Below are 140,032 nucleotides of genomic sequence, written 5' to 3' on the forward strand. Positions count from 1 at the left end.
GAACTGGGTTTGCTAGAGGGCTGCCCATACAGGTGGGGCTTCTCTGCTGTCGACACAGGTCAGTCTCACAGGGGACGGTGCGCAGCTCCCAGTCCCATGGGGGGGGGGGCGCTTCAGGAGATGAGAGGTGGAAAGCCTTGGCCCAAACAGCCTGCACCCACTTCAGCGAAAGGACTTAAAGCAAATTTAGTGAAAAGAGACCTAAATATTGTCTTTTGTTTTTTTAGGGCTGCACCTGTGGCATATGGAGGTTGCCAGGCTAGGGGTTGAATAGGGGCTACAGCTGCTGGCCTACACCACAGCCACAGCAACGCCAGATCCAAGCCGCGTCTTTGACCTACACCACAGCTCATGGCAATGCCGGATCCTTAACCCACTGAGCAAGGCCAGGGATCAAATCCGCCTCCTGATGGATCCTAGTTGGATTCATTAACCACTGAGCCATGATGGGAACTCCAAGAGACCCAAATATAATGGCTCATCATGAAACAAAATAGACATGACTGTTTCTCACATGACATTTAGGTTAGAACTGCAACTATGCATTGATTCTCAAAATTGCCTAAATCACAGAATCCTGTGTGTTTAGAGCCATAGCTGCCCTGGTGGAAGGGACAGGTTGCCTGGACATCCTTTGCTTTCTGTCATATTCCACTTTTGCAGCGTGTGTGATACCAAGGAGGGCCAATATTTTTTTCTTCATTTTTCATTTTTGGCTGCCCCACAGCATATGGAGTTCTCAGGCCCAGGATCAGATATTAGCCTTAGTTGAGACCTAAACTGCAGCTGTGGCAACGCAGATTCTTAACCCACTGTGCCAGGCCGGGGATGGAACCTGCGTCCCAGCGCTCCGAAGACACTGCCAGTCCCGTTGTGCCTCAGCAGGAACTCCAAGGAGGGCCAATTTTGCAGAAATATCTTAGAGCTGTTTCCCCAAAGGTCTCTTGGCCTTTTAAATCTCTCTCTCTTCTTGTCATCCCTTTTATTGGCTCCCTGGCCTCCCTCTGTCACATCCCCATATGTGAAACCCTCCAGCATTCGAAAGTTCACTTTCATCCCATCCTGTAAGGTCGGGTCCCTACAGATGCCATCCCAGCTGGACTGGTGTCATGGGAAGGGATATTCTAAGTGGGGTCCATTGGGTTGGTGAGTGCTGGGATCCTGGTTATAGCACAGCTCCCAGACTTGAGGCAACCCGGTTCAAATCCCAGCTCTGGAACTCACTAGCTGTGTGACCTTGGGCAGGTCACTTCCCCTCTCTGAGCCTTAATACTGTAAAGCAGGTTGACAGCAGGCGTTCCGGTTGTGGCTCAGTGGTTAAAGAATGTGACTAGCATCTGAGGATGCCCTTCGGAATCACTCTTGCATATATTTGCCATTATCATTTCTTCATCTTTTGTTCTCAAATGTAAAGTGCTGGGGCCCTGGTGTTTTAGTAATAGGTTTTACTGTTATTCACCTTTGGTAATGACCATTGAAAAGATAGTTTGGGAGCTCCTGTCGTGGCACAATGGTTAACGAATCCGACTAGGAACCATGAGGTTGCGGGTTCCATCCCTGGCCTTGCTCAGTGGGTTAATGATCTGCCGTTGCTGTGAGCTGTGGTGTAGGTCACAGATGAGGCTCGAATCCCGCATTGCTGTGGCTCCAATTGGACCCCTAGCCTGGGAACCTCCATATGGCGTGGGAGCAGCCCTAGAAAAGGAAAAAAAAAAAAAAAGACAGTTTGTTGTTCACAAGAAGAGGGGGCCAGCTTTGCGGGGCTGGGGTGGAGGCACATGGGGAAGCACCAGGAATGGTCAGGAAGCAGAAGGGAGTGAGGGGAATATGGGAACAAGAGCCTCTGCTGTGGTTTGTGGGAAGGAATAGGTAAACAGGCTTAGGATTGGCTAGTCTGAATAATTTCCACAGGCTCTGGGGCATAGATGCTGGCCCAGGTTGCGTGGCACCTGGCTCTGGGGTGACTGGGGCAGGCGGAGAGTGGGCCAGAGTGTGAAACCCAGTAAAGGAGGTGGTGAGGGTGTGGGCCAGTTAGTTTGCATTTGAAGTGAGTTTGCATTTGAGGCAAGTATCCAGCAAGCTGGAAGCCCTTGGAGGTTGGTCCCTCCCTGATCTACATCCAAACCACAGAGATGGAGTTCCCTTGTGGCTCAATGGGTTAAGGATCTGGCGTCGTCACTGCTGCGGCTCTGGTTATGTCTATGGTGAGGCTTCAATCCAGGTGCGGCCAAAGCAAAAATACCCCTGGAGTTCCTGTTGTGGTTCAGCAGGTTAAGAACCCAACTAGTATCCATGAAGATATGGGTTTGATCCCTAGCCTCGCCCAGTGGGTTAAGGATCGATCCAGTGTTGCCATGAGCTACAGTGTAGGTCCTGGATGTGGCTTGGATCTGGCGTTGCTGTGACTGTGGTGTCGGCTGGTAGCTATAGCTCTGATTCGACCCCTAGCCTAGGAACTTCCATGTGCTGCGGATTTGGCCCTAAAAAGATAAAAAACAAAAACAAAACCCCAAACACAAAACATGGTTAATACACCAGGCAGGTGCTGGGTGCCTCCTCTGATTCATCCAGACCCTGCAGGGTGATGGTGGGGGGCTGAGGTCCCTTCCCCTCCCCTGAGCGCACTTCGTGGCTCCCCAGGCACCATCGCCTACCTCTTCTTCACCAACCGCCACGAGGTGAGGAAGATGACCCTGGACCGTAGTGAGTACACCAGCCTCATCCCCAACCTGAAGAACGTGGTCGCCCTGGACACTGAGGTGGCCAGCAACAGAATCTACTGGTCTGATCTGTCTCAGAGGAAGATCTACAGGTGGGCCTGGGCCCTCCCCCGCCAGCAGCCCCAGACTCCAATTGTCTCAGGGCCCCTGGAGTTGACGCTGTCCTCCTCCTTCTCCTCCCGCAGTACCCAGATCGACAGGGCCCCCAGCTTTTCCTCCTATGACACCATTATTGGCGAGGATCTCCAGGCCCCCGATGGGCTGGCGGTGGATTGGATCCACAGCAACATATACTGGACTGACTCCATCCTGGGCACTGTCTCCGTGGCTGACACCAAGGGCGTGAAGAGGAAGACTCTCTTCCAAGAGAAAGGCTCCAAGCCACGGGCCATTGTGGTGGACCCTGTCCATGGGTGAGTGTTCCCAGGGCTAGGTGCACGAGGACATGGGCAGGGGTTCATGATGGGTTAAGGGTTATGGAAGGGGGGACGTTTATGCTGGAGTGGACCAGACTGAGTAGGGTGGGTTTGCCCCTAGCCCCTGCATCCTCAAGCTGTCAGAAAAGAACAGGGCCAGGAGTTCCCATTGAGGCTTAGCAGGTTAAGAACCTAACTAGTATCCAGGAGGATGTGGGTTCGATCCCCAGCCTTGCACAGTGGGTTAAGGATCTGGCACTGTCGTGAGCTGTGGTGTAAGTCACAGACTAATCTCAGATCTGCTGTGGCTGTGGTGTAGGCTGACAGCTGTAGCTCCAATCTGACCCCTAGCTTGGGAACTTCTACATGCCACAGGTGCAGCCAAAAAAATTTTATGATACAGATATATAGTTTTTGTCTTTGTTTTTTTCTTTTCTGGCCTCCTGGCAGCGTATGGACTTCCCCGGCCAGGGATCAGATAGGAGTCCTGGTTGTGACCTAGGTGGCAGGTGCAGCAGTGCCAGACAGATCCTTAAGCCACTGTGTCAGGTTGGAGGAGTGGGGGTGGGACCTGCGTCCCAGGGCTCCCAATACACAGTCAAGCCCATTGTGCCACAGCAGAAACTCCTACATATAGTTCAAAAGCCTGAAAAATTACAGAAAATTAAGTATTTATAAAATCCCTCAGAAAGTAGTATTCAGAGTGTGGATTCCAGAGCTCCAGTCCTCACACTGGAATGAAAACCTCCTTTTGTTCTCCAAACCCCTACAATCCTACAGGGTCTCCCCATGTTGTGGGCCCTGGAGTCAGCAAGGTCAGGAGAGCAGAAAGAATCCCCGGGGTCCCTGGGACTGACTGGGAGTTCTGGTCTCTTCCGCGTGGGTGGAGCCTCCCTCGCTGACGTCCTCTTGTCTGTCTGTGTGTCCCCGCCCCCCGCCCCGCCCCGCCGTTGCACCAGCTTCATGTACTGGACTGACTGGGGAACCCCCGCCAAGATCAAGAAGGGCGGCCTGAACGGAGTGGACGTCTACTCGCTGGTGACGGAGGACATCCAGTGGCCCAATGGCATCACTCTGGGTACGTTGGTGGGGCTGTGTCCTGGTGGGTCGGACACAGTCCAGAGGAGAGAGGAGATGGCCTGGGTAGCCCCCTGAGATTTTTATAACCCCAAACTGAGCTGCCTTGCCCCCCACATATCCGCATGTGGTTCAGGCTCCTGCATGGTTTAGGGGGATGGGGGGTGCGTCCGAGCTTCTTTCCTGGGCACATCTCTGCTGGGTTTGGGGGTCTTCCTCCTGGGGGAGCAGGGTGCCAAGGCCCCCAAGCATACTGTGTGACCTCTCCTTGTCCCCCGCCATGGGTTCTAGATCTTTCTGGCGGCCGCCTTTACTGGGTCGACTCCAAGCTCCACTCCATCTCCAGCATCGATGTCAACGGGGGGAACCGGAAGACCGTCCTGGAGGACAAGACGAAGCTGGCGCACCCTTTCTCCTTGGCCATCTTTGAGGTGGGTGCTGGGGGCAGGCGGGAGCTCCTTCTGCGCTTGCGCGAATTCACCCTGCGCTGTAGAAGTCTGTGCGCATGCGCTGACGGTGCCACATGCCGCCTCAGTTGTTCAAGCCAAGACCCAGTAAGAAAACTGCCCTGACCGTGAAGAGGTCTTACCCCTGGAATTATTTCCATTTTCTTCTTCTGGAGAGGGTCTTAAAAGGTCTAAAGCAGTAGTTTTCAATCAGAGGCCGTCCTGCCGCCTAGGGACATTTGGCAGAATCTGGAATAGGCCAGGGATGCTGCTGTGAGAGGGGGTGGGGGTCGGAGACCAGGAAGGCCTATCTGTCCTCAAAAAAAATGCTTCCATTCTAAAGAATGTTGCTGTACAGTTGACCCTGGAACAAAGTGGGGATTGTGGGTGCACAGACAAAAATCCGAGTATAGGAGTTCCCGTCGTGGCGCAGTGGTTAACGAATCCGACTAGGAACCATGAGGTTGCGGGTTCAGTCCCTGGTCTTGCTCAGTGGGTTGGTTAAGGATCCAACATTGCCGTGAGCTGTGGTGTAGGTTGCAGACGCGGCTCGGATCCCGCGTTGCTGTGGCTCTGGCGTAGGCCAGTGGCTACAGCTCCAATTGGACCCCTAGCCTGGGAACCTCCATATGCCGCGGGAGCGGCCCAAGAAATAGCAAAAAAAAAAAAAAAGAGTATAAATCTGTATCCATGATTTATGGATATCCATAGTTCTACATCTGTAGATTTAACCAAGCCAGGATTGTGTATTTATTACTGTGTTGTTCAGGGGTCAGCTGTATTTGTAAACCCGTGTTCAGGAGGCATGATTTACAAAAGCCAAGAGGTAGAAGTCACACAAGTGTCTGTCAATGGACGGTGATTGGATAAACACAGTGTGTCCACCCACACAATGGAACATTATTCAGCCTTAAAAATTCAGTTTCCTGGTGGCTCAGGGGTTAAGGAGCCCTAGTTGTCACTGCTGGCTCAGGCCACTGCTGTGGTGTGGGTTTAATCCCTGGCCTGAGAACTTCTGAAATTCTGAAACCTGCTATACCATGGATGAGCCTAGAGGACATGATGCTCAAGTCCATTAAGTGAAAATAAGTGGAATAAGTCAGGCACAGAAAGACAAATACTGTCTGATTTCCATTCATAGGCTGTCCCTGGAGGAGTCAGATCTGTAGAGACAGAAAGGATGGTGGGGACCAGGGGCTGGGGGAAGGGGAAGGGGTATTACGGTTTAAGGGGGCCAGAGTTTCAACTTGGGGAGATGAAAACGTTTTAGAGATGAATCGTGGTGACACTTGTCATAACATTGTAAATATACTTATGCCACAGAACTGGACACTTAAAAGTGGTTAAGCTGGTAATTTTACATTGTGAGTATTTTACACAATACAAGCACTGCTCTTTCCCCAGAGAACCCTAAGCTCCCGGGGTGTGAATGTGGAGACAGTGGTCCATGTTACGCCCCCATGGTTGATGGGATCTGTCATCTTCCTTAACGCCCTTATAGGATAAAGTATTTTGGACAGATGTAATCAACGAAGCCATTTTCAGTGCCAACCGCCTCACAGGCTCGGACATACATTTGATGGCAGAAAACCTGTTGTCTCCAGAGGACATTGTCCTTTTCCACAACCTCACACAGCCGAGAGGTAAAGATGGGGTGGTCACCCCCACCGCCAGTGCCCTGGAATTTTCTAGAAATTTTCTGACCTCGTTCTTGCCCTGTCTCCCTGCCTTTTCCACCTCAGGGGTGAACTGGTGTGAAAGGACCGACCTCCAAAACGGTGGCTGCCAGTACCTGTGTCTGCCAGCTCCACAGATCAACCCACGCTCGCCGAAGTTCACCTGTGCCTGCCCGGATGGCATGCTGTTGGCCAAGGACATGAGGAGCTGTCTCACAGGTGGGGGTGCTAGCCTGCCTTCTGCCACCCTTAGGGGTCAGCCCTGCAGCTGGACCTGCCTGAACCTCTCTTTGCTCATGTGTCAAATGGGAGAGCAGGGCCTCAGGAGGCCGTTGTGGTAATAAGGCCTTTACCCTAAGGTCTTTGTCAAATGCTGGTCCTATCAACACTGTGCCTGGCAGGTAAATGGACTCAGTTCACTGTTGGTGTCAAGTTTAGTCTTTCCCAGCTGTCCTGGAGGGGTGACTGTTTTAGATCCAGAAATTGAAGGAGAAGGTGGTTCCCTTTTGATTTTCCTCATCCTCAGAAAAAGCCTCTATTTGGGACCAGTGTATCCATAACACTTATGGGGAGTTCCCGTCGTGGCGCAGTGGAAACGAATCCGACTAGGAACCATGAGGATGAAGATGAGATCCATGGCCTTGCTCCGTGGGTTAAGGCTCTGGTGTGGCCGTGAGCTGTGTAGGTCACAGACTCAGTTCAGATCCCGAGTTGCCGTGGCTCTGGCGTAGGCCGGCAGCTGTAGCTCTGATTTGACCCCTAGCCTGGGAACCTCTATATGCTGCAGGTGCACCCCCCCCAAAAAAAAACCCACTTATGAACCTTTTTTTTTTTTTTTTTTAAATGGCTGCACCCACAGCATATCCAAGTTTCTGGGTCTCCCAAGTCAGGGATTGAGTCAGAGCCACAGCTGCAGGTTGAACTGGTACCACCACACAGATAAGCTTGCTCATTAACCCACTGCGCTATAGTGGGAACTCTAGGAATCTCCCTTTTAAACAACATGTAATATAAAAATGTAGATGTTAGTGGGTTTGTATTTTCACTGCATTTGTCTTCAGTTATTTCTTTGTGGCCCATGGCATTTGCTTCCTAGCCCTTGTCAGTCAGTAGCACAGCTTGCAGAACTGAGCACTCAGGAAGTGTTTATTCTTTCAGAGACTGAACCTGCAGGAACCACCCAGGGACCCTCCATGGTCAACTCGACAGCTCTGGGGCCAAAGCACACAGCCAGCTCTGAGCTCACCACAGCCGAGTCAGTGACGATGTCCCAACATGGTAAGGGCTGGGGCCACCCTGGCACTCGTTCATCGGGATGAGCATCTGGCGGGGCCCCTTTAGAGGCCACGAGCATCTTGGTGAAGAAACAGTGTTCTTAGTCTTAGTTGCTGTGCTGACTGTCTCTGGTATGGTGGCTGTTAATCCCAGAGTCCCCTGGGGAGGGGCCCAGGCATCTGAAATGTGATCAAGGTCTGTTCACTGCTGTGTTTTCAGGAGTCTGCCCAACAGAGCCAGGACTAGTGTGGGGCACATCGTGCACTTCCTGGGGCAGCATCTAAGTGGGGAAGGGTTACCAAAAAGCCCAAGACTCAATATTCTAATGCAGTATTTTTTTATATTTTGTGTTTTAGGGCTGTACCCATGGCATATGGAAGTTCCCAGGCTAGGGGTCAAATTGTAGCTGTAGCTGCTGACCTACACTACACCCCAGCAATGCAGAATGGGGATCCAAGCTGCATCTGAGACGTACAGCACAGCTCACAGCCATGCCGGATCCTTAACCCACTGAGCAAGGCTAGGGATTGAACCCACATCCTCATGGATCCTAGTCAGGTTTGTTAACCACTAGGCTATAAAGGGAACGTCCCAGTTTTGTTTTTGTTTTTTTAAATCAAACCATCAAAAAAAAAAAAAAATTTAATTCCTGTCATGGCGCAGTGGAAACTAATCCTACTAGGAACCATGAGGTTGCGGGTTCGATCCCTGGACTTGCTCAGGGGGTTAAGGATCCAGTGTTGCCCTGAGATGTGGTGTAGGTCCCAGATATGGCTCGGATCTAGCATGGCTGTGGCGTAGGCCGGCAGCAACAGCTCTAATTAGACCCCTAGCCTGGGAACCTCTATGTGCCACTGGTGTAGGCCTAAAAGGACAAAAAGACAAAAAAAAATTAAAAGAAAATAAAAATAAAAAATAAAATCATCAGGAGTTCCCATCGTGGCTCAGCAGAAACAAGTGAGGCAGGATTTGTATTAGTCATTTCCTCTATTCCTACAAATTTTGCTATTTTGTTCATTATTAGGTACTGGAATTAATTTTGATTTTAAAAAATAATGCAATATAGGGAGTACCCTGGTGGCTTAGTGGGTTAAGGATCTGGCATTGCCTCTGCTGGGCTCAGGTTGCTGCTGTGGTGCAAGTTCAGTCCCTGGCCTGGGAACAACTTACTCATGCTTCGGTCATGGCCAAAAAAATAATAATGATCATGCATTATAATGTTACTGGATTACTAAGGGGGGGGTGCTTTATATTTTGTGCTTGAACCAAGTCCCTTGTTCTCCTCAACTTAGTTGGCCCTCAAGGTCATGATCTACTTTCCCAGCTGAAGAAGGTGAGAGAGGGTGCTCAGTGAACTAGTGGAAGATCTGCTGTTCTCCATTTTGTCCAACAGAGGGCGTCTGACCTGGTTTTTAAACAGCCCAGAAATGGAGCTCCAGCATTCTGGCCAGAAAAAAAAGGCCAATCAGCAAGTTTCAGATGTTTTTTAATTCTCACAGTAGCTGAATCCTTTATTTAACCATAAAGATGAAACAGAAACTGCCATGGTTGAGAGAGGCCCAGAACCCTTCTTGTTGGAAGGACCATTGCTTGAAAAATCATTGTGCGGATGAGCCCATCTGAACTTCTCAAATTTGGCAAAGGAGTCTTTTTAAGGGAAAAATTTCTCAAAGACACTGCTGCTGCCCTTAATTATTTTTGTTATGAAGTTCCTTTTTTGGCCACCCACGTGGCATGTGGAAGTTCCCAGGTCAGGGACTGTACTTGTGCTGCAGCAGTGACTTGAGCTGCTGCAATGACACCACCAGATCCCTAACCTGCCAAAACACAAGGGAACTCCATGAAGTTTCTTTTTTTTTTCCTTTTTTACGGCCGCACCTGTGTCATATGGATGTTCCCAGGCTAGGGGTCCAGTAGGAACTATAGCTGCTAGCCTATGCCACAGCCACAGCCATGCCAGATCTGAGCCGAATCTGCAACCTGCACCACAGCTCACGGCACCATGGGATCCTTAACTCTCTGAGCGAGGCCTGGGATCGAACCCACATCCTCATGGATCCCAATCAGTTTAACCTCTGAGCCACGAAGGGAACTCTTAATATTTAACTCCATATACATACATGCAACAGCCAGTAGAATTAAAGCCCAGGGAGATTTAAAGATAACTGATGATGGTCGGTCACTATGCACTGGCATAACTGTGGCCCAGATGTAACTTGTGCAGTCTTACCAACCCATCTGCCTATTTGGGGGTCTTTAAACTTTCACTCTCATGGGCCCTCACATTGTTCAGCCCAGGTGCACATACCTGGTTATATGGGTTCCTCCCCCCATTATTTCTTATTAGCCAGGGACAGTTGACTCGTCTTTGGTGCGATCCAACCCAGGCACTGGAATTGCCGAGCATCATGGGGCCCCTGCCCCATCCAGACTAGGCTCCTTGTCATCAAGTGCAAAAGCTGGTTGAAAAATCACACCAGTGACCTCTGCAGCCACTGGGAATGTATTTGCAGGCTTTCATCTCAGAGTCTGGTGGCCTTGCTCCCAGGCCTCTAATTGAGGCTAAAGTACCCTCTTAAATTTGCACTAAATCTCATAACCCCAATGGCTAACAATCAAGGCCCCTCTGGAAGCCAGCCTGGTCCCTCCCAAACCTGAGAGATGCCTCAAGTTCCTTTAAAAAATTGAGAACACTGAGGAGTCTCCGTTGTGGCTCAGCAGGTTAAGAACCTGACTAATTATCCATGAGGATATAGGTTTGATCCCTGGCCTCACTCAGTAGGTTAAGGATCCTGCATTGCATTGAGCTATGGTGTAGGTCACAGATGTGGCTTGGATCTGGCATGGCTGTGGTGTAGGCCAGCAGCTCTGGCTCTGATTTGATCCTTAATCTGGGAACTTCCATGTGCTGCAAGTGTATCACTAAAAAGAAAAAAAAAAAAAAATGAGGACAATGAGAAGTGTCAGGCGGTCTCCTTTGTGTGGGTCATCACGCACCTGCTGTGTCTTCTTGGCTCACTTTCTCCTTTCCCCCACGCAGCCCTGGGTGACGTTGCTGGCCGAGGAGTCACCGAGAAGCCCCAGAGCGTGGGTGCTCTGTACATTGTCCTCCCCATTGGTAAGCTTGTGGCCGGCCCTCCCCAGGTTCCTGGCTACCTGTAAAATGACCCCAGCGCCCAGCAAACCAGTCCACCTTCTCTCCAGGAATGGGACAGCCCCACTGTGTGTCCTGTTCATCACTGGGAACCTCCTTCCCAGCTTCATTCACAGGACAAATGTAGTTGAGGGCCTACTGTGTACCAAGCCCATTTCTGGGCACTGGGGACACAGCCCTGAAGGAAACAAACATTTCCCGCCTCACCCCTCGGAGCTGACAGTGAGCAGAGTGGGACAGTGGGTGTGCCACATGGGGGAAGTGGGCTGGGCCAGGGTCCCTGGTGTGGGGTGGGGGGTGGCGGGGGCCCTGGTGAGCAGTTCTCTTGGCAGGGAGTTCGTTTAGAAAGTTCTCCTTTGTCCCTCTCATCTGTCAGTCATGGCTTGGTTAGCATCATGGCCACTTTTACTTTTCTGAGGAAATCCTTTTGCAGCATCAGAGAGACCAGTGATCTGGGTGCCCAACAGCTGGCCTGCTGTCTGTTGAGAGACTTGGGCAGGACCCTCACTTCCCTTGGGGCTGCCCAAGGGTGTCACCGGCTGGGCATCTTCCCAGCAGAGCCTGTCTCTCTCACCCTCAGCTCTGGCCAGAATCTTTTACAAACCTGGGCTGGGTGAGCCCTTGGCTGTCTCCTGGATCCCTGGGGTAGGGGTAGGGGTACAGGGAGTGCCACTCCAAGGCCCACTGTACATGACGCAAAGAGGGATCCAGTCCCACTCACGTTCAGACAAAAGCAAAGAGTGTGTTGTGGCCCCATAGGTAGAGAACAGTCTTGTGAAGAAGGACTAGCTCACATGTGATGAGTCACAAAAGTGACCTGGAAGAGTTGACAGTAGTTGGGTATCTGGGGGGCGAGGCAATCACAGTGGTCTTCAAGCTAGAGATTCCTTATGCTCGTTGATAGATGGTGTTACAGGGGGATGAGTATTGCTTTAAATGCGGAAAAAACTTATAAGTGAAGAGGCTTGGGGTCTGAAGGCAGCATCTCCCCACAGCACTACTCATCCTCCTCTTCTTCGGAACCTTCCTCCTCTGGAAGAACTGGAGGCTTAAGAGCATCAACAGCATTAACTTCGACAACCCTGTGTACCAGAAGACCACGGAAGACGAGGTCCACATCTGCCGCAGCCAGGACGGCTACACCTACCCCTCGGTGAGCGGCCCCCTCGGCACCTTGCCTATGGGTCTGGTCAAGGGATCATAGGTCCAAGGGTGAAAGTCAGAAGGGGGACGGAGGGTGGTTTGTGGGTCTGGTGTCTGGGGAGGCTTCTCTGAGCTGGGAGTGTATGGCGTGCAGAAGGTACAGCCTGTGCAAAGGGCCTGGGGTATTTGAGGAGCTTGGAGGGGAGAGAGTTAGGAGAGTGTGGGAGGGGACAGGCAGATGGAACAGGACACTGTAGGCCTCTGGGAGGAGTGAGATCAGAGCTGGGGAGGGGTTTGACCCGAATTGGGGGCTCACCTGGGCCGCCTGGCAGCTGTTAGGGGAACAGGCTGGGGCCAAGTTCCAGAGCCAGGAAACCACAGCAGAGGCGACTGTGCAGGTCCAGGGGGGAGATGAATGAGGGCTGGCCCGAGGGACCAGGAGGGATTGAGGCATAGGTGGCCTCTGGCCATGTTTACTGGATGTTGGACTGATTGTTTCCGGCGTTTACCCTTATGTTGACAGAGACAGATGGTCAGCCTGGAAGATGATGTGGCGTGAGCTGCTGCCTTGAGCCCTGTCCCACCTCAGAAGCTGCTGCTGGCCACTCACCGGCAGGAAGAACACTTTCTCCTTGGACCCCTGAACTGCCCAAAACCGTTCCTGAGACTGAGACGCCAAAAGCACTGTTGGTTACAGCCCTGGTGCCATCTGCTTGTCTGTCAGAGTTTTGTTTTATATATTTATTGTCTGGGAGGCAGAACAGGCTTCTGATGGCACCTGGGCTGGGAATGGGTTAGGGTGGCTTTTTTTCTTCCTTTCTTTCTTGACATGTGAAGAAGAGGAGCAAGGTGGATGAGCTGGGACACCTGAGCTTTTCTCCTCCTTGACATGCACCGCCTGAGAGACTTAGGGACTGATGGATGGAGGGATACAGAAGGAGAGGGTTAGGGGCTCTGAACACAGCAGGGCAGGTGATGCCCACAGGGTCCCCGGGGAGTTCCCGAGCCCCACACTCAGGACTGAATGTGTTTACCTCTGCCTGGTGAACCTGCTGGGGTGGCCAGAGTTGGCTTTTGCTCTGCTACCCCCAGGTCAGGATCAGATGAGGGTTTCCAAGTTGCGTTTGCCCTCTCCATAAGCCAGGGAGGGGCCTCTGGCGATGGCTGAATCCAGCCTTCTTGGGGGCTGCACCCACTGAGACCCATTCATTCACCAAAACCCCAGCCACAACCCCAGGGAAAGCTCAAGCCGCTCGTCGCTCTTAATATGTATTAAGTGCCTGAGACCCCGTTACCTTGTGCGTCAAGACAAGCAGCTCCGACCTCTAACTGTGTCCTTCCATCCGGGTGTGGGTGTCTGGACCCCAGCCCCGCCTCTTGCACTTTTTCAGTTCAGGGTTGTACACTGTGTAAAGTCCACATTCTATTATTTTGCACTGCTTTCCGTTCTGGTTGGGATGGGCTCCTAGGCCAGAGAGGCTCCGGGCGGATGACGGTGCAGACCCAGCCTCTCTCCGAGGGCATAATGAGAGGTGCATGCAGAGGAAAGGGGCAGCTTGACCATGATTTCAAAGTCAAGATCTCAACTATGTATCCCCCAAACATTTCCACTTCTGTGCCCCTGAGCCATCCACTTCCCCGACAAGCTGGTCCATGATGAAATGTGCTTGTTGGTCCACCCTGTAAGACTTGCTCTAGGCTCAGGCATTTGAGGGGACCTATTAAAGAAGAATGCTTCCTGAAATTGCCACACATGTCGTGGCATTTAGAACCCCAGTGCTGGGGGACGGCCTCTAAGGGGGTTAACTTTCCATTGCACAACGGAGGAACGTGGTGCCCCACTCTGCAGGAGACTGTGAATGCCTTTTCTCTTTCTGAAGCATGTAAATAACCCCCATGCAGACAGTGGGGGCTTTTTGTTATGTTTGCACTTTGTATATTTGTTGAAACACTTACTTGCCTATATATATGAAAAAGATCTATTTATTTTTGCAAACCCTGGTTGCTGCATTGGGGGGAACTGTCTCTGAGACGCCTCATCTTTCTGTACAAAGATTATTCGCGTGCTGTGCGCAATGCTCTTCAGGAGAATCAGGTCTGGGTTGTATATATGGGTTGCTTTGTGGGGAGGGGTATTGGGTTTTAAACCACTGTATAAAGAATGTTTTTATAGCCTACACATCTTACTGTGATCAGTTAAATTTCTTAAATAAAGTATTTGGTTAAATGTGAAGTACTTTCTTCCTGCGTTCTCTTGCTTCCTCCACCTATTGATGGGTTAGATTCCCCGAAGAAGGATCTGGAAAGGGAATGCTTCCCCAGAGGCTCCCACGAGCCCCAGGCTCTGGAGGATATCATGCTCAGCTGGGGAGCAGCTCTGCTGGGTTTTTTGGTTTTTTGTCTTTGGTCTTTTTAGGGCCACACCTATGGCATATGGAGGTTCCCAGGCTAAGGAGTTGAATCAGAGCTGTAGCTGCCAGCCACAGGCACAGCAACGCAGGATCTGAGCCACATCTGTGACCTACACGACAGCTCATGGCAACACCGGATCCTTAACCCACTGAGTAAGGCCAGGGATCAAATCTGAGTCCTCATGGATCCTAGTCGCGTTTGTTAACCACTGAAACACGTAAGGAACTCCTGAGTTGGTGTTTTGCTAAATTTCCTGCTTGTCCATTCATTTGACAAACACTCAGGAGTTCCGACTGTGGCATGAGGGGATTGGCAGTTTCTCTTGATCAGTGGGACGAAGGTTCAGTCCCCAGCCCAGCACAGTGGGTTAAGGACCTGGCATCACTGTATCTGCAGGGTAGGTAGAAACTGAATGTTGGATCTGACTGATGGCCCGGGAATTCTATATGCCTTGGGGAGGCCAAAAAAGAAAAACATTGGGTGCTCCTGGTGAGCCAGGTCCTGTTCTGGGCATGTGGCATTCACACTGAGGTGAATAACAGAATGGAAGTCCATGCCCTCAAATGAACCTGTGCCACAGCAGTGACCCCAGCCACAGCAGTGACAACACTAGATCCTTAACCAGCTGTGCCACAAGGGAACTCCAAGGACCTGATATTTTAGAAGGGGAAACATCTACAAAAAATTACTTTTTACGAGATTATTCTAGAAGAATATTAAATAGGATAATGAGACAGAGAATGACTGGGGGGCTCTTATTCTGGGGCCTGTCAAGGAAGGACTGTCTAAGCAATCATCTGAGCTGAATCCAGAAGAGTAGGAACTGGCCAGGTGAAGATCTAGGGGGAAAAAAAGAGTATAGGAGCTGAGATTAACCCCCCACAGGGGTTCCTGTCGTGGCACAGCAGAAAGGAATCCAACTAAGAATCATGAGGTTGCAGGTTCGATCCCTGGCCTTGCTCAGTGGGTTAAGGATCCAGCATTGCTGTGAGCTGTGGTGTAGGTTGCAGATGTGGCTCGGATCTGGCACTGCTGTGGCTGTGGTGTAGGCTGCCAGCTGTAGCTTCCGATTGGACCCCTAGCCTGGGAACCTCCATATGCCACAGGTGTGGCCCTGAAAAGCAAACAAAACAAAACAAAACAAAAACACACAACAAACCACATAACCACTTGGCTCTATCAATACACAAATGACTTTTTTTTGTTGTTGTTGTTATTTCTTGGGCTGCTGCCGCGGCATATGGAAGTTCCCAGGCTAGGGGTGGAATCGGAGCTGTAGCTGCCAGCCTATGCCAGAGCCACAGCAACGCGGGATCCAAGCCGTGTCTGAAACCTACACCATAGCTCACGGCAACGCCGGATCGTTAACCCACTGAGCAAGGGCAGGGATCGAACCCGCAACCTCATGGTTCCTAGTCGGATTCGTTAACCACTGCGCCACAACGGGAACTCCTGATTTTTCTGAAGGATTCTGCATTGAAGCCCCTGCAGTGGTTGGCATGAGGGCTTTTTTTTTTTTTTTACCAAGACACAGGATTAAAATAAGACTTATTAAAGATGGTCTCTTCAATAAGAAGTGCTGGGGAAACTGAACAGCTACAAGTAAAGGAATGAAATTAGAACACTCTCTAACACCATATACAAAAATAAACTCAAAATGGATTAAAGACCTAAATGTAAGACTACAAAAACATAGGGCAAACTCTAACATAAACCAAAGCAGTATCTTCTCAGATCCACCTCCTAGAGTAATGAAAATAAAAACAAAAATAAACAAATGGGACCTAATTAAACTTAAAGGAAAACCATAAATAGAAAGCCGACCCACAGAATGGAAGAAAATATGTGTCAATAAAGAGACTGACAAGGCATTAATCTTGAACATATACAAACACCTCCTGCAGCTCAATATAAAAAAAAAAAACAATTAAAAATGGACAGAAGATCTAAATAGATGTTTCTTCAAAGAAGACATATAGATGGCAAAAAAAAAAAAACCCGCATAAAAAGATGCTCAACATAGCTAATTAGAGAAATGCAAGTCAAAACTATTATAAGGTACCACCTTACACCAACCAGAATGGCCATCATCAAAAAGTCCACAAACAATAAAGCGTGGGGAGAAAAGGGAACCCTCTTATACTGTTGGTGGGAATGTAAACTGGTACAACTACTAGGGAAAACAGTACAGAGGCTCCTCAAAAAAACAAAAATAGAACTGATATATGATCTACCAATACCACTCCCTGGCATCAACCTATAGAAAATCATAATTTGAAAGGATACATGCACCCCGATGTTCACTGCAGCACTATTTACAATAGCCAAGACATGGAAACAATCTAAATGTCCATCAACAGAGGAATGGATAAAGAAGATGTGTTCATATATACAATGGAATATTACTCAGCCACAAAAAGAATGAAATAATGCCATTTGCAGCAATGTGGATGGACCTAGAGATTATCATACTAAGAGAAGTTAAACAGTGAAAGACAAACAATATTATATCACTTACATGTAGAATCCAAAAAAAAAAAGGATACAAATGAACTTATCTGTAGAACAGAAACAGATTTACAGACTTTGAAAACAAACTTGTAGTTACCAATGGGGACAGATGGGGAAGAGGGATGGATTGGGAATTTGGGATTGGCATATGCACACTGAGGTATATGGAATGATTGGCTAACAGTGATGTGCTGTATAGCACAGAAAACTCAAGCCAATATTCTATGATAATCTACATGGGAAAAGAATATGAAAGAATGGATGTGTGTACATGTATAACTGAATCACTGTTGCACAGCAGAAATTATTACAACATTGCAAATCAACTATATTTCAAGAAAGCTTTAAAAAATGAAAAAAAAAATTGTTGCTGACAGAAACAAATCCAGAGATTTTACAACACGAATCCAAATAACCATAAATTCAAGTGAATCTAGATACATCATGGTAACATTTGGCCAGATCCATGGGTGTTGGGGTGTCAAGACAGCTATGCTATAGTCCACCTCAGTCCCCTGCACCCCCTTTCTCCTGTGCATCCCAGCTCTACCTGAGCCTAAGCCTTTTTTTTTTTTTTTTTTTTTTTTGGCCAAGCCCTTGGCATGTGGAAGTTCCTAGGCCAGGGATCAAAGGCACACTACAGCAATGACCCAAGCCACTGCAGTGACAATGCTGGATACTTAACCCGAGCCTGGGCCTTGAGGGCATTTCAGACCCTGGTCTTAGGACATAGCAGTCAAGCCACAAACAGTTCTGCCGTATCACCTGAAGAAGTTGAGAACACAGCAGGTCATTGGGTAGAAATAGCCTTAATACAGAGGTCTAAGCATAAAAGACTGAATGGGACAAACCATAAGAAGATGCCACCTCACACCAGTTAGGATGGCTGTCATAAAAAAACAAAACCCAGGAGTTCCCTGGGAGCCTAGTGGCTAAGGATTCAGCATTGTCTCTGTTCTGGATCAGGTTTGATGCCTGGCCTGAGAACGTCCACATGCCTTGGGCAGGGCCAAACAATAAATAGGAGTTCCTGCTGTGGCACAGCGGGTTAAGGATCCAGCATCGTGGCAGCTGTGGCACAGGTCACAGCTGTGGCTCATATTAGATCCCTGTCCCAGGAACTTCCATATGCTGACGCTGTGGCCAAATAAATGAATAAATAAAATACAGAAGACAAGAAGTGTAGGTGGGGAGGTGGAGAAATTGGAACCTTCGTGCACTGTTGGTAGGAATGCAAAATGGTGCAGGTGTGATGGAACAGTATGGCAGTTCCTCAAAAAATTAAAAATAGTACCTCCATAAATTTTTAAAATTAAAAATAGGACTATGGGCAGTTCCCTTCGTGGCTCAATAGTTAACAAACCCAACTAGGATCCATGAGGATGCGGAGTCAATCCCTGGCCTGGCTCAGTGGGTTAAGGATCCAGTGTTGCCATGAGCTGTGGTGTATGTCGCAGACTTGGCTTGGATCCTGCATTGTTGTGGCTGTGGTGTAGGCCGGCAGCTACAGCTGTGATTCAACCCCTCGTCTGGGAACCTCCACATGCAGCGGTGCAGCCCTAAAATAGAAAAAAAAAAAAAATAGAACTATGACGGGATTAAGATGGTGGAGTAGAAGGACTGGAGCTCAATTACTCTCCTAATAGCAACAAAATTACAACAAACTGCTGAACAACCTTCAACAAAATAGTCTACAAACTATTAAAAAATATATCCTACTCCAGAAGACAAAGGTGAGGCCACACTGTGAGACCTAGGAGGGGCATTTACAGGATAAAGCAACCCCATACCCATTGGCTGGGTGGTCCACAGACTGGAAAGTAACTATATCAAAGAGGCTCGCCCAAGGGAGTGAGAGTTCTGAGCCCCAAGTCAGGTTCCCACGCCTGGGGATCTGACATTGGGGAGAGGAGCCTCCAGAGCATTTGGCATTTGAGGGCCAGTGGGGCTTGTGTGCAGGAGCTCCACAGGACTGGGGGAAACGGAGACTCCACTCTTGAAAGGCACACACAGGCTTTCATGTGCACTGGGTCCCAGGGAAAAGCAGAGACTCCATAGGAATCTGGGTCAGACCTGACTGTAGTTCTTCGAGGATCTCATGGGAAAAATAGGGAGTGACTGTGGCTCATTGTGGGGGAGGGACATGGAAGCAAAGATCTTAGGAATAATCATCAGCATGAGTTCCTCTAGAGGTGACCATTTTGGAAAAATCGGGGAGTTCCCGTCGTGGCGCAGTGGTTAATGAATCCAACTAGGAACCATGAGGTTGCAGGTTCGGTCCCTGCCCTTGCTCAGTGGGTTAACGATCCGGCGTTGCCGTGAGCTGTGGTGTAGGTTGCAGACACGGCTCGGATCCCGCATTGCTGTGGCTCTGGCATAGGCCAGCAGCTACAGCTCTGATTCAACCCCTAGACTGGGAACCTGCATGTGCTGTGGATGTGGCCCTAGAAAAGACGAAAAAAAAAAAAACGAATAATTGAGGTGAAAGATTAGTGGAAATCATTGATGCAGAACTGAAGAGAGAAAAAAGAATGAAGAAATGAAGACAGTGTAAGAGAACTCTGAGACAATGTTAAATGCACAAAGATCCATGTTTACAGGGGTGCCAGAAGAAGAAAGAGAGATAGGGCCAGAGAAAATATTTAGAGATAATAGCTGAAAACTTCCTTAACATGGGAAAGGAATCCCTCACTCAAATCCAAGAAGCATAAGCAGCATATAAAATAAACCCAAAGAGGAACACCCCCAAGACACAGATTAATCAAATTACCAAAATTAAAGACAAAGATAAAATATTGAAAGTAGCTAAGGAAAAGAAATAAATAACATACAAGGGAACCCTGATAAAGTTATCGGCAGATTTTTCATCAGAAACTCTGCAGGCCAGAAGGGAGTGGCATGATATACTTAAAGTGATGAAAGGGAAAAAACCTCCAACCAAGATTACTCTATCCAGCAAAGCTCTCATCAAATTTGAAGTAGAAATCAAAATCTTCACAGACAAGCAAAAGATAAGAGATTTCAGCACCACTAAACCACTTTACAACAAATACTAAAAGAACTTCTCTAGGTGGAAAAGAAAAGGCCACAGTGAGAAAAATATCACAAATGACAAGGCTCACCAGTAAAGGCATACATATAGTAAGGGTAGGAAATCATTCACACACAAATATGCTACCAAAACCAGAAATTGTGAGAAGAGAAGGGTACAAATACAGGATACTGGAGATGCACTTGCAATTAAGAGACCAACAACTTAAAGCAATCTCGTATATATAGACTTGTAACAAAACTTCATGGTAACTGCAAACCAAAAATCTACAATAGATATACACACAAATAAAAAAAAGCAATCCAAACACAGCACTAAAGATAGTCATCAAACCACAAGAGACGAGAACAAGAGAAGGGAAGAAAAGTGACCAACAATTAATAAAATGGCAATAAGAACATATATATCAATAATCACCTTAAATGTAAATAGACTAAATGCCCAACCAAAAGACATAGACTGGCTGAATGGATACAAAAACAAGATCCATATATATGCTGTCTTCAAGAGATCCACCTCAGTTCTAGGGACACATACAAATCGCAACTGAGAGGATAGAAGAAAATATCCATGCAAATGGAAATCAAAAGAAAGCTGGAGTAGCAATGCCCTTATCAGGCAAAATAGACATTAAAATAAAGAATACTATAAGAGACAAAGAAGGACATTACATAATGATCAAAGGATCAATCCAAGAAGAAGAAGATATAACAATTGTAAATATATATGCACCCCACATAGGATCACCTCAATATATAAGGCAACTGCTAACAACCTTAAAAGGAGAAATTGACAATGACACAATAATAGCAGGGGACTTTAACCCTTCTTACAGAAATGGACAGATCATCCAGACAGAAAATCAGCAAGGAAACACAAGCCCTAAATGATGCATTAGACCCGATGGGCTTAATAGATATTTATAGAACATTCCGTTAAAAAGCAGCAGAATATATATTTTCTCAAGTGCGCACAGAACATTCTCTGGGATAGATCACATTCTGGGCCACAAATCAAGTCTCAGTAAATTGAAGAAAACTGAAATCACATCAAGCATCTTTTCTGACCACAACACTATACAACTGAAATCAACAAGAAGAAAAAAGCCTGCAAAACACACAAACATGTGGAAACTAGACAACATGCTACTAAACAACCAAAGAATCACTGAAGAAATCAAAGAGGAAATTAAAAAATACCTAGAAGCAAATGACAACAAAGACACAACAATCCAAAACCTATGGGATGCAGCAAAAGCAGTTCTAAGAGGGAAATTTATAGCAATATAAGCCTACTTCAGAAAACAAGAAAAATCTCAAATAAACAACTTAACTTTACACCTAAAGGAACTAGAGAAAGAACAGACAAAACCCAAAGTGAGCAGAAGGAAAGAAATCATAAAGATCAGAGCAGAAATGAAGTAGAAATGAAGAAAACACAGAAAAAAATCAATGAAACCGAAAGCTGGTTCTTTGAAAAGAACAAAATTGATAAACCCTTAGCCAGACTCATCAAGAAAAAAAGAGAGAGGACTCAAATCAATAAAATTTAGAAATGAAAAAGGAGATGTTACAACGGACATCACAGAAATACAAAGGATAATAAGAGACTATTACAAGTAACTATATTTCAATAAAATGGGCAACCTAGAAGAAATGGACAAATTCTTAGAAAAGTATAAGAGTACTTGCAAGAGTAAACCAAGATGAAATAGTAAGGATGAATGGCCCAATCACAAGTACTGAAATTGAAACTGAGATTTAAAAACTTCCAAAAAAACAAAAGTCTGGGACTAGATGGCTTCACAAGCAAATTCTATCAAACATTTAGAGAAGAGTTAACACCTATCCTTCTGAAACTATTCCAAAAAACTGCAGAAGGAACACTCCCAAACTCACTCTATGAGGCCACCATCACCCTGATACCAAAACAACACAAAGATACCATAAAAAAAGAAAATTACAGGCCGATATCACTGATGAACATAGATGCAAAAGTCCTCAGCAAAATACTAGCAAACCAAATACAACAATACATTAAAAGGATTATACATCATGATCAGGTGGGATTTATCCCAGGGATGAAAGGAGTTTTCAAAATCTGCAAATCAATCAGTGTGATATACCACATTAACAAACTGAAGAATAAATACCATATGATCCTCTCAATAAATGCAGAAAAAGCTTTTGACAAAATCCAACACCTATTTCTGATAAAAACCCTCCAGAAAGTGGGCATAAAGGGAACTTAACTCAATATCATAAAGGCCATAAATGATAAACTCACAGCTAACATCATTCTCAATGGTGAAAAGCCAAAAGAATTCCTACTAAGATAAGCAACAAGACAAGAATGTCCACTCTTGCCAATACTACTCAACACAGTTTTGGAAGTCCTAGCCATGACAATGAGAGAAGAAAAAGAAATTAAAGGAATCCAAATTGGAAAGGAAGAAGTAAAACTATCCCTGTTTGCAGATGACATGATACTATACCTAGAAAATCCTAAAGACATTACCAGAAAACTGGTAGAGCTCATCAATGAATTTGGTAAAGTTTCAAGATACAAAATTAATACACAGAAATCAACTTCATTCCTATATACTAACAATGAAAGATCGGAAAGAGAAATAGGGAAACAATCCCATTTACCACCACATCAAAAAGAATAAAATACCTAGGAATAAACCTACCTAATGAGACAAAAGTTCTGTACTCTGAAAATTATAAGACGCTGATGAAAGAAATCAAAGATGACACAAACAGATGGAAAGATATACCATGCTTTAGGATTGGAAGAATCAATATTGTCAAAATGACTATACTGCCAAGGGCAATCTACAGAGTCAATGCATTCCCTATCAAATTACCAATGGCATTTTTACAGAACTAGAACAAAGTTTGGAAGCACAAAAGCCCCAGAATAGCCAAAGCCATCCTGAGAAAGAAAAATGGAGCTGCAGGAATCAGGCTCCCTCACTTCAGACTATACTGCAAACCTACAGTCATCAAGACAGAATGGTACTGACACAAAGACAGAAATATAGATCAGTGGAACAGGATAGAAAGCCCAGAATTAAACTGACGCGCCTATAGTCAACAAATCTATGACAGAGGAAGCAAGAATATACAATGGAGAAAAGACAGCCCCTTCAATAAGTGGTGCTGGGAACACTGGACAGCTACATGTAAAAGAATGAAATTAGAACACTCCCTAACACCATACACAAAAATAAACTCAAAATGGATTAAAAACCTAAATATAAGACTGGATAGTATAAATCTCTTAGAGGAAAACATAGGCCAAACACTCTCTGACATAAACCACAGCAATAGCTTCTCAGATCCACCTCCTAGAATAAAGACAATTTAAAAAAAAAAAGGACCTAATTAAACTGAAAAGTTTTTCACAGCAAAGAAAACCCTAAACAAGACAAAAAGACATGGTGGGATTGTAAATTGGTGCAACCACTGTGTAAAGCAGTATGGAGATTCCTCAGAAAACTAAACATAGAACTACCATTTGATCCAGCAATCCCACTCCTGGGCATCTACCCAGAGAAAACCATGACTCGCAAAGACACATATACTCCGATGTTCATTGCAACAATTTACAATGGCCAAGACATGGAAACAACCCAAATGTCCATCGACGCAGGAGTGGATCAAGAAGATGTGGTACATATACACAATGGAATATTACTCAGCCATTAAAAAAGAATGAAATACCAGCATTTTTTGCAACATGGATGGAACTAGAAACTATCATGCTAAGTGAAGTCAGCCATCCAATGAGACACCAACATCAAATGCTTTCACTGACATGTGGAATCTGAAAAAAGGACAGACTGAACTTCTTTGGAGAACAGATGCTGACTCACAGACATTGAAAAACTTATGGTCTCGGGAGGAGACAGTTTGGGGGGTGGGGGGATGTGCCTGGGCTGTGGGATGGAAATCCTGTGAAATTAGATTGTTATGATCATTATACAACTACAGATGTGATAAATTCATTTGAGTAATAAAAAATAAAAAAATAAAAATAAAAACAACAACAACAACAAGACAACCCACAGTATGGGAGGAAACATTTGCAAATGAAGTGACTGACAAGGGATTAATCCCCAAAATATAAAAACACCTCCTGCAGCTCAATACCAAAAAAACAAAAAACTCCATTAAAAAATGGGCAGATCTAAATAGACAATTCTCTGAAGAAGACATACAGATTGCCAAAACACACATGAAAAGATGTTCAACATCACTAATTATCAGAGGAATGCAAATGAAAATGACTATGTAGTACCACCTTACACCAGCCAGAATGGCCATCATCAAAGAGACTACAAACAATAAATGTTGGAGAGGGTATAGAGAAAAGGGAATCTTCTTACACTGTCTGTGGGAATGTAAATTTGTGCGACCACTATGGAAAACAGTATGGAGATTCCTCACAGAACTAAAAAGAGAATTACCATTTGATCCAACAATCCCACTCCTAGACATCTATGCAGAGAAAACCCATGACTTGAAAAGATACATGTACTCCAATGTTCATTGCAGCACTATATACAATAGCCAAGACATGGAAGGAACCTAAATGTCCACTGAGAGAGGAGTAGCTAAGGAAGATGTGGTACATAAACACAATGGAACATTACTCAGCCATAAAAAGGAATGGAATAACGGCATTTGCAGCAACATGGATGGACCTGGAAATTATCATGCTAAGTGAAGTTAGACAGACACAAATGTTATATGCTATCACTTATATGTGGAATCTAAAAACAGGATACAATGAACTTCTTTGCAGAACAGAAACCGACTCAGAGACTTTGAAAAACTTACGGTTACCAAAGAAGACAGGTTGTGGGGGGAGGGATGGGAATGCTATAAAACTGGGTTATGATGATGCTTGTACAACTATAAATATATAAAACTGAGTTTTAAAAAAAAAGTTTACAACACCCAGACACCAAAATGGGTAACTTATTACCCTGTTGAAACCTTGTCAATTAGTACCAGTTCCCAATATTGAAATAACCTCATACCTGCAAGAGATCACATTAAAAAAAGAAAGAAAGAAAGAAAGAACTAGCAGAGTTCCCATTGTGCTGCAACAGGATTGGCAGCATCTCTGCAGCTCCAGGACACAGGTTCAATCCTTGGCCTGTCACAGTGAGTCAAAGGATCTGGTGTTGCTGCAGCTGTGGCTTAGGTCACAAATGCAGCTCAGATCTGATCCCTGACCTGGGAACTCCATATGCTGCAGGGAGGCCAAAAAAGGAAAAAGGAAAAAAAAAAAAAACAAAAAAAACAGGGAACTATCATGTGATCCAGCAGTTCCATTTCTGGGTATACAAACACAGAAGAATTGAAATCAGGGACCTAAATATTTGCACACCTGAGTTCATAGAATTATTTGCAATAGCCAAAGGTGGAAACAACCCACATGTCCATCCACAGGTGAAGAGGTAAAAAATAGGTGTATATATACAATGGAATATTTTTCAGCCTGAAAAAGAAAGAAAACTGGGACACGGGCTAAGACATGGAAAGATCTCGAGGTCATTGTGCTAAAGGGAAATCAGTCAGTTACAAAAAGATAACTACTGTCTGATTCCGCTTACATGAAGTCACTAGTGTAGTCAAATTCCTAGAGACAGAAAGTAGGACGGCGGGTGCCAGGGGCTGAGGGACAGGGATGGGGAGTTGGCAGGTAATCAGTACAGGCTTTCAGGTTTGCAAGAGGAAAGAGCTGGATGGATGGTGGGGATGGCGGCACAATGGGAGTGTGCGTAATGCCACTGAGCTGCAGCATGCTTTTTCTTTTTTGGCCACCTTGTGGCATATGGAATTCCCAGAGCAGGGATCAGATCTGAGCCATAGTTACTGCTGCTAGACAATGCCAGATCCTTAACCCACTGTGCCAAGCTGGGGATTGAACCTGCATCCCAGTGTCCCAGAGACACTGGAGATTCCATTGCCCCACAACTGGAACTCCTGCAACATGGTTTAGATGGTAAAGTTCAGGGAGTTTCCTCGTGGCTCAGGAGGTTAATAAGGATCCTGTGTTGTCAATGCAGTGGCTCTAGGCACTGCTGTGGCCCAGGTACGACCCCTGGCCCTAGGAACTTCTGCATGCAGCAGATGCAGCCAAAAAAATAAAGTTTATGTTATGTATATCAGACTACAACTGAGAATAATGCTAAATACTACTAAAACAAATAAATAAATAAAAAGACCAGATGCAGAAACAAGAAGTCATCCACAAATAACAGCAGAGGAAGATGCCCTGCTCCCGGAGCCCAGGAGCTGTGGGAACCTTGGAGACCGGTCCATGGCAGACTCAGGCCTCTCCCCACCTCCAGGACCCCTTCCACCAGTACTCTCCATGGGCTGAACCCAGCGGGACCTGTGAAATGGGGTTTCCCTGCCTTACAGGGTGGACTGAGAGATGGCAGTGATGGGCCCAGGAGCAAAGGACCTGGAGTGTGGGGCCAATGTGGGAAGAAAGAGCACATACTGGGCCAGGCGGCCTAGGTTGAGCTGGATGACCTTGGATCCATCAGAGCCTCAGTTTCCCCAAGTGAAGTGGCGGCGTTGCTGATCTCCACCTCCCCAGCTTGGCCAGTGCCAGGCGCTCTGGTGGAGAGAAGCACCAGGAGCCGCAGGGACTGTTATCTTTTCTGTGTCCACTGGGTGGCACTTCCTTCCTTCCTTCTGCCTTTTGTCCTGGGAAGGTTCCAAAATGCCTCTGGGGGCGAAAGCTGAGCAGACCGCACAGGAAGTGTCCGGGGCCTGCACACACGGACGGTCGATAATTGTTTGATTGACTGACTTCATGCTCAGCCGTGTGGCAAACTGGACAAATGAGCCTGAATGGCCAGGCACGCTGGCGGGGCCGAGGGTGCCGCCAGGGGCGGGTGGGGCAGAACTTAGGGGGTCCCCAGGTGAGGCAGAGTCTGGGAGAGGCCAGAGGTGATGGAAGCTTCTGGTCTCTGGCCTAGGCAATTTTCCATTAAGGGAGCGGGTAGTTACTGAAATCCTTCAGCAGGTACCCCCTTCATGGCACTGAGTGTGACACAGACACTCAGGATTAGAACCTCAGGACAAATAAGAGCAAACGCTTTTGGGGGGTTAACTCCTCTGCCGCCTAAGTAGGGGACAAGCCCAAAGCCCATTTTAGGGATGGGAAAATGGAGACTGGGTCACAGGGCTGGGCTCCTGCAATTCCTAGTGGGACCCAACCCCCATTTGCCTCTCTCCTCCAGGAGCCCGAGGGCGCGCGGGGGGGTGGGGGCAGCCTGGTGGTGGTCCTCTCTGTGCTCCAGTGGGGTCCCCTAGGGAAAGGTGTGAATGTCACTTGGAGCTGGTCGGTGGGCCCAGCCCCACAAAGGGGTGGGGAGTAGACTGGACCTAGAGAACAAGGTGCATGCATGAGGGACCCTGACCTCCCCCTCTCCACCGGCTCAACAGCTCTGGCCAGGACCGGCTGGACAGTGGGAGGAAGCTGCTCCCCCAAGCCTGTCGCCCCAACTCGTGTCCTCTGCCGCCCCCAGCCCAGCATCCGAAACCACAGCTGCCTGTGGTGAGTCAGGCTGGAGCCTGCTGGGCTGAGCCCAGGTCCGTGGGAGGGAAGGGGGGCAGGGAGAGAGGGAGGAAAGGGGGGGAGAGCTGTCCCCATGCCGGCCCCTCCCCTATCTGAGCCCTCTCCCCTCCCCCAGGAAGTGAATTCCCTTGTTGACGAAGGGATGAGAGAGCAGCTGAGAGTTGGAGTTTGAGCGGTCACTGGTCAGATCATCCACCCCACCAAGCAGGGCAGCACCGTGTGTCCGGGAGTGGAGGCCAGTGTGGGGACAGCCTCCAGGACTCCTGGGACCTGTCCTGCCTCCCCTCCAGGCAGCTCAGGTTTCAGCACTGAGTCCTGCCCTGGGTGAAGGGGCTCCTCCCCAGCACAGCTGCTCCGCTCACCCCTGCCTCCTCTCCCACACTGTACACATGGCTGTGAGTGGGATGGAGGGGGGAGCTTGGGGGTTCAGTGAGACTAGCCCCCTAGTCCACTGGGCTCTGCACCATGACGTGTGTCAAGAGGCCCCTGTCAGGCTTCCCTTTCCCCAAGCCCCAACTCTGGGGCCCCTCCCCAATCTGAAAATCCTCCTCGTGTCTCATTGAGGACTGCAGGCCTGGCATGATCCAGCCCTGTGGCCTTGTGGTCCTCTCCATGCTGGCCCCTTGGCTGCCCTTGAACACCTACCTTTTGCATTTACTGTTCCCCCTGCCTGGATCACTGTCTCCACAATTTTTTTTTTTTTGTCTTTTTCTAAGGCCACATCTGTGGCATATGGAGGTTCCCAGGCTAGGGGTCTAATCGGAGCTGAAGCCACCGGCCTACGCCATAGCCACAACAACTCCAGATCTGAGCCCCGTCTGCAACCTACACCACAGCTCACGGCAATGCTGGATCCTTAACCCACTGAGCAAGATCAGGGATTGAACTCGCAACCTCATGGTTCCTAGTCGGGAACTCCAGTCTCCACATTTTTATTCCCAGGGACTCTGGTCTATCTGGGCTCAAATGACTTCTCCCTCCCTGGGCCTCCCATAGAGGCATCACCCAAACAGTTACAGCTTTATCACTGAGATGATCTCAATCATAGGTCTGGGTTAAGAGTACAAGTTGTGGGGAGTTCCCGTCGTTGCTCAGTGGTTAACAAATCCGACTAGGAACCATGAGGTTGCGGGTTCGGTTCCTGGCCTTGCTCAGTGTGTTAAGGTTCTGGCGTTGCCGTGAGCTGTGGTGTAGGTCGCAGACGCGGCTCAGATCCTGCATTGCTGTGGCTCTGGTGTAGGCCGGCGGCTACAGCTCCGATTCAACCCCTAGCCTGGGAACCTCCATATGCCTTGGGAGCGGCCCAAGAAATGGCAAAAAGAGAAAAAAAAAAAAAAGAGAGAGAGAGTACAAGTTGTGGATCCAGCTCTAACGCGGGCTCTGCCACCCATCAGCTGTGAAACCTTCCACAAATAGCTTGCCATCTCTATGCCTGTTTGATCACCTGTAAGGACACTGGAAGCCAGCACATAGCATCTGCTCATGGCCTCCACTGGAGTGTGGCTCACGGTTACCCAGTACACACTTCTGAGTCAGCTGGGGAGGCTGGTACCTCCTGGTGCCTCCCTGAGAGTGGTCCAAGCACTGTCATGTCTGTGTCACTCCCCTGTGACCAGTTCTCCCAGCCTCGGCCCACCAAACTTGCCAGAGGTCTGCTTGAGAGGTTCAGCCTCTTGACTTCCACATACCCTTGGGAATTTTCCCCAGAAACACCAATAACTAATATAAGCACCAATCACCAATATGAGCACCACCAATATAAACCAGACTGGCCAGGTGTGTGGATATATGGCAACCGCTGATCACTGGTGATTTTAAAGTATCTAGAACTTGTTATTTATTTTGGTTTTTCATTGCCCAGTAGGTAGGTCTCCACCAAGCACACACCTGAGTTCCAGTCCTTGCTTGGTTTCCTTCTACCTGGGTGACCTGGGACAAGGGACAGGAGCCGCAGAGGCTGTGTCTCACCTGAAAAACCAAGATGCTCCTCCACAGACCCTAGGGCCCACTGGTGGGTTCAGCCTTCTAAGGTGTCACTGTCCTGCGACTTTGGGCAACTGACTGGACCAACCGAAGCTGTGCCTCAGTTTCTCCTCGTGGAAAATGGCTTCTCCCCACTGGCTTGGGATGGTGCTGGCCTGAGGGGGTGCAGGAGGAGGAGCGGGGGCGGGGGGGGGGAGGCAGCGCATGGGGTCAGGTCTTAGTGCTGCAGGTGCAAGGCCTTGGTTCCTCAATTACCTCTGGGTTTGGGGGTTGCCAATCCTGCTCCCACCTCAACCAGGCTGGCCGAGTGCTCTGTGGGCTCCTGGCTGGCCTCCAAAATTTGGGAAAGAGCTGGTGGCCACTGATAGGTCGTTTCTCGGAGGAAGAGCAGGCAGGGGCGGGGGTGGGGGTGCAGGCTGGAGGCCACAGGGCCAAGGCGGTCCGGGCATCCGGCCAGCGCTGGGCAGTGAGTCAGGGCCCAGGCATGTGGAGGGCCAGGCCTCTCCCAGCCCCTGTGAGCTCAGCACCTCCCTGAACCCGCCCGCTGGGCCCCGCTGCGTTCTTAACCCACTTGCTCACTCCTTGGGCCAGTTGCGGGGGCTGCCTGGGGAGACAGGGACATGGCCCCTCTGAACCTGGGTCTGTGCAGCCTCCCTCAAGCAACCTTCTTCTACTTGGGGACACGGGGCTTCAGGCGGGCAACGCCTCCTGTGTCCTTCCCAGAACAAAGTGAGGTGATTGCTTGAGGCAGGGGAACAGGCCCATGGGGATTAGCCTGGGCCTGTAACTTCACCCACCCAATACTTGCTTTCTCTCCCAGGGACTCTGCCCAAAAGTCTGAGGGTGGTACACCTCTCTGCCTGCCCCAGGACCCTCAGCTGAGCCAGGTCTACTAGGGTGGGGGGCTGGGAGGGGGAAGCATTCATGCAGGGGAGCCAGTGGAGGCTGGCTCTGTCAGCAGGAATGGCCATCAAGGTGACAGCAGCCCTTCAGGTGACTTTGGTGGATGACTGACTGGTTCCTGGTCAAGGCTGCAAGGCAGGTGGGCTGCCATGTGTGTGGCCCTCCCAGCATTGTTGTGACAAGGGTGTATTCTTGGCATATGCCAAGAATATGGATATCAGGATGGAAGCCAGATATCCTACTACCTCCAGGATAGCCCACACCAGACAGAGCGGCCTGGCCACAACGTCACAAAGGCAGAGGCAGGAATATCCTGGTCTAGGTCAAGGCTTTTGTCCTTTGGAGGCCAAGGGTACAAATGAGGGGTTCTGCTTCTTCTTCGCATCATAAAAAACTCTGCCAACCTTGAAAATGAAAACAACCCAAGGAGGCTTATGTGACCCTTTCCTTGAATATGTAAAGCCAAGGCCCTTAGCATAAAAGCAGCACCTCTCAAGTTCTTCTGGGAATTTTTCTTTGTGAGCCAGATGGACTGGGACTTCTTACAATTTTAGAGAGATGAACCCCTTTTTAGAGCCCAATAGGCAGGATTCATTACCCTAGGACCTCCGAGAGACACCAGAAGGGCCTGTTTTTAGTGTCCACTTGATGTACTCAGGTGCTGCTAGAACTTACTCTTCTCTCTGCCTCGAATGTCCCTCTCTGATCAAAAAACATGAATTGTACTTATTGTAAGTTGTACAGACGTGTACAAAACCCAATACCCAGAGGCTGATGTAACTAAAAAATCTAGGGCTTCAGGCAAAGCTGTATCCAGGAGGCACCTGCTATCAACAGGACCCTACTTCTCACTCTCTACCCTTAGGCAGGCAGGCAGGCAGGCTGGCCACAAGCTCCCCACTCTTAGCAGTTCCTCAGTCACTGAGGATGGGGGTTAGGTGACCACATCGATTGGCTGGCCCAAGCCTCAGTTGCATGCTGAATCAGTTAGGGTTTACTTTGTCTGTTTGCGATAGAAAAACCAAAATAACACACACATACATGATAGTTCAGCTCCCGGCCCCAAAGATGTCCGGCATTGATACCTGGCTCCACTATCATCAGGGAACTAGGCTCTTGTCGTCCCTAAAGGATTGCTACCCTCCTGGCACTACAGCTGCCAGGGCTCCAGCCATCACAACACCCGAATTCCAGAAAACAGAGGGAAAGAGTACACTCCCTTGCCTTTTAAGGATCCTCCTAGAAGTCACACACAGCACTTCCTTTTACATTTCACTGTCTTGAATTTAACTGCAAGGGAGGCTGGGAAATGTTGTTTTGACTAGGCAGCTAAAAAGATTTCCTCACCAGAAAACGAATTCAGGGGGGCCACCAGTGGTCTCTGACACACACAGCCCACCCTGGAGCCAGGCACGGGCCTCTATACATCCCATAACGTAATCTCTTAGCATAACTGCTGCCCCCACCCTCTGGGGCAGGCCCCTTGCCTGGCCGGAGAGCCCTGGACTCTAGCTCAAGGGTGGATCACTTTTGACTCCTCCTTTGGCTGAAGGGATCCCTGTCATCGTCAACTTGTCTCAGGTACCCAGCACAGTTATGGGCATGCAGCGGCCCTCAGAGAATGAGTGAATAAAAAGCGCTAAACTTGAATCACAGATGAGGAAGACCTGGAATTTGTCATCAGATACTACAGTGTCATTTGTATGTGTTGCCACAGATGTGAAGTCATAGGCCTGGCACAGTCGAGTCAGTTCCCTTTGATTACCTAGCCGAGGCCAGTCCAGCATCTGAGGCCAAAGTCAAGAGCAGGGAACAGGGGGAGAAATCCAGTTTAAAAAACAAACAAACAAAAACAACCTCATTTGTGTATAAACATTTAATTTTAAGCTGATCTCACCACCAAGGCACCGACCGCCCACCACGGCTGATTCTACTGTGTAGGACTGTTAAGACACAGTCGAGAGGCTCCTGGCTACCACTCCGTGTCCACCAAGCTCCAGAGATAGTCGCTGATGAATTTCTTGGAGAGTTGGGTGCTGTCCAGGTGGATGGGCTGGGCAATGCTGGGGCCGTGATGGACTGAGGACACAGATGTAAGGAAACCCAGCACACGGCCAACCCCCTCGACAAAAGGATACTGCCTCTGAAATGTTATTATTAAGACAGAGACTGAAACGAATTTTCATTAACAAAAAGTTGAATTCTGAGAATTCACTGTCTTTGTTTAAAAACTGTGGTAAACTAGATACATTATATTTACCACCTTAAACTTTTTTTTTTTTTTTCCTTTTCTAGGGCCACCTCCTGCGGCATATGGAGGTTCCCAGGCTAGGGGTCAAATTGGAGCTATATCCCCCGGCCTACGCCAGAGCCATAGCAACGTGAGATCCAAGCCAAGTCTGCGACCTACACCACAGCAATGCTGGATCCTTAACCCAATGAGCGAAGCCAGGGATCGAACCTGCAACCTCAGGGTTTCTAGTCGGATGCATTAACCACTGAGCCACAAGAGGAACTCCTGTTTTTATTATTTTATTTTTTTGCTTTTTGGGGCCGCACCCTCAGCATGTGGAAATTCCCAGGCTAGGGGCTGAACTGGAGCTACAGCTTCTGGTCTACACCATAGTTCACAGCAATGCCGGATCCCTAACCCACTGAGCGAGGCCAGGTATCAAACCCACATCCTCATGAGTACTAGTCAGATTCGTTTCCACTGTGCCACAACAGGAACGCCCTCAATTTTTTTTTTTTTTTTAACGATCTATCGTGGTGTCTGCACCATTTAACATGCCCACCAACGGTGCACAGAGCTCCACTTTCTCCACAAAGGATACTGCCTTTGATCATCCCTGGCTCACACTCATAATCCCACTCAATTTTACTTATTCGGCGATAAAGTTGAGCTACATACCTGTGTGAGAAGATGAAAAAAGAAAAGGAGAAGAAAAGGAAGTTACTCCAGCACTGACGCCAACAAAGAGCTGCAGGCTGTGCACACACATGCACACACACACTGACACACAAACGTGCTCCGTGGACCTACACGGCTGAAGGGATGGTGACAGTGGTGTCTTCGTCGATCTCCCTCTCCTGTCTTTCGAGATCAGCCTCGATGTCTTTGAGTTCCTTCAACTCTCTGGTGAGCTGAGTAAAGCAGGCAGTTAAGGACCCCTTGCCTTGGAGGGAGAGCTGCCCGTGTGCTAACACCAAGCCTGGCGTGTTTTCCAGCGTGAACGAACACACCCCTTGGATGAAGCTGGGGCCCGGCCATTCCGAACATGCAGCAAAGGATATAGGAGGCTGGCCTTCAGCTGGGTGTCCTCCTCGCTGGCCCTCTGAAGCTCGGCTTCAAGCTGCTGCAACTGAGTGCCGCCCTGCTGTGCCTGCTCCTTTGCATCAAGAAGGCTCTGGGCCACCTCCTTCTCCGAGGTGAGGATCTCTGCGGGGGGTGTGGGGGGGGAGAGGTGTGCACCCCTCAACTCGGGCTCCCCCGGAGAGCCCTGGAGCAGAGGGTGGTTCATCTGCCTGCAGCCTCAAGGCTTCCACCGTTGGCCACGTTCTCATTTCTGCCTGTAGTTCCTGGACCCATCGTCCTATTGGCAAACGCCCACCAGAGAGTCCCACGTGGACCCTGCCTAAATGCTTCCATTTCACCGAATCACAGTTGAATCCACCCGAAGTAATAAAGTCTGGTCCTTCTTTGCACATCTGGTCTTTTTTTTTTTTTTTTTTAAAGGCTGTGCAGCTACCAGCCTATGCCACAGCCACAGCAATGTGGGTTCCAAGCCATCCACAACCTATGCCACAGCTTTCAGCAATGCCAGATCCTTACCCCAATGAGCATGGCTGGGGATCGAACCCGAATCCTCATGGATACTAGTCAGTTTCGTTTCTGTTGAGCCACAGTGGGAACTCCCGCATACCTAGTCTTAATTTATGAGGTCACTCTGCAACCTGTCACCTGAGCATCAAGCCTGGGACTCACTTTCCACATCCAGTTACCATCCAGCCTGGGGAGCTACACTCCTTCCTTGCGTTGATCCTACATCCCTCTAGGAGCACCCCAACAGCCTCCCTGCCGTGCCCTGCTTTGCTCTCCTGCTGCCAAATCTTTCTGCTCTCTGCCTTCAGAGGAGGTTTTAGAGGCCAAATGTCAAACCACTCCCCTGCTCAAAGATCTCCCATGGCTCCCAGTGTCTCCAGGATAAGGTCCAGGTCTCTCTGGGTACCTTCACCATCCTTGCCAACCTTTCTCCATACTCTTCACCCCCACCGTGTGATCTTCCCTCTGCTCTGCTACAAAGCTGCCTCATCGCTCTGCAAACATGCCACATTTTTTGGTCCTGGGCCTCCACCTGCCTGTCCTCCAGGGATGTCCCTGACCAATGGGGACACAAGCCCTCAAGCCCTCCTGGGTAATGCCTGACTCAGGTGGCTGGACACTCTCCTCTCCCTCCTGGGGCAGGACTGTACTTCCAGAACAGCCCCTATCACAGTGGACCATTTATTTCTTGTCTTTCTTCTTCAAATCAGAGATTGCGTCTTAAATTCACCACAGATCGCCAGTAGCTACTCAGAATAAACACATTTTGAACAAGGCATCCAAAAAGATCAAAAACACCTTAAAAAGGTTACTGTGTTCCTTCCCGTAGAGTCAGAGAAACCTGCCAACTCAGAGAAGGCACATATGAAAATGCTTCTCAAAGGACCGGTGTTTAAATGTTTACAAACATATTAATTTTTAATCAGAGCACTACATGTCAATAGTTGTGAAAAATTTAGCACACACACACACACACCCCTCTCTCTCTAAGCCTCTCCACCCTCTGAAGCAGCCACTTAAACTCTTCACTGTTTTCTCTGGCGTCAACGTTCATATTTCAAAATAATTTGCTTATGCTGCTATTTCTTGATCTGTCTGTGTTAGACAGTGCCTGCTGATTTCCTGTCAGGAGACCTGAGGGCCTGGATCTCTTACACAGCCTTCCTGCCCCTTCTGCATTTACCCTCAAAACAACAACCAAGCCTCCTGGGACCCTCCCTGGGGATGCTCTCTTCCCCGCCGGCTTTCCTTAGCACATATTCAGGTAACAACAGCTTCTAAGTGCCATGGGTGACCAGGGAGTCCTAACTCACTGAACTTTCACAACCCTCTGTGGGCGGAACACTGGCCCCCATTTGAGAGGCGATGAGCAGAAGCCCAAAGAGGTTCAGTGACTTGTCCACAGCACTTGACTCCAAAGCTGGGATCTGAACTGGATCCAGCCCCCCCCATCCGCCCCGCTTTTCTTTTTTTGCCTTTTTTTTTTTTTGCTGCACTTGTGGCATATGGAGAGTCCCAGGCTAGGGGTCTAAACGTAGCTACAGCTATTGGCCTACACCACAGCCACAGCAACACCAGATCCGAGCCGCATCTGTGACCTACACCACAGCTCACAGCAACGCCAGATCCTTAACCACTGAGCGAGGGCAGGGATCAAACCTGCAGCCTCATGGTTCCTAGTCGGATTTGTTTCCACTGCGCCACAACGGGAACTCCTGAACCGAATCCTTTTGATCAAAGCCTCAGCTCCCTACAACACTGACTCTTGTCTCCCTGACCCAAAACCATCCATTCTGCTGAAACCCAGACAAGCTGGATTATGCTGATGGGGGAGTTGATGGAGAGGGAGAGGAGGAAAGAAAGGAGAAGAAGGGGGGAGGAAAAGAGAGCAGAAGACCTTGACCAGGACCTCCATCATGCTTAGACTAACATGCAAACTCCTCCTGGGGGCTCACAGGCCTGGCAAGGTCTGGTTGCTGCTGACCTCATTTTCTACTGCTTTCTCCTGGGTCTCCAGGCTCATTCACGCCTCACAACCTTCGCACCGACAGTCCCCTGGGCCTAAAACACTGTTCCCTGAGCCACTGCATGGCTAGCTCCCAGGTCATTCATATCTCAACCCAAAGGGCACCCCCTTATAGGGTAAAAAGGCATTACAAACCCCTGGCACTGAAACCGCAGTGGAAAACTAGAGGAGAGTTTCTCAAAAAAATTAAATATCAAATTCCCATCTGATCCAGCATTTCTACTTCTGGGAAAATACAAAAAAGAATCAAAAACAGGGACTGAAGGAGATATTTATACACCCACGTTCACAGCAGCATTATTCACAATAGCCAAGGGGTGGAAGCAACCCAAGTGTCCATTGACGGATGAATGGATAAATAAAATGTGGTGTATCCATAATATCCATATAATGGAATATTGGACATGATGGGGGTGATGGTTGTACAACAATGTGAATGTATTTAATGCCACTGAACTGCACACTTTAAAATAGTCAAAATGGTAAATCTTACATTATGTCAACTTTAGCACTCGTGCACGCGCGCACGCGCACACACACACACACGTCTGTAGCCTTAAAAAACAATGGGAGTTCCCGTCGTGGCGCAGTGGTTAACGAATCCGACTAGGAACCATGAGGTTGTGGGTTCGGTCCCTGCCCTTGCTCAGTGGGTTAACAATCCGGCGTTGCCGTGAGCTGTGGTGTAGGTTGCAGACGCGGCTCGGATCCCGAGTTGCTGTGGCTCTGGCGTAGGCCGGTGGCTACAGCTCCGATTCGACCCCTAGCCTGGGAACCTCCATATGCCGCGGGAGCGGCCCAAGAAATAGCAACAACAAAAATTAAAAACAACAACAACAACAACAACGGAGTCCCTGCTGTGGTACGACAAGATGGATGATGTCTGTGCAGCGGCAGGGACGTGGGTTCGATCCCAGAAGGCACAGTGGGTAAAGGATCTGGTGTTGCTGCAGCTGCTGTGTAGGTTGCAAGTGAGGCTCAGATCTGATCCCTGGCCCGGGGAACTCCACATGCCATGGGCCAAAGAAAAACAAACAACAACAACAAAACCCCTGATGATGAGAAAAGCTGTAACAAGGGCATCCTCCCTCCCTCCCCTTTCAAAGGCACATTGCTGTGCAGACATCATCTCCATGAACCTCACTTTGATCCATTAAGGGCGGGGGGTGTATGCTATCAGCAGCCCCATTTCACAGATGAGGAGACTGAGGCTTAAGAAGGAAGCCACTGGATTGGGATCACATGAGTTAACAGCTGAACGCCTTAGCCCATCACCTCCTGACGAATTCATTCTTCTTTATCCCCTGGCCTCACCCCACCAGCCTATCAGCCCCCTCTTGCCCAAAAGATTCTGTTTGTTTAGTTCCCTGCTGTCCCCCCAGGCCTGGCACTCTGCCTGGACACAGCAGGTGCTCAGTAAAACATCTGAACAACCTCAGCAGAAAGATACGGACTATTGTCACAACCATTTTGAGAAACAGATATGGCGAGGTTAAGGCAGTCATCTCAAATCTCACAGCTGGAAAGTCGAGAGATGGCGCTTTGACACCCGAGCTCCAATTCAAACCCTGAGTCCCCCAGCTGTTCACGGAGCGCTCAGAAGTAGGCCAGACCCTGCGAGCTCTTATATTCACCATTAAACCCCTGGGAGGTGGCTGTTGTCCTGAAGCCCATTTCACAGGTAGGGAAACGGAGGCTCAAAAGGAAGGGCGCTCACCCGCCGGTCGCACGAGGAACTACGGAAGGGGATGGGGGCGCCAAGAATGGAAAGGGTTCGAGGCTGGCCTGGCCGCCCCTCCCATCACGCGGGTTCCGGCTGCCCCCCGCCCCCTACCCGACCCTCACCTCGCAGCCGCTGCTCGGCGCCGTCTTGCGTTTCCAGCAGCCGCTCCACCATCTGCTCGTGGCGCCCCAGCAGCCGCCGTTGCTGCGCCTCAGCGCGGTTGGCGCCCAGCAGGCTCAGCAGCCCCTGGCTCACCTCTTCCATGTCCCGGAAAGCCGCCATGACTACATCAGGACCAATCCCGCGCAAATTTAACAGCCCTATAAGTCCCGCCTCCTTTCCGGAAATCCCAGTTTCCATTGGGTTAATCACAGGTCAATCGTTAGCGAAAAAGGGCGGCCGAATCCTCTTGTCAGTCATCGTCTGGAGCCAGTCTGCGCGGAGGAGGGGAGCCGCCGGAGCTTTGCCTGATGCGCCTGCGCACGCTGTTTTTTTTTTTCTCAGGTCCAGGGTCTATCGTGCGCAGGGCAAGATTCTTCGGGTGAAGCAGTGAACGGAGTCTCTTGGAGCTGTGGTGTGTGCGTGGGATTCTCACAGTAAACATCATAAATAAGTAAATCTTATATGAGGCTGCGTAGCAAAGTGGAGTCTTTAACCAGATGTATTGGGTTCCAATCCCAGATTTACCACTTACTAGCTGTATTGCTCTGGACACATTGCTTCATCCCTCTGCATGAAGGGATGCATGAAGGGATGCATGCGGAAGAAAGCAAAATGGGAATCATCATGGTGCCTACTTAAGAGTTGTCGTGACACTTTAATGAGATCAGTGCCTGGTATTCAGCATATGCTTTATATGTATATAAAACATAGAAAGCTATTGGGTGGGGAGTTCTCTTCATGGCTCAGCGGTTAGCGAACCAACTAGGATCCTGAGAATGTGGGTTCGATCCCTGACCTCACCCAGTGTGTTAAGGATATGGCATTGCCCTGAGCTGTGGTGTAGGTCGCAGACGCAGCTTGGATTCTGCATTGCTGTGGCTGTGGTGTAGGCCAGCAGCTACAGCTCCAATTCCACCCCTAGCCAGGGAACCGCCATATGCCACAGGTGCATCCCTTAAAGAAAGAAAAAGCAAGCAAGCAAGTAAACTAGTGGATGAGGTGTCTAACTGGGCAGGGTTCCTGTAGAAAAAAGACAAACTTTTCACTGCTGTGATGTGTCCTTCAAATGAGGTGAAGAAATCAATCCAGCAGGTCATGACCAACATTTTCTACAAAACAATGGGAAAAACAACAACAATGAGTTGTGTGTAGAGAGCTAAATATTGTTTTGGGAAATGCCAAACATTTGTCTACTGGGTGTGGCAGATCCTATTTTCCAAAAAATGGCTACAGGAATAGTTCCAACTTTGCCACTCCCTGTGAATAGGCAGGCTCTAATTCTGCCCATGAACTTGAGCAGAACTTTGTGCGACAAACAATATGGCAGAAGGGACATTGTGTGATTTCTAAGCCTAAACCTAGGTCAGAAACTGGGATATGTCTTCTGCTAGTGCTAGCTCCCTCTGTCCTTCTTAATTTCATGGTGCTCTCACAAAGCCCAGCTGCCATGTTGTGAGGAAGCCCAAGCCACGTGAAGAGTCTCCTGGATAGGGTCCCAGCCAAAGCCATCATCAACCACCTGACGAGTGAGTACTGAGTTGATTCCAGCTCCCAGCCTTTGAGCCATCCCAGCTGACACCAAGAGGAGCAAAGAGAGAGCTCTTCCCAGCAAGCAGGTCTCAAACTGCAGGTTTGTGATCAATGCCATTGCTTAAAGCCAGCAAATTCAGGCATAATTTGTTTTATATCCATAACACCTGGTTCCCTGGGTCCCATGTGAAATTCGTATCTTGCTGTAGATGCTGTAAAAAATTATTGCAAGCCACTGCTCTAGAGGCAAGATCTCACAATAAGCAAGAAAACCAATGAATGGGATCATTTTAGCCAGGAACACCTGCTATGAGGGCAATAAAACAAAGTCACAGGACAGAGTCACCAGAGTTGGAGCAGGGAGGGAAGTGGCTTTAGGTTAGGTGGTCAGGGACAGACTCCCTGAGAAGGGGACATATGAACTGGGACCTGATTGATGAAAAGGAAACAAAGCACCAGGCAGAGGAAAGAGCAAGTACAAGGGCCCCTGAGTTGGGGAAATTTAATTTCTTGAAGGAATAGTGAGGGAGTTCTCTTGTGGCACAGTAGGTTAAGGATCCTGCTGGCACTGTCATTCAGCTGCTTGAGTCACTGCTATGGCGTGGGTTTGATCCCTGGCCTGGGAATCTCCACATGCCATAGGCATACCCCCGCCCCCCAAAAAGAAAGGAATAATGAGGAGGTTGGCATTGCCAGAGAGGAGTGGGCAAGAAGTTTCGCCAGAGGCACAGAAGCTGTATTCTGGTGGAATGGGAAGTAATGGAAGGCATTAAATAGGGGAGAGCATGGAGTGGATTGGCTCCCAATCTTCTAGAATCAAGGGAACTTGCCAGCAGGACTAGATGTGCAGAATGAGGAAGAGAAAGGATGCTTCCTAAGTGTTTGGGCCAAACATCTGTTGGGTGGTACTGCTGCTAGTGACCAAGAGTGGGTGGAGCAGGCTTGGAGGTGAGGCACTGTGTGGAATGAAAAGTTTGGGGAAGTTCTAGATGCCTGGGGGATGGCCACACAGAGCTATCAAGAAGGAAGTTGCTAGAGTTCCCATTGTGGCTCACTCAGTGGAAACAAGCCCCACTAAGTATCCATGAGGATTCGGGTTTGATCTCTGGCCTTGCTCAGTGGGCTAAGAGTCTGATGTTGCGGTGAGCTGAGGTGTAGTTCGAAGACTTGGCTTTGATCCCACGTTGCTGTGGCTGTGGCATAGGCTGGCAGCTGCAGCTCCGATTAGATACCTAACTGGGGAACTTCTATATGCCACAGGTGTGACCCTAAAACAAACAAAACAAAACAAAACAAACAAACAAAAAAACAGAAGAAGGAGGTTGCTTGGAGTTCAAGCACTGTGGGTTAAGAATCCGACTGCAGTCTCCAGCAGATTGGGTCTCCGTGGAGGTGAGGGTTCATTCCCAAGCCCAGCAGAAGGAGTTAAAGGATCTGGTGTTGTGCTGCTGCTCAGATTAAATCCCTGGACCGGGAACTTCCATATGCCAAGGATGGGGCCATAAAATCTTGAAAGAAAGAAGAAAGAAAGAAAGAAAGAAAGAAAGAAAGAAAGAAAGAAAGAAAGAAAGAAAGAAAGACAGACAGACAGACAGACAGACAGACAAGAAAGAAAGAAAAAGGAAGAAAGAAAGAAAGAGGTTTCTTGACTATGTGAGTCTGCAGAAACGTTTGGGCTGCGGATAGAGATCCAGGCGTTGTCAGGGCGCAGCCAATATCAGATGACAGCTCTCCTGGGGGGAGTATAAGGAGGAGGAGGTGGAAGAACCAAGTTCTGAGACCCACCAATCGCAGACATCGGAGAAAAGAGAAGCCAGCAAAACAGAGAAGGCACAGCCAGGAAGGGAGGGGAGAAACCGCAACAGAGCCGGCAGGAAATGTGATTTCCACTCACTATCAGGAATCTGACAGGTCCCCGTCCCCAGGTCTGGGGCCACCCTCATCCTCAGAGCTTACTTCCTTGAGATAGTTTTTGCCAAGACTGCAGGGGCTGTTCATGTTTTTATATTTTTACAGTGGCCATAGAGCTGGGGGCACCCTCAAGGCTAATATATTTAGTCTTCCTTGGGTCACAGATTTCCTTTGAAATCTGAAGAAAGCAATGAGAGAGGCTGGTCCTTGAAAAATGTAACCATCATGCGCACATTTTTGGATTTCTGGACCCTAGAAGGCTGTCCCCAGATTTTCAGGTTAAGAAACTCCTCAAAGTGTGTCTCATAGGGTGGTTAGCAGATGTTCAAAGTGACGACATCGTCCCTGTTTCCTGCAGAAATGTCAATGTCCATCCCTGGAGCTGGGTCCCCAGAATCAGCAGTGATGACATGGCTCACCCTCCTGCTGGCTGAACATTTGATCACTCTGTCAACTATGTGAACTTTGGTGACAGGGGCTTACCTACTCTCCACCTAAAGCCAGCACAATGCTGAGTGAAATAAAGAGGAGATAAGACCCTGGCTTCAGTTTCTGGCTCTGCAGTTTACCTATGACCTTGGCAAGTCCTTAACCTTTCTAAGCCGTGGGCTAATAAAAGCTCTCTTATCAGCTGGGGTAGGTTGCTCATGAGAAAAGCCATTCCAGATTGCACAACCAGAGCCTGACCCATATAAACGCTCCTGTCAAAAAAGCCGCTTATCTACTTTCTGAAAAACAAAGCAAAAACAACTCACAGCCATGAAGGTGGCTACTATTTAAAGAAATAATAATAACAATCAGGAGTTCCCATCATGGCTCAGCAGTTAATGAGCCCAACTAGAATCCATGAGGGCTTGGGTTCCATCCCTAGCCTCGCTCAGTGGGTTAAGAGTCCAGCGTTGCTGTGAGCTATGATGTAGGTTGCAGATGCAGCTCGGATCTCGCATTGCTGTGGCCCTGGTGTAGGCAGGTGGGTTCAGCTCCGACTGGACCCCTAGCCTGGAAACTTCCATATGCTGTGGGTATGGCCCTAAAAAGACAAAAAAATTTTTTTAAAAATTAAAATAATCAGAAAATAATGATTGTTGGCGATGATGTGGAGAAACTGATTGGTGGGAATGTAATTTGGTGCAACTGGTATGGAAAAAATATGGCTGTTGCTCAAAAATACCAAAAATACCAACAGAACAACTGTATTACCTGGTAATTCTTCTAGGTATTTACCCCCAAAATGGAAAGCTGAGACTAGAAGATGTTAGTGTTACACCCAGCATTATTTACAGAAGGTGGAAGCAACCAGTGTCTACTGATGAACAAATGGATAAATAAAATATGATCTATGCAAACAATGGAGTATTATTCAGTCTTTTAGTAAGGAAATTCTGCCACAGGTTATGACATAGATGAATCTTGAGTATATTATGCTAAGTGAAAGAAGCCAGTCATAAAAAGACAAATACTGCATGATTCCGCTTATACGAGGTCCCTAGAGGACCTGAATTCATAGACAGACAGGAGAATGTGAGTTGCCAGCAGCTGGAGGTGGGGTGGGGGTGATGAACAGTTAATATTTAATGGGGACAGAATTTCATGTTGGGAAGATGAAAAGAGTTCTGGACATGGATGGTGGTGATGATTGCACAACAGTGTGAGTGTACTTAATGTCACTGAACTACACAGTTAAAAATAGCTTAAATGGTAAATGTTTTTCTTTTTTTTTCTTTTTGCCTTTTCTTGAGCCGCTCCCACGGCATATGGAGGTTCCCAGGCTAGGGGTTGAATCGGAGCTGTAGCCGCTGGCCTATGCCACAGCCACAGCAACGCAGGATCCGAGCCGCGTCTGCAGCCTACACCACAGCTCAGGGCAACGCTGGATCATTAACCCACTGAGCAAGGCCAGGGATCGAACCCACAACCTCATGGTCCCTAGTCGGATTTGTTAACCGCTGAGCCACGACGGGAACTCCAGTGTTTTGTAATATATATATTTGGCACAAAAACAACCATACATATGGAGTTCTGGCTGTGGCTCGGGGGTAATGAACCCCTGACTAGTATCCATGAGGACTCAGGTTCAATCCCTGGCCTCGATCATTGGGTTAAAGGATCCAGCATTGCCCATGAGCTGTGGTGTAAGGTGCAGACATGGCTTGGATCTGGCATTGCTGTGGCTGTGGCCAGCAGCTGCAGCTCGGATTCAACCCCTAGCCTGGGAACTTCAATATGCCGTGTCTGTGCCATCCCCCCCACCAAAAAAGACAAAAATAACTATACACATATTTTTAATTAATTAATTAATCTTTTTAGGGCTGCGCCCTCAGCATATGGAAGTTCCCAGGCTAGGGGGTCGAATTGGATCTATAGCTGTCGGCCTACATATAGCCACAGCAATGCCAGATCTGAGCCATGTCTGTGACCTATAGCACAGCTCCCGAGCAACGCTAAATCCTTTAATCCACTGAGTGAGGCCAAGGATTGAACCCATGTCCTCATGGATACTAGTTGGGTTCGTTACCGCTGAGCCAAAATGGGAACGTCCCAAAAGAGATCTATTTTAAAACTTCAAGAGGAGTCCAAAGACAAAGACCAGACACAGACGCTTTGGCATTATCATAAGGTAGCTTTATTAAATTCTACCTTCTAAAAAACGATTACAAAAAGGAATACTTCATTTAAGAGTAATACTGACTTAATGGACGTACCGTGGTGGAAAAGTGAAGTTAAAGGTCACGAATACATGTGAGAAGGGGGGGGTGTCCGAGGCAGGATCCCCTGTAGCCTACCACACCAAGCCCAGTGGGTATGGGAGGAGGAGGGAACACAGGCATAAATATGGCTTTATCTGGGGGGGGGCAGTGTTCAAGGAGCTGCTTCTAGAAGCTTAAAATAAATGCACCCACAGGCTCCAGGGCCAGACATACAGGCACACACAATTCTTGTACCGCTTCTCAAAGCCGCCCAAAGCTGTGGTCTTCCATCAGTGGTATTCCCCAGTGAGCCTGGGTTTCATTTACACACAACACACAACACACAACACACACACACACACACACACATCTCTCTTCTGACCATCAGACACACACACACACCCCTCTCTTTTGACCATCCGAGCCCTTCTGTCTTAGGTATATCCCTTCCATCAAAATCAAAGCAAGCCAGGCTCTATCAAGCCAGGAAATCTACTTTGCTAGGAGAGAGGCCAGCACTTGTCTTTACTGAATGAACGTGTATAAATGCCAAGGGTTTACTCTGTCCTGATGGGGTCTGGCTTCAACCCTGGTGGCCAAGCTGAGAACTGGACAAGACAGCGCAGGACACTTAAGAGCTTGAGATCTTTCTCCCGATCACAAGACACTTGCTGAGGCTAGGAACCTATCCCCACCCCACCCTCCCCCCCTTTTTTTTTTTGGTCAAAAAGGAAGGAATGGGAAAGAGAACCATGTTGAGATTCTGGGGACAAAATAGGCCATCCAGGAAACTGCGTGTGTCGGGAGAGCCCTGTTTCCAGCAGGCTCTGTTCCAGGCAGCTCTGGAAAGCCTGTAGGTTGTTAAAAAAAAAACCCAGCTGGCCCTTGTTTGGTTTTCAGCAAAGCCCTGTCTCTTTAAGTTTGCACTGGGAACCCTCGGGGGCAGCCAGCTTTTAATCGAGCACACATGGGATTTTTGGAGCTGGTCCTGTGCTTTGCCAACAATCTCATGCCCTGTTTTCTTTCCTTTGAGGAGAGAAATTCTGGAGTCTGGCGAGGACAAGGACGGCCCCGTTATTGGGGTTTTCAGCCTCGGGGTGCAGCGGCCCCTCTGGGAATTGGATTCATTTCCCGTGTCTCCAGATCTAAAGGATTTTCTAGGAAAATGAATATTTGCCAGCCCTCTCCCCCACAACATGTGGGGAGGGGATGGATTTCTGGGTAATTTCTCAATCCGAACTATGTGCACACCTGGGCTTCTGGGTCTCGAACCCCGCACCTGAGTGGGTGCGATGTGAATGCAGAAGAAACGAAGGCAGGAGAAACTTCCTGCCCCAGGTGACAAGGAGAGGATCTGCTCAGTGACAAGACCAGAAGAAAACTCCACCGAGAAAGCCGTTTGGGGTGGGGGTTAGTGGACAAGACACTATTATATACCAGACAATTAAATGGAGGGGGGCGAGGGGGGTGTTCTGCCACTCCAGATGTGATCCGTGTGTAACAACATTCAGGATTAAAATGAAAATATGCGATTCCAGTGACTTTCAGATCTGGCAACAAGTAATGCGATTCTCCCCCCCTTCGCCCCCAGCTTCCCCTGACAGTGATTCAAAAATACAATATTTTTCCCTCTCAGCCTCCTCCATCCATAATTGCCAGTTGATTGTTCTCAGCGTTCTTCGCAAACCCACGCCCAGCACCAGCCACTGGCGCCAATTTATATAAGAATTTAGCTTCGGTCTGTGCTGCGGCTGCTTTGAACTGGGGTCCTGGGAAAAACCCGCTTTCAGCTGAAGTCTTGTTGCTGTTGGGGGCTCCCCATGGGAAGCAGAAGGAAACCCCACTTGCCTTTGAGACTTGGGCCTTGGTGGGTAGAGTGGGAGCTGCCCAGGAAGGGGATGGAGGATGTGGGGTGGTTCACTCTGGGGCCGCCTGGCCCCCGAGGAGAGGTGCCTCAGGTCCCCCCTCACGGCTACTCCTCTGCAGAGGATGACGCGGGACTCTCATCATCTGACATCGGGGCAAACTGAAATGAGAGGCAGAATTCCTTTTGTTTGGCATTCTTTCCAGTGCCTACGAGGCACCGATTCTGTTGGCTGGCCCTGCGCCTGCGGTGAGCTAACAAGAGGCCTTGGTTCCTTGGCCTCCAGGAGGCAACGTTGCTGGGGAGGCGCTTCGGAAAAGTGCACAAAAGAATGCAGTAGAGGATTTTCCTGAGGGATGAGGAGTGGGAGGCAATGGAAGTGGAGAGCGGGTGGTTGGGGAGGGTGACGGCAGAGCTGAGAGATGCTGGTGGTCCAGCCAAGGGGTGGGGAGTTCCAGGCAGAGCCAACAGCAAGTGCAAAGGCCCTGAGGCAGAAGCAGTGATAAGGCCAGTGTGGCTGGGGCAGAGTGAGTGAGGGGGAGAGGAAGGAGACTGGGGGGAGGTGAGGGTGCTCAAGCAGGGCTTGGTGGGCTTTGGGGAGGACTTCGGCTTTTGCTCCAAGTGGGGTGGGAGCCACAGAAAGCTGAGCAGAGGAGGGATGCACCCCGACTCAGGTGTTCACAGTGACCTCTGGCGACAGGAGGGAGAACAGACTGGAGGGGGCAGTGAGGGTGGGAGCCAGGGAACCAGGGTGGAGGCAGCGGCAGTGGTCCTGGTGGACAAGGATTGAGAACTGGGATTCGTCTCTTGGGAGCAGGACCACACATCAGACAGCAGGACATCACCCAATGCCTTCACCCCATTTCCAGCTGAGGAAATGGAGGCCCAGGTGATCCCCTGAGCCCCCACAGGAGGTTCCTCATAGCCTGAGGAGTGAAGCCTGAATGTTTTAGAGCCTCTGTAAGAACCTGGGAGCCAGGTAGGTGCCACAAGGCTTATGTCTCAGTAATGTTCTCTCTCCTGGAGCACTTGGGGGAATTGCTATGGTCAGCACCCCCCATCATGCTACCCTCAAACCCAGTTCCAGATGTGCCTTGGTAGGGGGGGCCTGAACAAAAGCAAGGTGTGGGGTGAGAAGGAGGGGGCAGCAAGTTTTCTGTCCATGGTCTGGATTCAGACCCTGCGGTCTCTGCCCCTTTCTGTCTGTGAGACTTTGGGCTGGGAATGTAACCATTCTAAGCCTCAGCTTCCCCACCTGAAAAAATGGGAATAATAAAAGTCCTTTAGACAACTGAACCGGGTTATTGTGAAGGGTTCAAGATGTCAGGCTTGGGGGGCACTAGGTATATAGTCCATCAGAGCAGAAAGGCCTGATTCCTCCATCAGACAAGGGTACTGCTTTGGAGACCCATGAGGAGTGCTCTGGTCTCCCTATCAGACTGGAAGAGCTTTCTCCTCCATCACACACTGGGGACATAGCAAGTATCAATATGATCCTTCTGTTAGACTTTCAGAAAAGTGTTTTGCTAACAGGTATGATTTTTCTTTTTTCTTTTTGGCTGCACCCGCAGAATGTGCAAGTTCCCAGGCCAGGGATGGAACCTGTGCCACAGCAGTGACCTGAGCCTCTGCAGTGACAATGCTGGATCCTTAACCTTCTGTGCCACAGGGGAACTCACTCCAGGCCTTTAATATGCTAACACGCTTTGAGTAAAAGCCAAGGTCCTCCATATGGTAAGGAAGAGCATGATCTGGGGGAGTTCTCTTGTGGCACAGTGGGTTAAGGATCTGGCGTTGTCACTGCAGCAGCTCGGGTCACTGCTGCGGGATGAGTTCAGTCCCTGGCCCAGAACTTCTGCATGCCCTGGGCACAGCCAAAAAAAAAAAAAAAAAAAGCATGATTTGGAACCAGACAGATCCAGATTCAAAGATTCAAAGACAGTGATGCCAAATGTGACCATGCGGTCTCAGCCCTTGTGCCTGAATTTCTTCTCCCAGGGGCGCCATGAAGGTTCAACAAGCAGCTGACTATGCAGTCCTTGGCACAGGCTTATACACCATCCCCTCTCGGAGGCCTCCCACCCCCTGCCCTGCTGGGGCTGAGACTCACCGAGCACTTGATGTTCATGCGGGAGTACAGCATGGATGCAATTTCACTGTGTCCTGCGTCCAAGGCCACCATCAAAGCTGTGCTCCCATCCTGCAAAGCATCCACTGCTATGCCGATGGCCTTGCACCGTGCTCCCACCCTCCCCGGGGTGAGCCTGGGTGGGGACTCACTTGGTCGGTGATGGAGATGTCGCAGCTGGGCACGGCCAGCAGAAGGGCTGTGATCTCCTTATGGCCATGCTCACAGGCGCACATGAGGGCCGTGGAGCCGTCATCATCTTGGACGTTGACATCCACCTCACAGGCCAGCAGGGCTTTGACCACATCTACCCGCCCGTGGCTGACTGCCAGCATCAGGGCTGTTTGCCCCGCCTGGGCAAGGCAAAGAATAGACTTACAGATCATGCACGCACCAGAGCGTGACACCTCTGCTCTGGAACCTTCTGTGGTTCCCAGGTTCTCTGATGCTAACAGCACCTCCACTCATGGGCCCCCATCTGTATTGCAAATAATCCTTCCTACCTCTGGGCCTTTGCGCTTGCTGGTCCCTCTTCCTCCTGCTGGCTCCTTCTCCGCCCTCAGGTCTCAGCTTAAATGTCCCCTCCTCGGGGAGGTGCTCTGTGCCTCCCCACCCCTACGCCCACCTAAATCAGATTCCTAGCTCAGAGGTGCAAACGTAAGTACAAATGTGTTGAGGTAAGAGTTGTACACTTTTCTCTCTGCCAGTTAAACTTCAATAAAAATCAAACAGGGGAGTGCGTGCTGTGGTGCAACGAGATTGGTGGCATCTTGGGAGCACTGGTTCCCAGGCCCAGCACAGTGGGTTAAGGATCTGGCATTGCTGCAGCTGCACCTTAGGTCTTGACTATGGCTCAGATCTGATCCCTCTGCCTGGGAGCTCCACATGCTGCAGGGAGGCCAAAAAATGAAAAAAAAAAAAAAAGAAAATCAGATCGGAGTTCCCTTGTGGTACAGTGGGTTAAGGATCCAGCATTGTCACTGCAGCAGCTCAGGTTGCTACTGTGGCATGGGTTTGATCTCTGGCCTGGGAGCTTCCACATGCCGCAGATAATGGCTAAAATAAATAACTAAAATAAAAATAAAATCAATAATCATCAGAGGATGAATGTTTAAAGAAATTGTGATATATCCACACTACAGAATATTATTCAACCTTAAAAAGAAATGAAATACCAAAGCGTACTGCAATATAGATGAACCTTAAAAAAATACTCCATGACAGAAGCCAGACACAGAAAGACACAATACTACAGGATTCCATTCATACAACATATCTAGGAGTTCCCGTTGTGGCACAGCGGAAAGGAATCCAACTGGGAACCATGAGGTTGTGGGTTCAATCCCTGGCCTCACTCAGTGGATTGGGGATCCAGTGTTGCCCTGAGCTATGGTGTAGGTCACAGATGCACCTCGGATTCCACGTTGCTATGGCTGTGGTGTAGGCTGTCGGCTACAGCTCTAATTGTACCTCTAGCCTGGGAACCTCCCTATGCCGCGAGTGCGGCCCTCAAAAGACAAAAAATAAAAATAAAAAATAATAAAAAATTGGAGTTCCCGTCATGGCGTAGAGGTTAACGAATCCAACTAGGAACCATGAGGTTGCAGGTTCGATCCCTGGCCTTGCTCAGTGGGTTAAGGATCCGGCGTTGCCGTGAGCTGTGGTGTACGTTGCAGACGCGGCTCGGATCCCACGTTGCTGTGGCTGTGGTGTAGGCTGGAGGCTACAGCTCTGATTAGACCCCTAGCCTGGGAACCCCCAAATGCCGCAGGAGTGGCCCTAGAAAAGGCAAAAAGACAAAAAAATAAAAATAAAAATAATATAAAAAATTAAAATATCCAGAACAGGCAATCTGTAGAGACAGAAAGCAGACTGGAGGTGGCCAGGGCCTGGGGGAGGAGGGATGGGAGTGAAGCTGATAGGTGCCAGGTTGCCTATCGGGGTGTAAAGACCTTCTGAAAGTAAACAGGTGGCGGCTGCACAGCATTGTAACTGTGCTAAATGCCACCAATTTATTCACCTTAAAAGAGTTCATCTTGGAGTTCCCATCATGGTGCAGCAGAAATGAATCCAACTAGGAACCATGAGGTTGTGGGTTTGATCCCTGGCCTCGCTCAGTGGGTTAAGGATCCGGCGTTGCCGTGAGCTGTGGTGTAGGTCGCAGACGCAGCTCAGATCTGGCATTGCTATGGCTGTGGCATAGGCTGGTGGCAATAGCTCCGATTAAACCCCTAGCCTGGGAATCTCCATATGCCGCGGGTGCAGCCCTCAAAAGACAAAAAATAAAATAAAAGTCTAAGAAAACTTGCCTGAGAAAGAGAATGGCAAAAACATATAAATAAATAAATAAAAATAAAAGTTCATCTTATCTGCATTTCACTTCATTTTTTTTTCTTTTTTTTTTTTTTGGCCACACCTGAGGCATGTGGAAGTTCCCAGGCCAGGGATCAAACCTGCACCACAGCAGTGACGTGAAGCACAGCAGTGACAATGCTGGGTCCTTAACCTGATGCACCACCTGGTAACTCCCTCATCTCAATTTTTAAAAAAGTCAACAACCTAAAAAAATTTTGTTTAATTAAAAAATGTATATATCAGGAGTTCCTGCTGTGGCACAGTGTATTAAGGATCTGGCATTGCTGTGGCTGTGGTGGAGGTCGTACCTCTGGCTCAGATTCAATCCCTGGCCTGGGAACTTCCATATGCCGCAAGTGCAGGTGAAAAAGAAAAACAAACAAGAAAAATCAGTAAGAAAAGCAAGCAGGGCCTGCTACTGCTTTGCACCGTCAGAACGCTGCCTCCTTCCCTTTGCAGCATTTAGGCTGTTGCAAATCTCTCCCCTCTTTGTTGTCCCCACAGGGTCCTGGTTGCCCTTCTCTTCTGCCTGGACACCCATCCATCCACAGTCACCTCCACAATCTTCCAGCTTCTGCTTCCCAACTTTCAGCCAAAGGGAGATTTCAAACCAGAAAGCAGCCCACACCACTGCCCTGCTCAGACAGCCCTGGCGGTTTCCGGCAGCCCTGAGTCCAGACCCGCTCCGGGCCTCCAGTGCTCCAACTAGTGAACTTTGCGGGGGTGGGGACCATGCTGCTTGTCCAACCTTAAAGTTCCCCATGTCTAGCTGTTGTTCAATAAACTACCAAGCAGGACGTGAGGTGGTGTTGGATTAAGAAAGGCTGAGGACTCCCGTGTCCTCCCACTCCCCCTTGTTTCCATAAGGTCCTGTATCAGAGGCAGCCTGGCAGGCAGGTCATTAAGAATGGAGCTTTGGGGTGTTCCTTTGTGGCACAGCAGGTTAAGTGTCCCTCATTGTCACTGCAGTAGCATGGGTTGTTGCTGTGGTGTGTGTTTGATTCCTGGCTTGGGAACTTCCATATGTCTCAGGGGCAGCCCCCAAAAAAAGAAAGAAAAAGAAAAACAGAAAAGAGGAGTTCCTGTCATGGCACAGTGGAAACAAATCCGACTAGGAACTGTGAGGTTGCGGGTTTGATCCCTGGCCTCGCTCAGTCAGTTAAGGATCTGGTGTTGCCATGAGCAGTGGTGTAGGTTGCAGACCCGGTTCAGATCCTGCATTGCTGTGCTCAGCAGATGTAGCTCCAATGAGACCCCTAGCCTGGGAACCTCCATGTGCCACAGGTGTGACCTTAAAAAGCAAAAAAAAGAATGGCGCTTTGGAGTTAGACCTCCAGGTTCAAGTCCTCCCCTTGCAGTTTTACCTTGAGGAAATTAATACTTTTCTGGTTTCTTTGCTTGTGTAGTGGGGATTCTCCTTGTGAGCTTGGGGCATGGCCAGGACATTATTAATAAGCTGGAAGGTCCAGCTTGGTCTGCAATGCCGAGAGCCTGTACCTGGCTGGCTTTGGCATTGACGTTTCCGAGCCGGAAGAGCTGTAGGACAGTTTCGATGTCATCCTGGGTCTTCAGGGTAGCCAGGGCGGTTAGCATGATGGGGCTGTAGCCGGCGCGGTTCTGTTTGTCCACCTGGCAGACACCTGAGGGGAGGGGGCCAGGAGGACATCAGGCCTCAGTCACCCCTGATGCTGGCCAGGCCTGCTTCAAAGCCTGGGGGAGAGTCCCCAAGGACCAGGCCAAGTCTCAGCCATCAGACTGGAAGCCTTGTTCACTCTACCAGAATGAGCACTGGGCATCCTATCTCCTCCATCAGTCTAGGCATGGCCGAATTCCTCATTTTTCTTAGACTGAGAACCCCATTCTGCTCCTGGGTCTCTATGTTATGGGAGGGGCTCCTAAAAGTGGAAACTGTGCCTGATAGAGATCAGAATCAGACTGGGACCTCCTGGATACTGGCACCCACATTTAGGGCTGAAAGTAGGAGCTATGTCTCCCCTGTTAATCTGGAAGAGGCCCCAGTCACCACCTTTCAGTCTGGCCTCTGCCTCCCCCGTTAGACTGTGGGCTCTGCCTCCTTCATTGGACTGACTTGGGGGCTGTGTCTTCCCCATTGCACGAGGGGAGAGCAAGTTTCTTCATGTCTAATTGAGGACCATATCTTCTCTCCAAGCCCCAGACCAAAAGCCACGTCCTTCCCCGTGACTAAGTTTCCAGAAATGTCACCGTCAATATATAGGGGTCCTTAGGGAGGGGTGTTTTCTTAAGACCAGGTCTGCCTTTTCCAGTACCCTGGGGCCACAGGTAGGGCCTGTATCTCCTTCACCAGAGTGGGAGGGCGGAGTCTCCCCCATCAGACTGAGAGGGCAGCATCTCCTCCATCAGACCAGGAGCGCAGTGTCTCTGCCATCGGACAATGACGGTGGTACCTCCCCCATCAGATTGGGAGGGGGAGTGTCTCCCCCATCAGACTGAGAGGGTGGCCTCTCCCCAAATGACTGGGAGGACAGCATTTCCTCCATCAGACTGTGAGGGCAGCCTCCTCTATCAGACCAGGAGGGCAGTGTCTCCCCCATCAGATCATCAAACCGGAGTGATCACCCGGGGGCCCCCTTGTCCTGCACCAGGCTCACCACTGTCCAGCAGCTGCCGCACCACGGGGAAGTTGGCATGGGACACGGAGTAGTGCAGTGCGGTGTTGCCGTTGCTGTCAGCAATATTGACCACGTAGTCCAGCAGCCGGGCCGACATGGCCCGGAAGGTGACCAGGTGGCGCCGCACAAGCTCTGGGTGGGCGTCGCTGCGGCAGGCCAGGCGCAGCCACTCCTGCAGCACCGTGGTATAGGCCACTTTCTGGATGCAGGTTGAAGGGGAGAGGGGTGTGAGGGTTGAGGCAGCCTAATCCTTCCTGGAGGAAGCCCCAGGAGGGGAATGTAGATACCCTCAGCCTGAATCAGAGCCTTGAGGGGGAACATAGGTGCCCCACCCAGAAGAGCCCCCTGGGGCAAAATGTAGTGTCTTCATCCTGGACAAGGACCCTAAAGGGAAGTGTAGATGCTGCAATCCCAGAAATGCCCCCACAGTAAGGTGTGAGCCTCTCCACCCTGGATGTGACCTTCAAAGGCAAATGCACACACCAGTCAAGGACATACGCAGCCGCTTCCCTCAAGCACCCGAAGGAAAAGGAACCAAGGTCAGGTTTGTGCAGGGGCTCATCCTTGGCTCTTTCCCATCCCCCTGGCACTTGTCCAAGGCACATGACTCAAGACCCTTCCCCACGCTCCCAGCTTGGATCCCCGGGGTCCCCACGAGGCAGGCAAAGGAAGACAAGGTGGTTAGGGTGGAAAGGAAGCCTCCCCTCTTCCAGCTCAGGGCCCCACCGTACCAGCTCCCGCTCCGTGAGGGCGTTGGGGTTGTCCAGGTACTTCTCCAGGGCTAGGCAGGCTGAGATGAGGTCAGGGCTGAGATCCATCCTGCCAGCAGCAGACGAATGGGGAGTTTATCTTGGGAACACCCACCTCAGCCTCCTGGGTGCTTGTGCCCCCCCATACCTAGCTGGGGTGCTCGGAGAGGGCACTCTCCACCATGGCACTCACCCAGCCCTGCCAGGGCTCACCTGAGTGGTGGAATCTCAGATCCCCTTCTCCGGGGACACACTTTCACATGGAGCCCCAAGGGGCAGATATGGTGAATACACAGACCCCAAAAGAAAGTAGATGTACAGGCCAACATTTATCCTAAGTGGCCAGCGGCAGATAGAAAAACTTTCTCTGAGGGCAGATGTTTTATATCAGGGGAAAGAAAAAAGAGACATAAGTAGGAGAGACAGGTGAGGCAAATGTCCCAAAGAGGTGGGCAGCTTAAGGACAAACTTGACCTGCCCCCTAATTCCTAACCCCAACAGCCCAAATTGCCCCCATCAGGCCCTTTAGCAAAGCCTCCAGACCTTCAGATGCCCAGAAGGAAAAAGAGCTTGGTCACTAATTCAGACTAAGGTGTGCATGACTGATGGGTAGTTTCCTCAGAGGGCTTGAATGGTGGGATCTGAGGTAGAAGGAGGACCTCTGTCTGAATCCCTCCTACACAGAAAACTGACCGGATCTCCTCTTCAGCAGTTGATCCCGATGCTCCCTCAGCTGTACGCACGTGCTGAGACTCCTGGGACAGCTGGTATTCCTCCTGGCTGGTCTTGGCCTTTGCTGTCTCCTTGGACCTGAGCTGGGGGGCTTCAGTCACACTTGCAACCCTCTCCTCCCGCTCCAGGGCCTCGTTCTCTGTGCTCTCATTGTCTGAGAAGTTTTCTGCTGTGCTGGAGTCCTCAGATGAAGACTCATACCTGGGGGAGAGGCTGCAGATGGGGGGAGAGGTGCTTAACCTCTCTGGGCCTCGGGTTCCCCATCTGTTAAATTGCTTTTTTTTTTTTTTTTTGGTCTTTTCTAGGGCCGCTGGAGGTTCCCAGGCTAGGGGTCTAACTGGAGCTGCAGCCGCCGGCCTACACCACAGCCACAAAAACGCAGGATCCAAGCCGAGTCTGCGACTCCTACACCACAGCTCAGCAACACTGGATCCTTAACCTACTGAGCAAGGGCAGGGACCGAACCCGCAACCTCATGGTTCCTAGTCGGATTCGTTAACCACTGAGCCATGAGAGGAACTCCCCGTCTGTTAAATTGTTAACTGGGGATAATGGTAGTCTCAACCTCATAGGGCTAACAGGGATGCAGCCTACAGCACCTGGCACAGAGATAAGTGCTCAATAAATGGTGACTTTAATATATATATATATTTTTTGGCTGCACCCCCAGCGCAAGTTCCCAGGCCAGGGGTGGAACTCACATCACGGCAGCCACCAGAGCTACAGCAGTGACAACACTGGACCCTTAACCATCTGTGCCACCCAGGGAATTCAAGTGGCTGTGATTGTGATCACACTTGGGGGGCCTGGGAGGGACACTGCTTTTCCATTTTACCCTTCGGTATCTCTTCAATTTTGCTCCTTATGCAGGGGTTATACTGATTCAGATCCTCACTCGGACACAAATAGGATCCTTATGTTTCCTTTTTTTTTTCCTTTCCCTTTTTAGGGCTGCACCTGCAGCATATGGAAGATCCTGGCCTAGGGGTCGAATTGGAGCTGCAGCTGCGGGCCTATGCCACAGCCATGGCAAAGCCAGATCCAAGCCACATCTGTGACTTATGCCTCAGCCTGCAGCAACACTGGGTTCTTAACCCACCGAGTGAGGCAAGGGTTCGAATCTGCATCTTCATGGACACTATGTCAGGTTCTTAACCCACTGAGCCACAATGGGAACTCTGACCCTTGCGTTTCTTGCTATCTCTGGACAAATTCGAAGCTTCTGGGCCTGGCATTTGAGGCCTCAACTGTTCCTGACCATCGCTCCCCTGGCCTCCTGCTTTTCAAGTCACTGCTTCCTCCTTCCTCTGAGCCTTCATCCAGGCTCATGTGTCCCCTTCATCAGTGACTTCCCTGGGGCCCCCACTGCCTGAGCATCCCCCATCATTGTTCCAACCACACTGTATTGGGACCACCCATCTGGGCCAATGGCACTGGACAGAGAGCTCCTTTGGGTCAGGAGCCAAGCCTGGCACCTTCTGAGGGGGAGTACGGTGCAGCGGTTACAGCACAGGCTCTGGGGCCCGCCCATGGGGCCTCAATGTGCCTCAGTTTCTTCATCTGTCTATTGTGCTTTGGTTAAAGGAATGAATCCAGGTGGGGGGCTCAGACCAGGTCTCTCACCTGCCATTGACCCCCACAAACTGAAGGCTCCTGTGGTGGGCCTCGGGCTCTGCGGGCTCCTCCTTTTGCTTCATGATGGACTTCATGCCTGCCTGGGGCCCGCCTAGAGGGGAAGGGTGGTGTCAGGAGGGTCTCCCAAAGCCAGACCCCCAGGCCTGGGCCTCTGGCACCTGGCCCTCTTGGCGGCCACACCCACTTACCTGCTCCCCTGGCCTCCTCGGACTCTGGCTCCTTCGAGGCTGCTTGCCTTGTGAGCTCCCTGTTGGTGGCCTCGTAGGTGGGTGCCCAGCCTGTGTTCTTCTCAGGCTGTGCCAGGGAGTCCTCCTCATTCTCTGGGGGTGACAAGGATGACTCTGAAGGAGCCTGTGGGAGACCTGAAGGGGCAGAAAAAGAGGTGCTCACTGTGGGTAACAACAGCAAAACCAGAACAGTATAACAGCTGCCTCCTGGGGGTCATGAACCCTGGGCCTGATGCTCCAAGGGATAATTTTTGCTCTATGTCATCAAATCTTCCCAGCCCATGTGGAAGCTGGATTATTACAGGTAACGAAATTGAGGCACAGAGGGCTGCCCAAGGTCACTCAGCAAATAAGTGGCAGGATCTGATTCCAGCCCTAGTTTGTTGCCTACCTTTCAGCTGGTCAGGGTCAGGGAGGACAACTCGACCCTCTAATCCTGCCTTGTGACCCCCTTCCAACATCATCCTGAGTGTTGTCTGGAAAGTACACCTGAGGAGTTCCCGTCCTGGCTCAGCAGAAACGAATCTGACTAGGAACCATGAGGTTATGGGTTTGATCCCTGGCCTCCCTCGGTGGGTTAGGGATCCGGGTTGCTGTGGGGTAGGTTTCAGATGTGGCTCGGATCACGAGTTGCTGTGGCTATGGTGTAGGCTGGCAGCTATAGCTCTGATTAGACCCCTAGTCCGGGAACCTTCATATGCTGCAGGTGTAGCCTTAAAAATCAAAAGAAATAAAAATTAAAAATTTTTAAAAAGAAGAAGAAAAAAGATAGTACAGCTGAATACAGTGGCCATAGTAGGTACTCAAAACTCCCACAAAAAAGCTGTGTGACCTCAGGCAAGTCACTTAATCTCTCTACACCTAGGACAAAAAGCATTTCCTACATCGTGGCGTTGCATAGACTAAAGACAGTAACATGAGGGAAGGGGCTTAGAACAACACCTACACACCAAGAGCCTTGGAAGAGCAGTTGTTAATTCAAGAGACCTGTAAACTATATATGTATAATAAACTATATACATAACATATATATATATATATTTTAGGGTTGCACCTGTAGCTTATGGAAGTTCCCAGGCTAGGGGTCGAATTGGAGCTACAGCTTCAAGCCACACAACAGCCACAGCAATGCCAGATCCTGAGTGAGGCCAAGAATTGAACCCATATCCTCATGGATACTGGTCAGGTTCTTAACCGCTGAGTCACAATGGGAACTCCACGCAAAATACATTTTGATAAATCAATACTATATTCTTTTAAATTTCAATTTTAATTTTTTCATTTTTTGGCCACCCCCACAACATATGGAGTTCCCAGACCAGGAATCAGATCTGAGCCACAGTTGTGACCTATGCCGCAGCTGCAGTGATGCTGGATCCTTTAACCCACTATGGTGGGCCAGGGATCAAATGTTTGTCCTGGTGCTAAAGAGATACTGCTGATCCCTTTGTGCCACAGTGAGAACTCCTATAATCTTATTTACAGAAGCAGGGCTGTGCTATAGATAACATTTTGTATCTGGCTTCCTTCTTCTTTACCTAACATTAAGCAGGTGTTCCTTTCAATAAGTAGGAAAAAGAAACAATAAGGGCTAATGGAAAATGAAAATTAAAACCCCACCCAGGTGGAATTTCAGTTTGGGCCAATGAAAATGTCCTGGGGATGGATAGTGGTAACAGTTGCATAACAATGTGAATGTGCTTAATGCCACCGAACTGGACACTCAGGCATGCTTAAAATGCTATCTTTTATGTTATGTGTATTTGATCATAATTAGAAATATGGTGGAGTTCCCGTCGTGGTGCAAGCAGTGAAAATGAATCTGACTAGGAACCATGAGGTTGCGAGTTTGATCCCTGCCCTTGCTCAGTGGGTTAAGGATGTGGCATTGCTGTGAGCTGTGGTATAGGTTGCAGACGCGGCTTGGATCTAGCGTTGCTGTGGCCGTGGCGTAGGCCAGCGGCTGTAGCTCCCATTCGACCCCTAGCCTGGGAACCTCCATATGCCGCAGGTGCGGCCCTAAAAAAAAAAAAAAAAAAAAAGGAGAGAAATATGGTCCGAGAACAAAGGTAACCATGGTGGGCCCTGGGCCCTAAGGATGCCCACTGCACAGATGGGAGTGGGGTTGGCAGAGAGCTGCAGACTGCAGCCACTTGGAATGGCTGCCCAGGTCTCAAAATCCACTCAGGCCCCCCACCCCCAGCCCCAAGGCCACGTGTGGCTTCTGTGTCACCACTTCCCCAGGATGTCCCCTTCCTGCCTCTGGCCATCAGCTCTGCAGACCAACTCATTTTAATTCCCTGTAACTGTTAACTTTTTTTTTGACATCCACAGTAACTACTTCCTCAAGTCCCTGGGCAACACTCGAGCTAAGAACAGGGAGTAAATACTCAGCACAAGAAAGCACATCGAATGGATGACACACTGGCCATCGCCCCAGCCCAAGGTGGGGCTGGGCCAGACCAATTCCAGAGCTGGAGCTCCAACTTCCCTGGGGAACCGAGAGCAAATGCCAGGGTTTTACATGAACCTTGTGATAGTTTTCTTTAAACCTTGTTAAGACATTCACATCAGACAAACAAACAGGAGTTCCCACCATGGCACAGTGGGTTAAGAATCCGACCACATGGAGTTCCTATTGTGGCAAAGCAGAAATGAATCCGGCTAGTATCCATGAGGATGCGGGTTTGATCCTTGGCTTCACTCAGTGGGTTCGGGATCCAGCACTGCCCTGAGCTGTGGTGTAGGTGGCAGACGTGGCTGGGATCCTGAGCTGCTGAGGCTGTGGTGTAGGCTGGCAACTGTAGCTCTGATTCGACCCCTAGACTGGGAACTTCCATATGTCGAGGGTGTGGCCCTAAAAAGCAGGGGAAAAAAAAAAAAAAAGGAATCCAACCACAGAGGCTCAGGTTACTACAGAGGTATGGGTTTGATCCCCTGTCCAGTGCAAAGGGTTAAAAGATCCAGCATTGCCTTAGCTGTGGCTCGGATTCAATCCCTGGCCTGGGAACTTCCATATGCTGCGGGTACAGCCCTTAAAATAAAAAAAACAAGCACACAAAAGCACTGTGTGGCCAAGTGGAACATGTCAGGAGGCAGATGGGCCAGTTCAAAAATTCAGGCCTCCTGGTTTACACACCTGAAAGGTTTTTTTACTCAACAGATGATGAAACACGATGCTCAGTGAAAGAAGACTGTCCCCAAGTGACAAATACTGCATGATTCTACTCATGCAAGGTCCCTAGAGGAGTCAAATCCATAGAGACAGAAAGTAGGATGGTGGGTGCTAGCGGCTGGGGGATGGCGGTGGGGAGTCAGTGTTTAATGGGGTCAGAGTTTCAGTCTGGGAAGATGAGAGAGTTCTGGAGGTGAATGGTGGGGATGGTTGAACAGCAATGAATGTGTTTCTTGCCACTGAACCGGCTATTTAAAAACAGTTGAGTTCCCGTCGTGGTCAGTGGAAACGAATCTGACTAGTATCCATGAGGATGCAGGTTCAATCCCTGGCCTTGCTCAGTGGGTTAAGGATCTGGCATTGCCATGAGGTAGAGTGTAGGTTGCACACTCAGCTGGGATCTGGCATTGCTGTGGCTGTGACACAGGCTGGCACTGTAGCTCCAATTCGACCCCTAAGCTGGGAACTTCTTTTTTTTTTTGCTTTTTAGGACTGCACCTGCAACATACGGAGGTTCCCAGGCTAGAGGTGGAGTTGGAGCTACAGCTGCTGGCCTATCCCACAGCCACAGCAACGCAGGATCCAAGCCGAGTCTGGGACCTACACCACAGTTCACAGAAATGCCAGATCCTTAACCCACTGAGCAAGGCCAGGGATTGAACCCGCATTCTCATGGTTCTTAGATTCATTCTGCTGTACCATGATAGGAACTCCTAGATGGGGAACTTCTATATGCCACAGGAGCAGCCCTAAAAAGACAAAAAAAAAAAAGAATATATTTATATGCATGACTGATTCACTAAGCTGTACACCTGAAACTAATACAATATGTAAATCAACTGTACTCCAATAAAACTAAATTAAAAATAAATTACTTGGAGTTCCTGTTGTGGCGCAGCAGAAATGAATCCAACTTGGAACCATGAGATTGTGGGTTCAATCCCTGGCCTCGCTCAGTGGGTTAAGGATCCGGCATTGCCGTGAGCTGTGGTGTAGGTTGCAGGTGCAGCTTGGATCCTGTGTTGCTGTGGCTGTGGTGTAGGCCAGCAGTTGCAGCTCTTATTGGACTCCTAGCCTGGGAACCTCCATATGCAGTGGGTGCAGCCCTAAAAAGACAAAAGAAAGAAAGAAAGAAAACAGCAGGGCATGATTGTGGGAAGAAATGGGCCAAAGGAATGGAGGAAACAGGACCCAGCACAGGCCCAGTCTGAGGAACCTGAGGGTAAGACAGAGGGATTTCTTTTTTTTTGTCTTTTTTGTCTTTTTTGTTGTTGTTGTTGCTATTTCTTGGGCCGCTCCTGCGGCATATGGAGGTTCCCAGGCTAGGGGTTGAATCGGAGCTGTAGCCACCGGCCTATGCCAGAGCCACAGCACGCGGGATGCGAGCCGCGTCTGCAACCTACACCACAGCTCACGGCAACGCCGGATCATTAACCCACTGAGCAAGGGCAGGGACCGAACCTGCAACCTCATGGTTCCTAGTCAGATTCGTTAACCACTGCGCCACGACGGGAACTCCCAGACAGAGGGATTTCTACAAGTCAGAGGTCAGGGGTGGGCCACCAGGAAACCCCTAAACATAACTTTTTTTTTTTGGTCTTTTTGCCTTTTCTAGGGTCACACCCACGGCATATGGAGGTTCCCAGGCTAGGGGTCTAATCAGAGCTGTAGCCGCTGGCCTACACCACAGCCACAGCAATGTGGGATCCAAGCTGCGTCTGCAACCTACACCACGGCTCACGGCAACGCCAGATCCTTAACTCACTGGCAAAGCCAGGCATTGTACCTACAACCTCATGGTTCCTAGTCGGATTCATTAACCACTGAGCCATGACAGGAACTCACTAAATATAACTTTCATATGCACTTGGAAACCAAAAATCTTTGTGACTTGCTCTATCACGGGGTCTGGAACCAAACCTACAATACCTCTAATGCATGCCTGTAAATGAGTCCTGGGGATCTCATGTACAGCACAGTGACTACAGTTTAAAATGCTGTATCATAGGAGAGTGCCTTTCCTGGCTCAGCAGAAACAAATCTGAGTAGCATCCAAGAGGACACAGGTTCGATCCATGGCCTCGCTCAGTGGGTTAAGGATCTGGCGTTGCCCTGAGCTGTGGTGTAGGTCACAGATGCAGCTTGAATCTGACGCTGCTGTGGCTGTGGAGTAGGCCAGTGGCTACAGCTCCAATTCAACCGCTAGGCTGGGAACCTCCATATGTTGTGGGGGCACCCTAAAAAGCAAAACAATAAAAAATTAAAAAAGAAATACTGTATTGTATATTTGAAAGCTGCTAAGAGAGTAGACCTTAAAAGTTCTCATCATAAAAAAAAAATTTAACACTGTAAGATGATAGATGTTAATTAAACTTACCCTGGTATAATTTTGCAATATATACATATATCAAATCATTAATTTGTACACCTTAAACTAATATAATCAGTCAATTTTATCTCAATAAAGTGGAAAAAATTAAAAATTAAAAAAGAAAAACATGTTGGGTTTAACTACATCAACATATGAAGATTTCTATTCAGCTAAGAAAAAAAAACCCTCTTAGACAAAGTTAATTGACAGGAGAATACAGGCTGTGGGAAGATAGTCCTAATGCCAAAAATAGTCATAGGATTATCTTTTATTATTTATTTATTTAGCTTTTTTTTTAGGGCCACACCTGCAGCATATGAAGGTTCCCAGACTAGGGGGTCTAATCGAAGCTGCAGCTGCCAGCCTACGCCAGAGCCACAGCAAAGCCAGATCCAAGCTGCATCTGTGACCTAGACCACAGCTCATGGCAACAGTGGATCCTTAACCCACTGAGCAAGGCCAGGGATCGAACCTGCAACCTTGTGGTTCCTAGTTGGATTCGTTTCCACTGCGCCACGATGGGAACTCGAGGGTTATCTTTTAGAAGAGGAGTCAACAAATTTTTTTCAGTACGGGCCAGATCGTAAATGTTTTTGGCTACGTGGGCCAAAAGGTCTGTCACAAATAGTACAAAAGCAGCTGGACATAAATGAATGGCCACAACTGTTCTAATAAATTTGAATTTCATATAGTTTTGCTCATATCACACAACGGTATTCTTCTTTTCATATTGTTCAACCATTTAAAAACATAAAAACTAGTCTTAGCTCATGGGCTATATAAAAATAGGCAGTGGGCTGGATTTGGCCATGCAGGCTATAGTTTGCCAATCCCTATTCTGGAATATGCCAGGAACTTCTCAAAACTGCCCCAAGAAAAATGAACAAAGGCTAAGTTGATTCACAGAAGAGTTTCACTAAATATCCAACCTCACAAGTAATCAAAGGAATACAAATTAAAACAAGGAGATACCAGTTTGCACCTGTGTCAAATGGGCAAAAAATTAGAAAAACAGATAAAACTGTATGTCAAAGGGGATGTGGGGAAAAGAGCATCTCAGATCCAAATATGGCTGGTGGAACTGTGGACAGGGAGACCCTTTCCAAAGAGAATCAGACAAAATCTGGAGTGAAATTGTGCATTCCCTCTGACCCAGAAACCCCATGGGAGGGGACACGGGAGGAGGTACCACCACTATTCATGGCATCCAGGAGCTGGAAGTCACCCAAGTGCCTACCAAGGCAGGGATGAGAAAAGAAAGCATAGCACATACCTAAGGCAGAAATCTATGCACTCATTAAAAGTGACAAACCAGATTTATAAACATCAGGGTGGAGAGTTCCAAAACAGTGTGTAGAGAAGAAAAAATAAGAAAGAGAATGGATTTTTTTTCCCCCTAAAGCACAATGCCATTTTAGGAAATTAAACATTCACAGGGCATATTTTTCAAGAACACTCAAATATCTAAATAAGTTTCTGGAAGGCGGGTTGCAAGGAATGATATTACAGTGGAGTGTGTGTGGGGGATGAGAGAGCAGAAGTTGGTGAACCACGGCCCATGGGTATAGTTTTTACTTTTTTGGGGGGCTGCACCCGCAGCATACAGAAATTCCCAGGCCAGGGATCGAACCCATGTCCTCATGGATACCAGTTGGGTTTATTACAGCTGAGTCACGATAGGAATTCCCAAAAGAAATTTAAAAAAATTTAAACCACTTGGTCAACCAGTGCAGGAAGAAACAGTGTCTACAGGGGTTGGGATATAAATGTGGTAACAGACATCACAGTCCTTTTAAAGCCCTTCCAGGAGTTTCTGCTGTGGTGCACTGGGTTAAGAACCTGAGTGCAGCAGTTTGGGCCTCTGGGGAGGCTCGGGTTTGATCCTCAGCCTGGAGCAGTAAGTTAAAGGATCCAGCATTGCTGCAGCTGCAGTTCGGATTCAATCCCTGGCCCAGGAACTTCCATATGCCATGGGTATGGCCATTAAAAAAAAAAAAAAAAAGCCCTTCCAGAAACCTGCCCTGAGAAAAGAAATCAAACGGCAGGAAGGACATCTGCCAGTAAAGAATCACCGGGCTGTTAAAAAATAAATAGCATGACCCAAGAATTTTTAATAATTCTCTTAATAAACGCCCCTGGGAGAATGTTAAATCAAAGAAACCAAAGAGTTAAAATCCTGGCTTCAGAGCTCCTATCGTGGCACAGCGGAAACGAATCCGACTAGGAACCATGAGGTTGCAGGTTCAATCCCTGGCCTCGCTCAGCGGATTAAGGATCTGGTGTTGTTGTGATCTGTGGTGTAGGTCGCAGATGTGGCTTGAATGTTATGTTGCTGTGGCTGTGGCTGGCAGCTACAACTCTGGTTCGACCTCTAGCCTAGGAACCTCCATATGCCGTGGGTTCGGCCCTAAGAAACAAAAACACACAAAAAAGTCCTGCCTTTGAAAATTGTGGAAAAACTGCTTTACCTCCCCAGTGCTTCAGTTTACTCATCTGTAAAATGGAGATAAAAACACCACCCACCTCAGAGCAGTACTGGAATTAAAATACAAAAAGAATATCGAATAATGTTCTGGGCTACAGTAAGGGCTATCGAGATGGTTTTTTCTTTTTTCTTTTTAGGGCTGCACCTGTGGCATATGCAGGTTCCCAGGCTAAGGGTCAAACTGGAGCTACAGCTGCTGGTCTGCACCACAGTCACAGCAACTCAGGATCTGAGCCGCGTCTGCGAACTACACCACAGCTCATGGCAATGCCAGATTGTTAACCCACTGAGTGAGGCCAGGAATCAATCCCGCAACCTCATGGTTCCTAGTCAGATTCGTTTCCACTGAGCCACGACGGGAACTCCTCCTTTTTCTTTTTTTTTTTTGAGCTACGCCCATAGCAAGCATAAGTTCCCAGGCCAGGAACTGAACACGCACCACAGCAGTGACCGAAACCACAACAGTAACAATGCTGGATCCTTAACCTTCTGAGTCACTAGGGAACTCCTAGATGTTTTTATTTATTTATTTATTTTTTGCTTTTTTTTTAAGGGCTGCACCCTCGACATATGGAAGTTCCCAGGCCGAATGTCAAATCAGAGACACAGCTGCTGGCTCACACTACAGCCACAGCAATGCGGGATCCAAGCTGTGTCTGCGAACCAAACCACAGCTCATGGCAATGCCGGATCTCTGACCCACTGAGTGAGGCCAGGGATCGAACTTGCATCCTCATGGATACTAGTTGAATTTGTTTCCACTGCACCACAACAGGAACTCCTCCTAGGTGCTTTTAAATAGAAGATAAAGCATCACAACAAATTCCATCAGGTACATGCTGCGAGACTTGAAACACACACATATTTTCTTCATTAAAAAAATCAGAAGGAAAGAAGCAGAAGTGTTGACAGCAGCTCTGTCTGGGCAGTGGTGGGTTTATAGCTTTTTTCTTTTCTTCTTTTTTTTAGGGCCACACCTGCAGTATATGGCAGTTTCCAGGCTAGGAGTCTAATCGGAGCTGTAGCTGCTGGCCTACACCACAGCCACAGCAACACAGGATCCCAGCCTCGTCTGCGACCTACACTACAGCTCATGGCAACACCGGATCCTTAACCCACTGAGCAAAGCCAGGGATTGAACCCCATCCTCATGGATTCTATTTGGGTATGTAACATGCTAAGCCAAGACAGGAACTTCTGTGAGGGTTTTATTTTGTGTTCTAAATTCTTCTGCACTCTTCAAACCTTCCATAAAGAACAAGGAATTGCTTTCCTAGGAATGTTTCAAACAAGAACACAGGAAATTTCAAAGCCTTGGGGAAGCATCTCACGGATTCACATGCCTGGCTTCCCCCTTCTCCCACTAACCTGTGTTGCCTCTGAAAGGTGAGGCGTAAATGAGACTTTATGGAGTCTCCAAGCCTCTGCCTGCCCCCCACCCCCACCTTTGCCAGCTTGAGGGGAAGGCTGCCTCTCACCTTCCTTGCCCTTGGCTGCAGTGAGCACATTCTAGATGGCAGAAAGGCTGGGCTCCTCCCTGCCTCCTCCTCCAGGGAGCTCTCCCTGATCTATGCATCGAGCTGCCTGACCTAAAAGAACACATGATCCAAACACCTGTCAAGCAGCCACCCGGCTGCTTCTTTCCTTTTATGTCCTGGTTCAAAGAGCCAACGGCTAACCTTTGAGTGCCTACCGGGGCTGGAGCCATACTGAACTTTCAGTACCAACTGACACATTTAAGCTCACACCGATTTCGGTGACAGTGGGTTGTCAGGACCCCCAATGTGCAAATGAGGCACAGAGAGGTGAAACACCTTGATCAAGGGCGTAGAGCTAGGGAGCAGGAAAGCCAGAATTTGTTTTTTATTATTTTTTTTTCCTTTGGGAGTTTTCCTTTTTCTTTTTATTATTATTATTATTATTATTTTTATGGCTGCACCTGCAGCATATGGAAGTTTCCAGGCTAGGGGTCAAATCAGAGCTTCAGCTGCTGGCCTATGCCACAGTCACAGCAATGGGAATTCTGAAAACCATACTTTGAACTTAGGCTACAATGCTATCATCCCATCCAATCCCCACCCACCCCACACACCTGTCTTATTTGCTTCAAACATGTGCTCTCTGAAATAATTTTCCTTCACTTCTTTCTGGTGGTCTCTTGTTTGCTTATTGCAGGCGCTTTTGTCAGTCACGTTCACTGCTGTGTCCTCAGTGCCTAGAAGAGTGTGGCACATAGCAGGTACTCAATAAACGTTTGCTAGATGAGACGACACTGAAATAAATTAGCACTTGCCAATTCTACCCAAGCAAGGCAGAGAATGCGGCTAGCTGCAGCAAAAGGGAGTTAAGTAAGATAGAAGGAAGAACTTGCACCGGGCGGCAGCTTGCACACGGTGGGGACCTTGCTAGGTCCATGTGTCCTGGAGGCAGAAGGCCTCATGGCTGCCCTGGGACGCATGTCTGGAATGGAGGTTGCCTCTCAAGAGATCCCAGGGCTCGGCCGGGTGGGGCTCCTGGCTGGGGACCAGAGTCGCAGGGCTGGGTGTTTGGGATATACACAGAACAGAGGGGTGGAGTCTGCAGCTGGCGGGGAAAAACATGGGGAAACAAGAGAAAACAGCTGAGTCCCCGCCCTCTAGCTTGTGCCCTCTTGGTTCCTTCATGGAGCTCTGGCCACCTGTTATTTGAGGCCGAGATGAGGATCTGGGTTCCACCTTTGAGCCCTCCTGCAGGTTTGGGCCGGCCTGGGCTTAGACTCTGGCTGTGTCATACAGGGCAAGTGAAAGCCTCTCCTAAAGCCTCAGTTTCCCCAGCTATAAACAGAGGTGACCTGAAAATCATTAGAAGCAGCAATAAGCACAGACTGAGAGCTTACTCTGTGCACTAATTCACAAGAGTCCTGGAGGTGGGACTGTTACTATGCCACTTCAACAGACAGGGAAACTGAGACCCAGGGTGGTGAAGCTGCTCATTCAGGGTCATACAGTAAGAAGGGGAATTTGACCCAGATTGCTGGCTGCACAGCCCACTGTCTTAAGCTCCTCCGTGGGTGAAACTTCAGAATCCTCAACACCAGGCTAGTGTTTGATAAAGAACAGCTGTTTACTATTATGAATCATTCTGGGACCTCAGGATGGCTGTGGTGGGGCAGCTGCCATTCTGTACATCCCACATCCCCTTTCCTGGCATGAGGACTCAGCACTTCCTCCAGGGAGCACCCCCTTCCTCCCTCAGGATTTGGGTGGGGTTCCTCTACTCCCAGGATCTGGGCCTGGGCAGTGGGGGACACAATGATTAATTCAGTGATGGGCATGTGATCCAAGCCAGTCAAGGAGGGTCACCCTTGGGATTTTTATCGGTGCCATCTGGATTGAGAAACTCCCTTTCCACTGAGCTGCAAGAAAAGATCCCTAGAGTGGTGAGGCCATCTTTGCCCACTTGAGAGAAGCCTCCAGGGTACACAGAGAAAGAGGAAGAGAAAGTTAGATTCCTGATGATAGTTGAGCACCTGGATCCAGCTATGCCTGAAGGTGTCCCTAAGTTATGTGAACAACACATTTCCTTTTTTTTTTTTCTTTCTCTTTTGTTTTGGCATGTGGAAGTTCCAGGGCCAGGGAATGAACTTGCAGCACAGCAGTGACGATGCTGTATCCTTAACCTGCTGCGCTTTAAGGGAACTCCCACATTGCCTTTTCATGGTCTGAGGCTGGTCCCTGCCACTTACAGAGCAAACGGGGAGGACTTTTTGCCTAGCAACCAACCCCTAGCGGCCTCAGGAACCCTCCCCCAATATATCCAGTTTTCTAAACATTTACAATGTGCTAGACATGAACACACACACTTAACAGACACTCAGTTTCTTCACATGGTCCCTATAGGCACTGAATTGGCAGCACAACTGTCCCCTTTCTGCAGATGAAGAGACCAAGGCTCTGACCAGGGCCAGGGCTGGACCCTGGCATTCAGAGGAAGAAGGAGGGACCCTCCATGATCTGCCCAGGTCCACTAGGCTCACCTGCTGCCCCATCACAGCTGCGCTCTGTGATGCTGATCTTCTTCACCAGGTGGATGTTGCTGGTGGATGCAGCAGGTGCTGGGAACACTGTCTCCACCACCTCATGGCTGCGGAACACAGTGGGGCTCTCAGCTCCACTGGATGTCGCCAAGGCCCGCAGCCCAGCCCCGTAGGGCTCCAGACTCTGGGCCCGCTGGGCAGGGGCCCCGGCAGCTGTGCTGGCCGCGACCTCCACCTCCCGTGGCCCCTCCACGACTCGGACGGTGTCCACACGGACTGGGCTGTCTGGTGGCGGCCAGGCCTGGGGCTGAAGGTCAGCTTGCCGGGCCTGAGCTGCCTGCAGCTCCTGGAGCGCTTTCTTGAGCTGGGTCTCCAGGACGGCCACCTTAGCAGCAAGAGCAGCCTCCCCGTCGGGCATGCCCAAGTCCCTCTCTCGGACCCAGGTGCCCACGCTCCGGGTCTCAAGCGCCACCGGGTCCTCAGGGGCCTCGGGCAGGTCTAGGCAGAGCTCGCTGCGGCCCCGGGCCCCTGTGGGGTGGCCTAGGAATTTCTGGCTCTTGAGCTGCACTGTGAGCTGTCGCTTTTCCTCCTGCAGCACCGACAGCTTCACCTGGAGCACCGGGATCAGCTTCACCTGCTCCTCCAGCTGCCGCAGCTTCCGCAGGGCCCCGGCCATCTGCTCCCGCACGTGTGCCAGGTGCCCAGCGCTGGGTGGCACTGGCGTGGACAGTCCCGATCCCCGAGGTGTTGTGGGTGGCAGCCCCACACCCACCAGAGAGCTCGTCGAGCCGGCTGCACTGGGGGTCAGGGAGCCCAGGCCAGTGGGTGTGGCCGCCTGGTCCTCGAGGCGGCGCCGGGCATCCAGCAGCGTGCGCTCCACGCGCGGGTTGAAGCCACCACGGGCCTCCAGGGCGCCATACTGTGGGTAGAAGCCGCGGCCGCAGTAGGAGTAGGCTGAGTGGCGGCTCTCCCCACTGGCATTGGAGCACAGAGACTCAGTGGACGTCCACCAGGAGCCAGGGCCGCGGGGCAGGGAGCCGAGGCGGGGCCGGCGCTGCACGGCCACCCGCCGTAGTGTGTGGCCCTTCTCGATGTCATCTACGTACTTGAGAAAGTCCAGGTCAAGGCGGTAGCCATAGGGAGTCTCCACGGAGTAGGGCAGGTCGGGCTCCTTGGTGGGGAAGGCAGGCGGGGAGGCTGGGCCGGGGGTCCCTGGGGTGGGGAGAAACGCCAGTGGTCCTCTCCTTGGGGGCAAGACTGATGCCCAAAGGATGGGAGCCCACTGGGTGCTTGGCGGCTCAGCTGTATCTCCAGTTTCAGACCCCATCCCCCCACCGCCAACCCAGGGCAAGGCCCTGTCGCCCCCTCAGATCATCCCAGGACAGGGTTGTCACTATCCTTCAGCATCCAAGCTGCCACCAGGACAGGACCCTGTTTCCCACTCACGACCACCCCCTTCCCTGGAAGACTCTGTCTCTCCCGGCCGACCCTCAAGGGCAGAGCCAAGATGTCTCTATTCAGGCCTTCACAGGCAGGGTCTGGTCTCCCCCACTCCAACCCCAGGCAGGGCCCGATTCCCAGCAAGACCCCTGACCTGGGAAGGGGGCTGGCACGTGCAGGACTTGGGCCATCCTCTTGCCTGCAGATGCTCCTCAAGAGTCACTTGGGGGACTGTGAGTCAGACTGCCTGCAGCACAGGCTGAGGCTTACCTGGGGAGAGGATGTGATGAAGCCCCGAGTCTGAGTCTGCAACGGGGAGGGAAGGGGATGTGGCCACCCCTCCCCACTGCCTCCCCCTAACTTCCCTCCTCCCCCCGGGAGTGGGACCCTCTCATAGGCGCACACCCAGCCTGGCTATGGAAAGGGGTGGGGGGCCCCACGGCCTGGAACAAAGAAACCAAACCTCACAGTCCGCCTGCACATCTGTCCAGCCCCTGGACAGGCTCCAGCTGTTCCCACAGCCCCGCCTCCACAAGGCCCCCCGGGCTGGGGGTGGGGGCCCAAGCCTGACAGGCCTCACCCTTCCTGTGCCCCCTCCCCTCAGCCCAGGCCAAGAGCTGGCTACCGGGGCAGGTGGGGGCTTAGGTGAGCAGGGGGCTGGGGCACTGATGGGGAGACAGCCTTCCTGCAAGGATCTGAGGAGACAGAGACACAAGGACACAAGCAGAAATACAGCTCAGGGTAGGGGACCCCAAAACAGAGTTGGGTCAGGCCAGATCGGAGTAGGGGGGTGGTAGGGAAAGTTGGGGGGAGGCAGCGAGGAGCAAAGCCTTTCCCCTTTATGGAAACAATTTTCTCTAAAAATAAACAGTTTCGCTGCCGGGCTACACGAGAACTTCCTGCCCTCCCCTCTAGGACGCGTCCGGCTTGGGGCTTGGGGGCACAGTCGGGATAGAAGGCTGGGGTGGAGGCCCGGGAAGTCATGGGGCTAGGGGGAGGAAGTAAGAGGGGGCACCCGGAGGCTGCAATTGGGAGGGACAATCAGGGCCTCTTACTAACCTGCTCCCCCCCATCCTCCTCACTCCAGCCCTGGAGGCCAGCCAGGCCACTTTTGTCCCCAACACTCTGAATTTGGCCAAACCCTTCTTTGGTCTGACTTATGGCCACCCGGCTACAGAGGTCCTGGCCCAACCCACCATCAGAGAGGACCCTTTCCAGCCTATGGGTGCCAAGGCAGTGGGTACCTGGGAGGATGGGCCAGGTGGGGCAACTGCCAGGCATGAAGGCGGGGCCAGGGCTCCAGGGGCAGCTGAGCTTGTCCTGTCTTACGTCCTTGTTCAGTGTCTTGCTTTGTCTCTCTCCACGTCTCTCTGTGTCTTTCCACGAGTCTCTGTGCCTTTCCACGTCTCTGTCTCTCTGTCTCTCTCCACTTCTCTCTCCCTGTTTCTCCACGTCTCTATCCTCACCTCTCCGTCTTTCAATGCCTGGAACACACAGTCACCTGATTGTAGGAAATTTGGTTTTCTACCTGACTGTTGGTCACCCCATGCACAACGGAAAGGTGATCAAAGATATTTTCTGGGGACCCAAAAGAGACTGGAAGCAGGGAGCAGGAACTGTCCCCTGTGAGGACCCCTGGAGGTGGAGAAGGGTACAGCAAATAACAGTAATAAGTATAATCACCATCCAAACAACTCATTTGATCAGGACAAATGAGGTGAGTAGTTATCACCCTATTTTACAGATGAGGTATCTATGAGGTACAGTGACTTGCCCAGGGTCACCAAAGGGGGAAGTGGCTGGTAGATTCCCCATTGGCAGCGAAGGCAACTTCACCCTCCTCGCCACATCCCTCTGCCCATTTCTCTGACAGAGAGACTGGGGTCTGAGCTTCTCCAGCCATCTGAGGGTCCTCCACGTGGGAAAGCGACTCAAGGTGGAGACAGCAGATGGTGGGGGTCAGTGTAGTGGTGGTGGGTGTCTGTGGCTGAGGGTCCTCTCTTTCTATGGGACCCCTGGAGAATGGGGATGACACAGGATAGGAAGAGAGACAGGACACTCCAAGAGAGGACAGGTGGGAAGCTCAGGGAAAGGGCGCAGGCGGGGTGCGAGGCAGGCCAGAAGTCCGGCGGGGTCTCCCTAAAGCCCCTCTCCCAGACCAGCCTGTACGTCCCTGGGGTCTCCCATTCCTCTCCCCGCCCCAAAGACGGGGGTGAGGAGGACCCCGCCCCGTGGAGGGAGAGGGCGGGGTCTGCGGGGTCCCCAGTTAATGGCAAACAGCTGCCGCTCCCCACGCCGGCCCAGCCGCAGGCCGAGGCCCAGCCCGGCCGGACGCCCGGACGCCTTCCCGCCGCCTGGGGCCTGGCTCTGGCCCGGCTGCGGAGGAGGGCGAGGGAGGACAGAGAGTGGAGGTTGGTGGGGAGGGACAGAGGTGGAAAGGACGGAGACAAGGGAGAGGGGAAGGGGGAAGGCAATGATGGGGCGAAGGGACAGGGAGATACAGACGGAGGATGGGGCTGGGGGAGAGAAGCTGGGACAGGTCAAAGATGGGGACGGGACAGCGGCGCGGGGACCGAGACGCTGGAAGTGCGGAAAGTTTGGGCATATAGATGACGGAGTTGGAGGCAGCGGCTGTAGAGACCTGCGAGGTCGAGCCCCGGGGTTGAAGGCGGGATGGGGTGGGGTGGAGTGGGGACCACGCTCGAACCCCGAACCGGACTCGAACCCTGACCCAGCCCGGGTGCTACTCGCCTCGCGCAATCCGGCCGCCGCCGTCCCAGCGTCCCGCCGCCCGTGCGTCCTCCGCGCCGCCGCCCGGTCGCCCGGCCCTCGGCAATAGCTCCGCCCCGCCCCGCTCCGCCCCCTCCAGACCACCCCCGCCCCCTCCAGTCCCAGGCAGCCCTGCCGCGGTGTAGGGGAAGTGGGGGTGGGGACACAAATGCACCTGGAGGGCAGGTGTGTGTGTGTGTGTGTGTGTGCGCGCGCGCGCGCGCACGTGGGGGTGTCCGAACTCCAACCCCTCCTCCACTCCCCAGGGCAGGGTCCTCCCGCAACCGCAACCGTGTCCTCCCCGGTCTGCTGTAGCTGGGCCGCTGTGGGGGGCCGGACGGGGCGGAGCTGGCGGGGCGGAGCTGGCCAGGGCCCAGCTCCTGGAGGGCCGTGAGGGCGGGTGGTGACGGCGGCGGCTATAGGAGGTCACCCCTCCCCCAGCCAGCCCAGGGCTGGAAGCCGCCCAGCGCGGGCCTGGTACACGGTGGCGTGACCACCACGGGGCAGGGAGGGGGGGCCCTGGTCAAGGCGAAGCTGCACAGGCCAAAGCTAACGCCTAGGCTCAGTTCCTAACCCTACCAAGCTTTTAACTGCTTGCTGCCTCAGTTTCCCCATCTGTAAAGCAGGGTTAAGACCATGGAGTTGACCAGATTCACCAACCATGAGGCAGGGACCTAGGGAGGTCCCTCAGGCAGAAAGGCTCACAAACAGGGGAGTGTCTTTCTGGGCACCAATTATGCAGGACTGGGCATTCAGCAAGGGTTTAGTAAGTGTTACCATTATTTCCCATGCACCCATGTGACACTGTCATTTGTGTTTTGCCTTCCTTGCTAGAATGTCGGCACTAAAAGGGCAGGAATTGCATCTCTTGTCACTGATGTGTCCCTGGCACCCAAGTGGTTCTCAGTGTCTGTGCATCAATAGCCAGGGTGCGCAGGTAAGGTGTACACACAGGACCCAGACCCCAGGGACCATACCACACAGGCTGTTTATAAAAACCATTTTAAATTAGAAAAGGTAAGAAGCATCAGTGCACACAGATGAGGACAGAGGAACAGAGGGCCCAGCCCCATGTGCAGTGTGGTCACCCAGAGCCAAGTGGGCAGTGGGGGGAGACTCTCAGGAAGGCACAGACAACTGAGGCCAGGCTGCTGGTTCCTCTGGCGTGTGGCTTCAGGCCCTGTGGGTTCAGACATCAGCCTTCCGGAAACTGGCTCTGTTTAAGGAGTTCCTAGGGGAGGAATGAGATGGATCAACATGGCCACAGGGCCCCCAACTACATGATGCTCCCCAGCCTCTTCCTCCAAAGATCCTTCTAGGGTCTTCCTGGTTCCTTTCACATTGGTTCTAATCTGGCTACAGAATCAGAGATTCTTAGACTCCATCACTGAAGATATGAATCATGCCCCTTTTGATAGACGTGGAAACTGAGTCTTAGAAACATGAAGTCACATGCCTGGGAAATGACCTAGCTAGGATCAGAAACAGTTGCCCAGAGACTGCACATGTCTGAGTGTTCACATGTTTGTGCAAAGCCATGAGCACCCGTGTTGATGTGCATGTGTGTAACCGCCCCCATGCTCTGCCTGGCTTTGCCTATCTGCCTTGCCTTCTCTAGGGTGGGGAGGCCCCAGGTCAGGCACCTGAGGCTACTGGCTGTGGTCGGTGCCAGCAGCTGGGGAAGGCGCTGGGTGAGCAGGGGCTGCAGAGCCTCCCGAAGGCGGGAGTAGTTGCGCTCTAGCTCACGGTGGTACTCCTTCTGGTCTGGCCCAATCAGGGCTTTGTTCTTCCGCAGTGCATCCTCGCACCTGAGGACCACATGATAGGAGACGGTCAGGGGCTGACACTCAGCAGAAAGCAAGGACGGACATGCAGAGTCCATGAGGTAGGGTCAGGCATGCAGGGGAGCTATGATGGGAGGTCTGATAGGTGGCTATGACTTCATGGAAATCAAAGAGGCTATGATGGGGGTCAGGTGGATAGGCTGTTCTGGGATATCAGGTAGGCAGAAGGCCATAACGGGGGTTAGAGGAACTCTGATGAGTGCGCGTGTGGGGGTCAGGCCTACTTCTTGCAAAAGTCCTTGAAACAGAGCCGCAGCTTGTTGTGATGCCTGAAGAGCTTGGGGTCTTCGGGGATCTCAGCCAAAAACACCTGAGCCACCTCCAGCGGACCCTGTGGTGTGAGAGGAGCTTGTGAGGATATCTGCACAGGCCCCAGGGGCCTCGGGCAGCCTACATTCCCCCACTGGCCGTGCCTGGTTCACAGTGGGCCCCACGGAGCCCTGCAGCACCATCTGCAGCATCTTGGCATCTGGCGGGTCCTGCTCAGTGGCGAAGGCCAGCTCCCGAGTCTTCTTCTGCATGTCCTCAATGGCCACTTCCACTGGTGTCAGCACTGTCTGCGGGGGGTGGGGGGGGATGAGCATGCACTGGCTGGGGCCTGACTGTCCTGACCCAGATCAGCCCAGGGCAGCCTGGACCCCAGCTGGAGGTGGATAAGAATCCAAGAGGCTGTGCAAGGAAAGGGGGGAGGTGGAGGCGGGGCGGTCTTGGCTTTGCTGCCTTTGTCTGGCTCTGGGAACTTTGGTCTGCTTCTAGTCCAGACTAGACTAGAGGGGTCTAGGAGGCAGGAGTTTGAGTCCGCAGATTGCAGTCTGGGGGTTGGAGTCTGGGGGTCTCTGCCCCTCCCTCCACTGGCCTGGCCCCCACCCACCTCCTCGCGGTGGCACACGCGGATGCGCGTCTTGATGTAGGGGAAGGCGTGGTCTGTACTGAGCAGTGTCTTGCGCTTGTGCTGTTCCGGCAGCTCCCCGTGCGCTCGCCCGTCTGGCGTGAAGGGTGTGCAGAACAGAAAGGTTCGCAGACCGTAGTTGCGGTCGAAGTAGGTCACCCGGTCCTTGAGCTCATAGGTGTCGAAGTGCGGCTCCACGTATGTGATCTGGATGTACGCCTGGGGCGCGGGGCTCAGGGGTGAGGCTCTCAATCCCAACACACCCACCTGGGGTTTGCCGGTCTCCCACTGGGGCACCATCTCTAGGGAAAGGGGTTTGGTCCTCCCTGGATCTGGGGTTCCCAGGTCTCCCTAGGTCTCGTCTGGACATTTGGGAATCCCCTGAAGAATAGGATTTGGGGGTCCCTACTCTTGAGGGAGATAAGCTTTCCCAGAGAAATAGGATTTGATGAGCCACAGGATATAGTACGTTGTGTCCCCCGGGGAGCGGATGGTCAGGAGATCTCACCTTCTGTGGGTCCAGCTTGGTTTTATCCACAGGGTTAGAATCTTTGATGATCTCGACCACGTCTTCCCCGAACCGCTCTGTGTAGAACTCCTGGGAAAACAGGGCTGACTTGGGGCCCTGTGGGTGCAGCCCCAACTCCACCGCAGGACAGCCCAGTGCCCCACCCCCACCCCCACCAGGACGTGCCTCCAGCCGGTGTGAGATTTCTGCCAGCTTCGTGATGGATGGCTCCTTGTACACAAACTCCTGCTCATCCAGGTCACCAAAGCGGGCGCCGTAGAAGCCCACGCGGAAATACGTCCCGAATACACGCTGAGGCTGTGGGAAAGCTGTGATTGTCCGGATGGTCCCGCTGGAGGTGCCCCTACCACAGAGACAGGTGTCCTCGGGCCCCGTGGACATCACATCCCGGGCAAAGGCAGGGGCATGGATGCAATCGACCGCCAACTGCCCACACTCTTACTCTTTCTCCCCAGCCTGTGTCCTACCTCCCCCAAATCTTTATTCTCGTTTCACACAAACCCCTATTTTCTGATTCTCCCTCTCGCCCCATGCAGTTCTTCAAAGTCTGCAGTTCTTCAAAGTCTGGATGGCAATATGAAAAGATGACTGGGGCTCTATTACTCACAATTGGGTCCTCAATACCTACAGGGCTGGGCATATAGCAGGTTCTCAATCAGTGCGTAAGGGGCTGAGGGAAAGCATGGCTGTTCTCTTGCTCTGGGACAGAAGCTCTAATTCCCTTGTTCCACAGCATCCCCTCCCCTCCCAGACCTAAGTTTGGAAGGAGGGACTGCTGCCCCCCACATCCCCAGGTAGATTACCCTCCACTGGGAAGGATGGGGGTGGTTCCACTCACCAAAGCAGATCCATGCAGGGTGGGGCAGGCATCAGGAGATGGAGGCGGGGAGCAGGGGGCAGAGAGACAAAGTCATGGAGAGGTCAGAGGTCAGAGCCCCCCAACCCCCAGGGTCCTGCTTGTGTGGCCGCATGAGAACTGTTCCATGGGCATAGATGGGAGATCCGGGGAGGAAGGGAAGATGGCTGTCCTGCCCGCCGCCCCCAGCCTTCTCGCCTTGGCTCTGGGTTCCTGCCATCTTTGGCCAGAAAATCCTCCCCAAACTAGGAGATGCCTAAAAATAGACCCAAGTTGGGGAGAGGAGGGAGAGGGGGAACACTAAATGGCAATGAGGAGCAGAGATCCTGGGGGAAGTTGGGAAGACAGTGAGAGACACAGACGCAGAGAGACACAGAGAGAGTGATTAAGGAGAGAGAGAGAGACAGGGAGAGATGAAGGCAAAGAGACCTAGAGACACAAAGAGACAGACAAAAAGAAAAGAGGGAGAGAGTCAGAGCCCCCCCACCCCCTCCCAGGCAGTGACCAAGGCCCTGCCTGAGGGAGGGGTGTCTCTGGAGAGCTCCCAGCTGGGTGAGTCACAGGCTGCCCTGGAGATCTGGGGCAGGGAGGGGGGGACCTGAGGGGAAGCAGTGGGGGTGCGTCATCGCCCACTGAGCCCCTGCGGCCAAGCAGCAGCAGCGCTCCTCCAGCGCCCCCTGGTGGTCCCTGACCACTGTTGACCAGTAGTCCTGGGGGCCCCAGAAGCAGGTGGGCACTCACCTCCCAGCCTGAGCTCTGTAAGGGGGAGAGAAGGGCCAAGGTCAGCTGAGCCTGCCAGGGGCCAGGGGCTGGGGCCGAGGGCAGGGTACGGGCCCACCTGGTGCATGATCTTGGTGAAGGCCTCCTGCAATTTGCCGTGCACAGCAGCCAGCTTCTTGTAGTCCCGGTGGGCTTCCAGGATGGGGATAAGGGTCTTGTAGACCTCATTTACCGCCTCATAGAGCCCGCCCTGGGAGTAGGGGTGGCGGCATGTCAAGATTCAGAGCACCTTCCCTGGTCTTCTCTCCTGCCTGGAACAATCTTCCCTCCATGTTCCCATCCAGCCTCTGGGGCGCCATCTTCTATCACCTCCTCTAGGAAGCCCATCTTGACTGCACCTGCCCCAGAGGGGGCATCAGCCTATCCACTAGACCCTGCAGACATTGTCTGTGGTCTCCATCACACTTACTCTGGACCTGTGTATACCTACACTTTACCCATGTTCCTTCATTGCTGGGACGAACCATTTTTTTCCACTTCTCAGAAGGGAAACAACCTCAGACATAGAAGACCTCTCCAGGGCCAGGACCCGAATACCATCCCTCCTGGCCTGGTGCCTAAGACCGCCATACCCAACTGCCTCCTGGCACATGGCAATGGCAGCTCCTTAGTGCCCTTGGCCCCCAGCGTCAAGCCTGGCACACAGCAGGTGTCCTGGGATATTTGCTGACTGTCAGAGGTCTGTGTCTACTCTCTGGTTTATTCCTGAGGCCTTGGTCTCTGAGACTCCAGCAAAGTGATAATAATAAAAACAACATTAAAGAAAATCTCTAGGGAGCTCCCGTAGTGGTGCAATGGTTGACAAATCCGACTAGGAACCATGAGGTTGCGGGTTCCATCCCTGCCTTTGCTCAGTGGGTTAAGGATCTGGCGTTGCTGTGAGCTGTGGTGTAGGTCGCAGACGTGGCTCGGATCCTGCGTTGCTGTGGCTCTGGCGTAGGCTGGCAGCTGCAGCTCCGATTAGACCCCTAGCCTGGGAACCTCCATATGCCGCAGAAGCGGCCCAAGAAATGGCAAAAAGACAAAAAAAAAAAAAAGAAAATCTCTAGAGTAAGTCAACTAATCTCAGTAAAATTTTCTTAAGGAGTTCCCATTGTGGCTCAGCGATAACAAACCTGACTAGCATCCATGAGGATACAGGTTTGATCCCTGGCCTCACTAAGAGGGTTAAGGATCTGGCATTGCTCGTGAGCTGTTGTGTAGGCTGAAGACTTGGCTCGGATCTGGCATTTCTGTGGCTGTGGTGTAGGCCTGCACCTGTAGCTCTGATTTGACTCCTAGCCTGGAAACTTCTATATGTTGTGGGTATGGCCCTAAAAAAACAACAATAAAAAATTTTTTTTTTAATTTTTAAAAAATAGGAGTTCCTGCTGTGTCACAATGGGATCAGCAGTGTCTTGGCAATGCCAGGACGCAGGTTCAATTCCCAGCCTGGCACAGTGGGTTAAAGGATCCAGTGTTGCCACAGCTCTGACTTAAGTCACAACTGTGGCTCAGATCTGATCCCTGGCCTAGGAGCTCCATATGCCATGAATCAGCCAAAAAGAAAGAAAGACACAAAAAAAAACCTCTAGGGAAAAAAGAAAAGAAGGTTTGGGAGTTCCCTTGTGGTGCAATGGGTTAAGGACCTGGCAATGTCACTGCTGTGGCTCTGGTTACAGCATTGGTGTGGGTCCCATCCTTGACTTGGGTGGGAACTTCTACATGGCATGAGGAAGGCAAAAGAAAGAAAGAAAGAAAGAAAGAAAGAAAGAAAGAAAGAAAGAAAGAAAGAAAGAAAGAAAGAAAGAAAGAGCAGGCTCAATGTAAAGAACTAAAAGAGGATGGTAAATATGGGCGGTTGCTGAATTTTTTTTGGCTACACCCACAGCATGCAGAAGCTCCTGGGCTAGGGATCGAACCCAAGCCACAGCAGTGACAGTGCTGGATCCTTAATCCACTGAGAGGTGGTCCCTGAATTTGAGTGCTGGGTAGGGGCAGTAGTGGGTCTATAACTTTCTTCTCTTATGTATGCTTGCAATTTTTTATAGTAAAAAAAAGAATTTTAAATGCTAACTAAATATACCGAAGGCTTACTATATCCAGATCACGTGTCGAGGGTTTTACAGGGAGATGGGCATGTAATGGGGTCTGTGACGGTCCTCAATCCTTCTTCGCAAATCCCGACTGGAAAGCATCTGGGCAGCGCTTTGCCTTGAGTCTCCGGGAGAGGGTATGGGGCCCATCCGTGGATGTACGACGCTGCCCCGGCCCCAGGCCTCACCATGGTGAAGTAGGCGGCTGCCTGCTCCAGCAGCCCCACCAGCCCCAGCTCGGTGAAGTGCTTCCCGGAACAGAAGCCCTCCTCATCGGGGGACAGGATGTCATCGGAGATGGCGGACTCCTCCAGCACGTTGGATGAGATGTTCTGGGGTGGGATGTGGGGTCAGAGCCTGGTCCCTGGCCCACGTGTTTCACCCCCTGCCCACCCCCAGCTGCTCACCTGGAAGGAAACGCAGCCCACGGGCAGGTGACGGCTGTCCTCCAGCAGAGCGAGGTACTCTGCCACGAGGGCGGCCGCATGCACCATGCACTGCGCGGCCTCCGCGTGGTTGCCCAGCTCCGCATGCTTCCCCGCCATGTTCTGCAGCCATGTCAGCCGCAGGTCCGGGGAGCCCTGGTAGCCCCGTGCGATCCTGGAGTCCAGGTGAGGAGGATGTCAGGAGGATGGAGACTCACCTTGCCCGTCCCCCTGCTCGCCCCTCACTTGTCCATCCCCTTCGCTCGTGACCCGACCCACCTGCCCTTCTGACCAGTCTCCTCACCTGTTCCCCATTCACCTGTCCATCCCTTACCTGTCTTCGCACCTATTGTTCTACTTATCCTTTGTGTCCTCCTACTTGTCTCCCACTGACCAGCCCATCTCCTCACCTGTACCCCCAATTCACCTGTCTCCTCAACCTGTCCTACCTTCATCTGTCTTCCCATTCACCTGTCCATCATCTCCTTTCCTCCTCTGTTCACCTGTCTCCAAACCTATCCCCCTCCGCACCTGTCCATCCCCTCATTACCCCCACAAGTGTTATTCTCTCACTTGTCATCAATTTACTCTACCAAGAACCTCGGGCCATTTCATCTGTCTGCCCAGGCCCATCCCTTCTGCAGGTTTCCTACCTTCTTTGTCCCCATCACCTGTGCTCCTGTCTCCCACTCCAGGGTTTTACTACATTCCCCTCACTCTCTTCCAAATCAGTTGTTTCCTTAACCTGTAACCCCTTCATGGGTTAGCCCCTCACTTGTCCGTGTTCTCTGTCATCCTCTTCTATGTGTTCAGCTGGCACGTTTTACCTGCTCATTTACCTGCCCTCACCTTACTTGTGCCCTCACCGGTCTGCTCACCTCTGCACTCACCTGCCCCTCTCACCTGGCTACTAACCTGGCCCATCACCTGTCTGCTCACTCACCTGGTCATCTTTCTCTGTCTGATCTCCCGGTCCCTGTTCACTTGTCTGTGCTTAACTGTCTCTCTTATTACCTGTACACTCATCTGCTCCCCCCTCAGCTGTCCCTCTGACCACCTACACGCCCCTCTCCTGTCTGTGGGTATGAATGGCTGGAGGTCCAAACCGGCCCTCATCACCTGTACATGAGGTCAATGAGCATCTCGGGGTCCTCCTGATGCTCCTTCATTTTCACCGTGTCGGTCAAGATCATGTGCAAGTTGAACATTAGGTCTTGGACCTGGAGTAGGGGGAATGGCGGAGAGTGATGGGGCCAAGGAGGCGGTCAGGGTCAAGACCCTGGTTGTGGAAGATGGGCCAGGGGCCTGGTGGGGTCACCTGCTCGGCAAAGGTGCTGTCCCGCAGCCCCACGTCCTCCTCGGCATAGGTGAGGATGGTCTTGAGTGAACGTCGCAGGTGCTCTTCACTGAAGTTCTGTGTTGTCCCCACCAGTGATGAGAGAGACATGGTCACTTGCATCTTCACACGGGCAAAGTTCTGGGCGAGCCGGGAGGAAGAGCACGCCTGCCTGTGGGCCTTGGACCCTCACACCAGGGCCCGCGCGGCCCCCTCTCCTCTCCCGCCCTGTGACTACGGCGTTGAGACCCTGCTCAGCAGCCCTCACTGGAACTTTCTGTAGACGCCACCCCCCACTCCTGCTTACGTTGCCAATCTCGAAATTCTGGCGCATGAGGAGGTAGAGGGAGGCGCTGGCGTGCGTGCGGATGGCGCTGATACGGCTGCCACAGTGTCGCAGGAGCCTCAAGCAGAGGTCAGCACACAGCTCCGTGTCCTCTTCAAACAGCAGCTCTGGGAACTGGCCCCCAGGGTGAGAGGGAGACCGATCAGTCCCTCCCTGTTCTGGCTCTGAAGATCCCTGATGGGGACTTGGGCAGGGCCTCTGTCTGTATTCTGCCTTCTCTGGCCAAGCCCAGCAGGCTTTGGTGTCACACGTGGGTTAAAGCCCTTGCTGTGTGACTCTGGGTGAGTGACTTTGCCACTCTGATCCTCGCTTCCCTCCTCTGAAAACTGTGGCTAAGGAGTGAGTGTCTGGCTCATGGAGTGGCTGAGCAAACAAAAGGTACTCAATGAACGGGCCGTGACTGTTACTCTAAGAAATGTGGCTGTCAAAGGTGCTCACCTTGGACACCAGGGCCCGTTGTGTGGCCAGGCCGTGCTGCAAGAAAAGAGCACTCTGGGCACTGCCCAGACTGTACAACACAACCTTCAGTATTGCTCCCAAGACACTCTCCCGGGCCTCTGACAGCATCACCGTCTGTGGGGCCAAAAATCCAACTGTTAGAGACTGGGGTGGTTATGGAGTCAGGGAGATGCTGGATCAAGCCCTACCTGCACAATGATCTCCAGTGTATCCAGAACCACCAGGCTTGCCTCAGTTGCCAGGTTCCCATCCACCAAGGCCTCATGTTCCATTTCATCCTTGGTTCTGGAGGGGACAGGAGGGCCTGGGGGTGTCTCTCAGGGCCAAATCCCACCCCAGGGCTGAGCTTTTTCTGTTTCTTCAACTGCTCTTGGAGAGGGGGTTCTCTGGAAACTGATTTAACCCCAGCGAACTACTCCTTGCCCACACCTACTTGTCCACACGATCTGAGGTTTGTCTCCAGTGGGTGACACTCTTCCTCCAGCGTACATTCTCCTGGTTCCCGAATGGGCTCCTCTCTGAGACACAGAGGTGCGTGTTCACAGGTGAACAAAGACATAAGGACACATGTGACCATGAGAAGAAACACACATGGGGTTCCCGTGAGGACACTGAGTGATGCACATGCTTGCAAAGTGGACGTAGTTAGACGGGAGCAGGGAGCACAGATACCCACGTGTGGGATAACCTGTGGCCCTCTTTCTGGGAAAAGCAAGCGAGACAAAGAGGCAAAGATGGCCTCTGTCTTGGGGCCCCTTGGACACAGGCTGGAGGCCACCAGGTAGGGACATGCATGAGGTACATCCCCTTCTCACCCCGGCTCCGTCGCACCATCTCCTGTCGGGCTCCAATGGTACCCAAGATAGCTTCCTCCAGCCGGGCCTTCATGTCCAGTGATTTCTTGAATGTGAGGCTGTTGATACGTTCAAAGGCCTTTTTCCCCTGGGACGACAAAGAACAAGTTCCATGTGGACTCTGCCCTTTGCTGTGGGCTAGCCCGGTGCTGCTGCTTCTGGCGCTTTCCAACACAGTTCTCCATTTTATAGCCAGCTCTCCACACCTCCCGAAGTCTGTTCATGAAGAGAATTCTCTCCTTTTGCTTTGGCTCAGCAAAGAAATAGTCCACCCCTTCCCCCGCCGCCCCCACTCCCCAGAAGTGGTGCATGAGAAGAGTTCACTCTGCACACCCAGCCCTCAGCCCTGCAGGGCCCCACACAAGTCCTCAGCCTTCCCCCTATATCACAGTCCCCTGGCCAACCCTCGAACCTTGTATTCAAAGGCAGCCAGGCAGAGATATAGCAGGTCCAGGAGACGACCCAGCTGAGGGAGGGCCAGGTCTGCAGCCCAGCGCTGCAGCAGGGCTGGCTCAGCATTTTTCAGGACCCAGAGCACGCACACCAGCAAGGTCCGGCTGGACTCGGCAGAGAGGGCACAGCCTGAGCGAGCAGCCTGGGGCCAGATAGGGGACAGGGTGCTCAGAAGGGAGACAGTCGACCTTCATTTCATACTCAAATAGGAAGCAGCTGATTGATACCTTACCATATGACTTCTTTTTTTTTTTTTTTTTTGCTTTTCAGGGCCACACCCAAGGCATATGGAAGCTCCTAGGCTAGGGGTCGAATCAGAGCTACAGCTGCCCGCCGGCGCCACAGTTCACAGCAACGCCAGATCCTTAACCCTCTAAGTGAGGACAGGGATCGAACCCGCAACCTTGGGATCCTAGTCGGGTTCGTTAACCACTAGGCCATGAAGGGAACTCCTATCATATGACTTCTATGCCAGGTTATGGTTCTCTTATACACAACATCCAAAGCACAATTAAAAAAAAAATCACAGGACATGTGAAGAGACAAGAAAATGTGATTGATAAGGGAGAAAAGACATTAGATGCAGGTGCAGAGATAATCAAATGCCAGGTGGTGTCTCTGGGGGCAAGGCTGGTACTCACCGTCGCTGGACCCTGAGAGATGCTGGCCCGGGAGCCAGGGGCGAGGGGGCCACCAGCGATGGCCATGGCCACTGAGGGGTTGATGGTGCCTCCCATGTCCCCTTCCCCTTCTGTATCTGAGTCAAGCATAGAGGCTAGTCTTGATCGTTGACCTGAGCTCTCTAGGGCGAGAGAAGAATGTTAAGTGCTATCTCTGTCTCAAGTTTCAGCCCAGAAGTCACCTCCTCAGGGAAGCCCTCCCTGATACCACCCTCTAGACACAGGATGGGAGTCTGTAATTATTGACTCCCAGAGCTCACTTCTTGTATTTGCAATTAGAAACATTCATCATGCAATTGTTTCTAAGATCCACAAAGGCCTAGAGTATCTGTGGTATGACCACTCTATGCTCAACATTTAGAACATGGCCTGGCTCACAGGAGTAGTCATTCTAAAGATGATGACAATGATGACAATGGTGACAAACAAAATAATAAAACTGCTATTATTACTGTATCCATTGGCATTTATATAGCATTTCCTATGTGTCAAGTGCTGTTTTGATGTTTTGCCTTTTTAATGGCTGCATCTGTGGCATATGGAAGTTAACCCACTGAGCCACAATGGGAACTCCTGAGATGATGTTTTAAGCACTTTAAAAATATTAACCGTTACTCTTTAAAATAAAACAACCCTATGAGGTAAGTACTTTTCTCATCCTTGCTTTATGGATAAAGCAACTGAGGCATAGGGAGGTTAAGTTACTTGCCTGGAGTCACACAGTAGGCAAATGGTAGAGCTAGGATTTTAACCTAAAACAGTCTGGTTCCAAAATCTATGATCTTAAAAGTGTACCCTCTCCACACCACCCCCTCCCCAGATACAAAACAAAACAAAACAAAAAACAGAGAGAGGAGCTGCTAACAAATATAAAACAGATCCCACCCTGTTTGTTCTTGCTTTTTTTCCTTTATAGCTGCACCTGCAGCACATGGAAGTTCCCAGGCTAGAGGTGAAATTGGAGCTGTAGCTGCTGGCCTGCACTACAGCCACAGCCACACTGGATCTGAGCCATATCTGCAACCTATGCCTCAGCTTGCAGCAACACTGGATCCTTAAACCAGTGAGCGAGGCCAGGGATCAAACTCGCAGTCTCATTGTTGGGTTCTTAACCCACTGAACCACAACAGGAAATCCAAGAGATTCTTGAAATAAACGGTTGGCTGAGTTTTGGGAAAGCTACAGGCCAGTTTAACCTAGCTGAATTCCTGACTGGATTGAGGTGACCAGCCCCTTATTCTATTTGCCTAAGACAGAGAGGGGAGCCCTCAATGCAAAAAGATGACATTGCTTCAATCCTGAAAAGACATAAAAAAATCACCATACGTGAAGAGGCAGGGAAATGTGACTGATTAAAGGGGAAAAGACGATAGAAGTAGGCACGGAGATGCGTAAGTGTTGAAGTGAGCCAACAAGGACTTGAGAATAAAAAGTAGCAGAAAAGATGCACCAACATGGGTTAAGAGATGGAGAATTTCAACAGAGAATTAGCATCTACAACAACAACAACAACAACAAATCAAATTTTACAAGTGAAAAACAGAACATCTGAAAGTCAAGAACTCAATGGAGGGTGTTAATAGAGGACCAGACACAGCGGAAGACAGAAGTAGTGAGCTCAAACACAGGTGAACAGAAAGTTTCCCAACTCAGAGAGCAAACGGAATGAAAAACAGAACAGAGCCCAGCAGACATGTGTAACATAATCATAAAGGTCTAACATACGTGTAATTGGAGTCCCAGGAGGAGAGAAGAGAGAAATGAAGCAGGAAAAAAAAGAGTCAGGAGATAACAACTGAGAGTTTGCCCCACACGATGAAGGGGATCAACCCACCAATCCCAAGTCTGTGTTTCCAGCCACTGTACACACTTGTCTCACTATATGCCAGTGAATGTGCATCGAAATGAATGAACATAGGGCTCCCCCTGCCCTCTCGCCCTGATGCTCCCCACCTTTTCCTCCTCATACCTCTTTCTAGAAAACAATATATCTCCCATTTATTACTATTATTATTATTATTGCTTTTTAGGGCCACACATGTGATACATGTAAGTTCCCAGGCTAGGTGTCGAACAGGAGCTGCAGCTGCCAGCCTACAACACAGCCACAGCAACACTGGATCCAAGCCTTGTCTGTGGCCTACAATGCAGCTCATGGCAATGCCAGATCCTTAATCCACTGAGTGAGGCCAGGGATCAAACCCACATCCTCATGGAGACTAGTTGGGTTCGTTACCACTGAGCCACAACGGGAATTCCACATTTCCCATTTACTATGGGCTAACAAATAGCGCAGTAGTACACTTGCCCAGGTTTTCACATAATCCTAGGAAGTCCCCATTTGACATGGGGGAAACTGAGGCTCAGAGCAGTCATTGACTTTCTTGGGGTCTCACAGCAGGACTTGGACCCACTTCTCTGACTTCAACACCTATGTTTTATTCCTGACATACTAGCCCACCTTTCCCACCCTGAGCCTTGTGTGATCAATTAAGCCCCTGGCCCATGACCCAGCCCTGCCCTGACCCGCTGACCAGCAAAGTCGTGCAGCCGTGGCAGTGTGTCTCGTGCAAGTGACAGCAGTGGCAGATAGAGCTCGGCCACACGGGCTCTCACAGTGGCCTCGGCATAGCGGGGGTCAGCATCATGGCCACAGAGCAGACTGTGGACAGCACTGATGGCCTTCTTGTGCAGCAGGGATGCCCTGTGGGGTAGTAAAGTGGCCACTCAGGACGGAGTGGACATGGCTTCTGGACCTTCCCCCCGCCCCGGGGCCTCAGGGTCACACCACAGGCCTGTACTCACCCCTCGGCCTCAGGTTCCAGGGCCAGAGCCAGTTCCGTCAGCAGGAGCCCAGCCAGGAAGTGCTGCTGCCGGAATGGCCCACTCAGCTCAAACATGCTGATCACCTTGGGGTCTGGGGCCTGGCTGGAGAAGGTGGAGCTCTGTAGAGGATGGGGGACAAAGCCAGGGACCAGAGGCCAAAGGTCAGAGGGAAGAGACTGGAGTCAACTCATCTATGAGATGATAAGGCACAGGGTCCAAGGTCAGAGATCTGAGAAGCAGCAGATGGAACATCAGTCTGGGAGTTAGGATTTAGGGGTGAGAAATTAGAACCTGGTCCTTGTGGGAGACTACTGAGAATGAGGGGTCAGAGTGAAGGGTCAGCGTAAGGAGTCAGTCCCCTGGACAGTGGCCTTCTTTGAAATGAACAGAGGTGAGGGCGTCTGAGAAAAGGGGCTGAAGGAAAGAGGTCATAGGTCAAGAAGGGGAGGCAGAAGTGAGGCCAGCCCACCTGGGAGGTAGTGGAGGATACGGAGGGCGAGGGCGAGGCCGGGGGGGATAGGGGGCAGCAGGGGAGATTGAGGGTCACGTAGTGCTCGTGGTTGCACAGGATGCGGGTGAAGTCCATGCGCAGAGTCAGCAGCACCGCCGGGTTGGGGGCCGACTGCAGCCGTGTGGCCACCTGCGGGGGAGGGGTCAGCAGGTGACACTACACTCCTTGGCCACCGCCCCCCCCCCATGGTGAGCCGTTCCTGCCACGCCCACCCCTACCTGCTTGTAGTGAGCCCGGACCAGGCTGAAGACGAAGCCGCGGTCCACCAGGGACAGAAGATCACTGAGGAAGAAGGCCAGGCTGGCGTTGAGGCGCTCAGCCAGCTCCGCATCCTGTGGACCCAGGGCCTGTCAGCTCACATCCACTGCCCCCATCAAGCCTCAGTCCCTGCACTGGGCCTGGCTCTCACCAAGGCCACCAGTGACCTCCAGGAGCCACGTCACAGCCCCAAAGCCTTGGGTCTCTTTGATACACCCTTGTCTCTGGATTCCCAGCCTTCCTGGTTGTCCTTCTCCCTCCGACTAACTCTTCCTTTCCCCACAATTATGTCTATCCCTACCTGGCTCTGTTGAGGACACTCTTTTCTCATCTTTCACCAGATATGAACAACATGGATGGCACACACTGGCTGCTGACTCCCCCTTTACCCTCTCTCAGAGTATGGAGGCCCTTCTTCAGAGTGCAGAACTGGGTGGAGACTACATTTCCCAGGCTCCTTTGCAGCTGAGAAAAACCATGTGACCACATTCTGGCCAATGGGATTTGAGAGGTGTGATGTGGCCACTTAAACAGAAGGGACAGGTCCTCCTGTTTCCACCTGTAACGCCTGAAGTGGCGAGTACCGAGATGAACTGAGATGGCCAGGCCTATACCGTGAAGCCCCCCACAGCCCACTAATGCTCAGAAATAAACTCTGGTCACATTTAATCTGCTTGTGATGATGTTTAAGCAGATTAACCTCTGCCCTAACTGATATGCCCTAAGAAATCATTTAACAAGCGTGTACTGAGCATCTATTATGTGCCAAGCCCTGTGAATGAGACAGATGCAGTCCCTGCTGCTTGTCCAGCTCACAGTAAAAGTGGGGGGTGGGGGGGGGGAGCAGTGGTAAACAAAAGTATTCCAGATAGTTCTATGTGTTTCAAAGGCAACTAGCAGGGTGCTGTTTCAAGAGAAGCTTGAAGGATAAGAAAAAGCCTAGAGGAGAAGGCATTCCTTCTTTCCTCCTTTTTTTTTTTTTCTTTTTATGGTCGCACCTGCAGCATATGGAAATCTGACCAGGCTAGGGATCAAATCAGAGCTGCAGCTGAGGCCTACACCACAGCCACAGCCACACGGATCCAAGCCACATCTGTGACCTACACCGCAGCTTGCAGCAATGTCAGATCCTTAACCCACTGAATGAAGGCAGGGATCGAACCTGCATCCTCATGGAGACTATGTCAGGTTCTTAACCCACTGAGCTTCAACGGGAACTCTGAGAAAGGCATTCTCAAGAGCGAGAATAGTAAGTGCAAAGGCCCTGGAGCTGGAAGAGACTGGTGAGTGTGAGGAATAGCAAGGAGGCCACTATGGCCTCAAGGGCCAGCTGGTGCTTGCTGCCTTCCTGCTCTCCCTCTGTGGCCTCACAAGTTAGTCCTGATGGCTCTCAGTTCCCTGCAACTCATAGAAACAAAAGATAAAGTCCGCCTGAGCTCCAAGTCCACAGGGGGCAGAGATTTGTGCATGGAACCTGCTACAGCCGGTGCTCCATAAATGTCAACTGAAGGAGCGGAGCTGCTGTGGCTTCTCACCGATGCCCCCCACCCCCACCCCAATGGCTCTGACAAGGCTGCTTCTCAAGGGTGTTGCTCTTCCCCGCAGCCCTTTCTGAGGGAGCTTTCCAATTAATTTGGATCAGCCCCTGGGAACTCAGCCCTTGAGGAGGCTCTAGTGAAACAAGGTCGAGACCTTTGAGACCAGCACAGAGGTCATGGGGGATTGCACAAGGACCAGTCTGGGCTGGATTGGCATTTCAAAAATCTGGAAAATTCCCATCCATCCAGACGTCCCATTTCTTTTTAAAAATTAGACATTCTGGCCACAGCTAATGGGCACATATCCTTTCATCTGCCATAAGCCCCACTCTCCCAACTGAAGCTGGTGGTGAGGGTTTGAATCCCCATTCTGCCCCTTCCAAGTTATATGGTATCAGGTTGTTACTCAGTCATTCTCTGCCTCAGTTTCTCCATCAATAAAATGGAGATAACAAAAATGCTAACTTCATAGAACTGTTGGGAGAGTTAATGATGTGATCCATCTGAAGTATTTAAGCACACAGTAAGTACACAATAAATGCACAATTTTATTACTATTATCATTATTATTATTGTCTGCCTAGATCCTGAGAACAATGAAATTAGTGGCCCAGGGCCTGGATAACTGTCACTATCTCAACATCAATGTCCACTGTACTTACTGTGTACTGGTTCTGTGCTAAGGGCTAATGGGTCTGCCCTGTCACCTCCCTGCCCTCACCAACTCTCATTCTCTCCTTTATTCACTCCACCCAGCAGTTCATCCCCTCACTTCTCCTCTAACAGAGGCATGGTCCTGCCTTAAGGCCTTTGTATGTGCTATTTCCTCTGCTTGGAACACTTTTCCCAGACATCACACATACTGCCCCCTCATCGCCTTCAAGTCTCCCTCAAAAATTCAGCTTCATGAGGCAAGGATTTGGGTCTGTTTTGTACAAGGCTATGTCTCTAGTTCCTAGCACAAGGCTGTGCACATGGTAGGTGCTTGTTTTGAGTGAACACACTGATCTAGCAAATGGGATTTATGGTCTTGTAGGCAGCAGGCTCTGGGCAGGATTGGCACCCCATCTGGTTGGCTCTATGACTCTCTTCGGCCCACCCACTCCGCTCTCCCCTACCACTGAGGCCCCTCATCCCTCACCTTGTGGATGCGGGTGATGACCTCCAGGCCTACAGAGCCCACCAGAGCTGCGATGTCATCCAGGAAGCGCCCAGGGAAGCGAAGCTTGCGGGGTGTGTCCAGTCTCTGGCCCAGAAGCAGGTGCAACGCCATGCTTTTCACCTGGGGGCGGGGCAAGAGGACAGGGGAAGACTCTCCAGGGGCTGTGGTGGAGGTGGCTTGCCGGAAGGGGGCAGAGATTGGAGGGCCGTGATTGCCAGCTTGCCTTAGGCTAAAGGTGAGCATAAGTCCAGGATGTGGTTTGCTCCCTGTAGTTATTTATGGGATGGGGGTGGGGCCTGATCACTGTGGGCGGGACTCTGCTGGTCAGGGGCAGGGTTTGAGATGGCCATGGGCGGGGCCTGGATGGATCCTCAGGCAGAGGAGAGGGAGACTGAGAGAATATGGGAGGAGCTTAGAGCAGGTCAGAGGGCAAAACCCAGCAGTAAGAATGAGGGTGGGTCTTGAAGGCCCACCAGCTTGAGGCTGGGGCAGTTGTTCAAGGTACCTCTTTTTTTTCAGGCTGTGAATGTAGCATGTGGAAATTCCCAGACCAGGGATAGAACCAGCACCACAGCGGTGACCCGAGGCACTGAAGTGACAAGGTGGGATCCCTAACCTGCTGTGCCACAGGAGAGCTCCCTCAAGGCATCTCTTGAAGAGTCTGGGGGGATATCTCAATTCTGATCCCAAGTTTCCATCTCTATCTTGGGGGCAGCCAGGGGTGGGGGGTGGGGCTCACCTTGCTAATAAGTGGTCTCTCAATGGTCTCTCCAGATAGTCTCATAGGGAAGATGGGGGGGAATCCTCACTGTGAGGGGATTTCAGGTAAGTCTGAGGGTGAGATTCCTTTAGGCACCTCTTCTCTCTCTCTACGTGGGGGTCTCTTAGGGCCATTTCTCAGGGGTCTTGACTGCAATCTCAGGAAGCTTCTCTTCCCAAGGAGACAGTCTCCCCTGGAAGCCCCTTGCTCTCGGGTGGGGAGGAGGGCATCTTACCATGAGCTGGAAGAAGAACCAGGCATGCTGCAGGACGGCCTCGCGCACGGCACTGCCACTGACCACCCACTGCAGGGCCAGCTCCTCATGAAGCAGCTGGGGGCAGGGGCAGAAGTCACAGACAGCAGAGGAACCCACCCTGGGCCCCCATCTGGAGGGTGTGACAGGGGACGATGCAGCTGGAGGGCTTGGGGTTAAAGCAGCCATGCAGGAGGAGAGGGACCAGAGGGAGGTGATGTGCCCTTCCCCCCAGCTCTCCAGGCCCTGCTGGGGACCAGGGCGTTCTGGACCCCTCTGCTAGGGGCTGGGCCCAAAATAGAGCCACCCACTCCAGGCCTCCCACTACCTTCTGCACAGTGGGTCTTGGCTGGGTGGCTGGTGGGGCCGAGCAGGAGCCCTCGAGGTAGGAAGAGGTTCGGCTAGAGCTGCGGTCGATGGCCTATGATGGGATGGCGAGGGGATGGGATGGCAAGGGGGGTTAGGGTGGGTGTGGGCAGGACAGATGGGGAAGAGAGATGATCGGCATGGACGGAGGAGAGATGTGTCCGTGTGGATGGACAGCAGAGGTGTACATGGAGAGAGCCGAGTTAACAAAGATAGAAACATGTGGGTGCAGATGGAAAAGGTAAGGATGTAACGGAAGAGATGAAGACAAGCAAAGCATCGTAAGGAAGCAGGGCAAATGGAAGGCAGAGGTGAGCACGGATGGAACAGGAGGACCCAGCGGACAAAGGGATGGGGAGTGTAGGTGGGGAGGGTGAAGTCAGTGTAGATGGCCAGACAGTGAAGAACGTGGGCAGAGGAGGTGAGCGCATGTGTGGATGAGGGCGGAGGGCATTGAGTCCATGAGTTCAAGGATGGACAGAGGAGGCAGGGGGCACCAAGGTAGAGGAGGCAGAGTGTAGACATGGGAGCAGAGTATAGACAAAAGGGATTAAAGGGAGGATGGAGGAGGAGAAAGAAGAAAAAGAAAGATGAGGACAGAGGAGGTGAGATGGTGATGAGAGGCAGCGGGAGCAGCTGACAGCCCCAGGTTCCAGGCCTGGCCCCGCTCCAGCCTTGCCAGCCTCAGTGACCCCATCTGTGAAATGGGCCATGGGGCACTCAAGCTCCACTCTCCCCACCTCCTTTGCTGCTCAGGAGGTGAAGATGCTCACAGGGAGGTAGAGGAGACCTAATGATGGAGCTGGCCCAGACATGAGACCTGCCTAGGCCCCTGCCTTGGCCCTCAGGGGACGGGTGACGGGGGGCCAGCTCCCACAGTCCCAGCCACACACCCTGGGCTCCTCAGCCCTAGTCAGATGGGCCATCCCTTGCAAAGGCCAGCCTCACTGCCACCTCCTGCCTGGAAGGCCTTGCCCTCCTATCACCCTGTCACCTCCTGTGTGCTCTTCCAGGCCCAGCTGACACCTCAGAGAACTGAGGGCATTATGGGGGAGACCTGTTCAAAGGTGTGTGGACAACAACAACAACAACAACAAAAAAGACAAAAGACAAAAAAAAAAAAGGTGTGTGGAGACTAGCAGGGCCCAAAAACCCAGGCTCCTAGCAATCCTGGGAGAAGACTGCCCAAAAGCTCCCCTGCTCATGCTGCAAAGAGTCCCCTGGCTGCCATGCTGCGCAGGTTGCCTAGGTGACAAGCACAGAGCTGGAACTGGGCCTGGGGCCAAGCGTGTAGAGAATCCAGCTCTTGGTTCCTAGGGGCCTCTTAGCTTGGTCCTAACCTTTGCACATGCCTTCCTTCCACCCGGAACACCCACCCTTTCCTGGCTGGCTCCACCTCACTCTTCCCAGGAAAAATGTCACCTCCAGGAGGGAGGCCGGTGGCCTCATTTCTATTCATTTCTTTCAGGCATTTTCACACTCTGCTCTTATACATTCATGCATTTATTTGATAGGTTTCTATCTCCCTGATGAGGCAGCAGCTCAAAGGCAGGGATGGGCTGAGAATCTTTCTCCCCAACAAAATCCCACCTGCTATGCCCTAACTCCCTCTCAGGCTCAAGACTGCTGCACTGAACGCTGTACTTCGATTCTTTATTGCATCTGAAAATGCAGGGTCTGGGGCACAGAAAGAGCGCATAACAGAGCCAGGACTTGAACCTGGATCTGATGGTAAAGCCCTTCCCCACACCAGGTCCCTGGGAAGGGGCCAAGCAAAGGGAACTTCTCACAGGGGTCCGTCTGCCTGAAACGGGGTTAGGGAGCCCAGAGGTTTGGTTCCATCCCCTCGGTGTCATTCAGGTAACTGCAACGAGGGAACAGTTGAGTCTCCTGAACAGAGTGGATTAAAGGAAAAGAAACAGGCCATGCAGGGGCAGTGAGGTTAGAGTGGCTGGATGTGCATATCATTTGCATGCTATTTGCATACCACCCAGTCCCTTCTGTCTCTGCCTGAGGCTGTGGTCTGTGTGGCTGCAAAAGGCTGGTTAAGATGACTCTGTATTACCTACAGTACCTACTCCACAGCTCCAAACAAAGGCAGGAGGGGGTCCACTGCCTCCTCCTGGCAGCCCTCCTAGGTTAGTTGGCCGCAGCCAGAAAGGTGGGAGGTGCTCATGCTGAGGTGGGGGTGACACACATGCAGGGGCTGGTAGGGAGGGCACCTGTCTGGGGTCGGCCCCACAGTAAGGGGGTGCCCGTCGCAGCACAGCCTTGCTGCCTCCTGGAGCATAAGCAGAATTCACCCAGGAGTGTGAGCGGTCGATACCCTGGAGATACATGGAAAAGTGGTAGCATCCACGGGCAGAGGGTGGGGAAACCAGCATGGAACACCAAGCGTACTCACTGCCCAGGACCACAGGTATGCCCACATGGGCACCCACGCACAACCCTGGTATATGTGTGAGCACAAAAGCACACAGGATGCACATGGGTATGGTTCTGCACACGTCTGTGCCTGGAGTGTATGCGTGTATGTGCCCTGTGAACGTACAGGCTTGGGGTACACATGGAAATGCACCGCTGCACTATGTCCACACTGCTCATTTTTTGCTCATTTTTCAAGCTCCAGCCACCCGTCGTTGGGTCAGCCTCAGGGTGTGGAGCCCAGTACAGGTCTCAGTCCCAGCTCCCGATCAGTGACAGCCACAGCCCAGCCCTGGTGTCCAAGGTCGAGCCTTCCTCCATGCTGCTGGCTGTCATTTCTATCCTCTGTCAACACTGAGATTCTTCACCTGCCCACCCGGCAGCCGTGGCCACTGCGGCGGAATGAGAGCAGGGCCCCAGCCTTACCTTGGTGGCCAGGATGCGGGAGACCTCATCGTCCACAGAGCCAAGGGCCACAGCCAGGTCGGGGTTGCTGCTGCTGATGCTTTTCGAGCGGGCCAGGTAGAGGCTTGCGGGGCGGCCAGGGGCACGGGCCAGCGTGGCAGGCTGCACTGTCACTGGAGGGGCCCCTGAGAATGGAAGGAATAGGCTCAGCCCCCTGCTCACCTACCCTGAAGACTCCCCTCCCTTCCCAGTCAGCTGCCCTTGGTGGAGTCACTTTCTTTGTCTGAAACTCTACGTTTTTCACCCATAAAATGGGTGTGATAATTGGCTGCTGCCTCACAGCAATTTGGGGGAGAATGAAAAACACTGAGAACAGTACTTGGCGCACTGTAAATGTCCAGAGGCATTGGTGGTTACTAAATTAAATTATTTCGCAAATGAAAAAAGACCCAACTTTACTGAGTGCTCACTGTGCCAAGCATTTTGCATGGATTACTATGCCATTTACTATTATTAGTACTCCTGAAGAGGGGGCACTTTTTTTTGTTTTTTTTAGGGCCATACCCATGGCACACGGAGGTTCCCAGGCCAGGGGTCGAATCGGAGCTACAGCCACCGGCCTACACCACAGCCCCAGCGATGCCAGATCTGCGACCTACACCACAGCTCACCACAACGCCAGATCCTTAGCCCACTGAGTGAGGCCAGGGATGGAACCCACAACCTCATGGTTCCTAGTCGGATTCGTTTCTGCTGAGCCACAACAGGAACTCTGAGGGGCGCTATTATTATCGTTGCTTTGCAAATGGGAAAACAGGCTCAGAGAGGTGAAGTCATTTGCTCAGGGTCACAGAGCTTATAGGCAGAATTGAGATACAAACCCAGGCAGTATGTCTGAGTCTTTGCTTTCTTCAAGTGAGAGTCCTTGCCTGCTTCAAGCTTGAATCCCTGCTTGCTGACTGGCTGAATCACTCGCATTGTTTTACAAGTAGGAAAACAGGCCCAGAGATGTGAAGTCACTTGCCCAGGGTCACAGAGCTTGTGGGCAGAGCTAAGATTCAAACCCAGGTAGTTCTGCTTGAGTCCTTACTTCAAGCGTGGATCTCTGATTGCTGACTAGCTAAGTCACTTGCCAGTCAGGTTTATAGTGATGGGGCAAAAAGTTACCTTTCTCTCCTGTAAGTTGTCCCAACCAATCAAGGCCAGTGCGGCCTCAGGACCTTTGTGCATGCCCTTCCCTTTTCTTGGGATACTCTTCTCCCACGAATTTCCTGGGCCCCTGCATCTCCCACCAACATTCACCTCCCATGAGGCTGGGCTCTGTGCCAGGCAGTCGGAAGGCGTAATAGACATAGGCAGCCAGCAGTGGGCAGTGACCACGGGCATCCTGGGCAGCCTCCAGGCTCCGGTGAACGAGGCTGACCACATGGGCCATTGCTTCAAAGGCTCCACGACCCAGATTCACTGCAGGACAGAGCAGAAGTCAAGTTTCAGGTCCCAGGACCTCCTACTTCCCCTGGAGAAGAGACTTCAGGGTCCCAGGGGGTCAGGTGGCCATCAAAAGGTCACAGGGGACAAGCTTTTGGCTTGGGGGTTGGGGCCATATTTCAGATAGGAAAACTGAGGCCAGAGAAAACTAGGCTATAGGAGGTCACCCAGGACCAGTGGACTGAGCCCATTTTTCAGATGGGGAAAGGGAGTTCTAAGGCTGTGCTCACTCACCGATCTGGCCACCGATGACAGGGGGTCGCACAACCAGACGCACGAGCTTGTCCAGCACATGGTGGGAGAAGGCGACAAGGGGCTCGGGGCTGGCAAGGCGCAAGGCTGCCAGGCTGGCCCGCAGCTCCTGCTCCACTGTGCCTTCGCTCAGCACGGCATCCTTGAGCCGGAATGGAAAGGCCCCCTCCTCCAAGACATGCACCAGGGTGAAGAATTTATCCAGGTGGGAGTCCTGGTGGGGGACCAGGGGTGATCGGGAAAGGGCCAGGGTCCCCAGTCCAGGAAGGGCTCAGGAAATCAAGGCAGGGGTGCTGAGTGGGCTGAATCATCAAGGCTGGGGACAATGAACGGACAATAACTGAGGAAAGGGATAAGACAGTAGCTCAAGAAAGGAAAGAGACGGGGAGTGACCACAAAAATAGCAAGGGACAAATGCGGGGTCGGGGTGAGACCATGCAAAGGCCAAAGCTCCAGCTGGGAGGGCCATTGGCACACGGCTGCCCACCCCTGAGTCAGCAGCTTCTGCAGGAGTCTGACCCAGCTGACCGAAGTCACATCCGTGGCCTGAAGCCAGGCCTCCCTGGTCAGCGGAAACTGTTGCCCAACCCCAGGGCCGGACTCGTGGGTTCTGGTCCCACCCCCCACTACCTGAGGGTGCACAGAGGACACAGCTGTGAGCTCCACGCTGAACACGCCCTTGTGGCCATCCACCCAGCGCATGCCCGGCAGCGCCACCTGCGGGAGGGACACTTCAGGTGGGCACTGGCCGGCCCTCCCCCGCCGCTTAGGCCATCAGCCTCAGCCATTGCGACACAGTGGCCAGAGCATGGCCCTGCCTTGGGGAGCAGCTGGACACCCTGCCCCCAGCCTGGCCCAGCCCAGAAATGGGGGCGGATGGGATGGAGCACGACGGGGGTCCACTGGACAGGCCAGAAGCCTGGGATGCTCGCAGGAGAACAAACTGAGGGTGAAGGTTACTGCAGGGAATGAATGAGAAACAGCATAAAGGGAGGACTCCAGGCCCCTGGGTGCTAGTGAAAGGCTCAAGGGTATGTGGGAGGGTGACAGAGATTCATGTGGGGGAGGGAGGGACAAGGGACAGCAATCAGAGCATCAGGCAGGGCTGCAAATGGGGGACTGCAGGGGAAAGGCAGCGGAATCTTAGTGGGGACGGTGAATGCAGAGGTGCGAGTGTGGGGGGGGGAATGTTAATGAGACGTGGGTAGCTGAGGACAGGGAGGGACATACACAAGGGGGCGCAGGACACACAGGATTAATAACAGGGCAGGGGGTGGCGTGCTGAGGTAGGCAGGGACCCCAGAGGCCCTTATAGTGCACAACAAGGATCCCAGGGGTGTTGATGAGAAGGAAAGCAGGACATGAATGGGGTTGTGGGAAAGGTAATAGGAGATAGGGTGCTGTTGGCAGGGGGTCCAGGGCACGTACGTCCGGTGTGAGCACGGAGTAGCTGGGCGGAGGCTGGTCCACGGACACAGGGAGGCAGAAGGGACCGGTCCTCAGGCAGCCGTGCTGCAGCAGCGGGATCCACTGGGGAGAGAGGCTGGGGATCAGGTATGGGGCCGGACAGGGGCCAGGAGCGCTGGGCGTTGGGGGGTGGGCTGGTAGGGGGCGGAGGGGGGGCTCACAGTAAAGCCCACAGGAGTCTCCAGGGCCGTGCCTGGCCGGGGCTGGCAGCTGACGTGGTAGAAGGTGAAGAGCAGGTGGTGGTTCTCTGTCACGCAGGCCGGAAGCCGCAGCTTGAACTCCTCGTAGAACTCAGGGGATCTGGCAGAGCAGAGCTGGGGGTTCTTCTGGGGGCCAGGCTCCCCCTAAGCCCCACCTCATGCCTGTCCCACCCACCTCTGCCACACATTCCCCCAGTGCTGCCAAGCCCTACTGTCCCTGCTCTCTGCCTTGGGGTCCCCCACAAGCACTCATGAAGTCTGCCTGCCCTGCCCCTCTTCCTGCCTCGCCGTGTCCTCATCAGTGCCCCATTCGCAACCCCCTCCCGACCCCACCCCCCAACATACTTGTTATGGTAGACCACGGGGGTGAAGGCCTCGCGGGTGAATTCACTGCAGCTGGATTTGCCAAAGATGACCTGGTAGAGCAGGGGTGTGAGGGGCTGGCTGGGGACACCCTGTCCCCCCACCCCTGGGCCAGCCACTGACCGGCAGGGCCTGGCTGGGGTCCTCGCCTGCCATGTACTGCACTCGCACGGTGAGGTTTCGCACGGAGCCCTGGCGACTGCTGAAGTTGAGGCTGTGCGGGTACACGTACAGCAGGTTCCTGAGGGGGAAGGGGCATGTTAGAGGGACAGAGAAGGGCTGAGCCACTGGAACAAGGTGGGGGGGGCTGCTGGAACAACCGAGAGCTGGGGAGGGGGCAGGAGATGTGAGTGGCAGAGAGTGGGGGACAGAAGGGTGCTCAGGACCAGGCTCTGAGGTGGCCCAGGCAGCCAGTGTCAGGTGCGAGCCCTGCCCACGCTGACCTGCCCATCACCCAGCTCAGGAGCCTGACCCCCCTCCCCCCAGGAGAGGCCACAAGAGCTGTACAGCCTGTCTCTCAAGTGGGGAAACAGGCGAGGGTCAGAATTCTGCCTTCCTCCCGCAGGGATAACTCTCTGCAGGCCCCAACCTGCCCCTGGGCCTCAGTTTCCCTATGAAACTGTTTACCACGTGATGGTAAACAACAGTTATGTCTGTAACTGCACCAAACACTAAGGCAGCACCTACTGTCTGTTGTGCTTTCAACATAAAACAATTCATTTATTTTTCACAAGCAGCCTGGGAGGCAGGAATCACATCACCCCCATCACACAGGCAGGGAAACAGACACTTGCCCACAGTCATCCGGGCAAAAAAATGGTGGTGAGCATTGATCCAGGGGATGTAGAGGTCCTGGAGCCAGGCTGGGTGGCCTTGGGAGAGTCCTACCACCTGTACCTGCTCCCCTAGCTCTTGACCTGACCAACAAAGACCTCAGCATCGCAGACTCATAGGAAGGTTATGAGACCAGCTACTGTAATGGCAGCTGGAAAGCCTCACTGTTATCACTGCTATTGTTGCCATGCCTATCCACAGAAAGGGAAACTGAGGCCTGGAGGCTTCGGGTCCACCAGCAGGGCCTGGGCCTGTCCTCTCCCAGTGCCCCCAGACCAAGCCTGGCCCAGAGCCTCAGCCAGCATGATCCTGGCATGGCCCGGCTGGACATTCACCTGATGCAACTATCGCGCCATCGCCGGGGCCTTGCACAACATGGGGCAGCCGGCTGGCCGGTTAACGATTGACCGGAGGTTAAAGGGGGTGTTAAGACATAAAAGGCAGTAGCAGTGGTGCTGTGGCCACAACCCCAGACCCCCAGCCATGTCCATGCTCGTGCTGTGCCTGCTGTGCACCCTGACAATGGTGGCCCAGCCTGCCCCGGTGGCTCCCGTGAGCAGCTCAGAGCCGGCACAGCATGAGGAGCTGACTCTGCTCTTCCATGGGGCCCTGCAGCTGAGCCAGGCTCTCAATGGTGTATACAGGGCCACGGAGTCACAGCTGACAGAGGCTGGGCACAGCCTGGACCTCTATGGCCAAGCACTGGGGCTCCTTGGGCAGAAGGTCAGCCAGGGCCAGGATGCAGCCCAGGAGCTACGTGTAAGCCTACTGGAGATGCAGGTAGGCACTGTAGTTGGGGTGTTGTGGGGTGGGTAAGAGTCCACCACGGTGGGGTTATGCCCAGAGTGACCCTCTGTTGGGGTTTCCCCAAGACTTCCAGTGTTAAAACCAGGCCAGTCCCAGGAGGTCATCCTACTAACATCCACTATCTATTGATCAGATGGAAGAGGATGCTCTCAAGCTGCAGGCAAAGGCCACAGCCCAGGCGTTGGGTGAGGTGGCCCAGGGACAGCAGGTACTAAGGGAGAGAATGAAGCAGCTAGAAGTCCAGCTGAGGAGCGCTTGGCTAGGCCATGCCCACCCAGAATTTGAGGCCTTAAAGGTAAGGTGTTCCCAGCCCTGGGGGAGTTGAGACCCTAACTCACAACCAGACCTCGTTTCTGAAGCTTGTGTCCCAGAGACCCCCCAGATCAGCCTTCTAGCACCATGGCCTCTACTCTGTGTGACCCTGAGCAAAACTCACGTCCCTCCCCAGGCCTCAGTTTCCCTATTTGCAAATAAAGGCAAGAACTAATGTCTCAGAGCAGAGCCAGGGACTCAGTGCAGATAAAATCCTCAGCATGGGGTAGGGCACATGGTTGTTAACTCGATAAATGCAAACTATTAGAGCATTTCTTGAGCATTCATTAAGTACCCAGCACTGTTTTACGCCCTCTGATAATCCACAGCACGCTCGTAATAGCTCCCCAAAGGGAGTCCTACTCCAGCCCCATTTTATAGATGGGGAAATTGAGACCAGAGAATGGCAGTGACTTGCCGGGTCACACAGATGCAATGGGGAGCAGGGGGAACTGGGCAGGGCTGAGGTATAGGAGGTGAGGCAGCCCCCGGCTGAGGTTTCCATCCTGATCCCACAGGCCCATGCTAACAAGCAGAGCCACATCGTGTGGGCCCTCACGGGCCACGTGCAGCGACAGCGACAGGAGATGGTGGCACAGCAAGAGCGGCTGAAACAGATTCAAGAGAGGTGAGCCTGGCGGGGGTTTGGTGTGCGGGACAGCTGGATGGGGACCCCTTTGCCTTGGCTGAGCCTCGCCTCCCTCCCAGACTCCACACGGCAGCACTCCCGGCCTGAGCCTGCTTGGGCAGAACCGAGGACCAGTCACGCACCAAGGGATGCTGCCACGCTCCACGTGACCCCTGCCCAGGGAGCTGCCTGTTGGCTGGGATCGGCCAGGGCACTGGGACCCGCTTCCAGCCATGGAGTAGAGACGGAAGCAGATGGGGATGCAGGCAGAGGACATGGCCCCGTCGAGCAGGGGTGAAGGAAGGACACATGCCCTTCATGCCTACACACCCCCCATTAAAGCAGAACAGTGGCATCTGACCCTGGTGTCTGTGTGTTGGGGAAAGGGGACCTCACTCTGCATGATGCCTCCATTTAAGTGCCCAGCTGGCCCAAAGGCTGTACCTGTAGCTGGTATGGGGGGCGTAGACTTCACGGGCTGGAAACTCCAGGATCTCCTTGGTGGGCCGGCCCCTGGGGTCTGGATAGGGCTTGACATGAAGCAGCTCCGGGGAGAGGCAGAAGTGAGGGTTCTCAGGGGCCGGGGAGATGTCGATCTTGAGCTGGGCTGGGGAGGGGGTAGCCAGTTTGCAGGTGTCTAGGAGCCTCGGGCCCAGCCCCCTTCCCTCTGGGCTTCAGGTGGGGGTTCTAGAGATTCTCCCACAAATGCCCTCTGGGGGCTCCAACCTTCAGGTGCTAAGGCCAGAAGTCGTCCTCAGCTCCTATCTCTTGTCACCATATTTGATCAGCTCTGCCCACCACTTTCCCATTTAACCCAGTATCTGTTTTCTTTATTCTGTTTCTCATCCCTGGCCCCCATTAGAAGGCTGAGGTTGAAACAGGGGCTTTTTCTATCATGGTCACCATTGGGTCCCCAGGGCCTGGCAGAGCAAGGTTCTCAATGTGGGTTTGTTGAGTGACTACATATGAGTGACACATCGTGTCTAAGGGGGGCACCACGCACCGGTCACAGGCCGCAGCCGCCGCAGCAGGGATGTTGGGCGCCGCATGTCAGCCAGAAACTTGAAAAGGTCTTCATCACTGAGCCGCTCCGCCTCCTGTAGGGATCCGTCCCAGTGAACCAGGGCTGAGGGGATTGGGGTGGCTGGGGCCCGTGTGCTCAAGGCGGGCAATACAGGGTGTCCCTGGGCACCCCTCCCTCAGCCCCCGCCCCACAGCCATGACACCTGCTTAAAGAAATTGGTGACAGTTAGCGTGGCTGGGCGGAAGCCAGAGAAGCTGCAAGTGTCGTCCCCGCTACTTGTCCGGTCCTGAGGCCCCCGACGGCGGCGATCAGTCCAGGCGGGTCGGCGCTCTAGAGGAGACAGTGACAGTGACAAAGGGTGACAGAATGAGAGAGAAAGAGAGGGCGCAGAAACGCGTGCGAGAGGCGCACAGGGAGACCAGAGGACCCAGGCCAGGTAGAGTCCGGCCAGCAGAGGGCGCCTCTCCCCCCCGTAGCTCCGCCCCTGGCCTGTTGGCCCCGCCTCCTCACCGCCCTCCGAGTCCGAGTCACGGTCAGATTGGCCCGCACTGCTCACGATGTTAGCAAGGTGCACTGCTGTCCAGGCGAAGGGCATGCGGTAGCGGCCGAGGCGGGTGCAGAACTGTTCAGCCGCCAGGCGCAGCTTCTCCAATTTCTCTTTGTTCTGCGGGGAGACACGCCCCCCACAACACCCCGCAAGCTCAGTGCCCCAGGCCTGCTGAATCCAGGATCTGTCCTTCCTAGGGACCCCTTCACCACCCGGCCCAGCTCCCCATGCTTACCTTGGCAGTGTCTGCCTCCTTCATCACCATGTAGGGTTCACAGCACTCGCTGATATCCCCCTGCTGCAGCACCTTCTCCAGCTGAGAGGCAAGCAGGCCCAGTGAGGCACTGCCAGGACCCCAAGCTCCCCACTCCACCCCCAACCTCCCAGATCCTCAATGCCTCAAATATATTCCATCCAGCTAGAGCTCTGGCTCCAACACCACCCATGGCTCCCACTCAGTCCCCAGGATTGAAGGCTAGCTGTCAGTCTGCTCAACTGACTGCCACCTCCCTACCTTTTAAACTAGGCTCCAAACCCAGACTCCATTTTTCCCCCACAATTAAATTTTTCTTTGTTAGTATAAACAGAGGCCACCGCAAGCATGGCTGTGGGCCTGGACACCTGTCCTGATTGCTCAGAGCCAAGCATATTCCTTACCCATTCTGTGCCTCAGTTTTCCCATCTGTAAAATGGGCCCCCTGGCAACCCCCTTGGGGCTGCTGTGAGGACCAAAGGCCCAAATCCTTCTGAAGCCTGACTGAACTGGGAACAGTGCCTGCCTGAAGGTGTTCAATTAATGTCATTTGTGTAACCTCATTGAACGTTTTGCAAAAGGAAATTTCAGCTCACTCCTGGAAACCTAAAGTCCCCAGTGAATGTGCAAACTAGGTCTTTCCTCCCCTAGTAAACTGAAAAACTCTCAACAAAAAACAAAAACAAAAACTGGAGTTTTCATTGTGGTACAATGGAATTGGCCGAGTTTTGGGAGTGCTGGGACGCAGGTTCAATCCCTGGTCCGGCAGAGTGGGTTAAGGATCAGGTGTTGCTGCAGCTGTGGCTTAAGTCGCGACTACAGATTGCATCTGATCCCTTGCCTGGGAACTCCATATGCCTCAGGCTGGCCAAACCCCCCCCCCCCAAAAATAAGAAAACCATTTTAAATGGCCACCCACATGTGCTGGGATGCCATCTGTCCCCTGGCTGTCCCCTGGCTGCCAACTCATGGGTGTTGGCTTGGCAATGACCTCTCCACAGAAGTCCTTGCTGACTTCTCCCCACCTGGCTTGGGTCATAAGCTTCCTCCAGCCTTGCCCACAGCACTAGGGATCACAACTGTGCTTTTCACCATTATCATCCCCTTGCTGGCCCCAGTAGGTACCTTGATGACCAGGAAGATGTCGGGCGAGGGGTAGGTCACAGAGAAGATGGCAGAGCGGGCCAAGGTGGAAATGGCAGGGTGGGTGCCATGGGCCCGCAGCAGCCCCTTCATGGACTCTGAGTTCAGGTCGAAGTAGAAGTTCTCTGAGATCTGGGGGCACAAGAGGCAGTTGGGCCACTTCTTCCAGGAAGCCCACTGCCCTGCAGTGAGTAGAAGTGGTGGGAGGAAGGGAAAGAAAAGAGCTCCTACCTTCTTTTTTTCCCGAACATCATACAGGGCTAAGATGCCAAAGATGGGCTCGATTTCGATCTCGAACCTGCAGTGAATGGGGGCTTTCTGGCACAGGCTAACCTTGACCCTCCCACCTCCATACCCCCGACTCCCTCTTGAGGTCCAGCCCACTGAGTCATGCAGAAGCATTTAAGGGCTTGCAGGCCCGTCCCATTTTGCAAAAGGGGAAACTGAGGCACCAAGAGATTTTTTTTTTTTTTCACCCACTTCTTTCATGAGTAAGTAACTCACACAGAGCCCCCCTGGCCAAAACCACAGGCCATGTTCAGTTGGCACGGAGGCAGCTTTTGGTACATTAATCTTTCTCCCGCCCCATCCTGAAATCCTCAATTCCTAGGCCTCCCTGCCTCCCCTCTCTGGAGTGTCCTCTATGGCCTTGGTCATCCTGGACTGGGTCTCCTCTTTGCTCACCTGATCGGCTCCCATAACTGCCTCCCTGTCTCACTCTGCCCTGCTGGTCTCCACTCACCAGCCACAGGCCTTCCAAGGAAATACCTTAAAACTTAAAATTGAGGCTCACCACAGTCCTGTGTGCTCTAGCCCCGCCCACCTCTTGGCCTCATTTTCCCTCTTTCCAGGCATCTCCTGGCCTTTGTGGGTGCGGTGTCCCCCACCTAGGGAGACCTGTGTGGTCATCCCACAGTTACAGAGCCTGCATACAGTAGACGCTCAATGAGTGTTTGTCGAACGACTGGATGAGTCCACAGAGCTGGTTGCCAGCCCATGTGCTTGAGGCAGGCAGCCTCAGGCCAGACGAGGCCTCCCTTTCCTGCTCCCCATCCAGGCAGGAACTCAGGATGCGGAGAGGCAGGGCTGGGCTCAGGTCCAAGGCCACATCCTGTTCAGCTCCATTCCCACGCACTCTGCCTGCTCCCAGGGGCTGATGTGGAGGGGGGCCTAGAGAAGCTGGAAGCCAGGTCCCGGGTCACCAGCGCCCCTTTCAGCAGCTGACTGGATGAGGGCTAGACTCTGGTTTCACAAGCCACTGTGATCTTGGGCACAATGACTTCACCACCCCAGTGCTTCAGTTTCCCACCTGCACCCAGATCACAATGTAGTGGCGAAGATCAGAGTTAATACACAGGGAGGGCTAAGAACTGAGCCCGGCACACAACTGGAGCTTAGGTCTGGCAGTTTTGAATACTGAAAAAGGAAGTCTTATTTTCCAGCCTGGAAGTCCATGGGTGTCCTCATGCGTCTCAGGGCTACACACGGTAATGGCAGGGCTCACATAGTGACAGACATGCCTGTGCTGCCCTGTAATCCACATGGTCCCCTTGCATGTCTGGAGGGAGGGGCCTGTCAGCACACTCACTTAAGCGACAGACACTTGACCAGGATCCGTTGTCCGAAGTGTTCTCGGGGTGGCTCCGGGCGGCTGCAGCGTTCCACAGCCTCGTCCTGCCAAGAGCCAAAGAGGCAGCTGGGACACATCCTTAAGAAGGGCTTGGAATGTGTGACTAGAGACCAGCTCTACCCAAGGCCTAACTAAACTTCCTCAGCACCCTGCCTCTGGGCCTTTGCACATGCCTTCTGCTTCCCTTCTCCCCACTTCCTCCTTGCCTCGCCGATACCTGCTCCTCATCAGGCCACAGCTTAGCCGGCACTTCCTCCCGGAAGCCTTCTCTCAACCTGAGGCATCTGATGCCCCAGATGCTTACCAGGCCCTGCTGAAATGGGCCACATGGTCGGGACACTGAGGGTCGTGTGAGGGACAATTACATGCCTCTCATCATGGCACTACCTCTGTTTGGGTTGTGATTTCCTGGTAGGGAGGTCTCTTCTCCACTAGACTGTGAACTTGGAAGGCAGGGACTGGGTCTGTCTTACTCATGGCTGTATCCCCAGTACCTTCTATATAACAGGCACTCAAATCTCTTCATCGGATAAATATAGAGTTAATAAATACAGTACGTACCTACTAAAAAGTGGTTAAATAAACACAGTCATATACAGAAAGTATAATTAATGCTGACTGGACATATATTGGGAAATATACTAGGCACCCAATAAGTACTAGTTGTATAAATTAGGGGTATACAGCAAACACTCAATAAATGGCTGAATTAAAACATTAATTCACTAGGTGACTATATATACTAGGTGCCTAATAACAGTCAATTGGATAAATATAAGTACACATGGTAGGTGCTCAATAAATACTAGTTACTCGAATGCTGTTTGATGAGGAGACATACAATAAATACTGGTTGAGTAAACATAGCAGTATATAGTAGGGGCCCATTAAATGCTGAGTGGATAAATATAGCAGTATATATAAAATAAATAAAAATCACTGAATAAAAATATAGAGTATGCAGTAGGTACCCAATACACTGGGTAGATAAATATAGGCTTATACAGTAGGTGCTCAATAAATACTGATTGATTAAATACTATTTGATTAAAGAGAGGACTATATAGTAGGTATATAATAAGTACTGGTTGAGTAAATATAGCAGGACATAATAGGTGCCCAATAAATTCTGGTTGAAGAAATACAGGGGTCTACAGTAGCCCTCCAATAAAAGCCACTGAATAAGGAGCTCCCATTGTGGCTCAGCAGGTCAAGAACCCGACTAGTATCCATGAGGATGCAGGTTTGATCCCTAGACTCGCTCAGTGGGTTAAGGATCCAGCGTTGCCATGAGCTGTGGTGTAGGTCACAGACTCGGCTCAGATCTGGAGTTGCTGGATGACCCCTAGACTGGGTACCTCCACATGCTCTAGGTGTGGCCCTAAAAAGACCCCCCCCAAAAAAAACCACACCGAATTAAGGTGCAGGGTATATAGTAGGCACCTAGGAAATGTTAGTGGGATCATATACAGGGATACATATCAGTTGGACATGCACAGGCTGCAGGCCTGAACAGGCAGGCAGGCAGGCACCCACCTCATCAGGTGCTGGGTAGAGGGTGAGCAGGGCGCGGGGCCGGTGCTGCCGTCGCAGAGCCTCATTGCGCCGGTCCACGTCCTCTGGGGCCGCACGCTCCAGCAGTGAGGGCAGCAAGGAGTCGGCCGCCAAGTTCCTCAGGTCGAAGATGCCAGAGGCGCCACTGCTCCGTGGGGTGTCATCTGGGGAGCCTGAGGAGTGCCGGGGGTCATCCTGCCAGGGGAGCATGGGCAAGCACTGAGCACCAGCTGAATACCCCTCTATCCTACTCAGGTGAGGCTGTCCTGGTGTCCATTCTCCAGATGGGTAAGCTGAGGACCAGGGGCTGGTGTCACCACTCCGAGGGTCACCTGAGGGCTTTGCTGACCCTCTTTCTAGAACCTTCTGTTTGAGGGAACCCTCTCCTTTACTATTGTTGGGGGAGGCTACTTCTCAGTCTCAGTGTCACATACCCTTGCCTAGCCAATCAGAACACAGCACCTGCCAGCCCCAGAGATTGGCTCTAAGGTCAGGATATGCCTGGACTGGGCCAATGAGAACCTTCCCTGGGACTTTGCCAGGGGAGAGAGAGTTCTTTTCACTGAGGCTATCCCTGGTCCAGGACCCTGCCTGACCTCCCAGACTCAGCTATGGTCAGAGCCAGACTACCCTGGATCAAATCCCAGCTCAGCTCTGTGACCCTGAGTCTCTGAACCCAACTCTAAGGGCCTCAGTTTCCCCATCCACATAGTAACATCCCCATACAAATAGTAACAATGGAAACAATAAACAATAAATCTTGGAGTTCCTGTTGTGGCTCAGTGGAAACAAATCCGACTAGTAAGTATCCATGAGTACGCAAGTTTAATCCCCGGCTTCACTCAGTGGCTTAAGGATCCAGCGTTGCCACAAGCTATGGTGTAGGTCGCAGATGGGGCTTGGATCCGGTATTGCTATGGCTGTGATGTAGGCCGGCCGTTGCAGCTCCAATTTGACCCCTAGCCTGGGAACTTCCAATGGTGCCATAAAGAAAAAAATAAAAAAATAAATTTAAAAATCTTGAGATGATTATTACTGGTAAAAGCACGCATTCAATAAATGTTGGTTGACAAATTATAGGCTCACGACTCAGCAGGCCAGTGAAGTCCCTCTACTAAGCTTGCTGTGCCTCAGTTTCTTTATTTGCAAAATGGGTATAACCTTGCCTCCAAGAATGAAAGATGAAGACAAGTTTAGTATACAGTAAGCACTTAATAAATGCTTATTATTATTTCCTCTACTTTTTCACTTACAGGGCTGATACATTTCCTTTGGGGTTCAAGGCTGTTTGGGTCATTTCCCATTGCATATGACTGAGAGCTAGGGCTGTAGCCCCCCCCACCACACACACACCCCTAGAGTGACCCCTGCCTACGGCTCCCTCACCGAGTCTTCCGGGCCGGACCTCTCATCCCCAGAAGCATCCTGCTCGAAGACCTGCCGGGTAAGGCCCTTCTGCCGCTCTCTCTGCGTCTCTGCAGTGATGGGGCTGTACACTGCACTCAGGTGCTGGTACCTAGGAGGAGGCAGGGCTGGATGGGGAGCAGCGATGAGGGCTCCCCAGTGCTCCCCGATGTGCTGACACACTACAAGGCCCACGTGATGCCTGCAAGGCCACCCACCCTCTCTGTGCTCCACCTGAAGTCCAGCTGCCCTTGCAGGGATGGTGGGCAGATAAACAGGGGGACCGGCAGCTGAAAAGGGGATCCCCCCAGTTCAGACCTGGCCTCTCAGCTGTCTACCCTGAGCTGTCCCCCAAGCCAGACCCACCTCCTGTGGGTGATGATCCAGTCCTCGGTGTACATCTCCACCGCGGCCCTCACTTGGGCATCCAGCTTTCTGCACAAAATACAATCAGAGTAGGAGTTCCCGTTGTGGCTCAGTGGTTAATGAATCCAACTAGGAACCATGAGGTTGCGGGGTTGATCCCTGGCCTTGCTCAGTGGGTTAAGGATCCGGTGATGCCGTGAGCTGTGGTGTAGGTCTCAGACGTGGCTCGGATCCCGCGTTGCTGTGGCTCTGGAGTAGGCTGGTGGCCACAGCTCCGATTGGACCCCTAGCCTGGGAACCTCCATATGCTGCGGGAGCGGCCCAAGAAATGGCAAAAAGACAGAAAAAAAAGACCAAAAAAAATACAATCAGTGTAAACACAGGCAGGGCCCACTGTTAATCTTTCCAGTGGCCTCATGAGATGAGGCCTGTCCTTCAGTTTGTTTCAGGGATGTAGAGATGGAGGCTCAGAGAGGGAAGGGGTCTTGTCCAAGGTCACACAGCCGAGTGAGGCATTGAACTTGGGGCTGTTGGGAGCTTGGTGAGAAAGGAGGTATTGATGGAGGGTACAGGGGCAGAGGGGAGTTACAGACAGGGAGGGTGTGGGGCTGAACCCACCCATCCTCGGGGATCCCAGGCTCCGTGGTGCGGCATTCCCGAGGCTGCAGCAGCAGCTCCAGGTCATCCACTGGAAACTCGACCAGGTCCCGGAGTGGCCCGGGCTCTGCATCTGGGGGCCGGCTCAGGAGCACATCCTCAAAGTCTAGGGGCTCGACGACTTCAGTCAGTGGGACCTGGGTCAGAGCAAAGTGGCTGTGACTCCTGCCCTTGGGGTTGGGTGAGTGTGGGCTTGGGCTGGCCTTGGACAAACCAGAGGGTGGTGGGAGCCATGGAGGGTGCTGGAGCTGTGGAGGGGGCCCTGGAAGATCTCAGCCGCTCCACCCCACCCCCCCACTTGGCCCACCCTGAGCCTTGTTCCAGGCAGGAAATCACACCCTGTGCCTGGAGGGGCAGGAAACTAATGGTGGAAGGAAAGGCATGTTGACTGCAGCAAAGAGACAATTCCTAAGGCTCTGGGGCAAGAGAGCTCCACCTCTTTCCCTGCTGCAGCCAGAAGCACCTCCCATCTCTCAGAACTCCCTCCCTACCATTCCCATCTGGGTGGTCCAGGCACCAGGAGGTACAGGCGACAGCAGACTGGAACTTCTCCTCCCTGACCACCCACAGGAATGCTCCCCTCCCAACCCCCCCAAAGGAAGCAGCTGGAGAGAGGGGAACCAGCCTCCCCACTCACACTCACTGGGAACAGGACTGGGGATGGTGCTGGGCCCAGACAGGCACCTCCTCCCCTGCCACAGCTGGGACCCTCCCAGCCTCAATTTCCCCCAAACCAGGGGTGGGGGGTACCTCCCAAACTCTTACCCCCAGGGAGCTGCTGCAGCGCCTGCTGGAGTGGGGAGAGCCGCTTCGTTCCCGGGACACCTGCTTCCGCACCTCGGCAGCCACGGTCCTGTGGGGACACGAAGGAGGCCATCAGAGGCAGGAAAACTTGGGCAGCAGAGCCCTGGGAACCATGGCTTGGGGGCTAACAAATTCTTTCTATGAGAGGAAAATCCAGGCCGGGGAAAGAAAAAAATCAGGCCCTGGGCCAAGAGAACCCAGGCTTCGGGATCCACAGATTTCAGGGTGTGGGCTCCAAGTCTGCAACAGACACACTGCCCCCTGCCCCAGCCCTTCCCGGTCCCCACTTCCCTCCTCAAGCACAGATGGGGGAGCTGCTGCTGGGTGGGACCTGAGGATCATTGATCCCCCCTCTTCCTTCTTCCCCTCGGCTCCAGGGACCTGAATCCCATCCCACCAGGACTGGCTTCCAGGTCAAGGGGGGGGGGGTCCGCTGGTCCTTGATGTCCACTTCTTCATCTGGGGGACCTCTGCCTCCCCTGGCCCCTGTGCCCTGCTCCCCATTCAGAATGCGAGCCCTGTTCTACCCCTGCTGGACAAGTCGCTCCTGCCTCTGAGCCTCAGTTTACCCATCTGTAGCTGCCCTGCCCTCCTGGGACTGCTGTGCAGAGCTGAGCTAGGGGCCTGGTGTTCGGTGGGCACTGCATACACGCACCTTCTCAGGGTGTCTGAGACGAGGCTGATGGTGTGTAACTGGCCAGCATGACTCTCAGAGCACACCGGGCCACCAAGGTCAGTGCCTCGGCCTTCCCGGACTGTTTGCATCTGCACTGGCCTTCCAAGACCCAGAGGATGAGGATGAAAGGGCAAGACACACAGGGGAGGAGGCCACAGGAATGTGGAACGAACCCAGTAGGGACAGGGATTCCCCAAGCTCTCAATTCCTTACAGCTGAGCTTAGAAGGAGAGAAAGGCATGCCATTACCTGCAGGAAGAGTGTGCCAGGCAGAGGGAACAGCAAGCGCAAAGGCTCTGAGGCTGGGCTCTGTGCTCTGGGCATGGAGATCCCTGCTCCCTGGGGTTTTGTGACGATAGGAATAGCACTGTGTGGTTCCCGTAGAAGCCCCAGCACTGGACCCCACACATAGTAGATGCTCAATAAATTTTTTGGCAGAGGAAGGGCGGGGGGGGGGGGCGTGCAAAAAACTTTTCTGGGAAGTTCCCTGGCCAGGGACCAAACCTGTGACCCAGAGCTCCTAAGATGCTGCTGATCCCATTGTGCCACAGTGGGAACTCCAACAAATTTTTTTTTTTTAATGGAATGAGTGAATCCCTTCCAATCTCCCTCATGGCCCAACTTGTGTAAATCTACTCTAAGTTGGGAGAAGCCCCTTATCCTTTAGCTGTGTGGCTTTGGGCAGAAAAGACAACATTTCTGGGCCTCAGTTCCTCTTAAAATTGAGAAGGCAAGTGCCAGTGGGCTCAGGCCTCAATTTCTCCCACTTCCTACTTTTCTCAAAAAGTTTCTTTTCTTTTTTTTTTTTTTTGTCTTTTGTTGTTGTTGTTGTTGCTATTTCTTGGGCCGCTCCCGCGGCTCAAAAAGTTTCTTAATATGGAGTTCCCATCGTGGCTCAGTGGTTAACGAACATGACTAGCATCCATGAGGACGCAGGTTCGATCCCTGGCCTCACTCAGGGAGTTACGGATCTGGCATTGCTGTGAGCTGTGGTGTAGGTCGCAGATGTGGCTCAGATCCTGCACTGCTGTCGTTCTGGCGTAGGCCGGCAGCAACACCTCCGACTAGACCCCTAGCCTGGGACCCTCCATATACCGCTGGTGCAGCCCTAAAAAAGATGAAAAGATAAAAAAAAAAGTTTCTTAATAAAAAGTTGAGCCCCAGGAGTTCCCATCGTGGCGCAGTGGTTAACTAATCCAACTAGGAACCATGAGGTTGCAGGTTCGATCCCTGGCCTTGCTCAGTGGGTTAAGGATCCGGCGTTGCCGTGAGCTGTGGTGTAGGTTGCAGACACGGCTCAGATCCAGCATTGCTGTGGCTCTGGCATAGGCTGGCAGCTACAGCTCCAATTAGACCCCTAGCCTGGAAACTTCCATATACCGCGGGAGCAGCCCAAGAAATGGCAAAAAGACCAAAAAAAAAAAAAAAAAAGTTGAGCCCCAGAGTTCCCACTGTGGCGCAGCAGGATTGGTGGCATCTCTGGAGCTCTGGGACACCAGTTTGATCCCCAGCCCAGTGCAAGGGGTTAAGGATCTGATGTTGCTGCAGCTGCAGTGTAGGTCTCAACTGTGGCTTGGATCTGATTCCTGGCCTGGGAACTCCATGTGCTGCAGGGTGGTCAAAAAAAAAAAAAAAAAGTTGTGCCCCATAAAGTGCTATGCTGAAGACTGCAAATGTGGTTCGTGGGCCACCAGTGAATGTGTGTGACAGGCCCAGGTAAGACAGGTGTGGGTTGGGACCCATTGGGAGCGTCAGCCTCATCTGGAAGCCTCTGAACTCAAATCCACATGGGTCAAATAATACTTGACCACAACTCTGGTCCGACATGGGGCGTCCAGTTTGAGACCCCAGCCTCATTCTTTCTCTGTCCCTGTATTCCATTTATTTTCTCTGTTGACCACCTCAGAGTCTTGCTTCTATTGGCTGGGGGAGGGGGAAGGGAAGAGAAGTTTGTAACAAATTTGAAGGATGTTAAAAATCAGGGATTTGTTCTCAAATTCCCCAAGTCTGGGCCGCTTCTTCTGGAAGCCTAGGCACACAGAGGGTTGGGGGGTGATTTACAAAAGATGCCAGAACAGGGAACCTGACTGTACCCTGGTCCCAGCTGTTGTGCACCTGCTGCCCCAGAGCAAGAAGCGGGGTGTGCTGGGCCTCTAGCTTCGTTTTGCCACTAGCCTTGGAGTGAGGCCCTAAGAGGCTAGGTCCACAATGGTTTGGCCACCAGAGCCAGTTTACTGAGTCACGGAGCTCTGCACTTGGAGTTGGGCAAGCGTGGGAGAGTGACATCCCTTCTCTGTACCTCTGGGCTTGGGACAGTACCAGCTACTTATTGAGCTGTTCCAAGTGTAGGGCCTGGCACACAGTAAGTGCTCAATTAAGGCTCAATGTTACCACATTGCCTCAAAGCGCACCCTGGGAAACTGGAATTTCTGACCTTGCTTTTTTTTGGCTGCGCCTGTGGCATGAAGAAGTTTCCAAGCCAGGAACTGAACCCACACCACAGCAGTAACCAGAGCCACAGCAGTGACAATGCCAGATCCTTAACTCACTGAGCCACCAAGGAACTCCTGACCTTGCTTTTTATACCAAAGGTGAGGGAGGCTCAGAGAGGGGTTGTGAGACACCCAGGGTCACACAGCAGAGCGTGGCAGTGCCCAGAAAGAACCCTGGTTAGCTGGAGGTCAAAGTCTGTGCCCTTCAGCGCCCAGCATTCCATGTTGCCCATGATAGGGAGCAGGGCCAAGAACAGGGGCTCCCTGTCCACACTCACCTCCCCACCCCCCCAAACATCCAGTCTCAGGGCTTCAACACCATCTAAACACCAACAAATCAGAGTTCCTGTTGTGGCTCAGTGGTAACGAACGCAACTAGTATCCATGAGGACATGGGTTTGATCCCCGGCATTGCTCAGTGGGTTAAGGATCCAGAGTTGCCATGAGCTGTGATTTGGGTCACAGACACAGCTCAGATCCTGCGCTGCTGTGGCTTTGGCGTAGGCTGGCCGCTACAGCTCCAATTCGACCCATAACCCGAGAACTGCGATATGCCACAGGTGCAGCCCTAAAAAGACAAAAATAAAAATAAACACCATCAAATCCTCAGATCTGTCCATGCATCACCTACCTCCTTCGAGTGCCCATGTGGGGGTTTTCCTGGCATCCCACCCAGAGCCTGACCATTAACACGCCCTCCCACTGTCCTCCCTGTCACACTCAGGGCAGCCCCACACTCTTAGATGCTTAGTGCCCACACTAGGGGTGGTCCCCAGCTTCTCTCTCTTTCTCACTCCCACATCAGATCTGCTTCAGATGTCCCCACAGACCACATCTCAAGAGAGGCAGATGGCCAACAGGCACATGGAAGAATGCTCAATATCACTAATTATTAGAGAAATGCAAATCAAAACTACAGTGAGGGACTACCTCATACCAGTCAGAATGGCTATCATTAATAAATCTACAAATAACAAATGCTGGAGAGGATATGGAGAAAAGAGAACCCTCCTGCACTGTTGCTAGGAATGTAAATTGGTATAAGCACTATGGAAAACAGTATGGAGGTTCCTCAGAAAAGTAAATATTGAACTACAATAGGATCCAGCAATCTCACTCCTGGGCATATATCTGAAGGAAAGTTTCATTCAGAAAGATACATGCACCCCTATGTTCACTGCAGCACTATTCACAATAGCCAAGATATAGAAGCAACCTAAGTGTCCATCAACATATGAATAGATTAAGGTGTGGTACACATACACAATGAAATACTACTCAGCCATAAAAAAGAACAAAATAATGCCATTTGCAACAACATGGATGCAACTAGAGATTCTTACACTAAGTGAAATAAGTCAGAAAGCAAAAGACAAACACCATATGACATCACTTACATGTGGAATCTAAAATAGGGCACAGATGAACCTATCTACAGAACAGAAACAGACTCAAAGACTGGAGCATAGACTTGTAGTTGCTGGGGGCGGGGAGGGAGTGGGATGGATGAGGAGCTTAGGGTTAGTAGATGCAAACTATTACACTTAGAATGGATAAGCCATGAGGTCCTGCTGTACAGCACAGGGAATTATATCCAATCACTTGTGATAGAACATGATAGAAAATAATATGAGAAAATGAATGTGTGTGTGTGTGTGTATATATATATGACTAGGTCACTTTGCTGTACAGCAGAAATTGACAGGATGTTGTAAATCAACTACATTTTAATAAAAAAATTAAAAAAACAAAAAACCCAAAAAGACAGGTAAAATGTTGAGCTGAATTTAGTTAAGTTTCTCAAGAAGTGATCTCAGGCTTCAATGAAGGAAACTGCAAAGATAAGGTGGTGGGTTCTAGCTATTGGTGAAATAAATCCTAAGGTGAAATCTCAACAGCCCTTCATTATACTAAAGAGATGCTCAGAGGGGAAAGGTAAAGTAGTGGCATCACTAGGAATTATGTGAGTCTGTGGACCTCTCCCCAGGGCTGGCCAGATTAACAGAGGTCTATCCTCACAGGGGAGGAGGATGATAAAACCAGAAATAAGAATGATATAAGCCTCAGATGCTGTGTTCCCACTTCTGGAAAAAACGAGGGAAGAAAATTAATAAATATGAAACTATAAAGGGACTCCTCTTTACATCCCACCCTACCCCTCCTGGACTGGCAGAAAAATTTAAAGACAAATAATACGAGTGCCAGCAAAGATGTAGAGTAATGCGAACTCTCATCTGTGGTTGCGGGATCCTTTCTGGAAAACTATCTGCAATTAAGAAGCAAAAGTGAAGATACCTCAAACCAGCAATTCCACTCTGAGGTGTGGATACCCAGGAGGAAACACCATGGCTGAGAATGTCCTTAGCTACTCTGATGATGACAGCCCCAAAAGTGAAACAACTCACATGTTCCCTGACCAAAGATAGAGAATACACAAACAGGGGAATAATACACAGCAATGAAAAAGGATAAGCTTGACTATAGGCAGTGACACAGATGAGCCCTCCTCCTGACACATTATGCCAGTATATAAGACTTGACATCCCATCTGGTTCTAATTATAGGATGTTATAAATAGGCAAAACCAACCTAGAGCAGATAGGCAGCCAACTTCAACGGAGAAACCATAATGCAAGTGAGGAAGGGACAGTAGCACAGCAGTTTCCTGGGGGGTTGCTGGAGTGGGGAGGTAGAGACAGTACCTATCTTGATCCAAGTGACTTTTCCCCTGGCATGTGTTTCATAATTACCCTTTAAACTTGGCATCTGGAGTTCCCGCTGTGGCTCACCAGATTAAGAACCCGACATAGTATCCATGAGGATGCAGATTCGATCCCTGGCCTCACTCAGTGGGGTAAGGATCCAGTGCTGCTGAAAGCTGTAGTGTGGGTCGAAGATGCAGCCGAGATCTGGTGTTGCCATGGCAGTGGCATAGGCCCACAGGTGCAGCTCCGACTCAGCCCTTAGCCTGGAGACTTTCATATGCCACAAGTGCAGCTGTAAGTGATAAATAAATAAATAAATAAATAAATTTGGCATTTTTCTCTATGCATGTCAGCAGTCACAGTTTTTTCAAGGTAAAAAGTAATAATCCATGCATGTGCTCATGTTTGCAGACCTATTTGGGGTCAGGGATGAGAGAAGGTATTTCCTCGAAATCCCAGAGGTACCTTTGGAAATTTTGTCCACGTATATCTCATTGTGCTCGCCTTCACCAACAAATCATTTATGTCTTCAAATCAGAAACACAAACTGGAGTTCCCGTCGTGGTGCAGTGGTTAACGAATCCGACTAGGAACCATGAGGTTGCGGGTTCGGTCCCTGCCCTTGCTCAGTGGGTTAACGATCTGGCGTTGCCATGAGCTGCGGTGTAGGTTGCAGATGCGGCTCGGATCCTGCGTTGCTGTGGCTCTGGCGTAGGCTGGCGGCTACAGCTCCGATTCAACCCCTAGCCTGGGAACCTCCATATGCCGCAGGAGCGGCCCAAGAAATGGCCAAAAAGACAAAAAAAAAAAAAAAGAAACACAAACTGCCCCGCGTCAGACAACTGAGGGGTAGAATGAAGACGCTGCTGTCGGAGGCCCAGGAAGAATGAAATGGACACACCTGGGGTAAGAGCAGGCAGGCAGAAGCATAGTTTCTGCGATTATTCTGGGCTCTGGGGCCACAACCTCCTGAGCTCATTTCCCCCTCCAGAGACCCTCGAGAATGACCTAACCTCTTTGAGTCTTGATTTCCATAGTTACATTGAGGTCGACAGGCTCTGGTGACAACCTCAGAGGAGGACTGGCATGCAATAAGCAAGCACATTAGAAGTGCTGGTCATTATCCCCATTCTAGATCAGATTTTACTTTATTTCGCCTTTTTTTAGGGCCACACCCATAGCACATGGAGATTCCCTGGCTAGGGGCTGAAATGGAGCTACAGCTACCAGCCTACACCACAGCCATAGCAATGCCAGATCCAAGAAGTGTCTGCGACCTACACCACAGCTCATAGCAACACCGAATCCTTAACCCGAGCCACAATGGCAACTCCTCAGATTTTATTTTAAATCATACAAGTGAAAAAAAAAATGAATATTACGTTGCCTACAGTAACGTTTGTCCATGGTGTTTATGTTCATAAGTTTGTGTTTTTACATTGTCCCCCCAAATCTTTGTTTTAAAAGAATCTATTCATTAGGTAACTGGAAAATTGTTTAATATTCTAATATTAATATACCATATATATATTTTTTGGCTACCCCAGAGGCATGTGGAAGTTCCTGGACCGGGGGCTGAACCCATGCCACAGCTGCAACATGGGCCACTGCAGTGACATCAGGTTCTTTTTTTTTTTTTGTCTTTTGTCTTTTTTGTTGTTGTTGTTGTTGTTGTTGCTATTTCTTGGGCCGATCCCGCGGCATATGGAGGTTCCCAGGCTAGGGGTTGACTCGGAGCTGTAGCCACCGGCCTACGCCAGAGCCACAGCAACTCCAGATCCGAGCCGCGTCTGCAACCTACACCACAGCTCACGGCAACGCCGGATCTTTAACCCACTGAGCAAAGGCAGGGACCGAACCCACAACCTCATGGTTCCTAGTCGGATTCGTTAACCACTGCGCCACGAAGGGAACTCCGACATCAGGTTCTTAACCTGCTGTGCCACAAGGGAACTCCCTCATGTGCCATATTAATATGGCATTCGTGGTATGAATAACTGAATGAACAAACAGATGAATACAGGCCTATGTCTGAGCATATAAATACCTGGGTCCCCACCAGGCTGCTCTGGGGACCTTGTGAGAGGGTGGCTGGAAGCCTTGAGCCCTTTGCTTGTGGTTCACTAAAACCCCAGGATCGTTCTCTGCTCTTCTTATCCTGGGCTCTAGAGTATCCATTTCACAGGGAGGAAACCAGGGCCTTTCTTACTTGAGTGGAAGCCAAGACCCAAGGACAGAGGGACTGAAGGGCAAAGAAACAGATGGCAATAACCTCCCCAGGCTCAGAAACACCAAAGATCCCAGACAGAGGAACAATTCGGACAGAGAGATAACAGAACCTAACAATCGCACAACCACTATGCCCCAGACACCAGGTCATGATGTCCCGCCTTGGTTCTGAACTCTTCACGGCTCCCATCTCACTCAGGGTAAAAGTTAAAAACTCCTCCCCACAACCTTCAAGGCCCTGCACAACCAGCTCCCACGGCCCCTTCCTCACTCTGCTCCTGCACGGCTGTCCTCCCATGCTCTGTGAACACCCTCTGCCTGCTTCAACCTCTGAGCCTCTGCACTTGCCCTTCCCTGTGTCTGGATGCCTCTTCCCCCACCTCTCAGCATGGACCCCTCCCTCACCTTCTTCAGATCTTGGCTTAAATGTCACCTTCTCATCCAGGCCTTCCTGACACGCCTCCCAGATCTAAAATAGTCTCCACACTCCCCATCTCTCTTCTCTGCCTTGTATGTCCCCATACCACTTACCACTAACATATAATCTACTTTATCCTGCTTCTCCTCCGTCTCCTCCACTGTATCTGCCCCCAAGATACAGTGTCTCCACTCAGGCCAACGCTGGACCACAGGGTGGCTCTTTACCTGGGGGTAGCCAGGAGAGGTCCCTCCCCACCTCATGGAGGGCAGATTCTGAACCCACTAGGAAGGCAAAGACCCTAATGGGGGAGTGGCTCTTCAGTCCCAGAGAGCCTGACGTCCCCCGACTAGGCCGAGTCTCTTACAATCTCCAGTGGCTAGGGAAATGGATCCCCCAGCGCCTGGCGCCTGCCCCCTCCCCCGTCTGCCCACCAGCTGGTTCTGTTCCCAGCCCCCACTCCTTCCATTCAATCGCCCATCCATCTCCAGCGCGTCCAGGCGGTGCTGGGAGAGCCTGAAGCAGGGCTGGGGGCGGGGGGGACAGTCACAGCTGTCCCCCCTGCCCCCCAGACAGCTGGACACGGGACTCGATGGAGACAAGACCACGGGAAACTTCCCGATGGGGGTTCAAAGTTTGCCAGGAGCACCATTCCTGTTCCCAAACCCTGGCGCCTGATGCATCTCTGCCCCACATCCGGCACAGAGGATGGGACGAGAAGAGACCCCCAACTCCCACGCCATGGGCTCGGGGACCCGGGAGGGGCCAGGAGACGCGGAGGGGGCCGGGCAGGGCTTGCCCCGCGCCGTCTCCTCCAGGAAGGCCCCGGGACACGCCCCCACGCGTCCCACCGGTTCGAGAGAGGACCTCAGCCACCGCCGCGCCCGCAGCCCCCAAGAGAGCCCCTGCACTGATCCCCGCCGCCTTCCCCACCTCTCCCACTGCTGCCCGGGGCCAGAGGAAGCGGGCCGGACAGGGAGAAGGCGGAAGGGGCTCGAACTGGGGGCACCCAGGCGGGGGGAGGGCCAGGCCGTCCCGGGGCGGGGCTCAGACACGTGGGGACCGCCCCGGCGGGGGCCCGGCGGCCGCACTACCTGTTGATCTTGTGCGCGAAGGCGCGGCGCTCGGCGGCCGCCATGGCGTCCTCCGCGTCCCGCCGCCGGCCCCGCCGCTGCTGCCGCCGCGCGCACCTTCCCCGCGGTGGCCGCCGCCGCCGCCGCCGCCGCCTCCCGGTTCTGGGCAGCCCGGGCTGGGCGGGGCCGGGGGCGGGGCCCTTCCGGGTGTTCTGGGCAGCTCAGTGCTGCCCCTGCCGGCGGGAGGGGCGCGGGTTCCCCTGCCATCTCCGCGCCCGAGGGGCTGGAATGGGGAAACCGAGTCTCTGAGGGCGGCAGGGGAGGAGAGGAACCAGGACTGAGGCTAGTTGAGGCGGGGGGTAGTGCGGGTGGCTCGGTCTCCCGGGGGATGCTCTTTCCGCTCTCTGGCTAGCGATCACCATAATCACCATAATAGGTATAATCTGGAGCGTTTATTAAGTGAGGCCCTGCAGTTCCTATGGTTGGGAGGAACCATTATTTCCCCCATTTTACAGATGAGTAAACTGAGGCACAGAGACGTTCCGGCGCTGAGATTTGGCGCAGGACCTGACCTTGGGACCTGAGTGAGCCAGTCGGGAAGGCTGGGCTGGCCCAGCACCTCCCCGAGAGGAGGGTGTGGGGAGGTCTTAGCCAATATGTAGTCTCAATTCTCTCCTCAATGGTTCCTCTCCCAGACTCACGGCAGCTGTCTTAGGGGATACTTCAGCTCCCACAAAGCCTCTGTGTGTGCCAACTCCTAGCTCACCTCCCAGCATTTGATTGCACAGTCTTCTCTTCCTGATGGCCCTTCTGGCCTTTGTCAAAAAATGTCCTACGTGGAATACTAGGGCTTGGCTCTGCCTCGCCTACCAGATGTGCCATTCCCACTTTCATGTATGAGTGCTGTCATTACCCTCTTTTACAGATGAGAAAACTGAGACTCAAAGAAGCAGAGTAACTTGCCCCAGTTGTCCTGTGAATCAGTGTCAGATCCTGAGCCCACAGGATGGAGGCCTGGATTGTGGGGAAACACTCAAACCCTGCCAGTGAGCTCCAGGCTCCAGAGGGCACAGCAGGGTGGCGCCCAGCCAGCATGTGACATGTGCTCTCCCTGTGTCAGCAGCGCATGCTCCAGCCTGAGTGGTCCAGCCACTTTGGCCTGTGAGATACCAGATGTAACCCCGCCCATCAGTCCCTGCTGAGCCCCACCCCAAGCTGCAGCCTCCTGGGCTAAAGTCCTTGTCTTGCCTTTCAGGCTGCTGGGAGTTGCTGGGCAGGAAACCTGGAGATGAGTCAAGATTGGTGGATTTCTCTACCTGTCTCTGCCTCCTTCCAGATCAATCCCCATCCTACCTGCCCTCCTAGCTCCTGCCCTCACCCCTCACAGTTTATTCTCCCCTCTGTGGTCAGAAGGAACCTCTTCTACTTAAAATCCCTCATGGCTCACACCTTCTTCAGAGTAAAAGTCAGTGTCCTCATTGTGGCCCACAAGGCCTTGCATGATCACCCCCCCCATCATCTCCCTTAATCAATCCACTCCAGCTGCTGGCCTCCTCCATGTTTCTCTAAACACGGGCACAGCCCCACCTCAGGGCCTTTGCACATGCTGTTTCCCTTCCCACTTGTGGGTGCTGTCACCATACCATTTGTACTGATGAGGAAACTGAGGCCCCGAGAGGCAGAGTGACCTGCCCCATTTCACCCAGTGAATCAGTGTCAGGCCTGTGATTCTAGATCTGTGACCCAAGGAACTTGACTTCAAAGTGGTTGTCTCTATGGAGTTCTCTTGTGGTGCAGCCAGTTAAGGACCCAGTGTTGGCACTGCAGTGGTTTGGGTTGCTGTTGTGGCACAGGTTTGATCCCTGGCCCAGGTAACTTCCCCATGTCCTGGGCGTGGCCAAAAAACGAACAAACAAATAAAACCAAAACAAAACCTAGCTGGATCCCTATTGGGGCCAGGCTGAGTGACCCAGGGTAAATTGCTCAACCTCTCTGAGTCTCTGTTTCCTCATCTGCTCCATGATGGCTGGTGGTCAGTCACAGCATGAGGCACATACATCAGCAAGCTCCAGACCCTTGTGCTAATTCCCCACAGGAGCAATAGGGGCTATGAGCCTGGTGACTCTAAGCCCTGTCTTGGTGGAAACACTTCTTTAAAGATCCCTCCAAATAGGAGTTCCTGTTGTGGCTCTGTGGGTTACAAACCCAACTAGTTCCGTGAGGATGCGGGTGTGATCCCTGGCCTCGCTCAGTGGGTTAAGGATCTGGTGTGGCCATGAGCTGTGGCGTAGGTCACAGACATAGCTTGGATCCCATGTTACTGTGGCTGTGGCCACCAGCTGCAACTTATTTGACCCCTAGCCTGGGAATTTCCATATGCTGTGGGTGCAGCCCTAAAAAGCAAAAAAAAAAAGATCACTCCAGATAAAAGCCATGCACAGCTACCTAACTGGCATCTGGCATGGCAGTTTCTCTCAGGGTAGAGCAGGCTTGACTCAGCCAGGCGGGGCTGGGGTGACCCTGGCAGCTGCTCAAACAGAGGCTGAGCTTGGTGGGAACTTTGGGCTCTTCTGGCTGGTGTGGGAGAACAGGCTGCGTGGTCTTGGATGGCAGCAGCCTGTGGACCTGGGAGGAGGGACTGCACTGGTTCAGGTGGGAGATGACCAGCCTGGGTGGGGGTGGGACAATGGAAATGGCCAGAAGTGGGTGAGTTCTGGGAGTTCGTTGGTGGCCCAGCTAGTTAAGGATCTAGTGCTGTCACTGCTGTGTCGCAGGTTTGATCTGTGGCCCAGGAACTTCTGCATACCCCCCCAATCCAAAGAGGTGGGTGGGTTCTAGGTAGATTGACTTGCAGGCGATTTGAACATCTGGGTGAGAGATAGAATGAAATAAAAGACTATCTCTCTTCACACTGATGCCTTATGCTGTTCCTTCCACTTAGAATGCTGTTCCACTCACACTTTGTCTCCGTCCCTTTTGCTCACCCCTTCTTCATCCTTTGAGTCTCAGCATGGACATCGCCACCTCACACAGATGCCTCTGCATCCCCCTTTATTTATTTTTTTCTTTTCTTTCTTTTTTTTTTTGGTCTTTCTGTCTTTTCTAGGGCCGCACCTGTGGCATATGGAAGTTCCCAGGCTAGGGGTCTAATTGGAGCTGTAGCCACCAGCCTACCCCCCGAGCCATAGCAATGCCAGATCTGAGCCGCATTTGCAACCTACACCACAGCTCACAGCAATGCCGGATCCTTAACCCACTGAGGGAGGCCAGGGGTTGAACCTGCAACCTCTAGTGATTTGTTAACCACTAAGTCACAATGGGAATTCCATTCTTTCTTTTTTTTTTTTAAGGCCACACTTGTAGCATTTCCCTGGCTAGGGGTAAGGTCTGAGCTATAGCTGCCAGCCTATGTCACAGCCCCAGCAATGCCAGATCTGAGTGGCATCTTTGACCTACACCACAGCTCATGGCAGCACTGGATCCTTAACCCACTGAGTGAGGCCAGGGATGGAACCCACATCTTCATGGATCCTAGTCTGGTTTGCTACTGCTGAGCCACAGTGGGAACTCCCTATTTATTTTTTTCTTTTAGGACTGAACCTGTGGCACATAGAAGTTCCCAGGCTAGGGTTCAAATTGGATATTTATGGGATCCTTAACCCACTGAGCAAGGCCAGGGATTTAACCCACATCCTTTATCAGGTTCTTAACTTGCTGAGCCACATGGGAACTCCCCCCTTTATACATCAGTGTGTGTCCCAGTGGCTGGGTTATTCTTTGCCAAGAGCTCCTTAGCTCCTAGCACATAGCTAGCAATCCATAAATATTTATTTCTGGCCTTTCTGTCTTGTCTTCCCCTGATCTGCTGCTCAGTGTCTGTTCCGGAATCTCACTATTTGAATCATTGTAGCATTGGGATGTGTCTGCTTTGGCAGGGGCAGGACCAGCTGCCTCCCAACCTTTGCATGGGCCATGCCCTCTGCCTGGAACATGGTTTTCCATCATCTTTACCTGAAAGAATTTCTATCCATTCCCCAGGTCTCACACTTCTTGGAAGGCTTTCTTGACCACCTCCCTCCCCTGCCCAAGCTGGGTCAGGGGCTCCTCTGGGCCCCTCTCCCTTCTAGCCTCTGGGTATCCCTATCACAGTCCTGATCACCCTTGGTTGTAACTGCCTGGTTCCATGGTGTCTGTCTCTCTCCCTTAAATGTCAGTTTCATAGGAGTTCCCAGTGTGGCTCTGTGGTAATTAACCTGACTAGTATCCATGAGGAGGAGGGTTCCATCACTGGCCTCGCTCAGTGGGTTAAAGATCCAGTGTTGCCGTGGCTATGGTGTAGGCTGGCAGATGCAGCTCCATTTGACGCCTAGCATGGGAACCTCCAAATGCCGCATGTGCAGCCCTGAAAAGCAAAAAAAAAAAGTCAGTTTCTTAAAGGACTTTTCTCTGCCTTATTCACTGCCCTGCCCCCAGTGCTTTGCACATGGCTGTGCATATAGTAGGTGCTCTGTAAGAGAATAAATGGGACCCAGTGGTACAAGGTCCAGTGGCCAGAGAATCCTGATGCCTCCCTGTTCCCCAGAGCCTACTGTTTCCATCATCAGCATGGTGGGAGAAACCAGCCTGACCAGCAGGGGGATCAATTTCTCAGCTTCCCAAACCGAGGAGTGCTGGGGGCACAGAGGAGGGGTAATGTGGGTGCCCACTGCCCCCTGGTGCCCGCAGTGGGAGTGGTGGGACCAGGACACTTGCCTTGCCCTCTAGCTGTCCCGCCCACAGGCAGGGAACCTTGTTGCCACAAGAGGAGGGGCATGAGGGAGTAAGCTGATAAGGTCAGCAGGAAAGCAGGTGGGCAAGGGACACGTCCATTCAGCAAGCATCCTCTGAGCACCTGCTGTGTGCAGGCCTGGCTCAGCCCTGGAGGTGAAGTCACCACCACAGGTCACCAACCTATATGTGCAGAAAACAGAGGCTGAGTGGGGAACAGCTACCAGTCTCAAATCACACACATTTGGTGGGTCTGTCGTGTTCTGGGAAACTGCTCCTGTGGTTCCTCAGATGCACTTTTGATAACTTGGTGCATGACTGGATGAATGAACGAATGAATGGTATCTTGAGGTCAGTGGTGATTTCAGAGTAGAAATGATCACAGACAGGACTTGGAATCCAAAGAGATCTGGATTCCTGGCTTGGCCACAGCCAGGCTGAGTGACCTGAGGGAAGGGGGGGGCACTCTCTGGGCCTCAGTTTCCTCACCTGTAAAATGGGCATGCTACAGAGTTCCTGTTGTGGTTCAGCTGGTAAAAAATCTGACTAGTATCCATGAGAATGTGGTTTTGATCCCTGGCCTCGCTCAGTGGGTTAAGAATCTGGCGTTGCTGTGAGCTGTGGTGTAGGTTGCAGGAGACAGGGCTTGGATCTGACGTTTCTGTGGCTGTGGTATAGGTGAGCCAACAGCTACAACTTCAATTCAGCCCCTAGCCTAGCAACTTCCGTATGCCACAAGTATGGCCCTAAAAATCAAAAAATGAAAAAGAAAAAACGGGCACACTACCCTCTGCACTGACCCCACTGGTCCATGTTTGGTGCCCATGAGATGATGTCAGGAGAGCACAGAACCCGAGAAATGCTGCCTGGTCGGGTGTTTTGCCTGCTGCTTCCGGAGCGGGGGAAGGAAGCTGGGAGCTGGCTCGAGGTGTCCAGGCCGGCCTTTGGGAAATGAAGTCACAAAGACAAAGGCTGATCCCAGAGAGAGGCCACAGGGGCAGGCCACAGGCTTCCTGTTTTGCTTTGAACAGATGGCCCAGCCGCCGGATGCTCGTCTGTCTGGATGCGTGTCCATCGTCCCTGGTAATCAATCTTTATCCCTCTCGGTGACATCTCTGTGGAATTTGCTTATTTCCGGTGCTCTTGTCACATTCCAACATCTAGGAGTTTTTTCTCTAGGGTTCTCAGACATCCAATGGGTCTGCATGTAGATTTCCAGGGGTGGGTGTTGGTCCATGAATTTGGAGGGGAAAACTTGCATCCCTCACGCTCCTCACTGCTGCTTTTTTTTTTTTTTTTCCCCTCTCTTTAGGGCTGCACCCGTGGCATATTGAAGTTCCCAGGTTAGGGGGTCTAATTGGAGCTGTAGCTGCCGACCACAGCCACAGCCACAGCAATGTGGGATCTGAGCTGTGTCTGCAATCTATACCACAGCTCAGGGCAACGGAAGATCCTTAACCCACTGAGCAAAGCTAGGGATAGAATCTGCAACCTCATAGTTACTAGTCAGATTCATTTCCACTGCACCACAACGGGAACTCTGGTCCTTGTTGTTTCTAGTGATAAGTTAGAGCTGCCGCCAGGCCTTGCTATTCAATGTGTGAGGAAAGATGCACAAATTCCATCACAATCAAAACATATTTTGAGGAGTTCCCGTCGTGGCGCAGTGGTTAACGAATCCGACTAGGAACCATGAGGTTGCGGGTTCGGTCCCTGCCCTTGCTCAGTGGGTTAACGATCTGGCGTTGCCGTGAGCTGTGGTGTAGGTTGCAGACGCGGCTCGGATCCCTCATTGCTGTGGCTCTGGCGTAGGCCGGCGGCTACAGCTCCGATTCAACCCCTAGCCTGGGAACCTCCATATGCCACAGGAGCGGCCCAAAGAAATAGCAACAACAACAACAAAAAGACAAAAAAAAACCCAAAAAACAAAAACATATTTTGAGAACTGTATCCCATGTAATGGGTTTGTAATGGGTTTCCTTTACCTCCAAGTGGTTGTGTTTTTGTTTTTTGTTTTTTTCATTTTATGGCCGCACCTGTGGCTAGGAGATTGAATCCGAGCCACAACTGCGGCAATGCCAGATCCTTAACCCACTGTGTGGGCTGGGAATTGAACCCGCACCTCCACATTGGCCTGAGACCCTGCAGTCAGATTCTTAACTCACTGTGACACTGTGGAAACTCCCAAGGGGGTTTATTTTAAGCACTTAGAAGCTTCCACTGATAAGGGCCCTTGACACAAAAAGTTGCCCCTACAAGTACAATTTTCAACATGACTGGAGTTTCTGTTTGGGCTCAGCAGGTTAAGAACCCCACTATTATCCATGAGGATGTGGGTTCCATCCCGTCCTCACTCGGTGATTAAGGATCTGGCATTGCCACAAGCTGTGGCATAAGACAAAGCTGCGGCTCAGATTTGGCATTGCTGTGGCTGTGGTGTAGGCCAACAGCTGCAGCTCCAATTTGACCACTAGCCTAGGAACGTCCATATGCCACAGGTGCAGCCCTAAAAGAAAAAAAAAAAATTTCAACATGCCTTTCCCTGCTTAAAGTCTGCTGTAGCTCCCCATTGCCCCAGGAAGGAGCCGTGCTCCTTCCTGTGGCCTACAGACTCCTTGATCTGCCCCATAAGCCTGCCCCCCTTCCCTTTCCCACCTCATTCATTTCAACAGCATTTATTGAGCACCTGCTGTATGCCTGGTGTGGGAAGGAGGTAATATCAGTGCTGAGACCTGAAGTTCAGGCTAAGTCAGGAAGAGAAGGACCAGCAAGGTAGAGATGGGGAGGAGAACTAGAATCACATGGGGAGGAGAGGGTGAGACTCGTGGGTGGTGAGTTTGTGGTATCAGGTTCCCTAGGACCTCCCAGTGTGGGCCTGGGCACAGCCCAGCAGGCAGTGGGGAACCCTGGCTGGGCATAGAGCTGGGCAGGGATGCCCTCTGGTTTGTTTCAGGAAGATCTGAGTCTCATGTCTGTCCCTGGCAGAGGTGTCCTTAGTTAAATACCAGATGGAGGATAAATCAGCTGGACATTTCCAAATGACAAACCCGTGAACTCTTAGACTCAGAAGGCCCACTTCCAGAAATCTAGTCTTGTAAAAAAAAATTTTTATTTTATTTATTTAGCGCTTTTTTTTTTTTTTAGGTCTGCACCTGTGGCATATGGAGGTTCCCAGGCTAGGGGTCCAATCAGAGCTATAGCTGCCTGCTAGCCTACACCATAGCCACAGCAACATCAGATCCGAGCCGCTTCTGCAACCTGCACCACAGCTCATGGCAATGCCGGATCCTTAACTCACTGAGTAAGGCCAGGGATCGAACCCCAAACCTCATGGTTCCTAGTCAGATTCGTTTCTACTGCACCACGACGGGAACGCCTGGCAATTCTTAAAAATCCTAAACACGCAACCATCATACGACCCCACAATCCCACCACTGCGTATCTGGAAATGAAAATTTATTTTCACATAAAAACCTGTCCATAATTATTTACAGCAGCTTTATTCGTAAGCATAAATAGCTGGAAACACCCCATTGTCCTTCGGTGGGTAAATATAAAACAAACTTGGGTCCATTCATACAATGGAATGTTCTTCAGTGACAAAAAGGAACAAGGTGTTGATGTAGGCAACAAAGCTTTACACTCAGATGCTTTATGTTGCAGTGAAGGAGGCCAAACTCGAAAGGCTACATATCATATGGTTCCATTTATATAACCTTCTGGGAAAACAGATCCCTAGTGTGGGAGAGCAGATCAGTGTTCGCCTGGGGCTGGGGCATGGGGCTGGCTACAAAAGCCCAGCGTGGAGTTCCCTTTGTGGTGCAGTGGAAACGAATCTGACTAGTATCCATGAAGATACAGGTTCGATCCCTGGCCTCACTAAGTGGGTCTCGGATCTATCATCGCTGAGAGCCATGGTGTAGGTTGCAGACGTGGCTTGGATCCCACCGTTGCTGTGGCTGTGGCCTAGGCCATCAGCTGTAGCTCCCATTCAACCCCTAGCCTGGGAACCTCCACATGCCTCAGGTGCTGCCAAAAACAAAAACAATGTAAAAGAGAAAGTGGAGTTCCTATTGTGGCGCAGGGGAAACGAACATGAGTAGTGCCCATGAGGATGCAGATTTGATCCCTGGCCTCACTCAGTGGTTTAAGGAGCCTGTGTTGCCCTGAGCTGTGGTATAGGTCACAGGCTCAGCTTGGATCCCCTATTGCTGTGCCTGCGGTGTAGGGTGGCAGCCGCAGCTCCTATTTGACCCACTAGCCTGGGAATTTCCATATGCTGCAGGTGCGGCCCTGAAAAAAAAGCAAAAAAAAAAAAAAGGAATGAAAGAAAGCGCCTTCCAATTGCCTCTTATGGGAAATAACATCTTAGAGATCGGAAACCAACAAAGGCTTGAGGAACTTCTGCGAATCCACCAGAAAAAGACACCTCCACACCATCCCCCCAGTCCCCACCGTATAGAAAATGGGCCAAGAGCAAGAACAGGTAACTCACAAAAGAAGAGCCCAGCCAAACTCTTCGTGTCATATACATTAAATGTGCAGTCTTTTATTTTTTATTTTTCTGGCCAAGCAGGCTGCATGCAGAAGTTCCCAGGCCAGGGATCGAATGGAGCCACAGCAATGACAATGCCAGATCCTTAACAAATGTGTACTGTTTTTTGTACGTTGGTCACACCTGAATAAAGTGGTTTGGGGGTTGGGGGATTTTTTTGGCTGCATTGTAAACACGTGGAAGTTTCTGGACCAGGGGTCGAACCTGAGACACTGCAGCAGATCTTTAACCTGCACAGGGAATTCTAATAAAGTGTTGTTTTTAAAAAAGGAAGCCCAGAAGGTGCAGGAGCTTGGAAAGAGATGCTCACACTCACTGATGATCATGGTTCCTTTTTTTTTTTTTTGGTCTTTTTTTGCCATTTCTCGGGCCGCTTCTGCGGCATATGAAGGTTCCCAGGCTAGGGGTCGAATTGGAGCTGCAGCTGCCAGCCTACGCCAGAGCCACAGCAACTCGGGATCCGAACCTCGTCTGCGGCCTACACCACAGCTCACGGCAACGCCGGATCGTTAACCCACTGAGCAAGGGCAGGGATCGAACCCGCAACCTCATGGTTCCTAGTCGGATTCGTTAACCACTGCGCCACGATGGGAACTCCCTCACTGATGATCATAAACACGCACATTTGAACAAGAGGACACTTTACAGCCAGTAGCTTTGCCAGAATTAGCAGAATAATGTGATGCTCTGGCTTGCACTGCTCCAGTGCTGGGGGTGAAAGCAAACGAGTTTGTGATCAGGTAGCCAGGAGGGCTGGCTGGGGTGGGGGATGTGGATGATGGTACCTGTAATTGATTAAGCATCAGATACAATCCTTGGCTCTGCCCTGCCCTCTCCCTCCCGGCTCTGGCCGTAACCTGACCGCCTCCCCTTTTCCTCAGCCCCCACCCTGGGCCAGCCTCCTTCCCCCTTCTCTTGGACTAGTGTACATTCACCTCTGCCCCTACACCCGCTCCCCCCCACACACACTCTGCCCCTCCTGTAGCAGCTAGAGGGCGCCCTCGAGCAGCTGAGTCTGGGTTTGTTCCTCCTCTGTTCAGAACCCTCTATGGCTCCCATCTTACTGAGGGTAAAAGCCCAAGTCCTCCTATGGCCCATAAGTCCCTGCACTACCTGCTTTTTCATCTCCCTGCCCTCATCTCCTACTCGCCACCCTCACTCACTCAGCTCCTGCCACGCCAGCCTCCTTGTTCCACACAGGGTTCAGCGACAGGACCTTTGCCCTTGGTGTCGCCTCTGCTTCACATGCTCCCCCCCCACCCCAGGGAAACCACAGCACGACTCCTCTTACCTCCTCTTTCATGTCTCTATTTCAAAGCCACCTTTCCTGACTGTCTAGTAGACGACGGGTAAAGCTCTTGCTTCATTTTTCATGGCACATTTCTACACTTAATTCTGACATGACATCACATATCTGTTCACCGTCTCCCCGCTCATCCCCTGGCAGCATCTCCTGTACCATCACCTCCAGACAGGAAGGGATGTTGTCTGCCTTGCTTACCTTGTCCCCAGTCCTAGAACAGAGCCTGCCACATAGTAGCTGATCAATACATCAACCTCAGGCTCAGAGAGGTGAAGTCACTTTTTTAAAGCCACACAGCAGGCAAATGACAAAGCTGGAACTTGAACCTAGTCTTGTGTGAGTCCAGCTCTGTGCTCAGAAACCATCCTGCTTGCGCCTCCTGGAGGAAGAGGAGAGACCCTGCGTGGGTGGCTGGATGGATCTGGGATCCTGCCCCAGCAGCCCCAGGCCAGGTTCAGAGCTAGGCTACGAACCTAGCCTGGCTTCATTCTCATTGGTACATCTCTCTTATTTTACAGTCAAGGAAACCAAGATTCAGAGAAGATGTCATTTATCCCTTGACATGCAACCTTGGGGATAAATTTGCGGTTTTAAGTGCTCTGATTCTGGGGACAGACTGGCCTGGGTTTGATGAGTACACGTAAAAGGGATGGAGAAATCAAGGAAGACCCCCCTGTGGAGGTGACACTGAAAGCTGAGGGATGTATAGGAGTGCAGTAGAAAAAGACCTCGCCATCAAGAGCCTCACAGCCTCCACTCCAGCTTCCAGAGGTCTTTGTCAGATGGTTTTATCTGGAAGTTGCACAGAGCAGAGGAGAAGTATCTGAGAACTGATGCCTCCTGGGAGCAGCTTTCATCCAATGGCTGATGAGGGTTGGAAGGGGGATAAACACCCCAGTTCTCACCTCCAGGTGGAATGACTGAGGTGCATGTCCTGTGTTGTCTCCCAGAGGTTCCCTAGTCATCGGTGGAGCTAGCCTACCCTAAACCTTTGTTATTAGCTGCCTTTCTTTCCCCTCCTCACCTCCTTCATGGACTGAATTGTGTCCCCTCTCCCCAAATTCATAAATCGAACCCCTACTTCTCAGGACCTCAAAAAGGGACTGTGTTTGCAAATAGGGTCTTTAAAGAGACTGTTAAGTTAAAATGAGGTCCCATTAAGACAAAAGCCACTCCTGGGAGTTCCCCGGTGGTCTAGTGGTTAGGATGCGGTGTTTGCACTACTGGGGCCTGGGTTCGATTCCCTAGTCTAGGAACTGAGATCCCACACCAAGCCACTGCAGGCTGTGGTCATAATAATGATGATGATGATGATGATGATGACAAAGCTATGCCATGGTTCAGAAGGACTATGGGTAAAGAAGAGAGTCTGGGAGTTCCCTCTGTGGTGCAGTGGGTTAAGAACCTGACTGCCATGGCTCAGATTGCTGCAGAGGTATGGGTCTGAGCCTCAGCCCAGTTTAGTGGGTTAAAAGATCCAGCGTTGCCACGGCTGTGGTGTCTGTCACAGCTGTGGGTGTGGCCAAAAAAAAAAAAGAAAAGGGATTACCAGGCCCTCTCCAGTGATGCAGGTGCTGGGGCGGTGCGGCTCCAAGGGGGCAGGGTCAGACCTCAGAGTGACAGAAGGAAGCCACCGTGCTTGCTCCAAAAACCCATGAGGAGAAACTTCCAGTGTGGGCGGGGAGATCCCACCACAAGCCAACAAAGCAAGGTCTCAGGCTGCTTTCTTCAAGGCCACAGAGGAAACGGTCACTGGTTTGGGATGGGCTGACCTGACCTCAGCCTTCCGGAGCTAAGCCGCCAGCGTCTCCTCCCTCCTCTTAGTCTTTCAGATTTACTCCCTTGGAGGCAGAGCTGACCTTGGGCCGCCCTCAGCCTGCAGCTTCTCTTCACTCTCAGCCCAAAAGCAAAAACTATTTTTTTTTTAAATTAGCTTTCTTGAAGTATAATTCGCAAAGCATACAATGTCCCATGGAAAGTGTACTCTTCAATGGCTTTTTTGTTTGTTTGTTTTTGGCCATGGTGTACAGTGGCTTGATGTGGTTTAAGTCTGAGCTGCTGCAGAGAAAGCACTGAGTTCTAACCACTAGACCACCAGGGAACTTCCATAATAGTTTTTAGTATATTCATGCATATGTGCAAACTGCATCATGGTCAGTTGTAAAATATCTTCTTCACCTCTAAAAACTCTTAGCTCTCACTCCCCTATCCCTTGTCCTCTGTCACTATCCCCTGAGTTCTGAACAACCACTAGCCTACTGTCTTGGCCTTTTTTTTTTTTTTCTTTTGTCTTTGTAGGGCCCTACCCATGGCATATGGAGGTTCCCAGGCTAGGGGTCTGATCAGAACTACAGCTGCTGACCTACACCTCAGCCACAACTACAGCCACGCCAGATCCAAACCGCGTCTGCAACCTACACCACAGCTCACAGCAACGCCAGATCCTTAACCCACTGACCCAGGCCAGGGACGGAACCCGCAACCTCATGGTTCCCAGTCGGATTCGTTTCCGCTGCGCCAAGACGGGAACTCCTGTCTTGGACTTTTCATACAGAAGTTGCTGGGCCAGGGATTGAATCTGAGCCAAGGTGCAACCTAAGCTACAGCTGCAACAATGCTGGATCCTTAACCTGCTGCGCTGGGATCAAACCTGCACCTTTGAAGCAACTTGAACTGCTGCCATCAGATCCTTGACCCATTGAGCCTGTGGTCTTTTGCATCTGGCTTCTTTCCCTTTTTTTTTAGGGCCACACTAGCAGCATGTGGAAGTTCTCAGGCTAGGAGTCCAATCGGCAGCTACAGCTGCTGGCCTACAACACAGCCACAGCAACTCGGGATCTGAGCCGTGTCTGTGACCTACACCACAGTTCACTGCAACACTGAATCCTTAACCCACTGAGCGAGGCCAGGGATTGAACCTGCAACCTCATGGATCCTAGTCGGATTTGTTTCCTCTGCGCCACGATGGGAACTCCACATCTGGCTTCTTTCACTTAACATGATGTTTTCTAAATCCATCCTTGTAGCAAGCATCAAAACTTCATTTCTTATCATGGCCCAATAATATCCCATTTATGGATATACCCCAATTTGTTTATCAGTGATGAGTGTTGGGGTTTTTCCACCTTTTGTGTATTGTGAATATTTGAGTACAAAGTACTCGTGGGGATGTATATATCCATTTCTCCTAGGTGTGTATCTAAATGGGTCAGATGGGGAGTTCCCGTTGGGGCGCAGCAGTTAACGAATCTGACTAGGAACCATGAGGTTGTGGGTTCGATCCCTGGCCTCGCTCAGTGGGTTAAGGATCTGGCGTTGCTGTGAGCTGTGGTGTAGGTTGCAGACGCGGCTCCAATCCTGCGTTGCTGTGGCTCTGGCGTAGGCCGGCGGCAACAGCTCCAATTAGACCCCTAGCCTGGGAACCTCCATGTGCCCCAGGAAGCGGCCCTAGAAAAGGCAAAAAGACAAAATAAATAAATTAATTAATTAATTTAATTAAATAAAAATAAATGGGTCAGATGGTAATTCTATGTTTAACCTGTTGAGGAACTTGCCAGACTATTTTCCAAGATGGCTTCCCCATTGTATATTCCCACCAGCAGTATATGAGGGCAACCATTTCTCCACATCTTCATGTGAAAACACTTCTTGAGCCCATTTTGCAGACAGTATTCAGGTATACTGAGGCCAATCATAGATTAGGGTCCCATAGTCAGTGAAGGGCAGAGCCAGGGCTGGCACCCAGATCTCTAGACTTCAGACACAAGGGTTTTCTCATTTCCTTGAAGCTTGAATAAAGATTCAGGAGTTCTCACTGTGGCTCAGTGGTAATGAACCCAACTAGTATCCAGGAGGATGTGGGCTCGATCCCTGGCCTCCTTCAGTAGGTTAAGGATCTGGCATTGCCCCAGCTGTGGTGTAGGTCACAGCTGTGGCTTGGGTTTGATCTCTGGTCCAGGAACTTCCATATGTCAAGGGTGCAGCCAAAAAAAAACAAATCGATGGGTCTTGGGGGGGTGGGGAGAGGTAAATTAGGAGGTTGGGATTAATATATACACATTACTATTTATAAAATAGGTAAACAACCTACTGTATAGCACAGGGAACAATACTCAGTATGTTGTAATTACTTATAATGGAAAATAGTCTGAAAAAGAGTATATAAATATGTGTGTGTGTGTGTGTAACTGCTATACACTTGAAACTAACACAACATTGCAAATTAACTATACTTCAATTTTTTTTAAACTATAGTTCAATTTTTAAAAATTCCTTCTGAGACAAAAAAAAGGAGCCGATGGGTCTTTATTGAGCTCTTACTGTGTACCAAGCACCTGAAGATATCCAGTGAACAAAGCATACAGGAAACATTGCAATTGTAGGGGATGGGGGCATGGAGAGGACCCAGATTGTTTAGAATAATAAGTTACAAAGGTGAATACAAGGTAGAAAAAAATCTGGAGGACTCTGTGGGATTAAAAGTGATGTTCTCTCTTTCTAGGTTACTATCAATTTTTTTGTTTGTTGGTGGGTTTTTTTTTTTTTTTTTTTGACTGCAACTGAGGCACATGGAAGTGCCTAGGCCAGGGACTGAATCAAGCCAGAGCTGCCACCTACACCACAGCTGAGGCAATGCTGGATCCTCTTTTTTTTTTTTTTGTCTTTTTGCCATTTCTAGGGCCGAACCTATGGCATATGGAGGTTCCCAGGCTAGGGGTCCAATCGGAGCTGTAGCCACTGGCCTACGCCAGTCTGTGGCCTACACCACAGCTCACGGCAATGCAGGATCCCTAACCCACTGAGCGAGGCCAGTGATCGAACCTGCAACCTCATGGCTCCTAGTCAGATTCGTTAACCGCTGAGCCATGAAAGGAACTCCTGGATCCTTTAACCTGCTGCCTGGGGCCGGGAATCAAATCCACAGGAACCTGGATCAAATCCACATCAACACTGAGCCTCAGCGGGAAGTTCAGTTTAAGTTTTTTTTTTCTTTTTAGGGCCGCACCTGCGGCACCCCCACCCCCCGCCCCAGGGTTAGGGGTCTAAGCAGAGTGCAGCTGCCAGCCTACACCACAGCCGTAGCAACTCAGGATCCAAGCCATACCTGTGACCCCATGCTGCAGTTTGTGGCAATGCCAGATCCATAACCCACCAAGCGAGGCTGGGATTGAACCTGCAGCCTCATGGACACTATGTCGGGTTCTTAACCTCTGAGTCACAGTGGGAACTACAGTTTAACTCTTTTTTTTTTTTTTTGTCTTTTTGCCATTTTCTTGGGCCGCTCCCGCGGCATATGGAGGTTCCCAGGCTAGGGGTCTAATTGGAGCTGTAGCCGCCGGCCTACGCCAGAGCCACAGCAATGCAGGATCGGAGCCGCATCTGCAACCTACACCACAGCTCACAGCAACGCCGGATCCTTAACTCACTGAGCAAGGCCAGGGATTGAACCCGCAACCTCATGCTTCCTAGTTGGATTTGTTAACCACTGAGCCACGACGAGAACTCCCAGTTTAACTATTTTTAAGTACACAGTTCATCAGTGTTAATTATATTCACAATGTCTTATGACATCACTGCTATCTGGCCCCAAATTTTTCATCCCCCAAGCAGATATTCTGCATAAGTTAAGAATGACTTCCCGGAGTTCCCGTGGTTCACTGCGGCCCAAGAAATAGCAAAAAGCCAAAAAAAAAAAAAAAAAAGAATGACTTCCTGGCCTTCATCCCTGACACGCAGAGACACTTTTATTGTCTCTTCTGATGCTATAAGCTTGCCTATTCTGGATATTTCACATAAGTGGAATTATAGCACAGGCTACTTTTGTGATGAAGAATAGCTGGACTTCATTTTGTTTTGAAGTAATTGGTGCCAGCAGTCACATCTGCCCAAGTTAAATACACAAAAAGTGTCAGGGGATGCCTTTTGAGTCTCTGGGGGTCAGAAGCACTGCAGATGAAGGGCTGGAGGCTATCCCTGGTGGAGTCCAGAAGCCAGGCCCAGGAAGGGGAGATGAGGCTGTAGATGTAAGGCCGAACTTCCTAATGGGACAGCTCTGGGTTCAGAGTTCCCTTTGCCTCATGGAGTCCTCAGTGCTTCCCACCCCAGGGAATAAGAGGGTCAGAATGTAGTCCACCAATAACTGACCAAGTTGCTTTGCTGGGTAGTGAGATCCTCATCATCCAATGTCCTCAGGAAGAAGCCAAGTTCGATGCTGTAACTGTCTGTTTACACATCTGAATCCCTAAAAAAATCTGAGTTTGGGGTGGCAGGGACTGTGTTTGTCTTGTTTAGCACAGTGGCAGGCATATACTGGGTGCTCGATGGATGCCCACTGAATAAAAAAAAAAAAAGGAATTAATCAGTGAATGAGGCAGATGCCACTCATCAGAAAGAAGCCTTGGAGTTCCCGTTGTGGCTCAGTGGTAATGAACCCAAAGAGTATCCATGAGGATGTGGGCTTGGTCCCTGGCCTTGCTCAGTGGGTTCAGAATCTGGGGTTGCTGTGAGCTGCAGTGTAGGTCGAAGTCTCAGTTCTGATCTGGCATGGCTGTGGCTGTGGTGTAAACCAGCAGCTGCAGCTCTGATTTGACTTCTAGCCTGGGAACTTCCATATGCCTCAGATACGGCCCTAAAAAGCAAAAAAGAAAGAAAGAAAAAGAAAAGATAAAAAGAAAGAAGCCTTGACTTTGGACTCAGGAGATAGGCCTTGGAATCTCAGTTGTGTGACCTGGGGCACAAAGCTTCCCCCACTGTGCCTCTGGTTTCTTGTCTGTAAAATGGGTATATACCAATAGCACCTACTGCCAAGGATGGGAGGGAAGAATCCAGACCCTTTGTCAACACCTGGCATGGAGGAAGGGCTCCAAGAAATGTCTCTGCCAACTCTCTCAGATCTTTTAAGAGAGACCAACAGAAAAATGGTCTAAATTCAGCCTGAAAAGGAAATTCCTGTGCTGGTCTGAGACTGTTTTCTGTGACCCTTGAGGTCCTGGCTAAGTTTCGGGTCAGAGCTGGTTTTTGTTTCAGAAGATCATCTCTCACTTGCATGGTCCAAGATGAGGTCGTGGTTTCCAACATCCCTGCCAGGCTCAGCAAGGAGCATCCGCTGAGCTGGTGAGAAAACCCTCCCAGGAATGCAGAGGCCCTGCCTGGCTGAAAGGCTGCCCATCCTCCGGTCCCCTGGGTCACTTTCTACAAAGGATCATAACATCCCTCCATTTTCTTTTCTCTTTTGTTATTTTCTAATTGTCTATTTTTAATTTTAAAAATTCATTATTTTTTGGAGTTCCCTCTGTGGCACAATGGGATCAGAAGCAAATCTGCAGGGCCTGGACAGATTCGATCCTGGGCCTTGCACAGTGGGAAAAAGGATCCAGTGTTGCCACAGCTGTGGGGTAGGGAACTTCCATATGCAGAGGGGCAGCCCAGAAAAAGAAAAAAAAAAAATTTTTTTTTTTTTTTTTTTGCCACACCCGCAGCATGCAAAATTTCCCTGGGCTAGGGATGAAATCTGAGCCACAGCAGTGACAATGCCAAATCCTTCACCCCTAGGCCACCAGAGAACTCCCTTATTTATATTTTTCAAATCCACATACAGCTGGTTTATAATGTTGTATTAATTTTTAGTGTGCAGCAAAGTGATTCAGTTTTACATATGTATACCTAACTCTTTTTCAGATTCTTTTCCTTATAGGTTGTTACAAAATATTGAGTATATTCCCTGTGCTCTATAGGAGGTCCTTGTGTGTTATCTGTTTTATATAGAATAGTGTATATATATTCATCCCAAATTGTCAATTTATCTCACCCCTCCTTTCCCCTTTGGTAACCATCAGTTTATTTTATGTCTTCAGGTCTATTTCTGTTTTGTAAATGAGTTGATTTGTATCTTTTTTTTAGATTCCACATATAAGCAATATCATACGATATTTGTCTTTGGCTTACTATCTTGCCCTTTTCTTATTATTTTTTATTCCTCTCTCTCTCTGTATGTATATGCATATTTTTTATTCCCCTCTCTCTCTGTATGTATACATATATATATTGCACCTGCAGCATGTGGAATTTCCTGGGCCAGGGATTGAACCTGAGCCACAGCAGCGACAACGCTGAATCCTTAACCACTAGGCCACCAGAGAACTCCAATCTACCTTTTTTTTTCTTTTTTTTGTCTTTTTAGGGCTGCATCTGTGGCATATGGAGGTTCCCAGACTAGGGGTCGAATTGGACCTGCAGCTGCTGGCCTACGCCACAGCCATGGCCCCACTGAATCCAATCTATGTCTGCGAACTACACCACAGCTCATGGCAACACCAGATCCCAGACATACAGATCGAGGCCAGGGATTGAACCTGCATCCTCATGGATTCTAGTTAAATTGGTTTCCACTGTGCCACCACACGAAGGGAACTCCCTACATTATTATTAATATCTTGCATTAGTGTGGTAAGTTTGTTACAACAGATGAACTGATATCGATACATTATTATCAACTAAAGTCCAAAGTTGACATTAGGGTTCACTCTTGGTGTTGACATTCTGGGGGTATTGACAAATGCCTGATGTCCTGTATCCACCAGCACAGTACCACACAGAACAGTTTGACCGCCCTAAAAATCCTCTGTGCTCCCCCGATTCTTCCCTCCCTGCTTCCCTGAATCTCTGGTAACCACTGATCTCTTTACTATCTTTGCAGTTTTGCCTTTTCCAGAAGTCACATGGTTGGAATCACACAGTAACCTCGAATTTTTCAGGCTGGCTTCTTTCACTTAGCAGCATGCATTTAAGCTTCCTCTGTTAGTAAGCATTACATTTCCTCCTCAACCAATTTTGTTCCCCAGAAATACCATCCTAATTAACATAAAACCTCCTTTTTTTTTTTTTTTTTGGCCAGCACATGGAGTTCCCAGACCAGGGATCAGATCTGAGCCAGATCCTTTAATCCACTGTGCCCGGCCGGGGATTGAACCTGCATCCCAGCGCTCCAGCTGCCCTTGCCATTGTGCCACAGCAGGAACTCCTACAGTCTTTTTCTTCAACCACCAGCCATAACCAATCCCCTACTGATGGACACTTAGATCGTTCCCCCTTTCCACATTTATAAATGATGCTGTGAAGAACATCCCCAGAGCCACATTTTCTGGCTTCCTTAGGAGAGATGCAAATCAGAAGGTGAATTGCTAGCAGCTGCCAATTTCAATACCTAGCACCCAGAC

General features: G+C 51.3%; 5 protein-coding genes across 19 annotated transcripts in view; 2 read left to right on the forward strand and 3 right to left on the reverse strand.

The window, feature by feature from the left end:
* LDLR (low density lipoprotein receptor) overlaps positions 1–14,140 on the forward strand; it is a 37,022-nt gene extending 22,882 nt beyond the window's left edge. For both annotated transcript variants that reach the window (XM_047777103.1, XM_047777104.1), the window contains 10 exons: positions 2,641–2,812; positions 2,906–3,133; positions 4,096–4,214; positions 4,505–4,644; positions 6,161–6,302; positions 6,402–6,554; positions 7,494–7,613; positions 10,651–10,728; positions 11,760–11,917; positions 12,431–14,140. In XM_047777103.1, the coding sequence (XP_047633059.1) occupies positions 2,641–2,812; positions 2,906–3,133; positions 4,096–4,214; positions 4,505–4,644; positions 6,161–6,302; positions 6,402–6,554; positions 7,494–7,613; positions 10,651–10,728; positions 11,760–11,917; positions 12,431–12,466 (1,346 nt within the window). In that variant the 3' untranslated portion in view covers positions 12,467–14,140. The remainder of the gene's footprint in view (positions 1–2,640; positions 2,813–2,905; positions 3,134–4,095; positions 4,215–4,504; positions 4,645–6,160; positions 6,303–6,401; positions 6,555–7,493; positions 7,614–10,650; positions 10,729–11,759; positions 11,918–12,430) is intronic.
* An 18,097-nt stretch (positions 14,141–32,237) lies between these two features.
* On the reverse strand, positions 32,238–38,383 carry SPC24 (SPC24 component of NDC80 kinetochore complex). Its single transcript, XM_047777105.1, has 5 exons — positions 38,074–38,383; positions 33,674–33,818; positions 33,423–33,527; positions 33,214–33,290; positions 32,238–32,458 (listed from the first exon to the last, which is right to left on the reverse strand). The coding sequence occupies exons 1-5, from the start codon at positions 38,309–38,311 to the stop codon at positions 32,352–32,354; spliced, it is 672 nt and encodes a 223-aa protein (XP_047633061.1). The 5' UTR covers positions 38,312–38,383; the 3' UTR covers positions 32,238–32,351.
* A 5,771-nt stretch (positions 38,384–44,154) lies between these two features.
* KANK2 (KN motif and ankyrin repeat domains 2) lies at positions 44,155–72,864 on the reverse strand. 5 transcript variants are annotated; one of them, XM_047777109.1, is made up of 14 exons: positions 72,820–72,864; positions 71,313–71,552; positions 70,223–70,338; positions 68,629–69,840; positions 66,706–66,828; positions 56,544–56,717; positions 56,344–56,446; positions 54,682–54,921; positions 53,971–54,058; positions 53,219–53,438; positions 52,086–52,228; positions 48,386–48,586; positions 48,216–48,305; positions 44,155–46,267 (listed from the first exon to the last, which is right to left on the reverse strand). In XM_047777109.1, the coding sequence occupies exons 3-14, from the start codon at positions 70,257–70,259 to the stop codon at positions 46,214–46,216; spliced, it is 2,685 nt and encodes an 894-aa protein (XP_047633065.1). In that variant the 5' UTR covers positions 70,260–70,338; positions 71,313–71,552; positions 72,820–72,864; the 3' UTR covers positions 44,155–46,213. The 5 variants fall into 5 exon arrangements, with proteins under 5 accessions (XP_047633065.1, XP_047633062.1, XP_047633064.1 ...); XM_047777106.1 differs by lacking the exon at positions 72,820–72,864 and having other exon boundaries at positions 54,682–54,933; positions 71,313–71,544; XM_047777108.1 differs by lacking the exon at positions 72,820–72,864 and having other exon boundaries at positions 54,682–54,933; positions 70,223–70,374; positions 71,313–71,544.
* A 959-nt stretch (positions 72,865–73,823) lies between these two features.
* On the reverse strand, positions 73,824–120,374 carry DOCK6 (dedicator of cytokinesis 6). 10 transcript variants are annotated; one of them, XM_047777114.1, is made up of 50 exons: positions 120,214–120,281; positions 110,561–110,648; positions 109,757–109,932; positions 109,139–109,207; positions 108,755–108,884; positions 107,351–107,563; positions 105,773–105,858; positions 104,416–104,482; positions 104,167–104,316; positions 103,024–103,104; positions 102,752–102,905; positions 102,444–102,571; positions 102,221–102,314; positions 101,662–101,824; positions 98,760–98,877; positions 98,619–98,689; positions 98,235–98,373; positions 98,035–98,136; positions 97,237–97,323; positions 96,589–96,820; positions 96,169–96,330; positions 94,888–95,051; positions 94,260–94,364; positions 92,000–92,092; positions 91,654–91,749; positions 90,638–90,778; positions 87,919–88,032; positions 87,659–87,829; positions 87,169–87,308; positions 86,898–87,067; positions 84,325–84,485; positions 83,643–83,825; positions 83,192–83,318; positions 82,810–82,894; positions 82,565–82,661; positions 82,356–82,490; positions 81,879–82,031; positions 81,554–81,712; positions 81,355–81,455; positions 80,218–80,410; positions 79,999–80,142; positions 77,794–77,925; positions 77,697–77,711; positions 76,265–76,390; positions 76,079–76,168; positions 75,553–75,789; positions 75,095–75,238; positions 74,906–75,012; positions 74,481–74,645; positions 73,824–74,068 (listed from the first exon to the last, which is right to left on the reverse strand). In XM_047777114.1, exons 1-50 carry the CDS (start codon positions 120,255–120,257, stop codon positions 74,026–74,028), a joined length of 6,345 nt encoding a protein of 2,114 aa, XP_047633070.1. In that variant the 5' UTR covers positions 120,258–120,281; the 3' UTR covers positions 73,824–74,025. The 10 variants fall into 10 exon arrangements, 8 of the variants coding, with proteins under 8 accessions (XP_047633070.1, XP_047633068.1, XP_047633073.1 ...); XM_047777112.1 differs by having other exon boundaries at positions 74,447–74,645; XM_047777117.1 differs by lacking the exon at positions 92,000–92,092 and having other exon boundaries at positions 120,214–120,374.
* Positions 99,940–101,572, forward strand: ANGPTL8 (angiopoietin like 8). Its single transcript, XM_047777120.1, has 4 exons — positions 99,940–100,250; positions 100,411–100,572; positions 101,108–101,217; positions 101,298–101,572. Exons 1-4 carry the CDS (start codon positions 99,954–99,956, stop codon positions 101,323–101,325), a joined length of 597 nt encoding a protein of 198 aa, XP_047633076.1. The 5' UTR covers positions 99,940–99,953; the 3' UTR covers positions 101,326–101,572.
* Positions 120,375–140,032: the final 19,658 nt, after the last annotated feature.

The sequence above is a fragment of the Phacochoerus africanus genome, chromosome 4 (assembly GCF_016906955.1).
Source record: "Phacochoerus africanus isolate WHEZ1 chromosome 4, ROS_Pafr_v1, whole genome shotgun sequence".
Lineage (NCBI taxonomy): Eukaryota > Metazoa > Chordata > Mammalia > Artiodactyla > Suidae > Phacochoerus > Phacochoerus africanus.

Bases quoted from the DNA above. Each gene is read 5' to 3' on its own strand.
- SPC24 (XM_047777105.1), bottom strand. From the start codon at position 38,311: ATGGAAACTGGGATTTCCGGAAAGGAGGCGGGACTTATAGGGCTGTTA. The intron at 33,819-38,073 runs GTGAGGGTCGGG...CACCCCCCGCAG, and splicing joins CGCCGAGCAGCGGCTGCGAG to AGATCCTCACCTCGGAGAAG. The intron at 33,291-33,422 runs GTAGGTCCACGG...CTTCTCACACAG, and splicing joins GTCACCATCCCTTCAGCCGT to GTATGTAGCTCAACTTTATC.
- KANK2 (XM_047777106.1), bottom strand. From the start codon at position 70,259: ATGGCCCAAGTCCTGCACGTGCCAGCCCCCTTCCCAG. The intron at 66,829-68,628 runs GTGAGCCTAGTG...ACACTCTTCTAG, and splicing joins CAGCTGTGATGGGGCAGCAG to GCACTGAGGACACAGCAGTG. The intron at 48,587-52,085 runs GTACAGGCTCTC...TGCCTTGCCCAG, and splicing joins TCAATGCCAAAGCCAGCCAG to GCGGGGCAAACAGCCCTGAT.
- ANGPTL8 (XM_047777120.1), top strand. From the start codon at position 99,954: ATGTCCATGCTCGTGCTGTGCCTGCTGTGCACCCTGACAATGGTGGCC. The intron at 100,251-100,410 runs GTAGGCACTGTA...TCTATTGATCAG, and splicing joins TAAGCCTACTGGAGATGCAG to ATGGAAGAGGATGCTCTCAA. The intron at 100,573-101,107 runs GTAAGGTGTTCC...CTGATCCCACAG, and splicing joins CAGAATTTGAGGCCTTAAAG to GCCCATGCTAACAAGCAGAG.
- DOCK6 (XM_047777112.1), bottom strand. From the start codon at position 120,257: ATGGCGGCCGCCGAGCGCCGCGCCTTCGCGCACAAGATCAACAG. The intron at 102,906-103,023 runs GTAAGCATGGGG...GTCTCCCCGCAG, and splicing joins AGGAGGCAGACACTGCCAAG to AACAAAGAGAAATTGGAGAA. The intron at 87,068-87,168 runs GTGAGTACAGGC...ACTACCCCACAG, and splicing joins CTGGAACCTGAGGCCGAGGG to GGCATCCCTGCTGCACAAGA.